Source organism: Humulus lupulus, chromosome 1, assembly GCF_963169125.1.
Source record: "Humulus lupulus chromosome 1, drHumLupu1.1, whole genome shotgun sequence".
Classification (NCBI taxonomy): domain Eukaryota; kingdom Viridiplantae; phylum Streptophyta; class Magnoliopsida; order Rosales; family Cannabaceae; genus Humulus; species Humulus lupulus.
In genome coordinates this window covers 300,269,590-300,413,768 of record NC_084793.1, presented here as the reverse complement: position 1 = coordinate 300,413,768, position 144,179 = coordinate 300,269,590, and the positions used below count along the sequence as shown (strand labels likewise).

The following is a 144,179-nucleotide window of genomic DNA, read 5'->3' as shown; positions in this document are numbered from 1 at the left end:
TGGAAGTGAGTGTGAGTGATTAAATAAGTGCCCATATATATATAAACAAACCGTAATTGTTGACTTGACTTTTCTAGATAGATGAATTCAGCTGAGGACAAATTCATCATTGGTTTTTTCTTTAGTTATACATTGGGGAATTTTTCAATAGTCGGGGTAATTTTTATTTAGGGATTTCAGTTTGAGCTTTATCAGTAGGCCTCTCAGTATTTACAATCTGTGAACAGTTTTTAACATAATTTTTTTTATAACCGTGTATATTGTAGCTATTTAGAGCATCCTGCAAATTTTCAAAAAATTCTGAATAGTTTACAGTACAAAAAACTAAGTTCAAATATATTGTTTTCCACGCGTGACTAAAGTGAAGCCCCTATTGAAGAATTGTCACATATATATACATAAAAACCGTAACTACGCCCCCACAGGAATGAAACTCTAATTCTTTCAATACTACTTTCTTCTCTCTTTAATTTCTCTGCTTTTTCTGTGCTCTGTATTGTGTTTGGTAATTAATAATGGCTAGGCTGATGATTGGGCGGGTTGATCGGATTATAGGACATTTTTACCCGTTCAATATCATAATCGGGTTAAGAAAAGTAAACCCGTGACTTGGCCAAATAAGAAAAAAATCATTTTAAGCCGTCCAATAGTTTGGGTGGGTTGGTCGGGTCAACTCACCCAAACCGAAGTGGGAAAGAAGTTTTTTTTTTTAAGATTATATTTTTGTGTTTTTTTTTTTTTTAAATACTAGTACTAATAGTGTGAAATTTATCTTTTTAAGCTTAAAACAATATTTTGAATTTATAGTAAAAAAATAAAACAAAACTTAATTAATTTATATATTTATTTGAATTTTTTTTATATATTAATTGGCAATATATTAATAATTACATTAACATTCACTACAAGAAAAAATGCTTTTAATAACACCGAAAATGTGTTATCAAAACATACCATAACACTTTTTGATGTATTAAGACCAATTATGTTATCGTAAATCAGGATACTTTACATAACACTTTATCATTGTTATACAAATGTGTTATTATACTGTCAACGATAACACAATTTCTGTGTTATTTTAATAAATAAATAAGTGTTTAATTATGTTATTTATAGTTGATTATATAACACATTTAAATATTTATAAATTTATGTTATACTACACTTTAGTATAACACATTTTTTGTGTGATACTATACTTTAGTATAACACATTTTTTGTAGTATACTACACTTTAGTATAACACATTATTTGTGTTATATAATGAAATTTGCATTACACAATTCTTTGCATAAAAAGTGTTATTGTAATAAATATTATAACACAATTTTCGTATTATACCACTAATTTATTCTATTATATTTTAATTTTTTTTATATAATTAAAATTAACTTTCTATTATATACTATCATCATCAAATGAACTTGATTTTCAAATAACAAAAAATAAAAACATTCAACATTGTATTAACAATCCACAAATTAGTTTAAAACATTCAACACAGCTGCCCAACACAAGCCTTCAAAATTAAGTGTCATTTTTTACTTCGCTTGTCACATCTGCATAAGAAAGTAGAAAGATAAGCAAAACAACAAGTGTGGTGGTCCTCCACCAAAACACAGCATGGGTTATATCAATAAGATTGTCCATAATTTTTCAATCTATATCAAATACATTTTATCATATAGATTATATACATTGGAAGTGGAACAAGCAACAAGCATCTTTCATTTTTATTTTTTTCCTTTCCAACTAGGGCTGCTAGCAATTCTTGACTCAATTCAAAACATGCCAAAAAAACTTAGAAATAATTTGATTCCATTCTAATCCCAAGTAAGCTAAGTTGTCTAAACATGTTTTTACTGTGGTGATAGGAGACCAAAATATAAGAGTATGCAAAACAAAAATGATCAATGATTGTTTAGGTGACAATGGACCCCATAAAATCGACTAAAGATATGATCTTGAAAGCAATGGTGGAACTGCAACAAAGAACCATTAATAAAAATCTCTCACACACACACAGAAAGTTATCACTTTTGATGAGATGAATTGACAAGAATGAAATGAAAGGATATAGAACCGGAGATAGTTGATTAGCAAGACCACAAAATTAACCATTGGTAAGCAATTGAAGGCAAGTTGTACAAGGTCTTATGGTAAAGGTATGCTTAGAAAAATTACATCATCCAAATGTTAAAAAACAGATTTTAACAGATAACAGCAAAAATACTATTAGTTCCCCCAATACGATCTTGTTTTTCAATGGATTTTTCTGGGCCATTTAAAAAAACTAGTTAAGAGAATATTAGCAAGATGAAAACAGACTTCTTACGCATGACATTGCCAATAGTTCCATCAGTGTAATTAAAATGTATTAAAAATACACATAAAGAAATTATACCTTGTGTCACCCACAAAATCATTGGAGACAACGTCTTCATCTGTGTACCCAAGAATGCCTTTAAGTGGTCCCTCTGATGCATACCTATATCACCAATCACAAAACAAAAATTAAAAATAAGACAATTACACACTTAGACAAACACAAGAGGAGAGGAATAAATGCAATGGAAACACCAGAGTTTCCTCCCATAAGTATGTACTAATTCAGCTACATAAGCTGTAAAGTATTCTAATTTGGTATGTAGTAATCTCTCTTTCATGAGTCCTACTCATTTCTGACTCATGAACTATTATATATTATTATTACATATGAGGAGAAGGTTTTGTCAATATAGATCAACTTGCGTGGAGACAATATTATATACATGTACATATAAATGTAATTAATGATTGGTCGTGCATCTTTTACTTTTTGTCATTTTATGTGTGTGATGGGGGTGTTAATTTATAGTGGAAGCTTTTCTGTTAATGTTCATTATTAATTGAGTTGAATTAATGGATTGAGTTCTCTCAAACACTACTTTTAAACACTATTATATATTTATAATGTCCTACTGTTGGTAGCAAAATCTTTAGACATCATGTTCGGATATTTTTACATATTTTCTTGTTGCATTCTCAATGGAAAAATTGAAGCTATGAAGTGTATTTAAGTCTTTATCTAAGTGGGAATGAAGAGAACAAATGGAGGGATTCAATCGAATTAATATAAATGAATCACTAAATTATGAACTACTAAAATGAGGATCAAGATCAGGACTTGTTATAAATTTTCTTTTTTGACTTCTCTGAATTTATGTATGTGTGTTCTTCATCTTTGCTTGCAATTTTACAATCATTTGAAAGCTACTGTACTAGATATTAATGGCACATTTTTTCAAATATCAATCATATCAAGGATGCCTTTGAATATGTGTGATAATTTGTTCAAAAGAATAGATAAAATAGATCCCATGCTCAACTCTTTGTGAAGTCACTCTTGATGGGAAGGCATGTTTTGGAAACTTGGAGTTCTTGTATGCTTTAGTATAGGATTATTATGTGTGTTCAACTAAATACAACCTGATTCTTGTGCCATATCTATAAGTCAAAATGATCAAAGTACACATCTCTTATGTATTAGGGCCCTTAAACATAGTCCTTGAAACAATTATTTATTTAAATGCTTACTCGGGAAACCAAGCTATTGTTTTGGGTAATTATATTTGACTTAGAACTCGTGGAGGCATTATCAGATTATACGTTTTTCTAATCACAACTCATATGTATAATGATTTAAACCCTAAGGTTGGGGACGTGAAAACTACCCTTATTCACACCTCATGCAAGATATCTATCAATAGAACTCATGAAGGCATTATCAGATTTTACGTTTTTCTAATCACAACTCGTATGTATAATGATTTAAACCCTAAGGTTGGGGACGTGAAAACTACCCTCATTCACACCCCATGCAAGATATCTATCAATAGAACTCATGGAGGCATTATCAGATTTTACGTTTTTCTAATCACAACTCATATGTATAATGATTTAAATACTAAGGTTGGGGACGTGAAAACTACCCTTATTCACACCTCATGCGAGATATCTATCAATATAATCAAACCAATTCAAGCAAACACAATTTATTTGTAAGAAGATGTTAGCTTATAATTCTAGATAAAATCTAACATCATTTTCCATATAAAAGCTTAACTAACCATCTATCAATACCAAGTAAAAAAATTCAAACACACAATAAGTTTTCATCATTATATCACCGCAACACACAAACAAATTTTCCAGAACCTACTTCTCTAAGACACACAAATTTTCAACCTTCCGTTATCACCACAGCACACAATTTTAATCTCAGAACCTACTTCTCTATGAATGAATATTTAAGATATTCAAACTCCTATAACATTTGTATGATATTAATAAAAAAGTTAAGAAAACATACTTTTGTACCTCTTGCTATTAATAATCAAGCTAATTAACTTTGCAATGCTCCTTGCCAATTCAATCCACAACCAAAAGAATATAATCAATACCTAAAAGATTAATACAAAATTAAAATTAAATGATACAATAAAACCATAAAATTCATGAAATTACTTGTTACAAGTCTTAAAATCATAAACTATATTCATTAATGGTTCAAACTTAACATAAAGAAACATATTCCAACTCAATTGTCCAAAAAAAATCATCATTTTCATCATCACCATCATTTCCGCTCATTCTATCTTAAATTCAGCTACTAAAATAAACATTATTTCAGCAACTTAATACTAATAACAATGTTGCTCTACTAAATTATGGTAGCCAAACAATTTAGTTGCTAATTCGAAAATAATAAGACTAATTAATTCAACTACAAAAATTATTAGTAGCTAATTTATTATTTTAGCTACCAATTTTCTTTTGGTAGCTAAATCTATTTGTGCCTAAATATATAATTGAAAACTTTATGTATTATTTGCTACCATTTTATTTTGGTAGCAAAGAAGAAACATTTACCTACTAATTTTTTGTTAGCTAAAAATAAAGTTTCAATCATTTTATTTTGCAAAATTTAGCTACTAATGATTTGTGGTAACTGCAGAGGGCCTTTGAGAAAACTGCACTCCCGCACTCTGAATACAATAATGAAATCAATCAATTGAAGTTGAAAATGAAATTGCTATACAGAAACATCACCATCACCAGAAAACTCAAAACCAAAGAGTACATGATCACCCAAAGACAATGTTTAGTAAAAGGGTTGGAAAAAGACAAGCTTCAGGTCCACAAAAGCACTACTCCTCAAACAAGCCATAACTTGCTAACACTGTCATAGACCCATTACAATTTTCTGGGCCAAATTTACTGTCCATATTAATACTAGTCATAAGAATATCAAATTAAAATAGCATAGAAAGTAAGTTTTTAGGAACTACCAACGCAAAAATTTCTACAAATTCCTTAATTGATTACAAAATAACTACAGCTCTTCTCTCCAATTGAAGAAAAGTATACCTCTCTTTCTCTATATATACACAATATATATATATATGTATATATTTATACAAGAAAGCCTCTCCGAGACAAAATAGTAGGAATTACTGTGTCATTAAACATAGAGGAAGTATATAAGTGGTATACTTTCCCCCTCTCCTTTCTTACAAAGCTCATTATATCTCATCTCATGCAAGAAATTGTTGTCTTAGCCTAGAAATATATAGCTCACCCACTAAAACTATCTTGAATACTTCATTAAACAAAAGGGCTCATACAACATATTCTATCTGTCCACGCTCATAATGTATATACAATTTCTTTGCATCATTTTATCATACACTTGTGGGGCATTGACCATTAGTTCAAGAGTAACATAGACCACAGATACCTTACACTACCTTGAACCTCAATACAAACAAACATTCCAAAATCTAACCCAGAACTTTTTCAAAGAAGCAAAAGACAAGAGATATAAGGCAAGAAAACCTACCTCTGGAACCAGTGCATGAGGAGACCGACAGCAGATTAGCGGCGGCGTGCAGCTTCAACAGTAGTTCGGGTGCCTTGGGTTCAATATCGCTGTAATGTTAAAAAATAAGAAATTCGGGTAAGAAGAAACAACACTTATATTTTATCCTCACAATTCCATCATGCCCATGTATTATATTATAAAAAGGGGCAATTGGTGTAGTGTTATAAGAAGTAGAAGCATGTATTTATACCAAAAGCCAACAAAAAGAAGACATGGACTTTGTAGTCTTTTGTTTCATAACTCCTAGACCATTAACAATAACATCATTATCACTATTATCACTAACATTATTTTTTTTTCACCAACAATTGTTTTCAAGACTTCAAGACCATTAATAAACTAGTAAAAAATCATCAAAAAAAAAAAAGCAAGAACGATAAGTAAGTCACTAAATTTGTAACTAAAATCTTACTGAATGCTAATAACAAAATAGTAGCAACATGATACTTTATTGAACTAGAATCATATGGCACAACACAATCAAACAAAATAAAAGAAAATGGAAAGAACATACATATGCTTCAACAATTATATATATGCACAAGGACCTACTACAAGATAAAAGATAACAAATATTAAATAAAGATTATAATGGAGATAAGACTCCTCAATTAAAGAAAAGGGAGACAACACTCCTCAAATAAAGCATGGATGCAATTATTACATAAATTTAAATGTAATTATTTTTCATTCTTTTAGCCCAGGCCATTCATTTTAACATGCAACAATTGAAAGGGGAAAAAAGCGCTATATAAAAGAAATTATTTATAAGTTACAATATCTTGTATGATGCAGGGCAAACCAAAATTTCAAAGAGAAATGGTGGCTTGTAACAAATCAATATTTTTATCCAACAACTTAACAAACTATCATATGTTGAATGCCCTTTCTGGAATTGAATTTATTTTCTTGTCAAAGCAAACATGCCTAGCTACCACCTTTATTCTCTTTTTCCTTTTTTCTTTACTTAAGCTTTGCCCAACTAACTTGCATGATGAATTTATATAATAATGCACCCTTTTATCTCATTACATAAAAAAGATTTATAACTCTTACACAAGGAGAGACCAAATTGGGAATTAATGCTCCATAATCATAATAAATGCAAGTTGACATGCTACCTTATTTCAAAGGAATTGAAGAAAAAATATAGTCAAGCATACATATATATTAAAAAAATATTACCATGTAATTATGAAATCTAAGCAAGCCTCGAATTTTAAGTGATAATCAATCCATTTTGGAAAAAATTTAAGTGCTCAAGGAATACATTGTTGTAGCTAAACCCTTACTATCAATAATTAGATTCATACAAAGAAGAAAACAAAAAAATACAAGCACTAATAAAATTATGAGTCATTTATAGCCAATGATTAAGTCTTGAAAAGGAAATGATCACAAAAGACTACTGTACTAGTAAATCCTTAACAATTCAAACTTAGAATTGTTTAGAAGACCAAGCTTTTCTATTACTTGTAACATGCATGAGAACTAGATTTGCTAAGTGGCCCATTAAAATGTACTAACAAAACACATAAAATATGAAAATCACTATATGATGAAAGACAACATAATGAAAAAAAACTTGATATAGTCTAACAAACAATATCAATTTAAAGTTTAATTATTGGTCTTTGATGTGCAATGCATAAAGTGAAATTATTAAGGCATAATGATTTTATATATTTATCTATAGTCTAAATTTAATAGTTAGATAATTTTATATTCTTGTTGCTTATGCTCTAATCGAGTCCCAACAAACAATAAAGTCTCAACAAGTCACTTTTCTCAAGAAAGATAAACTAAAATTAAATCATACTGCAGAACAGAGAAAAACTGGGACTAAAAAAAATCTCATGCCAGAGTTTAGCATGGCTCTACTTAACTAACACACACAATAAAAATGCTCTTAATCTACTTAGCAAACCTTAATGAAATTCACTTCCAACTTTAACTATTATATGATTCATCTTCACATAAATAAGTCATGTATTATTGGTATACTTAAGGCTAAAACAAGCTTCAAAGTTCACAAAACAGAAAGTTCAATATGAAAAGGCATAGTCATGAGTACAACTTCTAACTTTCTATTTTCTATTGATTTGTAACATTTAGGCAATACACATATGAATAATATATATATGTATATATATATATGAAAACATTAATGGCACAATTGAAAGCATACATTGAAGAGACACGATTCATGCACCATTTCAGTCAATCTTGTTATTATTATAGGAATTTTTCCGTATGAGCAACTGAAAGCATATAACTCAAATGCATTAGTGTTAAAATGCAAAATCAATACTAACTGAGAGATTATGCTTACTTGGACAAAGAAGAGTTTATATATATATATAATACAAAACCCAGAAAAACAGAGAGATTAAACTCTTGCCTAAATAAAGCTTATAAACATATCTATTAGAATATTATTAATTATAAAGCCATTTTTTTTTCATTCTATTAGGCATTTTTTCAAACATCTTGAGTGCATAAGAAATAAAAAACGGAGCAAAATATGTAAAGTGAAACCAAATGAATCTTCTCACTATTCTTATTTAGCCAAATGACACAACCAACTCAGTACATTCCAAGCACGTAGAAGAGAAGTTAGAAGAGTAAATAATTATCTATAGAAGTAGGGTTAAGAGAGAAATAATAGTACGTGCATGTATTGGGGCCTAGATTCTCAAAGCTTCTTTAGAATCCAACAAACAACCCAAACACAATATTAGTTTCCAAATTATTATTTTCAAAATATGGTCTCCAATGTCATTATTTCATCCAATATGGTGTGTTTTCAATATATACATTTTAACTTTAATTTCTAAAGGTCATTAAAGACTATATATTCATAAAGAAATATATATATATATATATTCAAATCCTCTCTGTCAAGCATATATATGTAAAATATGACCTTACTTTTGATCTTTCCCTATACGTATTACCTAACAAAAAAGTATTCATTCAAATTATTGTTATATAATTACTATTATCTTTATAATCTTAGTCTCTGCCAATCTCTTTCTTAGTCGAAAAGTAGCCGAAGTTAATGATGTATAGAATTATATCAATGGCACTATGATAAGATGACTCACTAGCTTATTTCAATAATTTTTTTTTGTATAGGCTTGTTAGTATACAGGTGTAACAAGTAGTGATTGACCCTTTAATGAATTGAAAGATCAATGAATGATTCCACTTGTCCCACTTAAAATTAATTTTTATTATGTTATTGAAACTGTCCACACACCTCCAAAAGAAGAATACTAAACTAATATAGATGTTTTGATATGAATGTGAAGGAAATCACAATAAAACCCCAAGACAGAACGAAAATAACAAGGCATGAAAGAAATAATAGGACAAAATAAAACACCCAAACCCACCTTTGTATCCCAGCTCATGCATTTTATAGGCTCTATCTCTTCCTCATCCTTCACACTTGCCTCATGCGTGTCATACCCAGCTCAAGACTGCCTCAGAGGACCTAATTGCTTACTTTGGCCTTCATGAGTTTCAGAACCTCAAATAAAAATCTAGAAATGAAAATGAATAAATATGAGATAAATAAGTAGAATAAATACATTAAGTAATTGGACAACCATGGGAGAAGAGAGATCCAGTTGGTGGTTGGAGATGATGAAGAAAGAATGTCTCTGACTCCCTCCATTGAGCATTTCCTTCACAAACTCTACGATTCCATCAACTTGAACCCGCTCGTTCATAGACTCAACAAGCTCTTTCAATGATCTTTGTATAAGTTCTCTCCTTCAATGATGATAATCCCAAAATCTATAGACCTTCTGGATCTTCAAAAAAAAAAAAGAGAAAGAACCAAACAGAGGTGAGAAGGAAATAGAGAAAAATAAAAACTCTAAAATAAAATGGGTTCACCCACAACTTCACGTCATCGATGAGAATGAAAGAGACTCTACGACGGTGGTGGCCAAGAGGCTCCCTTTAGTCGTCGAGGCTTGCAAAAGATTCACGTCCAAGAGAGGTGGTGGCTTTCAATATTCAGTCTCGTTTCAAGCCTAGGTTTGCAAAAATACAGAGGGAGAAGGAAGAAAAGGGAGAGAAAGAGGAAAAGAGAAATGATTTAAAATATAAAAAAAAAGAGTAATATAAGACAATTTCATCTGCCCTGCTTTTTTTTCATTTGCCGCGTTTAATTTTGATTTTTTTCCATTCCCTTATAGCTCTCGCATGGGGTGCACTACTCCATCTTTAAAATACATATTCAAAACACAAAACACATGCACCTCTGATTTTTTATATTATACCATATATCAATTTTTCTATATATTTCTTTATATCATTTAAAATTATATCTTTAAACATATTTTATTAAAAATAAATAAATATATACTAAATAGACAGAAAAGTTATAAAAAAAATATTAAAATATTATATAAAGGATATGTAAATGTATATATAGATTAATTGGAGTTTGTATATAGCTATTATAAATATATGTATAAAGGAGCTAATGGAAGATGTTTTTATGAGTTTTAGCTAAATATTATAAAGAAAGTGTATTATAAAATATATCACAAAAACATACATTTTTATAATTTACCTCAAAACTTTTACATTATACCATACATTTGTTTCTTTACATTATTTATATATTATATTTTTAAAAATATTTTATTCATTTTAAGAAATAAAATAATTAAACATAATAGTATCACACTCATATATATATACAAAAGTTTATAAAAGAATAATAAAATATTTATAGCTTGATGAATAGTGTTTCACTACATATAAAGAAATACTATTCATTTAGGTAAAAAAATATAATTTTACTACTTAACTATTTTTTCTCTATATTATAAAGAATAACACATTTTAGCTCATCCAATGTGAGTGCTCTTATTACTTTATTCTATTATAATACTTTTTCAATAATCTTATAATTAAGTGTAGTGGAAGGATTTTGTTGTAGTGATTAAAAGTATTAAACAAAGTAACAAACATATATCCTTAAAATGAAAAAGAAAAATTAATATAGTTATGTTATACCCAGATTTCGAGCCTTGATAAATGTGACATTGAAAGTTGGATTCGCAGCGAATGAACTCGTAAAGTCTGAAGTATGTTCCAAGACTAAACAACGAGCCTACGAAACAGAGACGACTTCGGAGATGGTAGCCTCGAAATATTCACGAGCTCGAAGGGATAAGCCCGAGGTACGTCTGTTATCTGGGATGATCTTGGATCAGGAGCTCCGAATCTGATGCGCGTACGAGCTCGAAGCCATGTGACCTCGGGAGATGTTATTAGCTCGAAAGTTGATGTGAGACCTGGGAGAGTAAGGCCTTGGTGATATAGGATAATAACTTTGAATATCTTGATGAATCATCAATAGCAAGACGCGGTCTACATTTATTACTATAAATCCCCTAAAATCGTGGGATATTATTTGATTAGTTGTTCGCCCCTGTTCTTCAGGGGACGTTTCCTTTTACATCGGATTTCAGGCATTTAATGCCATTCAATCTATTTGCAAATATAGAGTAACTACCCGAAATATGTGGATAGTATTCAGCATCCTCTTCTATAAATAGAAAAGTCATGCACGATTACAAAGGGCCGAATTTTTGTAATCTGAAAGAGAAACTCTGGAGAATTAATTCTTGAAGGATTTTCAGAGATATTCTTAAAACTCAATAAGAAAGACTCGTGGACTAGGCAGATTTAACTGCTGAACCACGTAAAAAATCGTGTTTTGCATTATAATATTTTAGTTGGCAATTACCGATTATTGTTTACGTGCTCTTCTTTCACTGTTGGCGAGAAACGGCGTCAACAAGTTAAAAGTCTAATGGCAAACCAAAGTTCAAATACAATTAAAAAAATATAAATTCAATTATGTAGAAAATATATTAATATATTTAAATGTATTAAAAAATAGTAAAGTCTTAATTGAACGAGTCGTGTTATATTAAATGGTTTAAATTTTATAGGTTTATTCGGGTTATGTTTTTTGGCGGATTTTTTGAGTTGGTTTGGGGGTTGTAAACATTTCTGGTGAGCCCACCAACAATAAAAAATAATAAAACTACGACTACCATTAAAGATTGCCTGGCCTGGATCATGAATCATATTCATCATTATCAAAGATTTTCATATCAAAATATTAAGACGAGGAGGAGCTTAATATGCAGAACAATAAATTTTATAGGACTCAAATATAAATAATATAACATTAATGCTTACCATATATGTTTAGCTTGAAATAGATGAAAGTGTTTATCGTTATGTCCAAAAGTGTTTATGTACAACTTATTAAAAAGTGAGGCTTTGACTGCTGATTGATACAGAGTAAGGTTTGAGTTATAACCTTCATGTTCAGGAGTTAGCAGAGCTTCTGAAGCAGCCACCCAGTTCTTCTGGAAAAAATCATTACTTCCAAGTGGTTTTGCATCAAATCATGTGCATGGATGTAGACTGGTTTGTTTAAACGTTGCTCCTATGATTATAAATTTCAATGATAAATGCATACTAATTTGTATCAAAATTGTTTTTGAGTACTTGCAATGAAAGTTAAATATCAAATTTTCTTTGTGCAGCATATTCCATTTACTTTTGGAATGCATTATTTTGAGAAAAAGGCACAAACTGCGACGCTCTTGGTTGGTGAGAATTGCTGGTGTGTGAAGTTATTGGCTTATAAATCAGAATATAAGTTTTCAGCTGGGTGGGCTGCATTTGCAGTAGACAACTCTCTTCAGCCAAGAGATGTATGTATTTTTGAGCTGATAAAGAAGTTTACATATTTGGACAAAGTGGTTTGGCTCAGGAGTAGCAGTAAAGTAATATTAATTGTTGTAAATACGCAAATCTTAGGAATCATTTTGGGAACAACGAATTTGGCACATGTGTATATATACTATATAGATTAGTTTAGGTAGTATTTGGTCTTTAACTGAACCTTAATATTATGACCAAAAAAATAAATACTTGCTCTTGAAGTGTATTTTACAGGTTGTTGGTGTTTGCTTGTGAATTTGTGATACTCTATGTAAGCCACCCAAGTTATCATTTCTCCACCTCACTCGAAAATAAAACTTAACACCCTTGTTTTTATATTATTAACCAGATCAATTTTTTTTCACTATGAAAATTTTACCTCTGATCGACTTTTTGTTTATTGGGAAAAAAAATGTTTCCCATACGTACCAATTCTCCAAAACCTCATGACTTAAATAAATGTTAGAGAGAATTTGCATATACATATGTACTCTTTAACTCTAGGTAGAATATCTGCTCACAAGAATATGTGACACAACTTCAGTTGATGAGTTTTAACTAAAAGTTAGTAGCAATTTCACATGATTTTTTCATAGCTGACAAATGTTGTTTTCGATCATTAAATAATGGCACATATGTATTGTTTGTAAATGCTAATACATATGATTAACAGTTGCTTAAAACACACGCTGTTCAACCACAATTAAAGAAAATACAATATAATAATAGCTAGATCAACGTGATGATGATGATGATTCAGTTGCTACTGCTTGAGCAATCAGTTCCTACTGCCTTGGAAAGATGTTCTGAGTATCTTCAAGGACTACCAACCAAGAACAGAACAAAACAGAAAACAAAAAGGGAAAAAGATCACTCATAATGAATCACCATTATCATTTATCATACAAATAAATTATATGTATGTTTGAGTACATACCTCAGTTCCACCTATATCAACATCCTTGGAAACGTAGTCCTCAAAATCTTCAAGCTTATTGGCGACTTTGTATCGTATCCTACAATAAGTACCAAGGTCAGCCCTGACGTCCCAATAAAGATCATCAAACACTACAAAGTTGATGTCAAATACGAAGCCAGGTATTGGGTTAAGTATATAATCATGATCAGGGCTGTCCAACTCTTCCTTCAGGATCGATATATTGATCTGTAGGAATATAATTCGTCTCAGCATTCATGTACTTATTACGACAAAGAGTCCAAATAGCATGAGGATCACCAGTCACCGTCGTGTGTTGTTGATTGGGACAAGTGTAGAGCTTCAGAGTCTCCAACCGCGGCAGAAAGCAGAGAAAGTTGTTTACTTTACAGTGTATTTAAAAAGCAACATCTCAGAACCACGGATGTTTACGACCTTGCGCACATTGCGAACGGCCGCAGACTTAAAAAGATCATTATTCAAGGCGATAACAGTAGCCATTCGTAAATGGAGCAAAGACAGCACCAAGTCCATCCATTCTCACGTTTGTCAATTCAAATTTTGATCCTCACTTTAGTTTCCCTGGCTTCTCGACCTGTAAAAAACTTAGTCTCTGATCTTTGTTTTTTTTTTCAATGATCAAACCAAAAATATAAACGTAATTATTCCGTAAACATCTAAACAAAATATTCAAGAGAGTCAAACCAGAGAAGTACTCGGACGACTGAGGAGGAGATTCTGGGTGCTAACCGTCAGAAGTTGAGAATATGGGAAAGAAACCCTAGAGATCGATTGACAAATAATATAATAAATAAATAAAATAAAAGAAAGAGAGAAACTCTTCTTAACAAAATGAACCCATCATATATGGAAACAACTTAAAGCGGGAAACTAACAAATTAATTTCTTTTTCCTATATATATTTCATATTAACCGAACAAAATACAATTATATTATACTTAATTACCAATTTTCCGCAAAAAAATAAGAGCATAAAAATGGAAATAAAATTAATTTAGATTTTTTTTTAGAGTTGAAATCAGCAAATTTTTATTTTACTTCAAAATAAAAAAGTCAAAACAAACTAACAATCAATCAGATATGGAAATAAGGGGAAACTAACAAATTAACTGCTTTCCTATACTTATATTTCAAACAAAAATCAATAACGAGAAAGAACTGTTCAACGATGGCTACGGCTTGTGCTAGCAAGATAGCCAAGGTTCACACAAAGTTTACTACTACTACTCCTCAATTTTTCAAGATTATTCTTGAAGAAACTGTTGGGAGCAATAAGTTAGTGAGTATACTTTTCTGTCTCCTTCAACACATTTTCTTCTGTGATTTCAAATTAATTTTCACAAGTAAAGGCTCCATGTCTTGATTGTATGAAGAGGAGCATATGTATAAATATGTATATATGGTGTGGTCTTAGGCTGCATTGATATAAATATGTCTAAAGTCTTAACTTATATATACTCTTTCATTAACATTTTATTTTGGTCTTCCTTTGTGCAGCAAATTCCCAAGGCATTTTGGGTGAAATATTGTGGCTCCTTGTCGAGTCAAGTATACCTTAAGCTTCCATGTGGATCAAGATGGGAGGTAGGGTTGACAAAAACTGATGGAAAGGTATGGATTGAAGAAGGTTGGAATAAATTTGCAGAACATTGCTCTTTAAGTCGTGGAAACCTCTTAGTTTTCCGATATGAAGGGGACTCTCAGTTCAATGTTATCATATTCGACAAAACAACTGTGGAGATAGATTATCCTTCTAATCATAACAATTTTGGGAAGCATAATGTTGAAACTGATGTTTGTATTGATGTTTTGGGAAGCTATCCTAAAGCCAGGGACAAACCTCCATTACCATGTTCTCGTCCAGACAAGAAAATGAAAACTAATCCATATGGTAAATCTAAAAGTCTTGACCTTTTTATGAAGAATATAGTTTTGGTTGTTCTAAGTCAGGAACCAAATAATGCATGACAAATAAATTTTCCATGGTAATTATTAACATATTTTGTATGATTTGTGAAATCTGTTGAATGTGTTTTCAGTCATGAAGTGGGATTTTTCTGATCAAGTATGTGGAGATTCTCCCCTACCAAGGTGGATGGAACCTGAATATTTTTTAAGGAAGCAGAAGTTGAATGCAAAAGAAATGGCTGAAGCCCTTAAGAGAGCTAAAGGTTTTAAATCTAAAGATCCCTTTTTCATGATTTGCATGCGACCATCGTTTGTTGGAACTAAGCTTAATATGGTAATTAATTATATGCTTCCTACAAGTTCAATTGAAATATACTCACATAAAAAATGTTTCTCATACTGACTTTATTCTTTTTAATCTTTTGCCAAGATTATACCACCTGTCTTTGCAAAACATTACCTCCTCAGTACTAGTAAGCATCAAGATGTGATCCTTAAGGTTCAGGATGGAAGGACCTGGTCTGTGAAATACTATTTCAGATCGCATGGCGGGTCTCCAAAAACCAGATTTGAGGGTGGTTGGAAGGCATTTGCTGAAGACAATAATTTGAAATTAGGTGATGTTTGTGCCTTTGTTTTGAGAAAGAGTACGGGGATAATGTTGTTTGAAGTCGTTATTTTTTGTGAAAATGGAGTAGCAAATTCCCCTATGATACCAGGTAATCATGAGCTCTACTTATTCTATAATAATATTAGTGTTGTCCTGATATCATTCCCTAAATAACTTTTCTTTATGAGGAGGCTGTAGAACTTAATGTCATGACAAAAGAAAGCCGATCAAGTAAAGTAGAATCTTGTAGCATCATGAAGGAGCAAGCTCTTGAAAGAGCAAGTTGTTCTCAAACTAAAAGGCCATCCTTCACAGTCACTATGCGTGCAGTATATACAACTGGCCGTTGTAATTTTGTAAGTTTTCCAGTTTATACATGTTATATTATCAGTTTCTTTTTACTCATAAACTTGGCATCTATTTCCATAGCATATATTTTCTGTCTTCCTTGATGATCAGATTTGTTTAATATTTTCTGTGTTCTTGTTTTTCATTTGGTCAGTGCTTGCCGTACAAGTTTGTGGAGAAGTACATTAGTAAGAAAGAATGTGAGGTAAGGCTTTGGGTTTCTGATGGTAGATCTTGGTTTGTCCAATTAAAGGTGAGGCAAAGAAATGTGTTACCCAGAGCTGAATTGTTAAGCCATGGCTGGAAAGCATTCGCACTGGACAATAGTCTGCGAGCGGGTGATATTTGCACGTTTGAACTTACTAACAATGGCAATGAAATTTCATTTGAAGTTTCCATTGTTAAGATAGCTGATGTTGCATGTAACAAGCAAGGTGAGAAATGCTCTTAGCTAATATAATTGAATGCAATACTTATGGTTATAGTATTAACTTACTTACAAGTGTTGTTTTCAGTTGCAAATAAGAGAAGAACAACTACACCATCCAAGCGAAAGAGAAATCCTTGTGCGAAAGTTGAATCTTCTTTTAATTATGATAGAGCCAATATGATTCCACAGAACCTGATTGCAAAGATAGAACAAGAGAAAATTAAAGTTGAACCTTCAGGTATGTCTATGAGACTATGATTCAAGAATAATGTTAAACATTCTTAAGAAAAGTCAGCTTACATTTTGTTTATAAATTAAATGCAGACAGCTCTGTGAAGCTGATATCTGAATCAAATACTGGTAATCAAGGTACTTGTGAGAGGCTTTCATCTTCTGGACTTAGCAGAGCTTCTGAAGCAGCCAGCCAATTCTTCTCGAAAAATCCTTACTTCCAAGTGATTTTGCGATCAAATCACGTGCTTGGATGTGTACTGGTTTGTCCAAACGTTGCTTCTACTGTTATATATTTCATTGATAAATGCATACTAATTTGTATCAAAATTGTTTTTGAGTACTTGAAATGAAAGTTAAATATCAATGCTTTTTTGTGCAGCATATTCCATTTACTTTTGGAGTGCATTATTTTGAGGAAAAGACACAAACTGTGATGCTTTGGGTTGGTGAGAAATATTGGTATGTGAAGTTATTGGCTTATAAATCAGATTATAAATTTTCTGCTGGGTGGGCTGCATTTGCAAAAGGGAACTCTCTTCAGCCAAGAGATGTATGCATCTTTGAGCTGATTAAGAGAAATCAATCTGAGATGAAAGTTTATATATTTAGACAAAGTGGTTTGGCTCAATAGTAGTAACTTTTGTAATTATGCAAATCTATGAATGAGTAATTTCAATTTCATGCCTTCCCCTGTTTCTCAAATATGATCCTTATTAATTTTTACTGCTTTTTAATTCGAACTATCATTTCTTTGCTTGTCTTTCCTTTTCCCATAACAAGCTCAAATACACATTTGTTTTTAATTTGATATTGATATGATTTTTCGGAACTTGCTCCAACCAGTACTAACATGCCATAACTTGTCATTATTTTTAAGCTTCATATCTGGGCTCCACTTTATCCCCTAGTGCACTGGAAAAAAAAATAGTTCTTATAAGATTTATTTCTTATTACATGATAGGGTTACAATGGAAAGAGAAAAAAATGAGCAAGTGGTTGTTGGTTAACAAAGTGCAAATGAAGTGTTATGCTAAAAACTTTGAGTATAGTACTCATTCCAGTATAGTACTCATTCTAGTGTTTAGTTTGTTAATTTAACAGTGAAATGACAATTTCCAATAGAATTATAATTCCATTATCCAATGGAAACAAGTTTCCAATCCTACACCATTGGAAACCCCTTTTTTATCCATAAGATAAGAAAAGAGCCAAAACATAAAATAAAATAGCAAAATATAAAATAATTACCAATTTCCAGTGGCTGGCAGGGGTCATAGTTGTGACGTGCTGCAACATGACACACTTCCAAGGGGCCATTTTGTATGTATGAGCATGCTTTAGTACTTGATCATTAGTCAGGTCTTGCACCAAGTAACCTCAAGAGTAGGGGATGACACTTTTGTAATTATGTATATGTCTCCCAGGAGAAAATCATATATGTTCCTGGGAAGACTTTATTTCCTTAGAATGCTCCTTAGGGGGAGGTGACCTGTGACTTTGAGAAGCACCATGCCCACCAGTAGATAGGGGCTTAAGTTGTATACTCCATTGCTCTATCAAGGCCTTATATGAATAAAACAATGTTTATCCATGTCCCTTTGTGCATGCTTCCTTTATGGTCTATGTGTTGCTTGTTTGTTACCTTTGTTGGGTCATCGCGTGCCACTTGCCTATGTTGTATGCTCTAGTTGTTGTGTGGGATGTTTCATTTGGATGGCTTGCTTTATGCTTGCTCATGCTTCGTCATTGCCCTTACATGTGCGAGACTTGTATCGTGGCTAACCGTTGGGTTTGTTTGCCGCATGTGTGAATTTTAGGCTGACTTGCTACCTGAGAGTGCTAACAAGTGTCGCATGTCATAGGCCGACTATTTGGGGATTCCAAGTAGACGGAACGTGCGACACTTGCAAACACTCCAAGCTAGCAAGTCAGCCTACAACACACACTTGCGGGCAAACAAACTCAGTAGTTAGCCAACACATCTCGGACATGCAACGGGCAATAACGAAGTATGAGCAAGCACAAAGCAAGTCATTGCTTGAAACGTCCACACAACACAAAGCATACAGCAAGGCAAGTGGCACGTGATGGCCCAACGAAGACAACAATGAAGTAGCACATAGGCAATAAGGAAGCATACACGGGCAAGTATGAATAAACATCATTTTATTAATATATAGCCTTGATAGGGCAAGGGAGTACACAACTTTGGCCCCTATCTGCTGGTGGCCATGGTGCTTCCCTAAGTCACCAGGTCACCTCCCCCTAGGAGCCTTCTAGGGATACAAAATCTTCCCAATAACATATATGATTTTTGTCTGGGAAACATATGCATAATTACAAAATTACCACTACCCTACCCCATAAGGTTGCTTGGTGCAAGACTTGACTTATGATCAAGCACCAAGGCATGTTCACTGTTTAACGCCCAAAACGTGCATCCACTAAGCAGTGGTTGTAGTATAGATCAGGTGGTCGATTCCACAAGGAGGAAAATAGATAAAGTTAATCAATAAATAAAGTTTAGAGATAAATAATATGACGAAAATAGAACAAGTGATATGTTTGTTGTTTTTGAGATTTAAAGATTAGAAATAAAGATAAACTAAAGTGTGATGTAACAATAGGTAACAAGTAGGAAGGATCAAGAGTCACCAATATGCATACTTATTTATTTAGATCTTTGATTCATAAAAATTACACAAATGAGTAGTTCACATCCCAACTATTCATTTGGAAGATTTAACATTGAAGCACAAATATGTTTCACAAAAATGTATTCAAGTGATTACTATTCTTTACCATGGAAAGATGAGATAAATCTTATGAGAAATCTAAAAATGACATTATACCATTGGCAATAATGCAATAAAAGATTGAACATAAAACCTAACACAAATATTACTTTTACTATTTATAAAATACATAGAAAAAGCATGACTAATTCTATATAGATTTAGCAAAAGTAAATATATATGAATGAGATGGAGAATATGATAAAGATATTATCTATATTATTTTTACTAACTTGATAATGTATAGAAAGTGCTTGACAAAATCTATATACTATTAGTAAACATAAATAAAAATAACAAGAAGAAGAAATAGAGATGAAAGAAAATAAATCACTCAAATATATAAATTTTAAGCACATAGTAAATAAAAAATACCAAACAATGTCATAGTGCATATAGGATCATCCTAACCTGCCTAAGAAGGTTAGTCTATTATTCTAGACATTCTCATGAAATTCTAGAGAGAAAATATGAGAAATGATACTAAAATTTGGTAGAGTTTTGCTACCTAAAAATTACATACAAAATGTGAAATGAGAGTCCCTATTTATAGAAGGAGAAAATGACTAAAAAGAAATTAAACAACAAAATGGGGTTTACAAAATAAATCTGAAATATTAATAATAAAATATGATTTTGAAAAATCAAATCTTATTATAAATATTAACCTAGTTATTTTGGTGTATGGTCAATATGCTCTTTTTCTAAAACACCAAAAAAAAGGTGAGCCTTAAAGCTCAAAATGGGAAGTTCAAAGCCCAAAGAGCACACAAAGTGGGCTGGTGGCAGCTGGACCATTGACCCATCCCCAGCCAATGGGAGCGTGCCACGTGGGCGCTGGCTGGGGGAAGAGAAGGCAGCAGTGGATTAGGCGGATGGGGCTGCTCGCGGGTCGCCAGGTGGGTGGAGCAGCTAGGCTGGGTCGCTGCTGGGTTGGGGAGAAGGTTGAGCGCAGACAGCTGGCACTTCAGGGGCGCGCCAAGTGGCACGCTGGAGTGAAAGGATACTAGGCGGGCCTGGGGCATTTGGGCCTAATTGTGTGCTTCTTCACTTCAAAAATGCCACATTTCCTTTTCTTTCTTCAATTTTATTTATTTCTTTTTTTCTTTGTTTCCAAAGTGCCAAAAATACAAATTAAATCCTACAAAGCAAAACAAACTAAATTAAAATTAAATATTTTCATTTATAAATTTAATCATATTAATTTGATGAAAATATTAATTAAAACTTAATTTATTTTAACTATTAAAATCAATAAATGTGTATTTTTGGGCACTAATCACTTACTTACAAAATGGCCCCATGTGGGTGTGCCAAAGGGGCAGCACGCCACACTCTCCCCCACTCAATTCTTCGGCGTCCTCGACGAAAATAGATCTTCAATCTTCTGTGTGAGCTTCTTCAAGTCTTCCGCCCTCTCCCAGCTTATCTCGTCATTTGCGAGCCCCTTCCATTTTACCAGATATTCCTTGTGCTTTTTACGATTAGTGGTGACCGCCCTCTCCACCAGGATTTCTTCATGTTGACGCTTGCTCCTTGGCTAAATGATGACTCCTCCTCTGGTTGACTGGTTGAGCTCTGGATTTGTTGGATCTTCATGATACGGCTTCAAGTTGCTGACGTGAAGGACTGGGTGTATGTTCATCCATGCTGGTAGGTCGACTTTGTAGGAAGTTAGGCCAACTTTTAAGATGATTGAGACTGGAACCTCGTACTTGCAAACGAGTCTGATGTCTTTGTCCCCTCGAAATCTCAACTGTTCGGGCCTCAGCTTGATTAACACTAAGTCACCTGCTTTAAACTCCAGTGGTCTGCGCTTCTGATCTACCCACTTCTTCATTCTTTTTTATGCTTTTTCTAAATAAGCTCGGGCAATCTCTGTCGTTTTCTTCCAGTCTTTTGTGAAGTGAAAGGCTCACGGGTTCTGACTGCGGTATTCGTCCACTGTGTGGGGCAACAGTGGCTGCTGTCCATTAACAACTTCAAAAGGGCTCTTATTCGATGAAGAACTCTTTTGAAAGTTGAAGCAAAATTGAGCTATATTGAGTAGTTGCGGCCAGTTCTTATGATTAGCATTGACAAAGTGGTGCAAGTACTCCTCCAACATCCTATTGAATCTTTCTATCTGCCCATCTGTCTGTGGATGGTAGCTCGAGGATATGTTAGTTGTGACCCTAAGAGGCTGAATAGTTTGGACCAAAAGGTCCCAATGAATCTCCCATCTCGGCCACTAACAATGTTATGGGGCACTCCCCAATATTTGACAATATGCTTGAAGAATTGTCGTGTTGTCTCCTCTGTCAAACAATACTTCGACACCGGGATGAATGTTGCGTACTTCGAGAATCTGTCCACAACCACCAAGATCGCACTTAAATCCTCTGTCTTCGGTAGGCTGGTTATAAAGTCAAGCGACACACTCTCCCATGGTCGACTTGGGACTTGCAACGACTCCAACAACCCAGGTGTCTTGTTCCTCTCGACCCTGTCTTGCTGATAGACGAGACAGGTCTTGGTGTACTCCACTACATCATCTCGCATTTGTGGCTAGTAGTATCCTTACTTCAAAAGGGCATGCGTCCTCTGCCGCCCTGGATGACCTGCCCACAAGGTGTCATGATACTCGCTTAGTAATGTCTTTTGCAAATCTCCAGCTTTCGAAACATACAAGCGGCCCCCTTTGGCCCACAGAAGATCATTCTCCACCCAGAACGGGAGAGTCTTGCCTTCTTTCACGAGCTTTAGGATTGTTCTGACAACCAGGTCTTTCTCTAGGTTTTATTTGATGCGCTCCTTGAGTGGAGTGTTCACCACGCTAACCGACAAACTAGCCAAGATTTTTAGAGTCGCCAATTCTGCTTTGCGACTCTAGGCATCGGCTGCCTGGTTCAAGCGTCCTGCCTTGTGCTCAAAACAGAAGTCAAATTCTGCCACGAACTCCTGCCATCGAGCCTGCTTAAGGGTTAGTTTCGGCTAAGTAAGGAAATGACTAATTACTACATTATCTGTCTTCACCACAAAATTTGACCCAAACAAGTAATGTCTCCACACTCGCAAGCAGTGGATAACCACGAGGAGTTCCTTATCTTGGGCAGTATACCGCTTCTCAGCTTCGGACAGCTTGCGACTCTCATATGCTACCGGGTGGTCTTCTTGTACCAGTACCCCTCCCAAAGCATAATCTGACACATCCGTCTATCCTTCGAAGGACTTGCCAACATCTGGCAAGGCAAGAACATGATCCTTCATCATGGCTTCCTTCAAACTTCTGAATGCTTCAGCACACTTATCAGTCCACGCCCAAGTCACACCCTTTTTCAACAGCTCAATCAAGGGTGCCGCTCTTCTTGAGTAGTCGTCCACAAATCGTCTATAGTAGTTGGATAGGCCTAGGAAAGAGCGTAGTTCTTTCACGTTTATGGGGGCTTTCCACTCTTGGATTGCCCTCATCTTCTCTAGGTCCATACAAATTCGGTCATGTTCCACAACGTGGCCTAGGAACTTGATGCTCTCTTGTGCAAATGAGCATTTCTCGTGCTTCACACATAGTTGGTTCTCTCTCAACTTCTGAAACACTTGAGCCAAGTGTTCTCGATGCTCTTCAATCGTGGTGCTATAAACCACAATATCATCCAAGTACACCACCACGAACTTATCTAGATACTCGTGGAATACTTGGTTCATCAGTGTGCAGAAAGTGGTAGGTGCATTCGTCAACCCAAATGGCATTACTCGAAACTCAAATGATCCATATCGAGTAACACAAGTTGTCTTTGGTTCATCCCCATCTGCGATCCTCACTAATAATAGCCCGATCTCAGGTTCAACTTTGTGAAATACTTGGCTCAACTTAGCTGTTCGAACAAATCAGCGATCAGAGGGATGAGTTAAGTGTTGCGAACTGTCACCTTGTTGAGAGCCCTATAATCAATGCATAGTCTTAAGCTCCCATCGTGTTTCTTCTGGAATAGCACAGGTGCGCCAAATGGCGCCTTTGACGGTCTGATGAAGCCTGCCTCCAATAACTCTTATAGTTGATTTCTCAACTCTTCTAGCTCGGGGGGTGCCATTATGTAAGGTGCTTTTGTTGGAGGTTTTTCTCCCTGCACCAGTTCTATCTGGCGATCAATCCCCCTTCTTGGCGGCAAGGCTTTGGGGAGTTTATCTGGCATCACGTCCCCATACATCTTCAAGACCCTCGTAATTTCAAGTGGAACAATTTCTTCCACTGTTTCTTCGAACATGGTGGGTACCGCTACATAAGTGGGCTCCTGTTTCTTCACACCCTTCTTAAATTGTAAAGCTGATAGAAGCTTCACACCAGGGGATGGTATCACCTTTGCAGGCACCATTGAAGGAGTCTCTCCCACTATGAGCAAACTCCCAATAGCAGGAATCGGGATGGCACCTTTCTTGGTTAGGAAGTCCATCCCCGAAACTACATCAAAGTCGTCCATATGGACCACCACTAAGTCAATCTTCCCTCCCATGTGTCGATCTTAACTTTTACACCCTTAGCCACTCCAATTGTGGCCAAGGCCTTTGAGTTGACCGCTTTCATGCGGCCTGCATCTTTCTCCAGTTTTAGTCCCAGTCACTTGGCTTCGAGTTTAGAGATGAAGTTGTGGGTGGTGCCAGTATCAATCATCACGCTCTTAGTCGGCTTGTTGTTGATGGTGGCATCCGTGAACATTAGTCCCTTCCCTAGGGTCTTCTTCCCTTTTTCTCCATGCTTCTTGAGAGCATTCAACAAGCGGACAGCGCCCATGTGCGCGTACTCTTCATCCTCCTATTCTCATTTGCACTATTCTTCTTGACCAATGAGGGCATTCAACTTGCCCCTGTAAGGGCAAACTATTGATTTATGTGGTCATTTGCAGAGCCAACAAGCTAGCGACTTCTTCCCTGCAGCAACATCTGCACCATTGGAAGAACTGGACTCTACTGTCCTCTTCTCTTCCCCACTCATGCCCTTCCATGACTTCCCAGACTTCTTACTCCCAGCGCTACTTGAGTTGGTTGGAAGGGTAGCCCTCTTCGGCAGGCTGCTCTCCAGTGTGTAGTATGTCAAGCGTTTAGCAGCAGCTTGAGCGGTGGCTAGGTCAGACACACGCTGTCTCTGAAGTTCTTGTTTGGCCCACGGCTTTAATCCCTCGAGGAAGCAGAAGAGCATGTCTACTTCGGATATATTCTTTATATCGAGCATCAGTCCCGAAAACTTCTTCACATATTCTCGAACTATCCCGACTTGTTTAAGCTCTCTCAACTAGCGTCGAGCCATGTAGGCGACATTTTTTGGCAGAAATTGTGTCTTCAAGTCTCTCCATGATGTGATGGTGCACCTACTGTAATTCCCTAAATTTCATAATAAGGTTTAGGACCTTGATTAGGAGGCCGGGAGGGCCATAATTGATTTATTGTGTTATAAAATGATTATATGCATGTTTAGGTGTATTAAATATGCATGTGGACCCATTTATGATTAATTGGGTGATTTTCATATTTTGGCCATTTCGGGCATATTTGGCACATATATGATATGTATATGGTGCTTTATTATTATTTGGTTGTGCTAGGGTTACTCAGCACAAGACGATCCTAGGAGGTAAGCTAGTGGGAAAGTCACAACGGGATTTATTCTTGACTTGGAGTGAGTCAAGGGGTATTTAGAGCATTACCAGGTTATTGGGTAATGGGAATCAATATTTGGTGATAAACTGGGAGTTAGTAAGATCAGGGGGAAATTCTGGAGGTTTTGACTATTTTGTTCCCGGGGGTGTTTTCGGGACCCCGAACGTTAGGATTTGGTTGAGGCTACTTAAGTTTGAAGTAACCTTTTAAGAAATAAAAAGAACGTTCAGGAAGTTCTCTCTCCCTCGAAGGAAACTTGAGTTCTAGGACTCGAATTCAAGCAAGGATCAAGGCATAGCGATCCTAGAAAAGATTAGAAGCTTATTAGTCGGAGGATATAGTTGGAAACAACTCAATTGGAGGTAATTCAAGTTTTAAGTTTTAAGTCTTTTAAAGTTTTTAAGCTTGAATTGGACTTTGTGTTTTGGACTTTGTGTTTTGAATTGGTTTGAGACTTGGGTTTTGTTGGTTTTGGATGATGAGGATGTTTGGGAACTTTGATTTTTGAGTTTGGAGATGTTTGGATAGGTTTTTGGAAGGTTCTAAAATGGAGAAATCGGGGAAAAATGGCTGGTTCGGGGTTGGGCCACGGCCCAAGCTCGAAGAAGCAGGTGAAGGTTGCTGAAGGGGTCTGGGCGCCGCGGCGCTTGGTGCTGATGCCTGATGTTGGCACCTCTATTTTGGCTGGGGGCCGCGGCTCAGTGAGTTGGGGCTGCGATGCTTGAGGGCTTTTATGGCCGAAATGATGTTTTAAGCTCGGGAACTCAAACCTTAGGCCTCGGGATCATTCCTACTACTCGGTTTAGTGGGGTTTGATGTCTTGGAGGCTAGGTCTTGGTTCCAAGGTAGGTTTTAGAACTTGAACTCATTGGATCACCATTTATGGTTGTGACTAGGTTATCACTAAGAGCTTGGAATAAGGATCGTGCTTGCGACTCGTTTATTGGTAACCTGTGCTTGGACCAAAGGTAAGAAAACTGCACCCTATGTATATGACATGCATGGTTATTCTTGATGCATGTTGGATGTTTAAATGTGATGCATGTGATGCACGAGAAACATGTGATTAGGGCATGCCATGAATATTGAATATGAGATTGGTCAAGTCTTGAGCCTTTGTGTTTATGCACGAACTTAATTGTGCTATCAATTGTAAAGTAAGCATGCTGAATGCCCTATATTTGAATATTTGACATATGATATATGTTTGGTAGCATTGCTTACTTGTGCATGGCCCTGACCATTCAGATTTGGCAATGGTTGCGTGTTATTGACCTAAGAGCCAGAAGTGGCATAAGCGTCATGAACGCAGATCCGATAAAAGATTAGATCTAATCGACATTTGCATCTGCATTGGATGACTCAACATGAGCATTAATGCCAGACCGACCTTAAGTTTGATGAAAATAAAAGCGCTTGTCTAGCCAAAGGCTAGTCATTTAGAACCAGGGACAGAGAACCCAGTGACTGTTTAGTCACATGGCTATGGGTGTTGAGCCCGTGTGACTTACCCATCAGTCACTCATCTGTTTAAGCTAGTGGCTTACCCATCAGTCACTCATCTGTGTAAGCTAGTGACTTACCCATCAGTCACTCATCTGATTAGAGCCATTGCAGGAAAGCCCAGGTGACGGTTCCGTCACACGGTTATGGGTGTCGGGCCCCATAGTGACTTGCTCGTCAGTCACTCATTATGGTTTAACAGAACCTCAAAGTGATATTCACTCATCTATTCAGAGCGATCATTCTGATCATCATTTGCATGGCTTTGGGTGCTGAGCCCCGTGGTGACTTGCTTGTCAGTCACTCAATATGGTTTACCAGAACCTCAAGTGTTAGATCACTCATCTTATTAGGATTTACTTGATAGTCATCCAATTAGGAGGGCAGGATTTCTTATCCTAGATTCCCCAGCATTACCTGAATTTATTTGCATGCTTGGATAGAGCTATATTTGCTAGGCATGTCAGATATGAATTGATGTCATGATATGACTGTTCATGAGCATATTGAGTTTTCTTGCTGGGCTTCGACTCACGAGTGCTATGTGATGCAGATAAAGAAAAAAAAAAATTTGACCATCCTTGAGTTGGAGAGCTTAGGTGACGATGTGTACATATGCGGCTGCTCGACCGCTACGGCCAAGGGTTGAAAGAGGAACTAGGGTTAAACCCTGTTTTGCCGCTTAGATCGGCTGGTTGTAAATATTTTATTGTAATGAACCTTTAAATTATATTTGTGGGATCCCAATGTATACAGTAAACGTTCTAGTGAAATGTTATATCTTAACCAAAAATTTTAATCCCTAAATCGCTATTCATACTTAGTTATACGATTATGGTCAAATTACTCGGTTAGCGAGTTTAGCACTATTTAAAATGGGCACCGTAATGGTCCCTGAAGTTTAGGGCGTTACACCTACCATTCTCAATGTCGTCATACTTTGTCCTCCACCACACCTTGGCATCCCCAAACAAGTACATGGTAGCCATGGTGACCTTCCCTTCTTCAGAATCGGCCCGCATGGCTCTAAAATAGTGCTCCATGTCAAAGAGAAAATTTTCCAAGTCCTTTGCATCTCTAGCCCCGTTATAGGGCCTCGGCTCAGGCACTTTAACTCAGCCATATTCCATACCTATCGGCCCCGTTGCAGGCGCATTCCCAACTGCTCGGATGGTTAGGTTCACCTTTGTAGATAGCTCAGTCATTTCTTCTCTGAGCGCGCCAACTGACTCCCTAAAGTCTTCTATGGTGTCATTTATGGAGACTTGTAGTTCCTTCAACATGCGCTCCACCAATGCAATGCGCTCCTCCCACCAAGGGGTTATAGAAGCTCTCGTTGGAGTGTTTCTTTGCTCCAGCGCAATTATTCTGGTTAGCAGAACATCGTTTTCCTTCTCAAGCGCAGCTATGCGATTGCTTGCATCTGACGAACCAGAATTACGACTAGCAGAGGAAAGATCCCTAATCCTCTCGTTAAGGCCATCTAGTTCCCCCACGTGCTTCTCAAGCGCTTTGATCCTCTGAGTGTTGCTCACCATTTGTGTGTTCTGCCAAGCTTTCTCTAACCTGGCTCTGATACCAACTGTCACGGGCTGACTATTTGGGGACTCCAAGTAGATGGAACGTGCGTCACTTACGGACACTCCAAGCTAGCAAGTCAGCCTACAACACACACCTGCGGGCAAACAAACTCAGTGGTTAGCCACAAACACATCTCGGACATGCAATGGGCAATAATGTAGTATGAGCAAGCACAAAGCAAGTCATTGCTTGAAACGTCCACACAACACAAAGCATACAGCAAGGCAAGTGGCACTCGATGGCCCAACGAAGACAACAATGAAATAGCACATAGGCAATAAGGAAGCATACACGGGCAAGTATGGATAAACATCATTTTATTAATATATAGCCTTGATAGGGCAAGGGAGTACACAACTTTGGCCCCTATCTGCTGGTGGCCATGGTGCTTCCCTAAGTCACCAGGTCACCTCCCCCTAGGAGCCTTCTAGGGATACAAGATTTTCCCAATAACATATATGATTTTTGTCTGGGAAACATATGCATAATTACAAAATTACCACTACCCTACCCCATGAGGTTGCTTGGTGCAAGACTTGACTTATGATCAAGCACCAAGGCATGCTCACTTAAAAAATGGCCTCATGTGGGTGTGCCAAAGGGGCAGCATGCCACACCGCACATTCCATCAATTTGAGGAGTCAAGTTGGCGGCCCGTGACAATTGGTATCAGAGATAGCTTAGAGAAAGCTTAGTGACCCTGCATGATGGTGAGCAACACTCAAGGAATCGAAGCGCTGGAGAAGTGCGTTGGAGAGTTAGATGGCCTGGACAAGAGGGTTAGGGATCTTAGCTTTGTCTGGCTAGAACTGGAGATGAACAATACAAAAAATTGCGTGGCTGTGTTGGAGCGAGATACGACCAATTTACTAGCCCGCATATCTGCAATCGAGCGAAAGGAGAACCTTTCAAGTACATCCAATAGTCCTGAGAGGGAGGAACGCATTGTGGCAGTGGAACGAGCGGTGAAAGAACTACAAGAAACACTAAATGACCTTGTAGAGAATTGTAGGGGGTCAGTTGAGGCATTGAAGGACGAGATGTTAGAGATGAACACTAAGTTGAACCTTACCATGAGGGAGGTCGGGAATCAACCTGCAACTGGACCCATTGGCATTGAATACAGAAAGGTAAAGGTGCCTGAGTCGAGGCCCTACGGTGGGGCTAGAGACACAAATGACTTAGAGAACTTCCTCTTTGATATGGAGCATTACTTCAAAGCCGTGAGAGCTGAATCAGAAGATGGCAAGGTCACCATGGCAACAATGTACTTGTCTGTGGATGTTAAAGTGTGGTGGGGGACGAAGTACGATGACATTCAGAATGCCAGATGCACCATAGCAACATGGGAAGATCTAAAGAGAGAATTGAAGAGGCAGTTTCTCCCTGAAAAATGTTGCCTACATAGCTCGACGCCAATTGAGAGAGCTGAAGCACACTGGAACAATCCGAGAATACGTGAAGAAATTCTCTGGGTTGATGCTTGATATCAAATACATGTTTGAAGTGGACAAGCTCTTTGCATTTTTGGAAGGTTTGAAGCCTTGGGCAAAGCAAGAGCTCGAAAGATAGCGAGTGGCTAACCTGGCCACTGCTCAAGCTACTGCCGAACGACTGACCGATTACTCATCAGGGAACATTCAATAGAAGAAAATTAATCCTTCACCTAGCGGAAGCAACGTTGGGGGTAAAAAGTTGGGAAAGTCTTGGCAGAGCAAGAGTGTGGGAGGAGAGAAGAGGAGTGTGGAGTCTAACTCTCCTAACAAAGGTAGTAACCCTCCGTTCAAGAAGTCTCTTACATGTTTGTAATGACCCACTAATCTAGACTATTTGGACCATTAACGAAACTATACATAAAACTTACATTTTTACGAAAATACCATAATTTTATTGAGTAACTTGTAAAATAAGAGTTACTTACAAATAAATAGAATACTAAGAAGGATATGGGATCCCATTGTCTTTAAAAACAAAACATGGTTTAAAATAAAAAGACATTACATAAATAGTGCAGAAAATACATGTAAAAGACATAAAATAGAAACTACATTCTCGAATCGAATAACGCTCGGCCCCTTGACTCCATTCACCATCGATACACATCCTCTAAGCGTCACGAATCTTACCACCTCTAAAGCTTATTTTCCTGCACATAAAACAGAAAGGAATGAGCCTAATGCCCAGCAAGGAAAATCTAACACATAGTCATATACATAATTTCATAAGAAACATAAAGACTTAACATAATACATATAACATACACTTATTATAATGGCCATTATTACTTGGGGTCCCATAGACTAAACAAGCATATGCCCATGGAATTAGTGGGGTCCTACTAGCTAAGTAGGTCATATGCCCATAATCCATTTGGGGTCTTGTTAGTCATATGGGTCATATGCCCAAGCCTACAAACATACATACATATCATAACACATTAATAACATAAAACATATAGATAACATAAGCACATAACATATTGATTCTAGCCTATTTTCCTTACCAAAGTTACCGAGATATAATGGACTGAGTTGGGACTTTTTGGAACACTCCTAAAACCATAAGAAAGAGTGAGTCTAAAGAAAGGAGATGAAATGAAAGAGATGGAAAGACTAAACCATTTGAGAAACACGCTTACCGAACTTATGTGCTCAAGAACTTAGATTCCCTAACCAAAATGAAGATTAAGGTTAGAGATTGAGTAGAAGACTATGAGAAAGAAAATAACATAATACAGAAAGGAACTAGAGTTTTGGTTACCTCAAAGACTTGAAAGACCAATCTACACCTCCACCGAAATACTATAGAACTCACTTCCCAAAGTGTTTGATAAGCTTATGATGTTTAAGCTTATAGTTTTCCCAAACCAGGTGTTTACACTCTCACACTCACTTAACACTAGCAGCTTCTGAACTTAGAGCAAAAGGTGAATAATGGCTGGGTACTAGGTCCTATTTATAGAGTTTGGGAATGAAAGTATCTTGATTTTACTTGAATAAAAATAATGGCTTTTTAGGTGAAAATCATTTGAATAATCGTTCAGCAGAGGCTGAAGACTCGTTCAAAAGATGCTGGACTGTTGAAGGAGTTTGAATGGCTGAAAGGAAATGAATTCAAAAACGTTTGAAAACATACTGGAGGAGGCGATATATCGCCCCCTATAGGCGATATATCGCCTGGGCCAGTATGCCCGAGGCGACCGTGCATCGTTTCGTGTTTTCCGTATTTACGTGCTGCGATATATCGCCCCCTATAGCTGCGATATATCGGCACACGCTGAATAATTAAACACGAAATTACACATTTTTAGCTAAGTTTGAATGGAGTAAACAGCCTTGACTAAGCCCTCAACGTATTCAAAGCTGCTGACTGACCCTATAACATTCAAACTTTACTCCTTATTAAATTAAATCCTCAAAAATCTTTAATCCTTAATCACCATTCATAACATGTGCTTAAAATCCTATTGGTTGATGTCTAGACCTTATAATATAATAAATATAATCCTTAATATCAGTCATATTAATCAAACCTTAGGTTATACTTAATATTCTTAAACTATAGATTAAACTTAGAAAATCTATAAGTACTACTATGAGTGTCCAAATGATTCCCGGTCTGAACCAAAAATCCATAGTAACAAAGATAACACTAAACATACTATAACACTACTAAACAATTAGCTAAGTAAAGTTCTTGGACTCTACAATGTTGGATTTGTACCAGACCGCATAAGTCGACAGAATGTCCTCACAAATCCAAGATGAGTGCCCTCCAGGCATCATTTGCCCAAGGGGAACAAGCCAACAAATAGGAGGATGAGGAAATACACATATGGGTGCCCTCCGGATGCTAAATGCTCTCAAGAAACATGGTACAAAAGTGAAGTAGACCCATGGAAAAGGACAAATGTATGTGGACGCCACTCTAAACGGTAAAATGGCCGGAAGCATGATGATCGACACAGACGCCCTCACAACCTCATTTAGGAGATCAAAGCTAAACGTCTGGGACTGAAATGGGAGAATGATTGTGGCCGAATGAAAGCGGTTAACTCAGAAGCCTTAGCCACGACTAGCATGGCTAAGAAGGTGAACATGAAGATCAGCTCGTGGGAGGGGAAAACTGACTTGGTGGTCGTGCGAATGGAGGACTTTGATGTGATATTGGGTATGGACTTTCTTACGGATAAGGGAGCCATTCCCATCCCAGCTACGAGAAGTTTACTCATAATGGGAGAGACACCTGCAGTGGTGCCTGCTAAAGTGGAGCAGCCCCCAGAAACCAAGTTGTTGTCAGCCTTACAATTCAAGAAGAGCGTGAAAAGACAAGAACTCACGTATATTTCCCTACCCACAGTATACGAGGATACGGTGGATGAATTCATTCCACCAGAAATCTGAATGGTCTTGAAGAAGTATGGAGATGTTATGCCGGATCAACTCCCCAAAGCCTTGCCACCTAGAAGAGGGATTGATCGCCAGATCGAATTGGTGCCAGGAGCCAAACCACCTGCACAAGCGGCCTATAGGATGGCGCCCCCTGAACTAGAAGAACTGAGGAAGCAATTGAAGGAATTACTAGAGGCAGACTTCATTAGACCATCGAAGGCACCATTTGGTGCGCCCGTGCTATTTCAGAAGAAGCACGACGGGAGCTTGAGACTATGTATTGATTATCGGGATCTCAACAAGGTGACAGTGTGCAATACGTACCCCATCCCCTTAATCGCAGACTTATTCGACCAGTTAAGTGGAGCAAAATTCTTTACAAAACTGGATTTATGATCGGGCTACTATCAAGTGTAGATAGCAAAAGGGGATGAGCTGAAGACAGCGTGTGTGACTCGATATGGAGCATTCGAGTTCCGAGTCATGTCGTTTGGGTTGACAAACGCACCAGCCACATTCTGTATGTTGATGAACCAAGTTTTCCATGAGTACCCAGATAAGTTTGTGGTAGTCTACTTGGATGACATTGTTGTTTATAGCTCCACAATAGAAGAACATCAACCACACTTAGCTCAAGTGTTTCAGAAATTGAGAGAGAACCAACTCTATGTGAAGCGAGAGAAGTGCTCCTTCGCACAAGAGAGAATCAAGTTCCTAGGCCACATTGTAGAACATGGTCGGATCCGCATGGATCTAGAGAAGGTGCGGGCTATTCAAGAATGGAAGGCTCCCACCAACTTGAAGGAACTATGCTCTTTCCTTGGTTTAGCCAACTATTGTTGAATATTTTTGGAGGGCTATTCAAGAAGAGTGGCACCCTTGACTGAGTTGTTGAAGAAGGGTGTAACTTGGACGTGGACCGATAGATGTGTTGAACCATTTGAGAGTTCAAAGGAAGCCATGATGCGAGATCTTGTCCTCGCCTTACCAGATGTCAGTAAACCCTTTGAAATGCAGACAGATGCATCTGATTATGCTTTAGGAGGAGTACTTGTACAAGAGAGCCACCTCGTAGCTTATGAAAGCTGCAAACTTACGGAGGTAGAGAGGCGGTACACTGCACAAGAGAAGGAGCTTCTCGTAGTAATTCATTGTCTACGAGTGTGGAGGCACTATTTGTTGGGGTTGAAGTGTAGCACCCACATTATTTTGATATATATAGCCAATAATCACATGATTGCATTGCATTACATATCATACAATATGTATAATTTGAGCATATGCATATTCTTATAAGTGTTTTCATGTATAAGTATAAAAGTTGTGTATGTGATGTCTATATGTATGCTCAATATTATTAACCTTGTGGCATTTGAGTTGTCTTTTATGGGTGTTTGATGTGCTCAAGATATAAGAAAGTATGAAAAATATGGACAAGGCATGGAATTAAGTGTTGAAAGTGAGATATAGAAGGCAAAATAGGTTAAGTAGTGGAAAATAGTACAATGTCGATTACTAGTATTTCGGTGTAAAATTGAGTATTTATGGATTTACCAAATGTAATCGAGGTAGGATTAAGGTCTCATTGATGATGTAAAAATGGTTTTAGAACCATTAGATCAATTCTTGATGGGAGGTATACATAATCAGTGGTATGGATGCAAAGTCAAAACGAGCTTAGCATAAGTGCGCTACGCTCGATCGGGTAAGCATAACTATTGGGTATGAAGTCATATGGACCTAAGGTTTGGTGTGAGTGTTTTACACATAAGGATAATAGGCCTAGCAGATGATTAAGTCGAAATTATTGAAGTGATAAGGTTTTCATAAGTCAAAAGGTGAAATGATGAGATGAAAGGTGTCAACTTTTGACAATAAGGCTAAATCATTGAAAATAAGGAATTTTCATCAAACCTTATCACTTTGCACGACCATTATTCTGAAAAACAGAGAGAAAAGAAAACCAAAAACCATTTCTTGGCTGGTTTGAAGAAATTCTAAGGAGATCCAAGTGAAAGCAAAGCCAAAGAAGTAGATTAAGCTTAGTTCTAGCCTTTTTATGGTAAGTTCTTGTACTTGGAAGTTAAACTATGTTTTTGAATTTTTCTGAGAACTTATATATGGTGTTTTATCATTTTTAAGATATTTCTTGGGGTTTCCAAGTGGTTTGAGGTTTAGAAAAGCTTGAAGAGATTGTTTTCGCCGAAAAGTTGCTCGGTAAGTGAAATTTTGTGTTTTATGAGGTTTTTGGGGTTCTTGGAGTACAAGATGATTTTTGGTTATTTGATTGAGTTTATAAGAGAGTATATATGTTTATAAATGTTTGAATATATGTGGAGACTCATTTAATTTGGGTGATGATCTAGGAGATAAGAATTTTATCAAAATCGGTATATGATAACTTTATGATGAATCATGTTGGTATTTGGGATATATGGTTATGGCAGGTTAATTGATGTTGATTATTGGTGTATTTTGATATTTGAGGATAGCTAAAATTAAGGGGAAACTCTGTCAAAATTTCCCCAAATGTCTAAGATAAATCTAATGCTCGATCTAGGTGGTTTAAGGCATTTTAGGCATGTTTTGGGTATGAAATTTGATATGAAGTCTTATGGGTATTTTTTAAATGAGAGTTCAATGTATTACTGCCATCATTATGATGAGAAATCCATGCTATTGTCAGGATAAGCACATCAATACCTAAGACATCACTTGTTACACGGTGAAATATATTGTGGACAAAAGGTAAGTAAAGTACTCAACTGCAACACAAGAATTATGTGTTATGTGAAAGTATGCATTATATGAATATTTTGTGAGTAAGTGGTATTAACATACAGTGACACTTCATCATAAATTTGTATGCATGGCATAATAGTGATATGGTAAATTATTATATGATATAAGACCATGCATGATATTATGATGATTAATTATATGATGCATTTGCAAGTTTTGTGCAACATAAAAGAAAGTTGTAATAAGAAGTTTAAGTTCAGTGCCACTGTTTTGAAAAGGCAAATGAAAGTGTTAATAAGTGTAAACGGAGGCCTATAGTAGGCTTATAGTGGCTGCCCAATAATTTGGGCTAGGTTTAGTGAACCAATTATATTGTTTGCCATATTTCCGTTTTTATTTCTCCTCCATATGAGTTATTGTTATATGTATTGACACCACAGTGTGTGGCCGCCTTAACTCTTGAGCCTGACGGGGCAACGATGGAATAAGGTTTTTAATGTGCCCTACTGTGGTGAAGGCTAGCCGGAGGAGAACCCATGGGATTTTGTATTATATGTGTAACAAGCCCTGCAGGCATTGACCAATTCAAACAGTGTGCACAATATTAAGGGGCCCAAAATTTAAAAAGAAGTTGTATATGTCCATTGATATTGGGTAATCATTAGCATTGCATGCATTACTTTGCTTACTGAGCTTTAGGCTCACAGTTGTCTTGTGTTGCAGGTAGAGAAAGAAATATGTGAATGATATGAGGAGAACTGAAGCATGGTCCTGACCCTGATTTGTACATATGAACACATCGACCTTTTTGTGGGTTATTTCAGTTATCAGTGAGATGTTTGTAATAAAGTGTGAAGTTATGTTTTGAAAATAAATTGGGTTATTTAATACTTATGTATAATATGTTTGAGACACACTTTATGTTTAATGTAAATAATGTGAAATAAGTTTTCAAGTTTAAAAAAAAAAAAAAATGTCCAGACTTCCGCAGAAATAAATTATGATATAGTTTTAAAACATAACACCTCAAATATGGTTTTTAACTAAAATAAGTGAGGGTGTTACAAGTTGGTATCAGAGCGCCATGGTTAAAATGTTCTTGTAGACCGTTCATATGTACACATTGAGGAAAGGATAATGCTCAGTTCATCTGTAAGTTTTATGTGTGCATTTATTATGTGCTGGTTGCATGCATCATGTGCTTTATTGGCTAAATGACATAAGTTATGGACATTTTGTCTTAAAAGATATATAATAACACAGATGGATCATGAACATGGTATGGGGGCTACTGAAGGCTCTTGCAGCAATAAATATGAACAAGAAATGGCTCAACTTCGAGCGGTGGTGAATAGACAGGCTGAACAAATTGAGAAGTTGTTAGCAGAACAACGACAAAGGCAAGCACCAACACCACCTACTGAAACTCCAACACCTCCACAAGCTCCACCTGCAGTGCACCCCATGGAACCATTATATGAACGGTTCCGAAAACAACGCCCACCAGTATTTGAAGGTAGCACTGACCCACTTGACGCACAAGACTGGAAGAGTTCTTTAGAAGACATCTTTGAGTTCATGCAACTAAGTGACAGGGAAAAAGTTTCTTGTGCTGCACATACACTTAAAAAGGATGCTAAGATCTGGTGGGAAGTGGTTAAGCAGACTAGAGAAGTGAATCAGATGACTTGGGCAGAATTTGAACTGGTCTTCAATGAGAAGTTTTATAATGAAGCTGTGTTGACTGCCAAAGTAAGTGAGTTCACTAGATTGCAACAGGGGAATCTATCAGTGGCTGAGTACGCCAGGACATTTGACCGGTTAGCCAAGTTTGCACCAGACTTGGTTAACACTGAAACTAGTAGAGTGAATCGCTTCCTGGAGGGTCTACAACCAGAATTGGCTAGAGATGTAGATATGGGACGTACAGGGCCTCTTTCTTATGCTCAGGCTGTGGAGAAAGCTTTGAGAGCTGAACATAGAGAAGAAAAAATAACAAAAGCTAAAGCTGCTACTAGCACGCCTCGTAGAGACACTCCATTCAACAAAGAACAAAGCCGCTTTCACAATGACAACAAAAGAGGGGCCCAGAATTTCCAATTTAGACAAGGACAGAATAAGAAATTTAAAGGAGGTCAGCAAAACAGGCAACCTGGATTCCAACAAATGCCACGATGTCAAACTTGTGGAAAGAATCATTTCGGGGAGTGCAGGCTTCTAACTAAGAGCTGCTTCAAATGTGGCAAGGGGGATCATTTTATCAAAGATTGTCCATTGATGAAGAACCAACAAATGAAGGATGAACCTCAGAGGACAAATGCTAGGGTGTTCACGATTACTCAGGCTGATGCTGATACCAACAACTCTGTTGTGTCAGGTGATATTTTTGCATCTGGTATTCTCACTCATGCATTAATAGATTCAGGTGCCACGCATTCATTTGCATCATTGACATATGTAAAAAGGTTGGGTGGATCGTGTGAAAAATTGTCAGAAGTTTTTAGTACAATGTTACCATCTGGAGAGATTCTGTATTCTACTCATTGGTTGAGGGGGGTTCCTATTTGCATTGATGGTAGGGAATTATATGCTGATCTAATAATGTTAGAGATGGCCGATTATGAGGTGATTTTGGGTATGGATTGGCTTTCAAAGTATAATGCCACTATTGATTGTAGAAGGAAAACAGTGATATTTAAGCCTTCGGAGGAAGATGAGTTTATGTTTACTGGAGCGACATCGAAAGGTTGCATTCCATTAATTTCTGCTATGAAGGCCAGGCGACTGTTGGAAAGTGGATGTGTGGGTTATCTCGCCAGTGTGGTTGACACGTATAAGGAGCAAAAGTTAAAACCGGAAGATGTACCGGTAGTTAGAGATTTCTTAGAAGTATTTCCAGAAGATTTACCGGGATTGCCTCCAGACAGAGAAATTGAATTTGTGATTGAGCTACTTCCTGGTACAGCCCCTGTGTCCAAGGCACCTTATAGAATGGCACCAGCAGAACTAAAGGAATTAAAGATACAGTTGCAAGAACTCCTGGATAAAAAGTTTATCAGGCCTAGTTTTTCACCATGGGGAGCTCCGGTGCTATTTGTGAAGAAAAAGGATGGGACGATGCGAATGTGTATTGATTATAGAGAATTGAACAAGTTGACAATCAAGAATAAGTATCCACTTCCTAGAATTGATGATCTTTTTGATCAATTACAAGGAAGATGAGTGTTTTCAAAGATTGATTTGAGATCTGGGTATCATCAATTAAAGATTAGAGAAGAGGATGTACCAAAGACCGCATTTCGAACTCGGTATGGCCATTATGAGTTCCTTGTGATGCCATTTGGATTAACTAATGCTCCAGCTGCATTCATGGACTTGATGAACAGGGTGTTTAAGGACTACCTTGATAAGTTTGTAATAGTGTTTATTGATGATATCTTGGTGTATTCTCGATCCCAAGAAGAACATGAGGAACATTTGAGGTTGACGTTGGAGAAATTAAAAGAAAAACAACTCTATGCCAAATTTAAGAAATGTGAATTTTGGCTAGAGAAGGTGGCATTTTTGGGCCATATAGTCTCAAAAGATGGTATTGCGGTGGATCCATCAAAGATTGAAGCTGTTAGTAAGTGGATAAACCAACAAATGTTTCAGAAGTAAGGAGTTTTCTGGGATTAGCAGGCTATTACCGAAGATTTGTTGAAGGATTTTCCAAGATAGCAATGCCATTGACACAACTCACGAGGAAGAATCATAAGTTTGAATGGACTGAAGCTTGTGAGAAAAGTTTTCAAGATTTGAAGCAAAGATTGGTTTCTGCTCCAGTACTTACTATTCCATCTGGATCAGGAGGACTTGTGATTTATAGTGACGCTTCAAAGCAAGGTTTAGGGTGTGTGTTGATGCAGAATGGCAAAGTCATAGCTTATGCTTCTAGACAATTGAAGGACTATGAACAGAAGTATCCAACACATGATCTGGAGTTGGCAGCAGTTGTTTTTGCACTAAAGATTTGGAGACATTATCTGTATGGTGAGAAGTGCGAAATATATACCGATCATAAAAGTCTCAAGTATTTCTTCACTCAGAAGGAATTAAATATGAGACAAAGGAGATGGTTGGAGCTAGTGAAGGATTATGACTGTCAAATACTTTATCATCCTGGAAAAGCAAATGTAGTTGCAGACGCACTGAGTAGAAAGTCTCATGGTAATGTGTCATTTTTGAGGAAACTGACAAGACCACTTCAGGAGGACATGTGCAGAGCGGAGATTGAGGTGATCACAGGAAGATTATCAGTGATGACTATTCAGTCTACCTTGTTAGAGAGAATCAAACAAGGTCAATGTGAGGATCCTTACTTGGTGGAACAAAAAGGTGAATTGGAAAGTGGGAAGGTCAATGAGTTTAGTGTGTCATGTAATGGGATGCTAAAGTTCAAGGAAAGAGTTTGTGTCCCTAATAATGAGGAGTTGAAGAGAGAAATCCTTACCGAAGCTCACAATACCTTGTATTCAGTACATCCGGGGACGACCAAGATGTTTAATGACTTGAAAAGACACTACTGGTGGCCCAACATGAGAAAGGATGTGGTCGAGTTTGTAGCCAAGTGTTTAACCTGTCAACAAGTGAAAGCTGAACATCAGAAACCTGCTGGTTTACTACAACCAATACGGATACCAGAGTGGAAATGGGAAGAGATTACTATGGATTTTGTAGTTGGATTGCCAAAGACTTCTAAACAACATGATGCTATCTGGGTTATAGTAGACCGATATACCAAATCAGCACACTTTCTTCCGGTACGCATGACTTATACTATGGATCAGTGGGCTGAATTATATGTTCAAGAGGTTGTTAGACTTCATGGAGTGCCAGTATCTATAATTTCAGACCGGGATGCTCGATTTACTTCATTGTTTTGGGAAAGTTTGCAGAGAGCATTGGGCACAAAATTGAAGTTTACTACGGCATATCACCCCCAATCTGATGGACAATCTGAAAGGACCATTCAAACTCTTGAAGATATGCTTCGAGCTTGTGTCCTAGATTTTCAAGGATCATGGGAGAAGTATTTGTGTCTGATAGAGTTTTCTTATAACAATAGCTTTCATGCAACGATTGGTGTAGCACCGTATGAAATGTTATATGGCAGAAAATGCAGATCACCAATTCATTGGGATGAAATGGGAGAAAGAAAGTATCTTGGTCCAGATCTGGTCAGAAGGACAACTGAAGCAGTGGAGAAGATAAGAAAAAGAATGTTAACTGCTCAGAGTAGGCAAAAGAGTTACGCTGATCGAAAGCGAAGAGATGTGGAGTTCAACATTGGGGACAAGGTATTTCTGAAAATTGCCCCTATGAAAGGAGCAATGAGGTTTGGAAAGAAAGGGAAGTTAAGCCCAAGATTTATTGGACCTTTTGAAGTATTGGAAAAGGTGGGAAAGGTAGCCTATAGACTGGCATTACCGCCATCACTGTCAAATGTCCACGATGTTTTTCATGTCTCATTATTGAGAAAATACGTGCCAGATCCTTCACATGTGCTAAACTACGAGCCAATAGAAGTTGAACAAGACCTAACATATGAAGAAAAACCAGTGAAAATTCTTGACAGAAAAGAGAAAGAGTTGAGAAATAAGAAGATTTCACTGGTTAAGGTCTTGTGGAGAAGTTCAAACATTGAGGAAATGACATGGGAACGGGAAGATGAGATGAGATCTAAATACCCAGAGCTATTTGGGTAAGAGAAATTTCGAGGACGAAATTTTTATAAGGTGTAGAGGATTGTAGCACCCACATTATTTTGATATATATAGCCAATAATCACATGATTGCATTGCATTACATATCATACAATATGTATAATTTGAGCATATGCATATTCTTATAAGTGTTTTCATGTATAAGTATAAAAGTTGTGTATGTGATGTCTATATGTATGCTCAATATTATTAACCTTGTGGCATTTGAGTTGTCTTTTATGGGTGTTTGATGTGCTCAAGATATAAGAAAGTATGAAAAATATGGACAAGGCATGGAATTAAGTGTTGAAAGTGAGATATAGAAGGCAAAATAGGTTAAGTAGTGGAAAATAGTACAATGTCGATTACTAGTATTTCGGTGTAAAATTGAGTATTTATGGATTTACCAAATGTAATCGAGGTAGGATTAAGGTCTCATTGATGATGTAAAAATGGTTTTAGAACCATTAGATCAATTCTTGATGGGAGGTATACATAATCAGTGGTATGGATGCAAAGTCAAAACGAGCTTAGCATAAGTGCGCTACGCTCGATCGGGTAAGCATAACTATTGGGTATGAAGTCATATGGACCTAAGGTTTGGTGTGAGTGTTTTACACATAAGGATAATAGGCCTAGCAGATGATTAAGTCGAAATTATTGAAGTGATAAGGTTTTCATAAGTCAAAAGGTGAAATGATGAGATGAAAGGTGTCAACTTTTGACAATAAGGCTAAATCATTGAAAATAAGGAATTTTCATCAAACCTTATCACTTTGCACGACCATTATTCTGAAAAACAGAGAGAAAAGAAAACCAAAAACCATTTCTTGGCTGGTTTGAAGAAATTCTAAGGAGATCCAAGTGAAAGCAAAGCCAAAGAAGTAGATTAAGCTTAGTTCTAGCCTTTTTATGGTAAGTTCTTGTACTTGGAAGTTAAACTATGTTTTTGAATTTTTCTGAGAACTTATATATGGTGTTTTATCATTTTTAAGATATTTCTTGGGGTTTCCAAGTGGTTTGAGGTTTAGAAAAGCTTGAAGAGATTGTTTTCGCCGAAAAGTTGCTCGGTAAGTGAAATTTTGTGTTTTATGAGGTTTTTGGGGTTCTTGGAGTACAAGATGATTTTTGGTTATTTGATTGAGTTTATAAGAGAGTATATATGTTTATAAATGTTTGAATATATGTGGAGACTCATTTAATTTGGGTGATGATCTAGGAGATAAGAATTTTATCAAAATCGGTATATGATAACTTTATGATGAATCATGTTGGTATTTGGGATATATGGTTATGGCAGGTTAATTGATGTTGATTATTGGTGTATTTTGATATTTGAGGATAGCTAAAATTAAGGGGAAACTCTGTCAAAATTTCCCCAAATGTCTAAGATAAATCTAATGCTCGATCTAGGTGGTTTAAGGCATTTTAGGCATGTTTTGGGTATGAAATTTGATATGAAGTCTTATGGGTATTTTTTAAATGAGAGTTCAATGTATTACTGCCATCATTATGATGAGAAATCCATGCTATTGTCAGGATAAGCACATCAATACCTAAGACATCACTTGTTACACGGTGAAATATATTGTGGACAAAAGGTAAGTAAAGTACTCAACTGCAACACAAGAATTATGTGTTATGTGAAAGTATGCATTATATGAATATTTTGTGAGTAAGTGGTATTAACATACAGTGACACTTCATCATAAATTTGTATGCATGGCATAATAGTGATATGGTAAATTATTATATGATATAAGACCATGCATGATATTATGATGATTAATTATATGATGCATTTGCAAGTTTTGTGCAACATAAAAGAAAGTTGTAATAAGAAGTTTAAGTTCAGTGCCACTGTTTTGAAAAGGCAAATGAAAGTGTTAATAAGTGTAAACGGAGGCCTATAGTAGGCTTATAGTGGCTGCCCAATAATTTGGGCTAGGTTTAGTGAACCAATTATATTGTTTGCCATATTTCCGTTTTTATTTCTCCTCCATATGAGTTATTGTTATATGTATTGACACCACAGTGTGTGGCCGCCTTAACTCTTGAGCCTGACGGGGCAACGATGGAATAAGGTTTTTAATGTGCCCTACTGTGGTGAAGGCTAGCCGGAGGAGAACCCATGGGATTTTGTATTATATGTGTAACAAGCCCTGCAGGCATTGACCAATTCAAACAGTGTGCACAATATTAAGGGGCCCAAAATTTAAAAAGAAGTTGTATATGTCCATTGATATTGGGTAATCATTAGCATTGCATGCATTACTTTGCTTACTGAGCTTTAGGCTCACAGTTGTCTTGTGTTGCAGGTAGAGAAAGAAATATGTGAATGATATGAGGAGAACTGAAGCATGGTCCTGACCCTGATTTGTACATATGAACACATCGACCTTTTTGTGGGTTATTTCAGTTATCAGTGAGATGTTTGTAATAAAGTGTGAAGTTATGTTTTGAAAATAAATTGGGTTATTTAATACTTATGTATAATATGTTTGAGACACACTTTATGTTTAATGTAAATAATGTGAAATAAGTTTTCAAGTTTAAAAAAAAAAAAAAATGTCCAGACTTCCGCAGAAATAAATTATGATATAGTTTTAAAACATAACACCTCAAATATGGTTTTTAACTAAAATAAGTGAGGGTGTTACATGAAGTTTGTGGTGAAAGCAGATAATGCCGCGGTGAGTCATTTCCTCACTCAACCAAAGCTTACCCCTAAACAAGCAAGATGGCAGGAGTTCATAGCAGAATTCAACTTTCATTTCAAATACAAGACAGGCCGTCTAAACCAAGCAACTGATGCTCTGAGTTGCAAAGCTGAGTTAGTGGCTCTAAAATTGCTAGCAAATATGTCGCCTAGCGCGGTGACTACTCCCATCCGAGAGTGCATTAAGGAGAACCAGGTGAAAGACCCGGTGGTGAAGACCATCATGAATCTCGCAAAAGAGGGAAAGACTCGCCAGTTTTGGGTGGAAGACGATCTTTTGTGGGCCAAGGGTGGCTGCTTATATGTTCCAAAGATGGGAGATTTGCGAAGGACACTAATGAGTGAGTGTCACAACACCTTGCGGGCGAGTCATCCAAGGTGGCAGAGAACACATGCCCTGTTGAAGCAAGGGTACTATTGGCCACAAATGCGCGATGATATAGTGAAGTACACCAAGACCTATCTCACCTGCCAGCAAGACAAAGTGGAGAGACACAAGGTGCCAGGGTTGTTAGAACCTTTGTTACTCCCAAGCCGACCATGAGAGAGTGTGTCGCTTGACTTCATTGCTAGTCTACCGAAGACAGGAGACTTGGGTGCAATCTTAATGATCGTAGATAGATTTTCAAAGTATGCAACATTCATACCGATGTCGAAGTATTGCTCGGCAGAAGAGATAGCAAGACTTTTCTTTAAGTATGTTGTTAAGTATTGGGGAGTACCCCCAAAATATAGTCAGTGACCGAGAAGGAAGATTCAGAGGGTCCTATTGGTCCGAGTTATTCAACCTTTTGGGGTCACAACTAAACATTTCTTCGAGCTACCATCCTCAAATAGACAGACTGACTGAAAGATTCAATGGGATGCTGGAAGAGTACTTGCGGCATTTTGTCAATGCCAACCAAAAGAATTGGCCGCAACTACTAGACGTAGCTCAAATTTTGCTTCAATTCTCAGAAGAGTTCTTCGTCAAACAATAGCATTTTTGAAGTTTTCAATGGCCAGCAACCACTGTTACCCCCACACAGTGGATGAGTATCGAGGAAGGAATCCAAGAGCCTTTAATTTCACAAAATACTAGAAGAAAACCACCAAGATTGCCCGAGCCTATCTGGAGAAGGCTTCAAAGAGAATGAAGAAGTGAGCAGATAAGAAAAGATGACCGCTGGAATTCAAAGCAGGTGACGTAGTGATGATCAAGCTGAGGCCCGAACAATTGAGATTCCGACGGAATAAGGACATCAGACTCATCCGCAAATATGAGGGTCCTGTTCCAGTCATCTTGAAAGTAGGCCTAACCTCCTACAAAGTCAGCTTACCAGAATGGATGAAGATACACCCTGTAATGCCCCAAATTTCCTAATAAGGTTTAGGACCTTGATTAGGAGGCCGGGAGGGCCATAATTGATTTATTATGGTATTTAATGAATATATGCATGTTTACGTGAATTATATTATTATATGATGGTGAATGCATGCATATGGACGTATTTATTATTATAAGGGTATTTTGGTAATTTGGCCAGTGTGGGCGTAATTGTATGTTTTGGGTGCATGACTGTGATTAATTAATATAGCCACATTATAAGGTGGATTGGTTCGAGCTAATCGACATGAGATGATCATGAGATGTAAGTGTTCAGTCTAGTCATAACGGGTTTAAGTTCGGGGCTCGGGGTGAGTCTTGGGGTGATATTAATGGTTAGAGCATTATCGGGAATTAAAGGGTAATGGGATATGATTTATTAGTATTTGGAAACATTAAGAATAACGGGAATTGGAGAGCGTTAATTATAATTAACGAGATAGGTGGGAAATGACGATTTTACCCTTGGAAGCCTTTAAAGGGGTTTATTTGGCTTAGGGGCATTATGGTCTTTTGACCCTAAGGATATATATGACATGAAGGCTGTAGAAAATACAGAGTTAAAACAGAGCCTATCCTCTCTTTCTCCCTTCCTTCTCGTACAAGTCCTCCTTCACCCTCTTCTTTAAGTTTTGAGAGCCTATCTTGAGGAAGCAAGCTAGGGAGTCAAGCTTGGGGAGGTTTAGCTTGAGTTCAGCCATTGGGAAGGATTCAAATCGTGTTTGGGGTAAGTTTCAGCCATTAAATTCTGGTTCATACTCTGTTTTCCCTTTTAGTTTTCAGTCCATGATTTTGATGTGGGAAGTGGGAATCAAAGGGAGTTTTTGTGTTGGTTTGATTGGGTTTTGATGAGGGTGAGCTATGGGTGTTATTTGGGGGTTTAATTGTATGTTTGGAGGAGGATTAAAGATGGTTTGAAGGACTGGTTTGAGAGGAAAAACACAGGGGAAAAACTGGGTTCGTATGAGGGCGTGTTGCTGGTCTGGGCTGGGCGCCGCGGCGCAGCAGGGGTGCGCCGCGGCCCTTGGCGTCTGGCAGGGAGGAGAGCCCTCTCTGTTTGAGGGCGCGCCGCGGCGCAGCAGGGGAGGGTCGCGGCCCTTAAGGCCATTTTGACCAAAGACATGTTTTTAGCTTGGGGATTCAAGCCATAGGCCTCGGGGTTGAACCTAGTACCCGGTTAAGTGGGGATTGTTGTCTCGGAGGCTAGATATTGATTTGGGAACTTATGTTGACCATTTTTATTGATGATACCTTATATTTGGTTATGACTAGGTGACCGCTAAAGGACTAAAAGTTGATCATTCTCAAGGGTCGTTCTTTAAATCGTTCTAGCTCGACTTTGAGGTAAGAAAACTGCACCCTGTGTATATGTGATATGCATGGCTATTATGATGCATGTTGGTTGATTATTGAGTATGACATGCGTGGTTATTATTGATGGATGTCGATTGATTATTATGTATGACATGCATGGCTATTCTTGATGCATGTTGGTTGACTATTAAACGTGACATGCATGGCTGTTATTGGTGCATGTTGGATTGTTGGATATATTGCATATGATGCATAAGAAACATGTGATTAGGACATGCTTTGTATACCGGGTGTGATATCGTTCAGAGCTTGAGCCTCTGTGTTAATGCATAGTCCTAATTGTACTAATATCTGTTAAGTAAGCACGCTGAATACCTTGTTTATGGATATTGGACATGTGATATATGTTTGGTGGCATGGCTTACCTGTGTATGGTACTGACTTATTAGTCAGAATCGACAATGGTGTCAGATCCGTCTGTGAAGCTGTGACTTATTAGTTAAGTTCACCACGGGCTGAGCACTGGTCGTGTTTTACCGACCCAAGGGTCAGGGGTGGCAGTGCGTTGTGAACGCCGGGCCAAATAAAGATTAGACTTAATCGAGGTCGGCATTGAATGACTCATATGGGGTATTAATGTTGGACCGACCGAAAGGTCAATGAGAACTATAAGCACTTGCCTGGTCTAAGACCAGACGATTTCAGCCAAGGTATATGACCCCGGTGACCGTTTGTCACATGGCTAAGGGACGTTGTACATAGTTTCGACTCTAGAGTCGTGAGGAAGGTTATGTTGGTGACTAATCACCTTGCACCTGTCCTAATCAAACTTAAGAAAGAATCACTTATCGGTTAAGCCCTGGTGACCTTATCGTCACATGGCTAGAGGGAGCGATGCTCATTATTGTGACTTTTAGCTATTGTCACCTATTTGCTTGGACTGATAGTCCTAAATGGTTACTATGGTTATTGTTGATATTACATCATGTTATTCTGTGTTTTCTTGCTGGGCTTTGGCTCACGGGTGCTACGTGGTGCAGGTAAAGGCAAGAGGAAGCTGGACCATCCTTGAGTTGGAGAGCTTAGGTGATGACGTGTACATATGCAGCTGCTCGTCCGCCACGGCCGAGGTTTAAAGTAGAACTAGGGTTGAACCCTGTTTTGCCGCTTAGAACGACCTGTTGTAAATTTTTTCTGTAATAAACTCTGAGATTATATTTTCGGGATCCCAATGTATATATTAAACGTTCTAGTAAAATGTTACATCTTAACCAAAGTTTTAATCCCTAAACCGCTAATCATACTTAGTTCACGATTTTGGCCAAATGACTCGGTTAGCGAGTTTAGCACTGTTTACAAGGTACACCGTAACAGTCCCTGGAGTTTGGGGCGTTACACACCCGGTCTTACACGTTAGCAACCTCAAATTGTATCATGAAGATCTAGAAGATCCAGCTTGTAACCAGTCTACCAGAGAGGGAGTCAGCATCAAGCCATGAAGTAGCAGACAACCTGAAGAAATCCTAGCAGAGAGGACCATGGTCGTGGACAGAAAGAAGAAGAAAGAGTTTCTGGTGAAGTGGAAAGGGCTTGGAGATAAAGAAATTTGCTGGGAAAGGGCGGAGGACTTACACAAGCTTACGTAGAAAATTGAAGATCAACAAGGAGCAAGTTCGTCGAGGACGCCAAAAATTTAAGTGGGGGAGAGTGTGACGTCCTGTGACATGACACACCTCCAGGGGCCATTTTGTATGTATGAGCATGCCTTGGTGCTTGATCATTAGTCAAGTCTTGCACCAAGTAACCTCGAGGGTAGGGGATGGCACTTTTGTAATTATGTATATGTCTCCTAGGAGAAAATCACATATGTTCCTGGGAATACTTTATTTCCTTAGAATGCTCTTTAGGGGGAGGTGACCTGGTAAATTAGAGAAGCACCATGGCCACCAGCAGATAGGGGCTTAAGTTGTGTACTCCCTTGCCCTATCAAGGCCTTATATGAATATAACAATGTTTATCCATGTCCCTTTGTGCATGCTTCCTTTATGGTCTATGTGTTGCTTGTTTGTTACCTTTGTTGGGCCATCGCGTGCCACTTGCTTATGTTGTATGCTCTAGTTGTTGTGTGGGATGTTGCCTTTGGATGGTGTTACATCCAGATTTCGAAACCAGAGTTATGACCTCAAAAACTGGACTCGTCAAGTGTGAGCTCGAAATATATGAAATACATTGCATGGTCCAGTTATAAGATCTCTGAAGTGAAATGACGATCTCGAAGATGTGTAACCTCAGGATTCTTTCTGAGCTCGAAATGACATGACAATGGGATACGTCTGTTATCGAGTGCCTTTGGATTGAGCAGCCCGAGCTTGGAAAGTGCAGGCTCGAGTGTGATAGCCTCGACAATATTTATCTGCTCCGAGCATGTCCTCGAGTAAGGTTGCAAGTTCGTAACGAGTCTATAAGTCTTGACAGTCACGATGCCGATTGCTGACCTCGAAGATCTGATGAGTCACCTGGGATAACCCGTTGCGTGTGTACATATTTATTGTTGTAAAATCCCAATATTTAAGGGATACCATTTAGTTTGTTATTTGTTCCCGGGTCTTCAGGGGACGTTTCCTTGTATATAGAAGATATAACATTTAATGTAATTATTTTAATTGATATACATAATATCTTCTCAAAATATGTGGGAACGAACTCTGTAACCTTCCCTATAAATAGAGAAGGAATGACCATTTGTAAGGGGACCGATTATCTGATATTTGGAGAGAAAACTCTGGGTAATTCATCCTTGAAGAATTTCCAGAAGACTCCAAGTCTTAATAACACTAACTCGTGGATTAGGCAGATTTGACTGCTGAACCACGTAAAAACCTTCTTGTTCCTCCTTACTATTTGTTCACACCATAGTTAACATTGTTTAATTGCTCTACGATTTAAGTTGACGAAAAACGGCGTCAATGGATGGATTGTTTTGTGCTTGCTCATGCTTCGTCATTGCCCTTACATGTGCGAGACTTGTATCGTGGCTAACCGTTGGGTTTGTTTGCCGTAGGTGTGAATTTTAGGCTGACTTGCTAGCTGAGAGTGCTAACAAGTGCCGCATGTCCCATCAATTCGAAGAGTCAAGTTGGCGGCCCGTGACAATAGTCACCTTCTTTAGCTTAACATGTTTTGCAGATGAACTGAACCTGAAAGTAAACAAGTTCTAATAGGTCAAAGCCTTAAAGCTCAAAGTATATGACGCATTATCAATTTAGATAAAAGTTTAAATAAATAAAAAAAAATCATTATAAACTAATACCACTACTATTGATTTCTTTAGTGACTCTCTTTTATTGGGCCTATTTCCTTAAGAGTCTCTTTCTCTTCATTCTGCCATAGTGCAAGGCTTTGTGAAGAAGCAAACAATTTCTTTCTTGCATCCATTTTTTCAAAAATTTCAACCTCAAACATGGAATCACCATAGCGTTTGAAGACAGGAAAGTCCTCATACTCAAGGGAATGATCTTTGAAAAATTCTTCCCAACCAGTCTCAAATTACAATTTTTTTTCAATGGTCAGCAAAGTAACTTCCCAGCATTGCCCACCACCATCTTTCAAAAATGCTTTTTCTTAAACTGTTGAAATGAACCTCCGAACAAAATAATAAAGTTACAAATTTTGGAATGTACATGTAAGAATATAATATAGTGATAACAATAAGGTTAATAAGTTTGAAAGAAAGAGGAGTAAGGTGAAAAAATACCATGTACATCTTAGAACAGAACTGGGGCATGAAAACTTTAAAAAAAACTCAAAGGGGAAGAGACACGTTTTGGAGGCCTCACCATTGTTGATCTGTTTTGTTTCGTATCAATCTTGGCGAAACAGAAGCAATCCAAAAAAGTTGAATTTCTTTATGATCCTGATCTGATGAGAGATTGTCGTTTTTACCATTATTGTCAAGATTTTCTTGAAAACGACATTATTTATATAAAACGACAATATTTTGTTCCAAAGCTCATTTTACACAAGAGGACTAATTCTTGAGATATCCGTTGGTTTCACCTTTTGAGATACAAGATCTTTTCAGATTTTGTAGTTAGAACTTTTTTAATTAAAAGATTTTCCACCATCTCTAAAAGTTAATTATTGCAGGTTCTAATATGAATAAAACTAGTAGGATAACTATTCAAGAACTATTATAAGTTGATTGAAGTTGTGAATTGAAGGTTTTTTCTTCCTTTGCTTTTCTCTTGTATTCTTCATTTATTATGTGCTATAATTTTAATAGATACTAGTTGTTTCATTGTAGAAATATATTGTTACTCTAAGAGGCAAAATTATAGAAATAGACAACTCATTTGGATGGTACTATATCTCATGCAAAATTTACTTAAAAAATGTTATATCTACAAATGATGCTTATATGTGTCACACTTGCAAAAAAGAATGTAATTATCCTTTTGTGATATAATAAAATTATATTAGTTTTTCTTCCAATTATTAAAAAAAAAACTATGTTATTTATTTCTTCTCTAATTTATTGTTCTAAAATGTAGGTATAAAATATAAATAAAAGTCATTGACAAAACTGCAAACACTATTTTGGTCTTATTTAATGCTGTGGCTGAAAACTTACTAGATACATCAGCACATAAATTGTTTAATGAATCGTTTTCAAATAATAATGATGTTCCTGCGAAGAATATATACTCAAACATTACACACAGTGACGTGACAGATTAACTTAGTTAATCACATTTATCAAAACTGAGACTCACTGTTTAAAAAGTAGTACTACATCGTGTATAATATTTGAGTGTATATTTTTAGTGCACATATTATTACTCTTATATATGTATAGCTTAACAGAAGCATGGATATTTGGATAGGAATAATAAAAACAAAAAAATTCATTTTACTCATTTCTACAAATAAAATATATAAGTGCTTATCTTTATGCTATCATTGTTTTTCCTCTCTATATTTATGACACCTATAAATGATCATGTTATTATATTAAATAATTAATATTTATATTTATTAAACCTGCAAACGTACAAAACCAATCTACTAAGTTACCCATTCTTATCATTTTTGTTTTTTTATATATTATATTACATTCCTTAACATGTAAGCAATCAAATATAATATATTTCCATCATATTTCTCATAAACATTACTTTCTTATATTCTCTTCTCTCCTTCTCTCAAGTTATCTATATTTGGTTTTCCTTTCTCTATTGCCTTTCATTCCATTTGTTTTTTGGGCCTTTCATTATTGAGATTAAACATTTGCTTGCTGCTGTATCTCCAAAATTTAAAGTAATTTTATATTTATTTGCTATTTAATTACACTTTTTTGCATTTATAGTATCTCAATTAGAGATCATTGTTCTTTCTACATAATATTAATTTTATGTTGAATTGCTGTTAATTTTTTGTTTAATGTGTACTGTGTAAGTTTTTGTATTATTGGAGTCATTCATATCATTTATTGTTAGGTTAAACAAAAAAAAATACTTATTAGCTTGATAGATTCTATTCTTGATTGAATCAATTAGATGTTGATGAAAAGAGAACTTAGGAAGTATTTTTTTATAATTTTTTTTAATAGAATCCTGAAGAATTAGCATTGAAAGAGGTTAATAAAACTTTTATTTGATTGTTGTAAATGAAGAACAATGGTAAAAAATACATCAGATCATAGTTTTTCAAATTTATGTAATACTACAGATATTAGGACTTCACATAATAAAAGTGATGAGCCAAGTTCGTCAAAAATACAATTTTTAAAAAAAAAAATGATAAAGAGGCATATAAAATAAAAAGGCTCAGTATGAGTGAAGCTGAAAAGGAGCTTTATAAAAAAAAACAGAGAGAATATTATGCTATGCGAAAGAAATTGCTTATGATACAAAAATAAATCATTTCAGATATCTTTAAAATACCCAATAAAATTAACCACAATGTTAATGATGAAGTTATATTATCTGAAATTAATATTCCTTATGAGAAATATAAAATTCCAACTAAACTAATTGAAAATAGAATAATCCCAAGTGCAAATATTCTTAATAAAACACAGTACAAGAAATATTATTATAAAAAAAATGACAAAATATGACCGAAATAGAAAAAGAACTTGTGCAGAAAAAGAAAAGAAGGAATATTATGATATGAAATAAAAATAAGCCCAATACAAAATGTTAGCATTGGAAAGCACTGTAAGAAAAGACAAAAGTTGATATTAAAGATTATAATGAAATTGATACTAAAATTATTAATACCTTTGTGTTAAATCAATCAAATAAAATTACATGTAATGAAAGTACACATTTCGAAGGTATATTATTATTATTATTTTTTTTGAGAAAAAACATATGTTTGGAATTTTTTCTTTTTTTGGTATTTAAGTGTATACATAAATTAATTTATTATTTAATTATAAACTAAACGTCTCAGGATGTAATGATAAAGAACAACAATTAAATTACTTTATTCCATCAATTACAAGCAACATTTCCGAAGAAGGTACGAAAATCAACATTATTTTTTATATATAAAAGATAATTTATATGTTTTATTATATATTTTTTTATTACAATTTGATACATTCTGCTTGATTTTGCTCTGACAGTTAATAACAGACATACTAAGGGGGGTCTTAAGAATGCAAATACTCAATTATTTGTGAATATTGTAATGCAAAAATATTTATCCATGAAAGCAAAAAAAAATTGTTGTTCCGACGGAGAAATATGTATAACTACTAATGATATTCTTTGAGGTTTTATACAATTTATATACTTTTTCATCAGCAAACGCAGTAGCATTTCAAAAATATATTCGAACTTATAATAATTCTTTTGTTTTTACCTCATTTAGTGTTAATTATGATAAAAATTTAAGTAAAAATACTAAAGGAATATATACGTTTCGAGTTCAAGGACACATCTATCATTATATAAATGAATTTATGTCACCAGATCAACATCCATCAAATTTATACTTATATTTTTATGATACTGAACATGAAATTTAAAATTGATTACATTATTCTTCAAAACTTAATGAAGATATTATACAAGCAATTATTAATGTAGAAATTAATCCTTATTGTTCCTTTTTACGATCCCTTAAATATATAAACAATTTACAAAATTATCGAATTTGTATTAAATTTGATCCTTCTTTAGATCAAAGAATTTATAATCTCCTTCAGTTTCTTAAGTTGCTGCAATTTGGTTAGATGATGATTCTTCAAAAGAATATCAAAATCGTGACATACTTGTATACTCGCATTCTGGATATAGTCATAGAATACAATATTATTTTGGTTGTTTTGATCCATTACAATATTTTTTATTATTTCCGTTTGGTGATATTGGTTGGCATCGCCAAATTTTTAGAAAAGGTAACATAGAAAAACCAGACTCGTTCATATGTAAAGAAACAATTAATTTACGAGAAATTAAATCTATTGATGCATTGATAGAAAATGAAACTAAAGGTATAAATACTTTTCATATCATTACAATAAATTTTGAAACTACGTTTTTATGATTACCAACTTAAATATTCAATTAAATACTTAATTGATTTACTGTTACGTAAATGTTTAAACGGACACAGAAACTGTTTGAACATAAACTAAATACGTTTAAACAGTTTATCAACAGAAGATAAAAATGAACATAAAGTAAAGAACACATGAAATTATACTTGGTATCATCAATCTTTGCAGATTTCTACTAGTCCATGGGGTCACGCCCAGAGAATGAAATTTATTAGAAGAATATTTAAATGATTACAAAACCAAATTGACTTATACAAGTAAAGACTCTCTCTGGAATTTGTCGTAACTGTTGTAATCTAAACTCCTAATCAAATTTCTGAAGTGCTAAGATCTTGAACTCCCTTCAAATCATAACACTTGACATCTTCCTCCCAAAAAGTGACTCACAAGCAAGACTCCTCCTGAAGCTTGATGAACGATGTCCAAGTGTGCTCAACCTGTACAATTATCCCAAAGAAAACAATACAGAAGTACACTGTAATAAACCACTAAAAACTTGTTGGACTCAAGTTCTTCACACAATAAAAACTCTCTCTAAAACTTGAAAAATATTTAGAAAATAATACTCCAAGAGAGATGATGAAAACCAACGACCTAAGGATGTCTATATACCCTTTAAGAATCCTTTCAGGTCGTGGAAAACAAATCAGAAACCAATCAGTCAATAAATGGAAAATCTTTCCAAAAAAGAAAGTCAGAATCTGTTCAAACAGACTGGCAATCCGTTCAAATAGATTCATTGAACCTCGACAGTTTTTAAACCTAGTTTCCTTAAATAAATAAGGAAACAATATATTCATTATCTCTGCAAGTTGTACACGGTTTATAGACAAACAAATCAGATCAAGAAAATAAAATAAATACCAATAATTTCCATACATACAAAAGTCAAGAAAAGATTTTCTTTTATAGGAAATTATATATTTATTTTATTAGCATATATAAAATAATCTGATTAGAAAACATTTCAAAGCAAAACAAGAAACAACCATTTTGAAAATACCACACAATATATTTCGAAAATACATCCATAATTAATTTTGTCAATTTTATCAAATATGTCAATAAAGGATTTTACAATCTCCCCATTTGGCAATTTGATAGACAAAATTATTTCAAAATCCTGCAACCCAAATGCTAGTGACAAGTAAAGAGAAAAACCCCCCTACAAACATGCATTAACTTATAACAAACATATAAAGAAACTAAGACTTAACTCCCCCTCAAAATAAGAAGGTCCAGAGTTAAACAAAACAACAAACAAAGCAGGTTTTTGGAGGTATCTACTCTCCTCTTTTGTGTCTTTCAAAGAAGCCAAAGAAACATAATGCAAAAATAAAGACAATAATCCTAAGACAAAAGGAAGTATCAATGTTCTTATGACAAAAGACATAAAAACAAGGAAAACTAAACCGCTGGATCCTTGGACAAGGCTTTAACAACATCCAAAATAGAACATTGCAGTCCTTTAACTGTCATCACTCGAGCAGCCAAAGAATCAAGAGAGGCTCGAATAGCAGCTAGTTCTGCAAGAACAGTTCCTGAATCTGTGGGAACAGATGAGGATTCAAGAGGAATGTCATCCGAGGCAAAATTCAGGGATTAAGGCTTGGCTTTCTTGGACGTGTTGGGGTTTTATGCCCTAATTAAAACCCAAATTATTTGTAATCTCATTTTATTATCAATAAAAAATAGAAATTATTTTTTGACTTGGTCAATAACTTTGCTCACATGTTTTATTTTCATGATTATTTGTTTAATATAAACTTCTATTAAATCCCGAGCATATAGCTAATCTTATTTACAGTGACGTAATCACAGTGGAATATAAATATGATTATATGTTCAAAATAAGTTAGTCCTAAGATTAGTCAGTGCACATGATTTACAATGACTTGCCAATCTACGATATGATCTACTTACACATTACAGTGTTATGTTCTTTCCAGAATATTAGCAAAGTAGATAAGATCAGATGTATTTGTTACATCGGACAGGACCGATATTGACAGTTGATAAGATAAGTAAACATAATGTTATTATCTATTCTAGTAATATCATATAGTTGACCATAGGTCAATTCAATCTCAATTCTGAGTGGTTAGTATTCTAACTGATTGTATTATTTGAGTACTTTGACTTGTTCGTTACCAGCTTACCCTACGGACTAGCCCATACTTACATCTTGGGAACTCGGTAGTATAATTGAGTGGGAGTGTTAATCATAGATATGAACATCTATAGCTTGATGAAGAAGTGAAACGATGGTTTCCTTTTAGTTTGGTTCAAGGTGTTAAATGATAGAGATCTCATTTCAGTAATTAAATTAGTTTACTGAAATATCATTTACAAGGAACTAAGTGTTTTAAGGATAAAATACAATGATGGGTAAAACGGTATTTTAGTCCTATCTCATTGTAGACCATCTATAGAGGATTGAGTGACAATTATGGTTGTAACAATGGATAATTAATAGCGTATCTATATTTGATATAGAGCGTTCTATGAATTCAAGAGTGCAATTCCGAGTCTATAGTAGAGTCACGATGAATTAATAAGTTAGTAAATTTATTTGTTAAATTTATGATAAGTTATTGGAGCTTGATTTCATAGGCCCATGGTCCCCATTGTACCTTGGATAAAATCATCTAGATAGTCTCAATTAATTGATTTAATCATCTATTAGAATCATCTAGATATGTTTAAACAGTTTATCAACAGAAGATAAAAACGAACATAAAGTAAAGAACACACGAAATTATACGTGGTATCAGCAATCTTTGCAGATTGCTACTAGTCCACGGGGCCACGCCCAAAAAATGAAATTTATTAGAAGAATATCTAAACGATTACAAAACCAAATTGACTTATACAAATAAAGACTCTCTCTTGAATTTGTCGCAACTGTTGTAATCTAAACTCCTAATCAAATTTCTGAAGTGCTAAGATCTTTAACTCCCTTCAAATCATAACACTTGCACTCTTCCTCCCGAAAAGTGACTCACGAGCAAGACTTCTCCTGAAGCTTGATGAACGATGTCCAAGTGTGTTCAACTTGTACAATTATCCCAAAGAAAACAATACAGAAGTACATTGTAATAAACCACTAAGAATTTGCTGGACTCAAGTTCTTCACACAATAAAATCTCTCTCTAAAACTTGAAAAATATTTTGAAAATAATACTCCAAGAGAGATGATGAAAACCAAAGACCTAAGGATGTCTATATATCCTTTAGAATCCTTTCAGGTCGTGGAAAACAAATCAAAAACCAATCAGTCAATAAATGGAAAATCTTCCCAAAAAAGAAAGTCAAAATCTGTTCAAAGAGATCTGTTCAAACAGACTGGGAATCCGTTCAAACAGATTCATTGAACCTCGACAGTTTTTAAACCCAGTTTCCTTAAATAAATAAGGAAACAATATATTCATTATCTCTTCAAGCTGTACACGGTTTCTAGACAAACAAATCAGATCAAGAAAATAAAATAAATATCAATAGTTTCCATATATACAAAAGTCAAGAAAATATATTCTTTTATAGGAAATTATATATTTATTTTATTAGCATATATAGAATAATCTAATTAGAAAACATTTCACAGAAAAATAAGAAACAACCATTTCGAAAATACCACACAATATATTTCGAAAATACATCCATAATTAATTTTGTCAATTTTATCAAATATGCCAATAAATGATTTTACAAATTTTAATTATAAAAGTGAACTAATATATTAACTTTTTTTCCTATTTTTATTTGGCAGCTTCAAAGACGAAACAAAAAAATGTAGTTTCTTGTCATGAATATTATTGCTATAAGTTACAAATAAGATCAAATGATAAATCATTATTATTACAATTTGGTCGACTCTTTCAACAACATGTTGTAGATATGTACGTTAAACTTGAAACTCAAAGATTAGATTTCATACGAAATAAACAAGATGATATTTGTGTTGATTTATATCAAGGAATTATAGATAGTATTGAATTTGGAGAAAAACGAGGTTCTAAAATTGGAAAAATAATTGTTCTGACAGCTTTTTTTCTTGGTGGTCCAAGAGATATGAGAAAAAGATATATGGATGCAATGACATTAGTACAACAATTTGGAAAACCAGATATATTCTCAACTATGACATGTAATCCTAATTGGCTTGAAATAAAAGAAGAATTACAAGTATATGAGCTTCCACAAAAAAGACCTGATTTAACTACACACATTTTTAAAGCAAAATTAGAAGAAGTCAAACATGAAATTTTTTGAAAAAATATATTTGGTGATGTAGCTGCACATCTTTATGTTATTGAGTTACAAAAAAGAGGTCTTCCACATGCTCATTTTTTTATTATATTAAAATCAAATTCAAAATTAACCAATCCAACAAGTTTTGATAAAATTGTATCTGCAGAATTACCAAATAAGAATGAAAATATACATTTACACTCGATGGTTGTTAAACATATGATGTATGGTCTATGTAGAGATTTAAATCCAACTAATGTTTGCACGAGAAAAGGTATATGCAAAAATCATTTTCCAAAACCATATGTACTAGCAACTTATGTCGGTTTAAATGAGTATCCAAAATATAGAAGAAGAAATGATAATCAAAGGGTTAAAATAAGAGGACACCAATTAAATAATCAATGGGTTGTTCCATATAATCCTTATTTAATTGCGAAATTCGACTGTCGTATAAATGTAGAAATATGTTCTTCTGTTAAAGTTGTCAAATATTTATATAAATATATATAAAGGTCATGATCAAATTGCAATATATATCAACACAAATGAGGCTATTAATAATATAAATGAAATTAAAAAATTTCAATCAGCTAGATGGGTATCTCCACTCGAGGTAGTAAGGAGGATATTTGGTTTTCCTTTAAATGAAATTTATCTTGCTGTAATTACTTTACAGTTACAACTTGAGAATAAACAATTTGTACATTTCAAAAAAATGATGACCTTACTAAAGTTATCAACTATGATTTAGCATTAAAATCTATGTTCACAGAATATTTTAATATGAATAAAATTGATGATACAGCAAAAACATTATTATATAGACAATTCTCTGAACATTATGTTTGGAATAATAAAGATAAATACTGGTTTCTAAGAAGAAAAGGTAATGTTATTGGAAGAATAGTTACAGCAAATCCAACAGAAGGAGAAAGATAGTATTTATGACTACTCTTAAACCATGTAAAGGGTGCAACTTCTTTCGAGCATTTAAAAGTTGTTAATAATATTGTATCATCATCATTTCGTGAAGCTGCTTTGACACTTGGATTATTAAAAGGAGATGATTATATAGTTTCAACCCTTGAAGAAGCTACTTTATATCAATTACCATATACTTTACGTCGTTTATTTGCAAAAATATTAATACATTGTCAACTTGATAATCCAAAACTACTATGGGAAAAGTTCGAAAATGCTATGTCGGAAGATTTTTTGAAAATAAGTAATAACTTTGTTGAAATAAAAAACAAGGTATTAGAACAATTGAGTTATATATTTGAGTCTATGGGAAAAAGTATAAATGATTATCATTTAATAGATTACACATTTAATTTATCTGAGGAACAAAGACTCCAAAAGGAAATAAATGAGGAATTAACAATTAATGTTGTTGAAGAAGACATATTAGCCGTCGCAAAATTAAATGAACAACAAAGATATGCATTCAATTTAATTTTAAGTAAAATATTTGCAAATGAACCAACTATATTCTTTATTGATGGACCTGGAAGAACAGGTAAGACATACTGTACGCCCTGGTTTTCCCACAGGCTGATTAGCAGGTCGAGCCTCGGACTAATCATGGTTTAGTCCGAGGACTCCCCCAGGCCAGAGATCCTGTTCCCAGATCGTACCTTATTAGCTCGAGGGATCAGAAGACCTGAAGCCTGGAGATCCTCAAAGGCTCGCCAAGGGCCCCCAAGACTGGAGGAAGGCACCAGAAGGCCTGAAGGCTGAAGGCCAGTTCAGGGAAGCAGCTCGTGGTACGAGGTGGCCATGGATCTCTGACCCTTTGCAAAGTCAACACACACAAGATAAACGTGCATATATCTGACATCACGCGTCCGATATCCCCCTGACTTCTCGGACACGCAGCAGGAACGTGCGCATTCAGACACCCACGGCTGGGTTGGGCCGTGCGGCCCATTATCTCCTTACATACTGATTAGACCACACTTATGGGTCAGGTTTAGGAATTAATCATAAATGTTACAGAGTTGATATGACAAATGGTAAGGTCACGGGATGACCTCCCTACCAACTTCCAGGTGCCTTCTCCTATAAATATGGGGACCCTGGAGTTTATAGGGGTTGGAAAAAATAGTCTCTGAAGAGCCATATACTTTGTAAACCAAATACCCAGAATATATCAATAATATTGACTAGTGGAGTAGAAGGATTTTAACCTTTGAACCACTTAAAAAACGTGTCTTGAGTCACCTAGTTCATTCTCTAAGATTTCATAACTGTGACGGTTCTACTTTCAGTACTAATCCCTTTCTCGATTTCATATCGTGCAGGAAGTTCACGAAGGATTCTGCGGAGACCACACTGGGGGGCAAAGCCTGGCCTTAAAGGTTCTCAGGCAAGGTTATTATTGGCCGACTCTGTCCAAAGACTCGATCTCGTATGTGAAAAGGTGCGACAAGTGTCAGCGATTCGCTGTGGTTGCCCGAGCTCCTCCGGTCGAGCTAAAAATGATCTCGGCTCCTTGGCCATTTGTCGTTTGGGGAATAGATCTAGTGGGCGCCCTGCCCACCGGAAAGGGCGGGGTCCGTTACGCCGTGGTAGCCATTGATTACTTCACCAAGTGGGCCGAAGCAGAGCCATTGGCGACAATAACATCGAAGAAAGTACTCGACTTTGTGGTGAAAAGCATCATCTGTCGATTTGGCCTTCCTAAGAAGATCGTCTCCGACAACGGCACCCAATTTGACAGCGATCTGTTCATCGAATTTTGTGAAAGGCACGGAATTGTGAAAAGCTTCTCGTCCGTGGCCTATCCCCAGGCGAACGGCCAGGTCGAGGCTGTGAACAAAACTCTAAAGGCAAGCCTCAAGAAGAGGCTAGATGAGGCAAAGGGGGTCTAGCCAGACCAGCTCCCCCAGGTCCTGTGGGCATACCAGACCTCGCATCGGACTCCCACGGGTCACACTCCTTTCTCCCTAACCTTTGGGAGTGAAGCAGTCCTCCCCGTGGAGGTTAAAGTTCTGTCGCATAGAGTCCAGTCCTACGACCAAGATCGGAACCACGAACTCCTATGCCATTCCCTAGACCTAGTTGGTGAAAGACGGGAGGATTCGCAACTCCAACTCGCCCATTATCAGCAAAAGATCACTCGCTACTTCAACACTAAGGTCAAAAAACGTGCCTTTAGCGTTGGCGATTTGGTCCTAAGGAGAGTTTTTCTGGCCGGAAAAGATCCCAAAGATGGGGTTTTGGGACCAAACTGGGAAGGACCATACCAGGTCATCGAAGTCATCAAGGAGGGAACTTATAAGTTAGCTCGACTTGATGGAGGGGCGATCCCGCGGACTTGGAATGCCATCCACTTAAAGACATACTATCAATGATCCACTTGTAAGTCCTGGAAGGCCACTTTCTATGTATAAATAAGAATCAAATGTTTCTTTTTATTTGCAAGTGTGATTTTAAAGTAACCACGAAAGACCCTTTCCCAGTTACTTGGGGGGCATATGGTACCTGGATATAACCAGGTCTCCTTAACGACTTAGATGTTGACTCTTATCTATGGATAAGGATTAACACGAACTAAGTCCTATCCTGGTCATAACCGGGTCATAAAACTTAGAAGTTGATTTAAATCTATTGATCGTGGTTCTTCTTAAAGAGCTCGGGATATGGATAAAAGTTAACACGAACTAAGTTTTCAAAATAAGTTCCTGGTTTTAACCGGGTCATAAAACTTAGAAGTTGATTTAAATCTATTGATCGTGGTTCTTCTTAAAGAGCTCGGGATATGGATAAAAGTTAACACGAACTAAGTTTTCAAAATAAGTTCCTGGTTTTAACCAGGTCATAAAACTTAGAAGTTAACTTAAATTTATTAATCATGGTTCTTCTTAAAGAGCTCGGGATATGGATAAAAGTTAGCACGAACTAAGTTTTCAAAATAAGTTCCTGGTTTTAACCGGGTCATAAAACTTAGAAGTTAACTTAAATTTATTGATCGTGGTTCTTCTTAAAGAGCTCGGGATATGGATAAAAGTTAACACGAGCTAAGTTTTCAAAATAAGTTCCTGGTTTTAACCGGGTCATAAAACTTAGAAGTTAACTTAAATTTATTGATCGTGGTTCTTCTTAAAGAGCTCGGGATATGGATAAAAGTTAACACGAGCTAATTTTTCAAAATAAGTTCCTGGTTTTAACCGGGTCATAAAACTTGGAAGTTAACTTAAGTTTATTGGTCGTGGCTCTTTCTTAAAGAGCTCGGGACATAAATAATGGTTAGCATGAACTAAGCTTATATATAAAAAAATATATATATATAAGTTAAGATTGCCAAGTAAATCGTCTCGAGGTGAAAACACCTCATGAAAAGGTTACAAAGACAAAATAAAAATAATTAAAAATGCATAAGGAGAAATGCCCTAAGCCCCATCAGCTGGTCCTTTGGAGGTCGCGGTCTCGCCCTGCTCCGCCGCGCCAGAGGCTTCCCCAGTCTCCGAGGGCGATACTTCTTTGTTTAGGCGAGCTTGGAGCTTCGGCAGCAAAAAAGCCCAGAGGTCCGGCGGCATAAAAGAGAAGTCAGCATCCGGGTTATGGGCCCAACAGTGATAGAACAGGTCCTGCATGGACTGCTCCGAGATGGCCCGCTCGGCTTCCAAGGCGGCCTGGGCCTCGGTCTTCGCTGCCTCGAGATCTGTTCGCGAAGTGGCAAGGGAGGTTTCAAGTTCTCGGTTCTTTGAGCGGCTCCTCTCTAGCTCGGCCTTCGATGCCGCTAGCGCATCTTTCGCCGCCTGAGCTTCTTGAAGGGCGGCCTGGCGCTCAGCCTCCATCTCCTCGAGCTGAGCCTTGGTCCTGGCGATACCTCGATGTACGGCAGCAATGCCCTGCAAGAAAGGAAGGATAAGTTGGCTAAGTGGAAAAACAAGGCATTGTGTAAGTGTTAAAGCTTTAAAAGAGTGGGGCAGATTACCGTTAGGGTCATGTCCATCGAAGACTCTATGACTCGGACCGGGCTCGTTGTTTCGATAGCCCGGAGATCCTTCTCTTTGAGATTGTAGAAGCGGCCGATGGCATAGCTCGCCGACTCATACACAGTCCCCCAGAATGCTTCTGGGATCTTTCCCAGATCCTGGGGATCGACCGGGATGCGTACGTCCGGGGCTGCCACAGCCGGAGTCCCGACCTCCAATACCACGTCTTGGGTGGCTGATGGAGATCGCTGGGGCGACGGGGGCATGTGTTCTACTCCGGCAGCAGGAAGGATTGCCCCCTCGACCTGGGATGGCGGGGTATTTTCCTTCTCTTTAGCCGGGGATTTGGTGGAGGCCCCGGCCGCGCTCTTGGACTCTCGGAGCCTTTTCAACCTTGGCCTTGCAGGGGGATTCCCGCCGAAGACTACACCCCGCAGATTACCCCCGGGCTGAGACATCTCTTCTGCCAAAAACAAAAACATGGTTATTACAAGTTAGCAATCATGCAGAGGTTAAAAGCAAAAAAGTATACGAATATTAAGGGAGCCCTACCCCCCGAGCTGGAAGAGCCTAGGACAATTATCTCACGAACTGGCGCGGGTTCTAGGTCCGGTTCTGACTCGGGGCTGGACTCTTCTACATACTGTCTAAACCCCGGAGCATAGACACCCCTCTGAAGTGATGGCCATGTGCGTAAGTTGGTCCCATACTCCTAAAAAAGGATCGACCTAAAAGCTAGGGTGTTATCTACTACTACGGTACCCCTAGGCTGACTCTCTTGGTGATCCAGCACGAGCCGGTCAACACAATGGAGCAGGAGTGTATTCAGGTCCGGGTCCCTCCCGTGACGATGGACGATCTGCCTAGGATTGAACCTAACCAGCCGGGGGTCTGCAGTGGCCCTATCTACATTCTTAAACAAATAAGGGTTACCTTGGCCGGAAGGACCCGCGGCTGCTCCGGTTTGGATCCTCTCCTCGTCCATCCCCTGAGCGACCTCCAAGGTCCTCTTTCTATTCCTCACGATTAGAACTTCAGCTGTTTCGTCCTCCTCTTTCGCGACCTCCTCCACGGTGATAGGTCTGTTTGCGCGAGCTGGGGGCGACCCCCGAGGCCTCTTCAGGTTTAGAGTCTGGTTTGGGAAGATCAATTTGCAGAACACCATCGTCTCGTCCGTCACGAGCACGCGGTAGTCCTTTTCACTGGGGGGCAAGCCCGCCAGTGTTTCATATTGACCCCCGAGGGTCGCAGACTTCTCGGTCCTCGCGTAGATGGCTGCAAGATTGGGTTGGAATCAGAATGGAATACGGGAGGAGCTAAAATAAAAAAAAAACACTTAAAAGGCGAGCTAAGGTCAGGGACCACTTACGAGGGCGGTTAAAATAATGGTGCTCGCAATTCCGGAACCCAGTTGACATGAAGAACTGGTCCTTGAAGTCATTTGGATGGCTTGGAAGCTCGATGACCGCCGCCGTATTAGGGAAACGGGTTAAGTAGTAGAACCCGTCACCTCGCCCCCGCTGGTCCGGGCTGTCTTTGAGGCAGAAGAAATATAGAATATCCGCAGGAGTGGGGACCTCCCACTCCTGCTTCTTGAACAAGTACCTCAACCCTGCCAGCAGACGGTAGGAGTTGGGGGGGAGCTGAAATGGGGCCAGCCCCACATAATTTAGGAAATCAGCGAAGTACTGATCCAGGGGAAGGAAGGCCCCTGCCTTGAAGTGTTCACCGCTCCAGGCCGCGAATGATTCATCGAGTGGCGTGCAGCTCCGCTCGCCCTCCGCAGCAGGTCGGACAATCACGGAGGCTTTCCCCAGTGGAATGTTGTGGGTGAGGAAGAGTTTTTTGATCTTCGCCTGGTCGGTTATCTTTGAGACGATTCTCTCCGCCTCAAAGAATGCGTCGGGGGCCACCTCGACCTGCTTCTCCACGGCCGGCCCGAAGTGGGGGATCGACGAGCTTGGCATCACCGCCTTTCCTTTCTCCTTCTGGGAGACCGAGCTTCCCACGTTCTTCTGAGGCAGATTCCTTTTTGGAGCCATCTGGTCACCTATCGAACAAAAGAAAACACTTTAGAAAAGGCGACCCAAACAGAAGGACGAAGCAATTATTATTTACACGAGCTGAGGTAAGCCCAGCCCGTGGAGAGTGGAACCACACGGTTCAATGAACACGCGCATATGCTCCCAACAGATCCCAGATTACTCAGAATTCGTGTGTCAGGGGGTTCAGAGTAAAAGTTTGCCTTGGGGGGGAAGTTTCAACAGGCAGAACGTTGCAAAACCGCTTTTGAGGCGTATCCCCTAAGCTACCCGGTTTTGCACCCAAAATTCCTAAAGATCCTAACCAGAAATTGTTCCTGAAGAAGCATCTTGAAACCCATACTCTAAGGCGGTTTCCTACAACAAGTGTGCCCTAGCCTAAAAGGGGCTGTCACCCTCCTACCCACGCAACCCAGAAAACCCTTGCATGCGGCTACAGTAAATTTTTTTACCTAAGCTACAGGGGCAGGTTTTCAAAATGAACAGGGTCAGAAAACTTACAGTATATGGCTGGATGGTAAACGAGAGTGTTGCGTTGGTAGGAGCCTCGTCGGTGCAGTAGCTTCCAAAGCTTTGGAGGAACTCGTGCGCCTAAGCTTCTTGAGCAAGGAAAATGGTGGCAGTAGAGTCGAGGGTTTCGTTCTTCTGAAAGTCAGAGAAGGAAGAAGGAAAGAGATTTTGGAAATTTTTGAATGAAGGGATGGCCCGTGCGTAGGGTGGCCACCCCCTTTTTATATAAGGGAAGGATCACGTGAAGAAGGCTCTTGGATGGCCCTAGTGAGGGATCCGAGGCCTTCCACTCGAAATATGAAACGACGGCTGGGAAATAGGCTAGGCCATTAAATGCGGTTCTCGTAAAACGTACCGTCACCACCCACGACGTTCCACGTATCAGACGCCTGCACAAAGAATGGAATGTGAAGGGTTGTGGGAAAGTCTACAAGCCCCTACTATGGTCTTCTATATATGACGTCATATACCACGAGCAGGAGCTTGGGGGGCAGGTGTACGCCCTGGTTTTCCCACGGGCTGATTAGCAGGTCGAGCCTCGGACTAATCATGGTTTAGTCCGAGGACTCCCCCAGGCCAGAGATCCTGTTCCCAGATCGTACCTTATTAGCTCGAGGGATCAGAAGACCTGAAGCCTGGAGATCCTCAAAGGCTCGCCAAGGGCCCCCAAGACTGGAGGAAGGCACCAGAAGGCCTGAAGGCTGAAGGCCGGTTCAGGGAAGCAGCTTGTGGTACGAGCTGGCCATGGATCTCTGACCCTTTGCAAAGTCAACACACGCAAGATAAACGTGCATATATCTGACATCACGTGTCTGATATCCCCCTGACTTCTCGGACACGCAGCAGGAACGTGCGCATTCAGACACCCACGGCTGGGTTGGGCCGTGCGGCCCATTATCTCCTTACATACTGATTAGACCACACTTATGGGTCAGGTTTAGGAATTAATCATAAATGTTACAGAGTTGATATGACAAATGGTAAGGTCACGGGATGACCTCCCTACCAACTTCCAGGTGCCTTCTCCTATAAATATGGGGACCCTGGGAGTTTATAGGGGTTGGAAAAAATAGTCTCTGAAGAGCCATATACTTTGTAAACCAAATACCCAGAATATATCAATAATATTGACTAGTGGAGTAGAAGGATTTTAACCTTTGAACCACTTAAAAAACGTGTCTTGAGTCACCTAGTTCATTCTCTAAGATTTCATATCTGTGACGGTTCTACTTTCAGTACTAATCCCTTTCTCTTCTTCTCTTAATTACTTGTTGCCGAAGAACCGTGTCAACACATACTTATATCGTACTATTCTTGCTAATGTTAGGTCTACAAATTTAAAAGCACTAGCAACGACTTCTTCTAGAGTTGCTGCAGCTATATTACCTGGTGGACGAACTGCTCATTCGAGATTTAAATTTCCTCTTCAAATAGAAAGCAACACTTCATGCAATATTGGTAAACAATTAGGCTTAGCTAAATTATTACAATCAACCAAACTTATAATATGGGATGAAGCTCCAATAATGAATAAATATGCAATAGAAGCTTTAGATACCACATTAAAAGATATAAATGATTGCAACTTACCTTTTGGAGGTAAAATAATAGTACTTGGTGGAGATTTTTGTCAAGTTCTTCCTGATATTCCAGGAACAACAAGAGAATAAATAATAAATGCAAGTTTAGCAAATCGTTTTTATGGCCATCATTTATAAAAATACGTGTAAGTGTGGCCGTTAATGTAGGCTGTTAGACAGCTGTTAACAATTAACTTCTGTTTGTAACCATTAGTTTAGTCAACCTAGGTTTAGTTAGAGGCTTGCTCATGTAACTGAGTTTGATACCCATATATAAGGGACCTCAGCTCATTATTTTAGAACTAACCTAGATACAATTCCTCTGTCTATTCTTTTGTATTACTTTTACTGAATAAAGAAGAGAGAGTTACAACTGTTTTGTTCTTGTGGTGCTTGCGTGCATGTTCTGTTCTTGGAATAAAGAAGAGTGTGAATAGGAATATTAATCTCAACAGACTAGTATTAGAGACAGGTTGGTTCTTGGAGCTCGGATTGTAGCTGGTTGCGTGGAACAGCGTGAAGAACAACCTGGTAAGGCAATGGGGAACACGAAGTTTGATCTGGAAAAATTCACGGGCAAAAATGATTTTGGTCTATGGAGAGTAAAGATGAGGGCTTTGTTGGTACAGCAGGGAATCCAAGATGCATTGCTTGGTGCTGAGAAGATCAAAGACAAAACCGAGAAGGAGAAGAATGAGATGTTGGACAAGGCTCATAGCACCATCATTCTAAGTCTCGGGGATAAGGTCTTGAGGGAAGTTTCCAAGGAAACTACAGCTGCTGGATTGTGGACCAAATTGGAAAGCCTATATATGACAAAATCATTGGCAAATCGACTCTTCTTGAAGCAGAAACTCTACTCGTTTAAGATGCAACAAGGAAAGACCATTGAAGATCATTTAGATGACTTTAATAAGATTGTTCTTGATCTTGAGAACATTGATATCAAGATTGAAGATGAAGACCAGGCGATCATTGTTCTGAACTCATTTCCCATGGATAGTTACGAACATTTTGTTGACACTATGATGTATGGGAGGGATTCTTTGACATTGGAAGAAGTCCAAAGCGCGTTAATGTCCAAAGAATTGAAGAAGAAGACAGAACAGAGAGATGAAAGCACTGGAGATGGGTTGCTAGTACGAGAAAGAACAGAAAAGAGAAGCAGCAAGAACTATAGTGAAGTAAAGAGATTCAAATCAAGTTCTAGATTCAAGAAGAGATGTTTTATCTGTAACAAAACAACTCATTTAAAGAGTGACTGTCCTGAACGTAATTATCAGAAGAAAGAAGAATTCAAGAAACATGGAAATGCTGATGTAGTTTCAGATTGTGGAGATAGTGATGGTTATGAAAGTGCTGGAGTATTGGTGGTCACAAATGGTTACTCAGGCTTGGATTGGGTTATTGACTCTGGATGCTCATTTCATGTTTGTCCTGATCGAAGTTAATTTACTGACTATAAAGAAATCAGTGGAGGAACTGTGAAGTTGGGAGATAATAGGTCATGTCCTATTGTTGGTATTGGGTATGTCAAGCTTCAGTTAATAGGAGGAACCATTAGTGAGTTAAGACATGTTAGACATGTACCCAAAATTAAGAGAAACTTAATTTCAGTAGTCATGTTAGACAAAGGAGGCTTTACAGTTAAGGTGGAAGGTGGAGTTCTCAAAGTTTTAAAGGGGTCAATGACTGTCATGAAGGGGTCAATGATTAATGGAGTATATGTACTGCAGGGAAATACTTCAAAGAACTTAATCTCTTTAGCCTCAAAAGAAATGAGCAACTCATCCACACTTTGGCATCGAAGATTAGGCCATGTAAGTCAGAAGGGTCTAGAAATCTTAAACAAAAGAGGTTTGCTTGGAAAGAATGTAGCACAGGACCTGGATTTTTGTGAGCAGTGTGTGCTTGGGAAGTCTACAAGAGTTAAGTTTGGAGTTGCCAAGCATAATACAAAAGAAACTCTAGATTACATTCATTTGGACCTTTGGGGAGCCTCAAAGACTATTTCTAAAGGTGGAGCTCGATATTTCTTGACTTTCATTGATGATCATTCCAGGTATGTGTGGTTGTACATACTCAAGTATAAGAATGAAGCCTTTGGGAAATTCAAAGAATGGAAAACTTTGGTTGAAACACAAACTGGAAGAAAGATTAAAAAGCTGAGGACAGACAATGGCTTGGAGTTTTGTTCAGAGGACTTCAATCAATTTTGCAAGAAAAATGGCATTGCAAAGCACCTAACAGTACCAAGAACTCCTCAATAGAATGGCCTAGTTGAAAGGATGAATTGGACCATACTTGAACGTGTTAGATGCATGCTAATTTTCTCTGGATTACCTAAAGTTTTCTAGGCAGAAGCTATTGTTACTGCATGCTATTTAATCAATAGGTGCCCTTCTTCTGCAATCAGTTTCAAGACTCCAATAGAATTATGGATAGGTCAACCTGCTAAGTATGATGTATTGAGAACTTTTGGATGTTTGTTATATGCTCATATCAGACAAGGAAAGTTAGAGCCAAGGGCTAGAAAATGTATCTTCTTGGGATACCCAGAGGGTGTGAAAGGGTATAAAGTCTGGAGCATTGAGCAAGGGAATCATCAAAAGTTTTTCATAAGCAGGGATGTAGTATTTGAAGAAGATAAAATGTATAAGGATACATTAAGTTCAGTCGATCAATCAAGTACAAATACAGAGATTGATAGATCACAACTTAAGGTGGAACTTGATGAGCAAGATAATGCTGAAACAGATGGACTAAATGAAGAAACACAAGGAAATACTGAAGAGCAATTGGATGCTGATATCCAGGACTACCAGTTGACTAGGGACCGAGAGAGAAGAACAATCAAGGCACCAGATAGATTTGGATATGCTGGAATACTTCATTTTGCTCTGAATGTGGCTGAGATGCATGAAAATGAGCCTGAATCTTACAAAGAAGCAATGGAATCAGCCAATAGTGGCAAATGGAGATGTGCCATGGAAGAAGAAATTCAGTCCCTTAACAAAAATAGAACATGGATTCTAGTGAAGAAACCAGCTGATAGAAGAGTGGTGGGCTGCAGATGGATTTTCAAATACAAAGAAGAAATTCCAGGAGTGGAGAAGGCAAGGTTCAAAGCTAAACTAGTTGCAAGGGGATTCACACAAAAAGAAGGTATAGACTACACTGAATTTTTTTCACCAGTAGTTAAACATACTTCAATTAGACTATTACTTGCAATTGTAGCTATTAATGATCTTGAACTTGAACAAATGGATGTAAAAACTGCCTTTCTTCATGGAGAGTTGAATGAGGAAATTCATATGAGGCAGCCAGAAGGTTTTGAGGTTAAGGGCATGGAAGATCAAGTTTGTTTGCTTAGGAAATCTTTGTATGGCTTGAAGCAATCACCCAGGCAATGGTACAAACGATTCAATGAATATATCACTAAAACAGGTTTCAAAAGGAGTGCTTATGACAGTTTTGTCTATGTCAAAACCAGTCATGTGAAATTTGTGGTGTATTTGCTTTTATATGTTGATGATATGCTAATAGCTTGCAAGCATATGGAAGAAATCAACAAAGTAAAGAAAATACTCAGTGCGGAGTTTGAAATGAAAGATCTTGGTTCAGCAAGAAAGATCTTAGGAATTGAAATACTACGAGATAGGAAATCAAGGAGTCTTATGCTATCTCAAGGTGGATATATCTCAAAGGTGCTTAACAAGTATGGATTCATGGATGCCAAACCAGTAAGCACTCCCATAGCACAACATTTCAAACTGTCAAACACTCAAGCACCCTCAAATGTTGAAGCTCTAAGTCACATGAAGAACATCCCTTACACTAGTTTGGTTGGAAGTCTAATGTACATTATGGTATGTATCCGACTAGACCTTGGACAAGGAGTGAGTGTTATCAGCAGGTACATGGGAAATCTAGGACTAGAACACTGGGAAGCTGTCAAATGGGTAGTTGGATACTTGAAAGGAACATCAAATGTGGGACTACTGTACAAATCAGGCTCATCAAATCCTGAAGTTGTTGGCTTTGTTGACTCAGATTATGCAGGAGATATTGATAGTAGGAGGTCTCAAACAGGGTACATTTTTAAACTTAATGACTGTGTTATCAGCTGGAAGGCAAATTTGCAATCAATAGTGGCTTTATCAACCACTGAGGCAGAGTAGATAGCTTATACCGAAGCATTAAAGGAAACACTATGGTTAAAAGGACTGAGTAGAGAAATGGGAATTGATCAAAGGAGTGTTACAGTTTTCAGTGATAGCCAAAGTGCACTCCATTTGAGCAAGAACCAAATGTACCATGAGAGAGCTAAGCACATTGATGTTCGACTTCATTTTATCAGAGATGTTATAGCTGAAGGGAAGGTCAAGCTTGAGAAGACATCAACAGAGGAGAACCCTTCAGACATGCTCACCAAACCATTACCCACAGCAAAGTTCAGACATTGTCTGAATTTGTTGAATATTACTAAAACTCAATAATGTTACAAGTTAATTGTTTTGTTTTGTTATTTCTATTTGTACTTTTATCACCTACATTGACAACCAAGGTGGAAATATGTAAGTGTGGTCGTTAATGTAGGTTGTTAGACAGCTGTTAACAATTAACTTCTGTTTGTAACCATTAGTTTAGTCAACCTAGGTTTAGTTAGAGGCTTGCTCATGTAACTGAGTTTGATACCCATATATAAGGGACCTCAACTCATTATTTTAGAACTAACCTAGATACAATTCCTCTGTCTATTCTTTTGTATTACTTTTACTGAATAAAGAAGAGAGAGTTACAATTGTTTTGTTCTTGTGGTGCTTGTGTGCATGTTCTATTCTTGGAATAAAGAAGAGTGTGAATAGGAAAATCAATCTCAACAATACGTTTAACTATGAATATGAGAGCAAGTAATGACTCTACATTTTTGAAATTTCTCCTAACGATTGGTGAAGGAAAAGAGCAATATTATGAAAATGATAACATTAAAATACCACGTAATATGATAACACCATATGAAGATAGTGTTTTATCACTTCAAAAATTAATAAATATTGTATTTCCAAATATAAATATATATCATAATAATTTAGAATTCATGGTTAAGAGAGTTATATTAACATTGAAAAATAATTACGCTGATGAAATAAATAATTTATTAATTAATCAATTCCCTGGAGATTCAGTTAAATATTACAGTTTCGATGAAACATTAGATATAACTAAACAATCTTTTCAAGAGGATTTTCTTAATACTTTAATACCAAATGGAATTTCACCTCATGAGCTCATTTTAAAACCAAATTATCCTATCATTTTAATTCGTAATCTTAATTCTTCAGAAAGATTATGCAATAGTACACGCTTAATTTGTCGACATTTACAACCAAACATAATTGATGCTGAAATTAGCAGCAATTACTATACTGAAAAAAGAGTATTTTTACCAAGAATACATTTCATACCAACAGAGAATAAAAAATACCATTTTCCTTTTAAAAGAACCCAATTCCTAATACGATTGAGTTTTGCTATGACTATAAATAAAGCTCAAGAACAAACTTTAGACACGTTAGTTTATATTTTTCTAAGCCTATATTTTCACATGACTAATTATATGTTGTACTATCAAAAGCAAAAACAGCTGACTCTATTAAAATATTAATTAAACCTGATTTAATAAATCCAACAAATATTGCTTTTACAAAAAATATCCTTTATAAAGATATTTTATCATACATAAATTCAAATATGTAACTTGTACATCATATTTTATGATCTTTTTTATATATTACGTGAATAGTATTGATAGAAAAATAAAGAAATGAAAGTCAATAAAATCATACAATTTACATATTTATCCAACAACGTTAAAAAAATAAGAAAACATTTGTCGTAATAATTATAAAAAATATACAAAATGTTAATTACAAAAAGATCCAATTAGAATCCAGCAATTAAACAACTACTATAAAATGGAAAAATTCTGTAAAAAAAAATATATAATAGAAAATAAATTATAATAACAAATTATGTGTAGAGAAGAAATTTAGAAAACTCTTTATTGTTTTAATAGAGAGTTTGACACGTTGACTCTACTGGATTCTTCCAGAATTTTTTTTAAAAAGTTACCCATATAAAGAGAACTAAATAATTAAATTAATAACATAAAACATATAAAAAATTGGTGATAACAAATTACGTGTCAAATTTTAAAATAAACTTAGGTGACTCTTCATTTTTTTCAATAACAGAGAATTTGACACGTTACTTCTCTGCTTCTTCTTCTTCTTCTCTTTCCTTTCGTTTTATTGTCTTTTCTCTTTTTTGTAAAAACTTTTTGTATCGTTTTCTTTCTTTCAGTTACTCAGTGAATTTGTACTTCATTAGGTTAGAGAAGAGTAATTTTTTGTTTCAGTCAACTTATTTTTTATATCTTCTTTCTCACCTTTTATTTTCTTATACAGGTTTCACAATATTGCAAAGGTGAATCATAAATTTCAGGTTTCACAGTAAGGTTTTCTATCTTCGACTTTTTTTCCTTTCTGTTTTCTTTTTCCTATCTATGGCTTTTTTTCCTTTCTATTTCCTTTGATATAATAATAAATAAAAATGAGACATTGGCTTTTTCCCTATTTCACTTGGTTCTAAAACTTCTACTTCCTATTTTTTTGTTCTTCCTAATAATTAAGGTTCATTTGTTAATAAAATTTAATTTTTATGAATTTGTTTCCGTGGGTTGTTCTACTTCCTATTTTTTGTTCTTCCTAATAATTAAATTAATGTTTATTTGTTAAGAAAATTTAATTTTTATGAATTTGTTTCCTCTGGGTTGTTCTAATTAAGATATATATATTTATATATATATATATAAAAGTAAGTAATATGGGATATGAATGAATAAACTTAATTATTATTATTCTAACAATTGATTAATATGAGATGTGAATGAATTGAAATTTAATTATTATTATTGAGATTGATCATATATATATATATCATCTTTTTTAATACAATTAATTATAATTTGAATTAAAAGAATAAGTTAGACAGATAAAAGAGGAGTAATTAAAGTAACGCTTACAAGTAAGATATTTACAAATATCTACAAACTATACAAGAATAGGACAGACTTTGTCAACAAATTGAGTTTGTTATATCTTTATCAATATAATGCTTAAATATTTTCAAATTTTGTTTAAATAACAGAAGGTTGCACACTCTTCTTCTTTTCTTCCATTTCATTTCTTTCATTGTTTGTCATTCTTAATGAATAATTATTACTTAATTTGTTGACGATTGAATTTAATTTTCCTTGCTAGCTTTTAATTCAAATGTTAGTTTCCTTTTAATTAAATTGTTAGTTTTCTTCTTGGGCAACATGTTGAGTTTCTCTGCCATGCTTATCATATTATTCATGTGATTTGATAGAATCATTTACATGATGATTCTTGGAAGAATCATTTGCACATAAATAAGATCTAATGCTTGCACATTTTCATATTGCATATAAGTTCAATGGCAAAGCAAGAAAAATAGATCGAAGACATCCACCCATTAATGGAAAGCAAAAGTAAGAGTTGTAGAAAAAGGATTTGCCAAATCTGCCCGTTTTGGTACAAAAAGATATCAAAGTTTAGTCTTATGCGACTCAGGTTAGTTGAATAATTTAGCTACCATGTGATTTTTTTAAAATTACTCCTATATATCATTACGATAATAATTTTATATAATGTTACTTACTTTTATAGGCCACACAAATACAAGCCACCGTCTATGATGATGACATTAAAAAATTTGAGAAAAAGCTAATCATCTATAAAAAAAAATACTACATCTCAAATGCAAATGTCAAAAAAATCTCACCTCAATATTAAGTGGTACCAAATCAATATGAATGGATAATCAACAAATATACTTTAGTTGATGAGATTGAAGACAACACAATGGAAGCATTATCATATTACATTTTCACTGATTTGTTGACTTCCTCTCATATATGGATCAATCTACCTCAATTGATAACATAAATTTAATATATTTATTATATACTCAAGATTATATTACTTGACATATATATTTATTCAATCATATTCCTATTAACCATTTATATTTTCTTGATTATCTTATCAATAGGAAAAAATCTATTTTATTAACATGTTGGGACCAATTTGCTAAACCTGCGGCTAGCGCAATTGAAGAAATCATTGAAACAAAACTTATAATTGTAGCATTGCATCTAAAAGTTAGAATTTACATGTGTAATACATTTATTCCAGATTATAAATTGTAATATTAATTTACATGTGTTTTGTAGAATTTATTCTCAAATTTACTCATTAAATATAATTTTACTTATTAAATCATAACACCACTATACTTAACTATTTAAATTATTTATATATAATTTTTATGTAATATATGTTATATTTGGTATTTCAGAAATGTAACTGTCAACAAAAATGGGTTCTTCTATCATGATTAATCCTACTAAAGTTTAAATCTTGCTGATATTTTATACTTATAAGGCCATCATTGTAACAATCATTTTAGTTAAGAAAATATAATAAATAAGTAAACTATAGACACCATTAAACCAGTTGAGGTAATAAGATTAACAAATAAGTAATTGAAATTATAAAAATATAATTATAAAGACTATATTACGTGAGAAGTTAAGAAAATATCATTTAATATTCTGATAAATAAAATTAACAAATAAGTAATTGAAATTATAAAAATAAGAGACTATAAAATACCAGTCACGCAAGGTATGGTAGGATTGATCATGATAGAAGAACCTATTTTTGTTGACAGTCAAATTCTACAAAACACATGTAAATTAATATTACAATTTATAATCTAGAATAAATATATTACTTACGATTAAAATAAGTAATATTTAGATGCAATGCCACAATTATAGGATTCGTTTCCATGATTTCTTCAATTGCGCTAGTCTTATGTTTAGCAAATTGGTCCCAACATCTTAATAAGATAGGCTTTTACCTGATGATAAGAAAGTCAATAAAATATAAATGGTTAATAGAAGTATGATTGAATAAATATATATGTCTATAGTCTTGAGTATCTTACTTAAATATAATTTCTTGTATCTCTTGCCACCTATTTTGTATTCGTGTATGAATATGTTTTTTGGGATTGATAGCTATCTCAACTGCAATGAGAGCTACAATAAAAAAAAATAAACTGGATAAAATTGTTTTTTTATTTCTATATTAGAAAATAAATATATTAAATTTATGTTACCAATTGGGGTAGATTGATCCATATATGAAGGGAAGTCAACCAAAGGAGTGAAAATGTAATATGATAATTGTGTTGTCTTCCATCTCATCAACTAAAGTATATTTGTTGATTATCCATTCATATTGATTTGGTACCACTTGATATTGAGGTGGGATTTTTTTGACATTTGCATTTGAGATGTAGTATTTTTTTTAAGATGGTTAGCTTTTTCTCAAATTTTTAAATGTCATTATTGCTAATTGCCCAAAATATTATTGTGTATCTCACGGTATGTACTCGTTTATGTACATGAATGTTGGGATGAAATATATGTTCCTACGGATGAGACCTTGGATGATTGCATTCTGCCTAGCTCCTAATTATGAACCACAATCTGGCTACGTAGCTCGTTAAGGTAACTACGTAGTTTACGATGATCTTCATTGGGAGTACACACATCTGGCCAATCGTTATGGTTGAACTTCTATTTCTTGTCTTAAATATGGTGTGTTGTTGATTTGTCAACTGCTATGTATAATGTATGTAGTACTACCGTTCATCTTTATTTCTTTCTTGACCTTTCTTTGAGTGATTGCTTGAGAATTATGATGTTGAACACTGCACGTGTTTTATAATTATATTATGTTTTGATGCTGTGAACAACGAGTTGCAAGCCTCAGCGTCGGGATCAACACTCACCGTCATGTCTTGTCAGCTCAGAGTGTCCAGCTCCAACCACGGCTGAAAGCAGAGAAGGAACATGGAGTAACATAGAAGTATGAGGAGGAGCCCAGGCGTATCTGACCTTAAAAAGATCACTATTCAAGGCTATAACAGTAGCCACTGGTAAAAATCCGCCCATTCTTTTCCTCCTTTCTGCTCACGTGTGCATGTCAATGCAAATTTTGACTGTCACTTTAGTTTTCATGGCTACCAACCTCTCTCTATTTATTTTTTCCCGATGACCAAACAAAAGAAAAGAAAAGAAAAAAAGATAGCAATCAAACCCTAGCTAGGATTCTACCATAAAGATAAAAACAACAAAATATTCCATAAGCATCAAAGAGACTCAGACTTACCTATCAATGGTGGAAAATATTGGTATGTAAAGTTACTGGCTTGTAAATCAGAATATAAGTTTTCTGCTTGATAAAGCCGGATTGAATTAGATATACACTGTTAGAATTAGTTAAACCTGTTTGTTAATTGTCTTTTCTGTTTTAGCTCTCTTTTCCTTCTTGATTGTAATACTGCTCAGTGTATTCTATTCCTCTGTAAATATAATCCAAGTCTCTAGGTTTTGTAACTTTTTGCAAAGCTATAACACTCTTTCTCTGAAATTGGTCTAAGATAGTGTTGCAATAGATAAGTTCGTTTATGGTATCAGTGGCATGGATCCTCACATCGATAATCCTCCACCACTTGTTTCCCAAACCAGCACCGTGCCGCTCAGACGTCTTCCACGGCAACAACGACTGCTACAACCACCTCTGCTACTGCGACATGGAATCCCTTCCAAAAATTCGCTAAGTTCTTCGCTCACTGTCAAGCTGCTTCGACCGAATTTCCTTACCTGGAAATCTCAAGTCCTCTCCACCGTGATTGTAGACAACACAACTCTCTTCAGCCAAGAGATGTATGCATCTTTGAGCTGATTAAGAGAAATCAATCTGAGATGAAAGTTTACATATTTAAACAAAGTGGTTTGGTTCAAGAGTAGTAACTGTTGTAATTGTGCAAATCTTAAGAATCATTTTGGAAGAAACGAATTTGCCACTTATATACAGATTGGTTCAACTAGTATTTGCAAGTTGTCATCATTCCCCTGCTAAAGGGTTTTTTTGGGGTGCTTACTGAACCTTAATATTATGAAGAAAACAACACAAAATAAAGAACGAGTAAATTTGTTTGTTCATTGCAACAAATTCAAAAGGACAAAAGCAAAAAGAAGGAAAACATATTCCTGCGAAAAGATAAATTAAAAATATCTGGTGAATTCAATGATAATTATTATTTAAAGAGAATCTTGCAAAAGAAATGAAAAATATATTAAAACATTAAATACAACAACGAATGAAAAAAAATATATTGCAAAATCATTTTTATTTATTTGTTTACTTTTCACTAGAAGTAAACCTGGTGCATTTGGAAGTAGCACAATCAAGGGAGCTTAAGTACTGAAATAGGGGATTCATATCATGCACTCTACTCCTCAAAATCATCATCTTAAATAATATGCATTCTCATAATCAAGTCTCACTCTTCGTCCCCTTTTTCTCTTTCTTTTAAACAACAAAGCTTCTCTCACTTTCACAAATCTATCAATACAATGTAGCTTTCTAATTTTTGTCTTCTCTCTTATGATTTTATTTTTATGACAAGACTAAAGAAACTGTGGGATATAATCCTAATGTTAAATACTAATACCACAAGTCGTTTTTCGAAGGAGTCTTACTTAAAATGACACTAGCTGCTGAAGAGTCATATAACATAATTAACTCTATATGTACTAGCTGGTCTCCTCTCATTGAGTCACGACTTTCTCAGTAATCAAGAATTCATTTAGTGTGTGCAAGAATCAAGAAGAGTTTGATTGAGTTGTGAGAAAGCTTTGGGAATGATTGTAAAATAGTGAGTGTAGAGTTTTGTGAGGGTTTACTTTGTGTTGTAAACCCAGTTTCTCTGCCATTGATGTATTGAGTTGAGAATGGGAGAGAAAAGGAGCTGTGAAGTGTTGTAAAGACTTGGATCAAATCAGTATAAATTTTCTCTTTTCTCATTACTTTCTCAAGCATTTCTCTAAATCTGTTGCAATAGTGTTTGTTTAGGGGTTCTAACTGAACATTTAATAATTATGCAAACAATATAATAAACTATTGGTTATATGTGCTCATGATGAATAAATAAAAAAAATAAAAAATAAAAATAAAACAACACACATTTACGTGGTTCAACAATATATGTGTGATTATTGTCTACATCCACAGTAGCAAAAATTGTCTTCTTATTATTAATAGAAGATTACAACAAGGGAGCATAGTCCATCATCTTTATCGCTTAAAGATCTTAGAGAGATTTGTGGTATAAATTGCTTTTCGTATCTTAGGATGTTTATTTTACTGGATATAGCTAGCCTGTAGTAAATTTGTAGCAAGCTAGGTTATGCAAGGTTGGAGAATGCATATATATATATATATATATATTGCTAGCTAAATTATGCAAAGTTGGAAATATAAGCAAGTTGGATTATGCAAGGTTGGAAACATGAATTTGTAGCAAGCTAGGTTATGCAAGGTTGGAAATATAAGCAAGTTGGATTATGCAAGGTTGGAAACATATATGAATTTGTAGCAAGCTAGGTTATGCAAGGTTGGAAATATATATATATATGTGTGTGTGTGTGTGTGTGTAAGGGTGAGAAGGCGTGGTGTAGGTTATGATGATCAACCTAGTCTGCTTGAGAAAAGCTGGCTTAGGCTAAGAAGAGCTAGTTTATGGAGAGGCACGCTAATGATGAGTATGGATGTTATCTTCCTTTCTGTCTGTCCCATTGCTTCTGTTGGCCGTCCTTTTATAGACCAGGGCTGCTTGCTAGAGAAGCTAAAATGTAACTTGCATGAAAATGTTAGAATGCAACACGTAGCTTGCAAGAGAATGTTAAAATGCTACACGTGTTTTTTGCCAAAGCTTGTCTATTTCCGCAAGCTTCCTTCATGGCATTCTTGTAATAAAGGTTATTTATCATGGACATTCTCATTATTGCACAATTCCTCTTATATCCCTGTCTATTATTTCACACTTCAACAGTATTTGAGCAATTGCTTGCTGGTGTTTGTGTTTGGTTTTCACGGTCTCACTTTCTTGCAGGTTGATTCAACTCAATTTCTTGGCGTGGTGGAGCTCAAACCATGACAAAAACATATATATATATATATATATACTACAACTAACCTAACTGAAAGAACTAGCCCATAGTAATTAACAACTATATAATATCACCAATGTTAGTTGCTATCTCCAACATTTCAGAATGGGATTTGGGGATGGAAACGTTGAAAAACTCAGGACCCTCTCCAGAGAAAGACAGAGACATGTTTGGGGACCTCACCATTCTTGACATTTTGCTCTCCTCTTGCTTTACTATTTTATTTTTTGTTGGAATATATATGGAACAACCTCAGAAAGTAGAAGATTTTTTGTAAAAAAGAAATTACATATTGACATTCAAGAGACAGAAACAAATAATTTTTACGAAAGAGAAGTGTAATCTAATGTGGAACTTGAAGCATGAACTAGCATAATTAAACAAAAGAAAGCTTGATCTTCTTACCAAAGTAAATAAGACAAACTTATTTTGGAGTCAAACTATATAATAAAACACCTATACCAAAGTAACAACAAATGATTTACCAAAATAGAGAAACTATTACAACTATTTATTAACCTCTAAATATAGAGACCTTCACCACACTCACACCCATTAGCTCAAAGACACAAACATCTCCCAATTCTATAGTGTTGTCCTTCACAAACTTACCCCATCCTGAGGCGAACCTTGCCCTAAGTGGCTCGTTAATGCAAAACTTCACTGGCCATGACTTCCCTAAATGTTGCAACATGATAAAACTTCCATTTCTCTGCATTTGCTTCATATGTGTTCTGTAAAAGCTGATTGGTACACCCTGCAAAACACCATATATTTCATTCTTACTGCGGCGATAATTCCTTAACCTCAACCATGTAAAATCATGAATATTTTGTTAATATATATTGGCTTTGTTATAGTTAGAACCAATTTTTAAAGATGGTGACAAATCATATGTAAATAAGCATTAGTTTTTGTACCAAAATTCCATTCATCACATAACTTTCAGCCATTACTAATTTGAAAAAAGGATGCTTTGGAATGTATTTGTTGGCTTCTTCGAGTGCTCTCACTTCCCTATCACAACGTGAACGAGATCGAAATCGAGGCCTTCCTGCAATAAAAGATAAACAAAAACAAAATTGTGCTTTCTCATTACTCCATGTTGTAATTTCTTACAACACAGACTCAATTTTTGCTACAGCAATATCACAGCAATTCAAACAGTCAATATGATTAAACCAGAAATGAAATCAATCATAAAACAGAGAAAAAATTAAAGAGACAAGACAAAGAAATTTATCCTGGTTCGGATCTCAATGTGAGTCCTAATCCAGCTCTCCCTCAAGGAGTTTCTCCACTATCAAAAGGTTGATTACAAACACCAATTCAAGCTATGCAATGTGAAATTCCGTTTTTTATGATTACTAACTTAATTATTCAAATTAAATAATTAATTGTTGAACTGTTACAGAAATGTTTAAACAGATACAAAGACTGTTTGAACAGAAACCAGATATGTTTAAACAGTTTGTGACCAGAAGATAAAAACGAACATAAAGTAAAGAACACACGAATTTTTACGTGGTATCAGCAATCTTTGCAGATTGCTACTAGTCCACGAGGCCACGCCCAGAGAATGAAATTTATTAGAAGAATATCTAAACGATTACAAAACCAAATTGACTTATACAAATAAAGACTCCCTCTTGAATTTGTCGCAACTGTTGTAATCTAAACTCCTAATCAAATTTCTGAAGTGCTAAGATCTTGAACTCCCTTCAAATCATAACACTTGCACTTTTCCTCCCGAAAAGTGACTCACGAACAAGACTTCTCCCGAAGCTTGATGACCAATGTCCAAGTGTGTTCAACCTGCACAATTAACACAAAGAAAACAATACAGAAGTACACTGTAATAAACCACTAAGAACTTGCTGGACTCAAGTTCTTCACATAATAAAAAGTCTCTCTAAAACTTGAAAAATATTTGGAAAATAATACACCAAGAGAGATAATCAAAAACCAACGACCTAAGGATGATTATATACATTTTAGAATCCCTTTAGGTCGTGGAAAACAAATCAGGAATCAAACAGCCAATAAATGGAAAATCTTCCAAAACAGGAAAGTCAGAATCTGTTCAAACAGACTGGCAATCCGTTCAAACAGATTCATTGAACCTGGACAGATTTTCAACCCAGTTTCCTTAAATAAATAAGGAAACAATATATCCTTTATTATTGCAAGCTGTACACGATTTCTGGGTAACCAATTCAGATAAATAAAAATCTGAATATTACAGAACAAGTAACTACCCATTTTCGAAATTCACCACAAAATATTACAAAAGAGGAAACTACTAATTTCGAAAATATCATTTTAATTAATTTTGTCATAATTATCAAAAATGCCAATAAAGGATTTTACACAATGTTACAACTGAACACCACTAATCTGACTTTCTTCAAGCTTGTCAATCTACCATGAATGCCATGGTTAAGCAGCACCTTTCTTCTTGAATCTTGGTCTGCTTCTCTCTCTGTCTTTCTATCAATCTTTAGTCTCAGATATTTCTCTGTCTCACATCCTAGTATATAATGTCTTAAAAGCACAGCTTATATAGCTTTACAAAACTTAGCAAACCGACTTATGACTTCAACTAACAACTAACATATAACAACCTTTTTAACTAACTATTAAAACAAAGTAACAGTAGTTCTACTTCTAATTTTCATATGGATTACACTTCACAAATTCCACCTTAATCCATGAAAATTAGAAGTATCTTCGTCCTTGAGGGAGTGAACCTGATTGCTCAAACAGGTCCAAGGTTGAGCAAGTCCAAACAGTGATTGAACTTGCTCACAGGCAGCACTTTGGTTCCTGCATCAGCAGGGTTCTCTTCAGTAGGCACCTTTTCCAAATTGATTTCACCAGCTTCTATCTTGTCTCTGATCCAAAACATCCTTATGTCAATGTGTTTGGATCTTTCATGATAAACTGGATTCTTGCTCAAGTGAATTGCTGATTGACTGTTCGAGAATACATAAACTCTACCTTTTAGCATACTGATTTCTTGTAAAATACCCTTGATCCATGTTGCTTCTTTGAAGGCTTCTGTAACAGCCATGAACTCTGCTTCAGTGGTGGATAATGCAACAACATGTTGCTGCTGGGATTTCCAGTTTATGCAACATGAATTTAACATAAAACAGTAACTGGTCATTGACTTTCTGGTGTCTCTGTTGGAGGCATAGTCAGCATCTACATATCCTTCTAAGTTTAGATCATTTCCTCCCTTTTCGAATTTCAAACCATAATTTGAAGTTGTCTTCAGATATCTCAATAGCCATTTTAAACCTGTCCAATGGTCTTCACCAGGGTTTGACATAAACCTGCTCAGAATGCTTACAGCATATGCAATGTCTGGCCTTGTGCTTATCATAGCATACATAACACTGCCAATTGCTTTGGCATAAGGGATTTCTTCCATTTTCTTCTTTGACTGATCATCCTTTGGTGATTGTTCTGTTGACAGAATAAAATGGCCAGCTAAGGGAATCTGAGTTTCCTTTCCACCTTGCATGTTGAATTTCTTTATTACCTTTTCAATGTATGATCTCTGAGTTAGCATCAGGCTTCTTTCTTTTCTGTTTCTTAAAATTTCGATGCCAAGTATTTTCCTTGCTGCCCCCATGTCTTTCATTTCAAATTCACTGTTCAGAACATGCTTGAGCTTGTTTATCTGATTTTGATCCTTCCCCATGATTAGTAGATCATCAACATAGATTAACAGAAAAGTAGCAGCTTGAGACTTCAAATTTGTGAAGTATAAACATGTGTCAAAATCAGATCTAATATATCCAAACTTGGTGATCACTGAATCGATTTTCTTGTACCATTGCCTTGGAGATTGTTTAAGTCCATATAGTGATCTCTTTAATAGGCAAACAAGTTCCCCTTCCTTTGATTCCACCTTGAATCCTTCAGGCTGATCCATGTACACTATTTCTTCAAGTTTCCCATTTAGAAATGCTGTTTTTACATCCATTTGTTGTATATCCCAGTCGAGTTGAACAGCTAGTGCAATCATCATTCTGATGGTCTTCATTTTAACAACAGGTGAGAATATTTCTTGGTAGTCTACCCCTTCAACTTGGTTGAATCCCTTTGCAACTAATCTGGCCTTGTAAATTTTTGGTTCAGCTTCTGTTATACCATCTTTAACTCTGAAAAGCCATCTGCATCCAATAATCTTTTGCCTTTCTGGTTTCAAGACTAATGACCATGTTTCATTCTTCTTTAATGAGGCAATTTCTTCATTCATAGCTGATTTCCACTTCACTGAGTGCCTGCATTTTAAAGCTTCCTGATAGTTGTTTGGCACAGCTTCTTTTGATTCCTTTGCTATAGCAAAAGCATAAGCAATAATGTCAGCTTCACCATATCTGGCAGGAGGTCTTATTTCCCTTCTTGTTCTGTCTCTTGCTAACTGGTAGCCTTCTAAGTCCTCAGATTGACCTTCTTCTTCAATTTCTTGATCTACATCAGTGTGATCATTTGAATCTAAATTTGCATGCTGCAGTGGTTCCACCTCAATCTGAACTCCACTTTGAGAATTTGTACCTGAAACATCAGACAAGATACCTTTCTCATTTCTTTTAAAAGGGAAATCATTTTCATTAAAGACTACATCTCTGCTAACTAGGACTTTATTAGTTTCAGTTGATAATAATCTATAACCCTTGACACCAATTTGATATCCTAACAAGACACATTTAACAGATCTTGGTCCAAGTTTATCTCCTACAGTATGTGCATAAGCAGCACAGCCAAAGGTTCTAAGATGCATTAATGATGGTGGTTTATTATTCCATAATTCTTCTGGTGTTTTAAGGTCTATTACTCTACTTGGGCTTCTGTTTATTAAGTAACATGAAGTATATAATGCTTCACCCCAATATTTCTTAGGCATACCAGAATTTAACAAAATACATCTGACCTTGTTGAGTAGTGTCCGATTCATTCTTTCGGCAACACCATTCTGTTGTGGATTCTTAGCTACTGTCTTGTGCCTTCTGACACCTGTTTCTATACATAGCTTATCGAATTCATCATTAACAAACTCAAGTCCATTGTCAGTCCTCAATGTTTTAACTTTCTTATCAGTTTGGTTTTCAACAAAAATTTTCCAGTTTTTAAACTTACCAAGACAATCATTTTTGTATTTTAATAAGAAAACCCATACCTTCCTGCTATAGTCATCTATGATTGATAAGAAGTATTGATTTCCACCTGGAGTTTTTACTCTGCTTGCACCCCAGAGATCAGCATGTAGATATTCCAGAATTTGTTTAGCTCTATAGTTGCTTCTCGAAAATTTTATCTTGTGTTGTTTTCCCTGCACACAGATCTCACAAAAAGGTAAATTTGCATGAGTGTAATTCAAAAGCAAACCTTGTTTTGCTAGTTCAACCAGGCCTTGTTCACTTATGTGTCCCAATCTAGCATGCCAAACTTTTGAATCTGTTTTACACTTAGTGACTGCTGCAGCTTGTGCTGGAGTTATTGTTTTTCCATCCAGAAAATATAGACCATTTCTTTTGATGCCTCTCATGACCAGAAGTGCTCCTTTTGTGATTCTCATTGTACCTTTACCAGTTCTGTATTCTAAACCTTCATCATCTAAGGTACCAAGTGAGATCAAGTTCCTTTTTAACTCAGGAATATGTCTAACATTGCTGAGTATTCTAATAGTGCCATCATAGCTTCTTAAAGCAATTGAGTCGATACCAACAACTTGACACTTGTGATCATTTCCCATCATGACATTTCCACCATCAATCTTTGTATACTCACTGAACCATTCTTTGTTTGGACTCATGTGGTAAGTACAACCACTGTCCAAAATCCACTCATCAATATCTTTACAATTTGAACTGGTGCAAGCTTTCCCCAAATCTGCATACTCCTCCAGATCATTAATAGCCACAAAAACATCTCCATCTGAACTGTAGTTGTCATCAACAGCTGCATTAGAGTCGCTTCCTTTTTCTTCCTCATCTTTATTCTGCTTTCTTTTGTCTCTAAGTTCCCAGCAGTATCGAATTAGGTGACCTGTTTTGCCACAGTGATGGCATTTTCGAGTTTCTCTTGGCCTAGACTTTGATCTGCTATTCCCTCTTGTTTTTGAATTGTATCTTGGTTTAAAGTTGTCTCTGAATCTTGAATTTCCTCTTCTTGGTTGTCTTCCTCGAATTATTAGTGCCTCCTCAGTTCTGGCTTCTTGTCTTGCTGCCTTTTTCCAATTCAATTCTGCATCCCTTGATCTCAGTGTGCTCATGATATCTTCGAGGGTGAGGGTGTCTCTGCTGTACATTATCACAGTTCTCATTTCTTTGAACTGATCTGGTAGTGCATTCAGTATGATCACAGCTTGGTCTTCTTCTTTAATTGTCTCTCCCATGTTGGTTAGAGATAACACAATTTTATTAAGGTCATCCAAATTCTGCTCCAATGAGATAGTGGCATTCATCTTAAATCCATAGAATTTTCCTTTTAGGAAAATCTTGGTGGCTGTCGACTTGGCCATGTACAACTGCTGCAGCTTGTTCCAAATTCCCAAGGCTGTTTTCTCTCCTATCACTTGCCTTAATACATTATCTGCAAGATTCATTATGATGGCTGATCTTGCTTGTTTCATGACAACTTCTGCTTCACCTTTCTTTGTTGCATCGAGATCTTTTTCAGACTTTTCAGGCTTTTCCTCTAATGCATAATCCAATTTCTGGTAGATTAGGATTGCCATCATTTTCTCTCTCCAAAGACTGAAGTCCCCCGATCCATCAAACCTCTCTAAATCAAATATTGTTGATGTTGAGGCCATTGAACAACCTTTCTTGATTCTTGATTATGTAGCAACTTGAGTCTTGAATCCCTGCAACCTGGCTCTGGTACCACTGTTGTAATTTCTTACAACACAGACTCAATTTTTGCTACAGCAATATCACAGCAATTCAAACAGTCAATATGATTAAACCAGAAATGAAATCAATCATAAAACAGAGAAAAAATTAAAGAGACAAGACAAAGAAATTTATCCTGGTTCGGATCTCAATGTGAGTCCTAATCCAGCTCTCCCTCAAGGAGTTTCTCCACTATCAAAAGGTTGATTACAAACACCAATTCAAGCTATGCAATGTTACAACTGAACACCACTAATCTGACTTTCTTCAAGCTTGTCAATCCACCATGAATGCCATGGTTAAGCAGCACCTTTCTTCTTGAATCTTGGTCTGCTTCTCTCTCTGTCTTTCTATCAATCTTTAGTCTCAGATATTTCTCTGTCTCACATCCTAGTATATAATGTCTTAAAAGCACAGCTTATATAGCTTTACAAACTTAGCAAACCGACTTATGACTTCAACTAACAACTAACATATAACAACCTTTTTAACTAACTATTAAAACAAAGTAACAGTAGTTATACTTCTAATTTTCATATGGATTACACTTCACACTCCAGAAAACATGTGAATTTATATTTATTTACTAAATAGATATACCTGCACCACCACGCTTAGTTTGAGTTTTCTCTTCAAAAAATTCATCTTCTGATGATTCACTTCTATAATGCTCAATAGGCTCAGAATCTTCAGTTTCAAGGTCAATTACTCCAATATTTACCATATTTGTTTGATTAGCATCAAGACTATTTTCAGATTGATCTTCCTCTCTGTGAAAACCTAGCGATATGCCCCTTTTTTGACAGCAATTTTTCCCATAAAAATCAACATAAAATTCTGATTTCCCAGCATTATAGTGAAAGACAAGAAGGTCACCAAACTCTAAACCATTGTCTAGCAAAAATAGATTCCAACCCTTTTGAAAAAACAATCTGTTATTGGTTTTTTCCACGTTAACATTCCAAAATTTCTTAAAAGGGTTCCAAATGAGACATTGTTGAGAAGCTTCTCCATCAAAATTCTTGGCAAAAGCCACTGGAATTTGCTGAAACCAAAAGGCATAGTACATGTGACAATATACACACAAAGTGAGGAAATAGAGGAACCTTTTTTTAATTAGTAAAGAATTAATCTACGAAACATTCACTGTGTAATACTTACCAACTTGTTTGAGAAGTCATCCAAAAGAATCTTGAAAAATGAAGGATATATTTTCCGAGACCATGGTTTTCTCCCCATTGAAACAGAATGGATGCTCTGAGAAAAACCCGCTACTAGCTTTTAGTCCTCACCACTCACCATGAGACGGATGTATATTTTTACTTTTTTTCAGGGTATTTGCCTCGTAAATATACAATGTTTCCTTCTAGTTAAACGCCTAATATTTTATTTTTGCTGCAAAATTATTAATTGTTAAATATATATTAAAGATAAATATTTAATTTTTTTTTATTTGAATAAAAATATTTAAAGTTGCTAAATATTAATTAGGTAAGTATCTCATCCGTTAGAGTTGTTAAACGTGATGACTAAGCAGATATTTATTATAATTAGTCAATTTCATAATATTTTAAAAAAAACATTTTAAATTAGAAAAATAAATTAAAAATACATTTTAAATTTAAAAAATACATATTTTAAGGACGAAAATACACCAATTATGGACTGTTACATATACGAAGAGTCAACACTTAACAGCTTCAATAAATGAGTTAATGCTAAAAATAATATTTTAGCAACTTTTGATATTTTTACCATAAAAAAAATTAGGTATTTATCATTTAACATATATTAAATATTGGGTATTTTTACCGTAAAAATAAAATATTAGATATTTAACCGTAACAAATGTAAAACATTGGTATTTATGCCGCAAATACGTTTTTTTTATAAGGGTCAATTAATAATATATCGTTTGTGCCAAATTTAGCACAAAAAATGAGTTAATGCTATATTTGGCTCAATATTTACAATTGTGCTCAAATGCACAAAATGTAAATTAACTAAAAAAAAAATTAACAATTCTTGCCAATCTGCTTGCCAGGTTGTTTCATGTCACCGTGAGGAAAATAGGATGCCCATGCATTCGTGTTGGAAACATTGATCGCCATGAGCATCTATCATTTGATGATACTCAACGTTGTATTTCTCACCTGGTTGGCAAAGTTATTTGATCTTTTAATGAATGTCCCCTTTAAAAAAAATGGAAATACTTTATTAATTAAAGAGTAGGTACCCATTTTTACATCTATAATAAAGGAAGCTTTACATTATAGTTTTTTTAGCATCACTTATTTATGTGTCTTAGAGATATATTTATGATCTTTCTTAGCTAGCATTCTCTTTACACTTGTTATTTGTCTTTCCACGTACTATTTTTTGGATTAACCATTAAACACGTCTTTTGATGGATGATAATTCACTTGGTTTAAAGAAATTCTACATTGTGTTGAGACAAATGTATCATAACAATATTTATATATGAAATTGGTCTTTTTGTAAAAAAAAAAAGGTTTTTTAAAAAATATACTTTCTTTTTGGTGTTTTTAATTTTTTATGGTCCCTTATTTTTTTTCTTCAAAAATACAACTTTAAGTTTTCAGAAAATACGTTTTTAAAGTTTTATATTTACAAAAATACGATTTCAATGAAACAACTAAAAAACAAGAATAAGACAACAACTAAACATTAACCATGTTTTAAAAAAAAAATATCTGCAAACAAGACAACAACTATAAATAAACGTAAACAACTAAAAATCAACATGAAAACAACTATACATAAAATCTAAGCAGTACAAAAACAACAATAAGACAACAACTAAATATTAACTCACTGCATACTACACATATTTAAAAACAACAAATGAAGAACAACTAAAAATCAACCCATTACATACTAACATGTTTTTTTTTTATAAAAAATATCAAAATATATCTGAAACAACTAAACAACAATTAGACATTAACACAACAACAGAACAACTAAAAATCAATGTAAAAACAACTATACATAAATCTAAATAACTAAAAAAATAACGTGAAAACAATTATACATAAATTTAAACAACTAAAAAAACAACACAAAAACAACTAACAAACAACCCAATATATATTAAATATAAACTAAAAGTAAAAGTATACGTAAAAAACTTAAATTAAATTAATAACAAATATACTAAAAACTAAAATAAAAAAAATTGATAATATGTCTTTATACTAAATTAACCAACTGTTGGGCCCAAAATGTTCGGCCCAAAAACACTTGCCTCATTTATCAAATATTCAAAACGTTTGACAAAGGGAGGTTCCGAAGACAGAAGCTGTGGGTCAGAGGCCACCCGCGCCTCTGACCCCTGAGCGAGACATTTTAAAAGTTGGTATTTTTGGAGGGAAATTTAGTTATTCTCTTTCCCCCTTTTCAGGGTTCACTTGAACCAACTAACTGCTTTGTATATTTCATCCTATAAATATGAGATTCTGAGAAGAGAAAGGGATCGAACTTTGAACTGACTTAAGCATCGGAGTGTCTTTCTTGCAGGTGATCCCGACGAGTCAAAGGCAGATTTCATCACCAGAGAAGAAGCAAGTTACCGTTCATCGTTGGGCTTTTACTTCCATATATAGAAAGACAAATTGTTCCCCCAACAATTGGCGCCGTCTGTGGGAATCGATAAACATATCGGCCTTAGCCACGTCGTCGAACCAAGAAATCAAGATCCACTACGAATCCATAAATCATGCCACCAAAAGGCAACGGAGTTTCGGGCCCAGTCGCACAAAGCGTCCCTCCGACGGACATGAGCGACCAGATCGAAAGAATGTGTCGTCTATTGGAGGCGAGCCAGCAGCAGTCCGACGAGGCGATCAAGACATTAACCGAAGCCCAAGCTAGGCTCGAAGCCGAGATTGCTGAGCTGCGCAGGTCCGCTGACACGACTCGCAACACCCAAGCCCACAAGAATCTTGATTCTAACAGATCTGACGTTCTATTCGATCGTGTTAATTCCCCACATCAAAACATGAACCCAGGTAACGGGCGATCCCAAGGCATCCCGCCATCCTCTGGGGCCGAAGAGCGACAAGCCCCAACCTCTGACACGCATGGGCGGGCAGAAGCAGAACCCACGGGACCCGTCCAGCCAGCAGCCGAAGTCTGGCCCCAACACACCACACCTCAAGTCACTCACGATTCTCCCTCTGAAGGTCGCGTTCCCTCGATCCATTTCTTGGACAGCTGGAAAGAAGACATGATGAGGGAAATGATGCAGAAGTTCTCAGATGGGTGATCCGCCTACGCCACCGAACATTTGGATATTGTATCAAGAACCACTGAAAAGTCGCCTTTCTCGGAATGGATTCTGAATGAGCCAAAGCCTCGAGACTTCGTCATCCCTTCCCTGCCTGCGTTCAATGGAAAGGGAGACCCTCTGAACCACCTATTTCAATTTCAACAAAAGATGGCATTAGAAGCTAATAACGAAGCCATACAATGCAAAGTCTTTTCCACGACTTTCTCCAAGCCGGCTCTGTTATGGTTCCGACAATTGAAGCACGGGTCACTCAACAGTTTTAGCGATCTCTGACGGTCCTTCTTACAGCAGTACAGCGCAAACCGAGAGGTGCCCAGAACAATGGCCGATCTCTATCAAATTGAACAAGGGGAGAATGAACATCCAAAAGCATACTTACAGCGTTTCATTGACCTCGTACATCAAATCCACGACGTCGACCCACTCACCGCAGCAAATCTTTTCGTCAAAAGCTTGCAGGTGGGGTCATTCTTGCATGAGAATCTCACTATGACACCACCATACGACATGACAAACGTGCAGACCCGAGCCGAGGGCGTCTTCAGGGTACTAGAATTTCGAGAGCGCGCACGGAAGAAGACTGCACTCATCTCTGCTCCCCCAACAAATAATCCTCCACCACCTGCCAAGGACGACAAGAGGAAACGGAACCAAACAGATCATACGAAGGAAGGAAAAAGGCCAAGACAGGATCGACAACCATCACGATACCCATCCTTCGAATACACCGTCCCGCAAGAAGTCATTTATGAAGAAAATAAAGACAGGCCTATCTGGCGAGAGCCCTACAAAATTACCACTCCATCTGATAGAAGGGATAAAAGCATATACTGTCTCTTCCACAAAGATCACGGTCATACGATCGCTGAATGCCACAATTTGAACAATCAGATCCAAGCCCTCATGAGGAGTGGGTGGCTTACCCAATACATCAAGGAGACAGGCAGACCAGGCGCCTCGCGGCAGAACCCAGCTTCTGCCCCTGCTTTGCAGGCGTCAGACCCCGTGCACACAGCCTCTGAAAGCACTCAGGAGCCTCTTAAGAAAGTCCCTATGATCCACGGGATCGTAGAGCCCACTGATAATTAAGAGCACGCAACTAAAATCCATAGAAGGATGGAAGAACGAGTGAAGCGATACAAATCATTAGGCCACGTGGTCAATCTCATCACTTCAGAAGACAGAAGCTACCCAGCCTCTGCTATCACCTTCACTGATGATGACCTGAAGGGCGTCCACCTGCCTCATGATGATCCGCTCGTCATTTCCCTACAAGTTGACCACTGCCAACTGGGTAGAGTTCTGATCGACGGGGGTAGTGGGGTCGACATCCTCTTCTGGGAAGCCTTTCAAAAGATGGGGCTGGAGGAGAATCAGATCCGACCCTCCACCATGCCCATCTTGGGATTCAATAGCCAAAGAGTCTATCCAAAGGGCGTCGTTCGGTTAACTGTGGTAGCTGCAGAACGCGCCCTGCTAGTAGACTTCCTCATTATAGACTCCACCACGAGCTACAACGCCATCATAGGGAGAAGTTGGATCCACCGGATGCAGGGGGTAGTCTCAACTCTACATCAGGTGATGCAGTGTCAATCACTCAACGGGCGATACACCGTCGACATCAAAGGCTGCCAGAAGCAGGCCAAAAAGTGCTTCCTTACCTTAAAAGAAATAAATAGCTCTGCCTCCCATGACAACCCTCCTGTCAAATAGCAATTACAGCGGGACCTACCAGCGTGCCTAAAAGGAATCAATCTAGAAGAAGACCAAGAAAAACCCCAAGTTACACTAGATACCTTAGAACAAGTGGGTCTAGACGACGCTGACCCTTCTAAAACGGCCCTAGTAAGTACCAAACTCTCTGCAGATGAGAGGCAGACCCTCATACGATTCCTCAAAACCAGAATGAGAACTTTTGCCTGGACTCCACATGACATGACCGGAATAGATCCTTCTGTCATGAGTCACAGTCTAAACATCTCCAATAACTTCCCACCCGTCAAACAGAAGCAGAGAAGGTTCGCTCCAGAGGTGAATCAAGTCATACAAGAGGAGGTCCAACGGCTCCTGAACACAGGGGCAATCAAAGAATGCTTATACCCTAGTTGGCTTGCCAACCCCGTCGTGGTCCCAAAGAAGAATGGGAAAAAGAGAGTATGCATAGACTACACAAATCTAAACAAAGCGTGTCCCAAGGATAGCTACCCTCTACCAAAGATCGATCAAATGATAGATGCCACGGCAGGATATGAAAGGATGAGCTTCCTTGACGCCTACTCTAGATACAATCAGATCCCCATGAAATCAGAGGATCGGATTCATACGGATTTCATAACAGAAAGTGGTTTATATTGCTACAAAGTTATGCCATTCGGTCTAAAGAATGTAGGCGCGACATACCAGAGGCTGATGCACAAGCTGTTTTCCTCATTACTTGGGAGAAATATGGAGGTTTATATTGACGATATGGTCATCAAGTCCAAACAAAGCTCTTCACATATAGACGACTTGACTGAATGTTTCGACATCCTTGATGCTTATAAAATGAAATTAAACCCCTCAAAATGTGTCTTTGGGGTGTCCTCTGGATAGTTCTTGGGATACGTCGTCAGTCAGAGGGGCATCGAGGAAAATCCAACCCAGATTGCGTCCCTCTCAGAAGTTAAAGAGCCCCTGACCATCCGTGACATACAGGCTCTGACCGGCAAAATAGTAGCGTTAAGTCGATTCATATCACGAATGTCTGATCATTGCCAACCTTTCTTACAATGCATAAAGAAATCTACCAACACCACCTGGGGACCAAAGCAGCAAAAAGAATTGGAAGAGCTGAAGACTTATTTGAGCTCTCCTCCTATATTGAGCTCTCCCATTGCTAATGAAGATTTATTCTTATATTTGTCTGTCTCACAATTCGCTGTAAGTTCTGTTCTCTTTCGAGAAGAGGCCAATCGTCAGAGGCCAGTGTTCTACTGCAGCAAGATGTTGTTAGACGCTGAAACCTGATACAGTATGATGGAAAAATTGGCACTCGCACTCCTCACGGCCAAAAAGAAGTTGCGACAATACTTTGAAAGCCACACCATCATCGTATATACGGACTATCCATTAAAGCAGGTACTAAGTAAGCCCGACCTTTCTGGAAGGTTATCTAAATGGGCCATTGAGCTAGGGACATACGATATTCAGTTTTCGCCACGAAAAACTAAAAAGGGGCAGGTACTCGCTGACTTCCTGGTTGAAATTCAGTCATTCACTCCTGACGCCCTGCCAGAATTATTAGAATCAAAAGATCAATGGCTGTGGACGATGTATACTAACGGAGCATCCAATTCCCAAGGGGCTGGTATTGGCATCGTATTAGAAGCTCCCTCAGGCCTCAAAATCGAAGAAGCCATCCGTTTAGAGCAATCCACAACAAATAATGAAGCAGAGTATGAGGCACTAATCTATGGTTTGGAACTCGCACGAGAAATGGGAATCCAACGTCTGAACGTCAGAGGCGAATCGCAGCTTATGATAGAGCAAGTGGCTGGAAATTTCGATACCAAAGCACCTTATCTGGCTAGCCTTCTACAGAAGGTAACTGACTTACGATCGCATTTTCGCCAGTTCAAACTCATGCAAGTACCTAGGGAGCAAAATCAGAAGGCCGACGCCCTTGCCAAATTAGCTTCTGCGGGAGGATGCACACGCCAGTCCTCCATATCCATAAGCCGATCAAGCAAAGATGTGGAAGTCTATTCCACCTCATCAGAACCTGAATGCTGGATAGATCCAATCATAAAGTACTTGACCACCTCCGAGCTCCCACCTAATCCGAAAGATGCAAAGCTTCTGCGCCTTTGGGCACAACGCTATTCCATAATCCATGGAACGTTGTACCGGAAATCCTTCAACAACCCATACCTACGGTGTTTGCGCCCATCAGAAGCTAAAAAATTATTAGAAGAAATACATGAAGGGACATGTGGAAATCACACAGGGGGACAGAGTTTGGCACACAAGGCACTTACAGCAGGGTATTACTGGCCATACATGATGATAGAAGCGCGGGATCATGCCAAAAAGTGCGACAAATGCCAACGATTTGCACCCACCATCCATCAACCTGCTCAAACCCTACACTCCATCGTTGCACCTTGGCCTTTCGCAAAATGGGGTATGTATGTAGTAGGTGAACTACCCAAGGCTGCTGGCAGAAAACGGTATGCTCTTGTAGCCACTGATTACTTCACGAAATGGGTTGTGGCAGAGGCGTACGTCACGGTCAGCAAAACAGACACTATGTCCTTCATCTAGAAGCATATTATATGTCAATTTGGAATACCCTGGGAGATAGCCGTGGACAATGGAACTCCGTTCCAAAATGCAAAGGTACAAGAACTATGCGACATGTACAAGATCAAGCTAAGCTTCGCCTCTGTCACTTACCCACAGGGCAATGGCCAAGCAGAGGCTTCCAACAAAGTCATCTTTGCCAACATTAAGAAGAATTTAGAAGACAAAAAAGGAGCGTGGGTAGAAGAGTTACCGAAAGTATTATGGGCTTATAGGACAACAAAAAGATCCTCCACGGGGGAATCTCCCTACGCCATGGTATATGGAACATAGGCCGTCATCCCAACAGAAGTCGGTCTACCTACACTTCGGACGGAGATCGCATCTGACACATCAACAAACAACATTCAGTTGCTGCAACCTGGACCTTCTGGAAGAAGCACGTACAATGGCACAATTGCGACTAGAGAATTATCAAAAGGTCGCAGAACGCTACTACAACAAAAGGGTCCACTCACGCACATTTCGAGAAGGTGATTGGGTTCTGCGTAAGGTCACAGGCAACAAGAAGAAGCTAGAGCCTAACTGGGAAGGGCCTTTCCAAATCATTAAAGTATTAGGCAGAGGGTCTTACACTCTAAAGAATGTACGTAATGGGAAAATCGTACCCCGTACTTGGAATTCAATGTCTTTAAAGCAATATTATTGCTCATAGCTGTACTGTGCAATTCAAAAGTAATACAACAACTTTCTATTTTTTCACATTCTTTTAAATTTCTCTTGTGTATTCAATCTCTTGGCATTATTATCAACCATATTTCACCAAGTCAGACACGTGACAATTAACTTTTTACTCAAAAGGATTCCTCAATTATATCCTCACCTAACTTTGTAACATTATTCACGTATACTCAAAAACCACCTACCACAATGGCTATAAATAAACAATCATCTTATGCTTGAAGTTGCCAACATTCCCTAGCAATACACCGTATGTCTCTAATCTCAAAACATACACCTACACTTCAATAACCAAAGAGCAATGATAAAATATAGCGAGGTTCCCACCCCCCACGTTGGAACCAGGCTGAATCTCAACAGTTCGTGGCAACAAGGCCACTACACACAGTCTGCGTATAAGATCTTACCGCTTCTGCGTGCACGTTTCACTGGATTTTATACCGCATTCTAATCTGACTTGACTAAGCTCACAGGGAGCTACGGCCAGCCATTTTGCAGTCTAATCTGCCCTAACTACGCTGATCCGGCCGTCCAACGGAGGTGCACTGCAAACCCTACCCTCTTACCCGCATAAGAGGAGCACCTCCTGCTGTCTAATCTGCCCTGACTATCACAGCAGAACCATCTGCTGTCATGCTTCGGATTCCTCACCAACATACACCAACTGGTTTGGCAATCCAAGGCTGGGAGGAACTTTTCCCGCAGTCACACCCATATCCTGCACAATGGGTGTCTCTGACAGGATGCGCGGCAGCCCAAACGACCCCCCACCACAATACACGGTATGGGTGCATTGGAAAGATACCTGCCTCACAATCTTGACCTCTTTGCATCTGCTTCGATACCCTGCTCTACGCTTTGTCCTCCGCGTTCGGTCTGGAACACATCAACCCCTCTGACCTAATGGGAAAGTTTCCATCCCCAGGGGCCGGACCAGTCCCGAACAAGACCACTACAACAACTCCATATGTGTAAGAAGGACTGCCACCCAGCACTAATGGCAACATCGCAGGAGTATGACACACTTATCACTACAACTTAAATTGGCAGATGCTAAGTATGGGCACACATATTTGCTCAATTCCTTTCTCAATAAACAAAAACGAATATTTGTACAGTAACTTAAATTGACAGATGCTAAGCATGGAATCAGAAGGCGATGTATACTCAAGAATAACAATAAATCAGAAGTTGTTATTTATAAGTTATATTACATTAACGGCAATATTCACTCCTGATTTCATAATTGATCTATTTTCTTGCCCATAATTAATCTCACTCAATACGACGCATGTACTCTGCCATCGCACTCTCTAGCTTCGGATAGCCTAACCCATAGCGTTCACACGATATATAGTACGGGATGCCACTTCTGATAAGCCCTTCCATAGCCCACGTTGAGTAAAGCCACTGTGGGTTGTCAAAGATTCTCCTCAAAAAGGGAACCTTCGTCCACTCACGGTGCTCACCTGCAACGACAATGTTGTCAGCTCCAACCCATCACCAAAACACAAAGATGGATCAATCACACAACACTTAACTGGGCATCCTCTCCCACCATCTGTATAATCTTTCGCTGTATTTCACACGCAAAGGCCTATAGGGTCTATGAAGCTCCTGATCCGAGTACACCATACAAAATACACCTGTCATCACGCCTTCAATTAAGCCCTAAACAACAACAAACCCATACAGTACACACACCAAGACAGCCAACAGAAAACAACGTTCTGCTTGTATTGATAATGTGCTCTATTACATTCAACTACAAACTGACGGCCTGAAGAGCCCAAAGAATGTATATACAGAAGTTAATTCAAAAGCAAAACATGACAAAAAGTTAACAAAACAAAAGCGTGTCGTTCATTCTACGGCACCTCTTTCACCCTCTGGCTTGCCCTCTGCTACAGATGCGGATCCTGATGCCTTCTGATCAGAAGCCACATTGGCAACAATATCTTCAACAGCTTCCCCGTTGGCATTATACATCGACCCCAGCGCATCGCCCCTCAGCTTCAACTTCTCCAGATGACATGGCAGATAAGAAATCTGCAAATCCCCAAGCTCATTCAGATACTTGTCGACGTCATACTCTCCTATTTTTACATCAACACTCTTACAATACATCTCCAGTTTTGCCCATTTCTCTTCTGGGGTCTGCTTCTTATTACGCAATGACAGGTCCAGGTACTTCGCAGTATCTACCTCAGCCACCCTCACAAGCTTGCGTTCGGTAATCTCCCAATCTCGAATACGCTGCCTCTGCTGCCCTCTGCAAAAGCAAAAACATTACAGAATCAACACACGTGTTTTATGTGCCAATTTATTTTCTAATGTACCAATAACAAAAAAAAAAAAAAAAGAGTCGCATACCTCTGCCATCTCATCCAACTGCTTCTTGGCTTCGGTTACCGCCTCTTCTGCTTCCTTCAACTTCTTCCCCAAGAGAAGTTCAGCTTCCAGCTTCTGCTTCTTGGCATCCGCCGCGCTAGCCTCAAGACTGTTTGCCCTTCACTCTAGCTCTGTCTTCTCTTTGTTCAAGATCTCCTTATCAGTTTGCAACGACACAATATCTTCTTCAAGGTCGCTCATCATATTGCTAAGCTTCTCCATGCGAGCTTCAGGCTGAACGCAGAATTGACTTTTCTCCATCCACTTATTGATCATATCAACCAAGTCAGCCTTCAGTTTGTCTCGCTCTACTTCGAGTCCGACAGTACCGACCAGCTTCTCCTTTGTGGCAGTCACCCTCTTCTTTGCTTCTGCCAGTTCTGCTTCTAACCTCTTGATGGCTTCCACGAACACGTCCCGATTTGCCTCAGCCATCATTCTCCCCGCCCGCTCCTCTTCTAATTTCGCCATCTGCTCCGCCAGTTTGGCTCCATTCTGCATAGCCGCTGCATATTCTCACCTTGCAGCCGAAGCGCATACATAGCTCTGTGACAAATCAATTATGCCCATTACAAATAACATTACACACACATATCACGAAATATAAAAAGAGCCTAATTTTTTAACCAACTTACCATCCAGATATGGTCTGATACTTGCTGCAACAAATCACCTTGACCACTCAAGGATCCAATTGCTTCCGTGGGTAGATGGGGTCTGCTTATGCGTAGCATTTCCTCCATAACTTCGTTAGATGCAGAGGGACCATATTCCGACATTATTACTCATGTTCTGTCACTTGCTTCTCCCCCTGCAGATGCAGCCACAGAAGCAATGAGGGCAATTGGCTTCTCACCTTCTGCTAACGTCGATACCATAATACTATCAGACGCCAACGCAACTGTCCCTGCGCCAGAAGAATATGTCTTCAAAGGGCGTACAAACAAGCTATCATCCTCACCCAAATCACTGGGGAGGTACACTGGCGTCTGCACGACAGAAGATGTGAGCTGCTCCAAGAAAGCGCTAGGAGATTCAAAGGTGTTAGTACCCTTCGGGAACACAGCAATGACATCTCCTGGACGAGACTCAGAAGCGGTAAGCGGTAATGAAGAAACGTCAACACCAAGACTGTCAACACCCGTCGCTTTGACAGCCCCTGATTCTTGGCACCCAGGGATAGTTTTTGTAATGCCCTGGCTACCCCAGAACAGTTACGGTGAACGGTGGACCAGAAATTTGACTCACTACCTGAGTCCTTTGGTCAAAAACGTGCTCTAAGTGTAATTAACAGGTTAAGGTATAAAACCAATGAAAAGGAAATGGAGATTTTTATTACAAACTGCTCTGCAGAGCTAAACAAAACAGTTACAAGTAGTTCTCAGTTCAAAATGGCCATTACAGTTTTAAATTTATAATCCCGCCGACCTAAGCGGCAAAAATAGGGTAAACCCCCTAGTTCCTCTGAGAACTCCTTGGCCGTGGTGGTCAAGCGGCCGCATATGTACACAACACCACATCAGCTCTCCACTCAAGGCTAGGCGAGCTTTTCTTTCCCTTTACCTGCACCACATAGCACCCATGAGCCAAAGCCCAGCAAGAAAACATAATACTTTTCATAAATATTATCAAATGATTATCATTATAATCACACTGAGCATAAAGCTTTCAAACAAGCAAATGAACATCACATGATTTTAGCGGGAGAGTGGCTGTTAGGTAAGCCACTAGCCTCCGGGCTCTGTTTTCTAGCGGGAGAGTGGCTGCTAGGTAAGCCACTAGCCTCCAGGCTCTGTTTATTCATCGACCCTCAGGGTCGGTCAGGCATTAATGCTCCTTGAGTCATTCAATGCTAGTAGTCGATTAGATCTAATCTCTGTTGGCTTGTGTGATTCACGCTAAAGCCGTTCTGACGAATAAATCAGCGCTACCTGACCTGTGTCCAGTATCACTGCCGAACTTGACAAATAAGTCACAGCTTCACAGCTGATACTAACACTTTTGTCGATTCTGTATTCAATCCATGTCCATATTTATACAATCAACATGCCTAACAGATATCCATGCATGTCTCACTTTGGGTGCAATTTTCTTACCTCGGGTTCGAGCAAGAATGAATACAAGAACAACCCTGAGAACGATCAACCTTTTGGTCCTTTAGCGGTTACCTGGTCATAACCAAATTATGGGATTCCATCAATAAAATGAATAATAAAAGGTTCCCAAACCAAAACCTAACCTCCGGGACCTCAAACACTACTCAACCGGGTAGTAGGTTCAATCCTGAGGCCTTAGGCTTGAATCCCTATGCTAAAAACTCCACTTTGGCCAAAAATGCCTTAAGGGCCGCGACCCTCCCCTGCTGCGCCACGGCGCGCCCTCAAACAGAGAGGGCTCCCTGCCTGCCAAACGCCAAGGGCCGTGGCGCACCCCTGCTGCGCCGCGGCGCCCAGCCCAGAACAGCAAGAACGCCCACGCACGAACCAATTTTCCATGTGCGATTTCCTCTCGAACCAGCCCTTCAAACCTTCATAAAACCTCCCTCAAACATGTAATTAAACCCCCACATAACTCCCTTAGCTCACTCACATCAAACCCCAATCAAACCAACACTAAAACCCCCTTTGATTCACACTTCCCACATCAAAACTCTAAGGCTGAAACTAACAATCAAAACAGAGCATGTATAAAAACCAGTGGCTAAAGCTCACCTTGGAAACGTTTTTGGACCTCCCTCACAAGCCAATTCAAGTCTCCAATCCAGCCCTTAAGTTTCCCTAGCTTGAGACTCCACCAAGAACTCAAAACCCTCAAAGGAGAAGTGAAGAAGATGATGTACGGGAGAGGATGAGGAAGTGTCTCTATTTTTACTCTGTTTATTCTACAGCCTTCTAAGCCTCTTAAGTCACATATATCCTCCCAAAAAGACCAAAATACCCTTGTGTCATCTTAAGCCTCTAAAGCCACCTCGAGGGCAAAATTGGTACTTTCCGCTAACCCGTTAATTACAATTAACGCTTCCTAATTCCCGCTAATCTCAAATTCCTCAAACACCAATAATTCATATCCTGTTACCCTAAAATTCCCGGTAGCGCTAAAACCATTAATAACACCCCGAGACTCACCTCGAGCCCCAAGCTTAAGCCTGTTATGACCAAACCGATAATTACATTCCTTGATCGTCTCATGCCAAATGGCTCGAACAAACCCACATCATAATGTGGTCTCAAGATATATCACCAACATGCGTACAAATAATTAATTTACCCTCAACGGGCCAAATTACCATCACACCCCTGTAATAAGAAATATGGACACATATGCATGCATTTCACATCATATCGTAATATAATCAATATATACATGCATTTAATCAATTAATAACATAATTAAGCAAGTATGGCCCTCCCGGTCTACTATTCACGCCATTAAACATATCGGAGAATTCGGGGAATTACAGTTTTAGACTCAACGGCCTTACTTGCTTCAACTGCCAGAGGAGTGGTATCCACAGCCTCAAAACCATCTCCGAAGGCATCCTCTAGAAGCTTGTTTTTACGAGAGGCAGAAGAAGGGCGTCTCCCCTTTGAGCCACGTTTATGGCCAACGGCAGACCCTTCAGCCAAATCAGAAGCAGAGGTCAATGCCTCTGACAGCTTCGCACAGACAGCAGGCGACTTCACCTCCGACGGTAAGCCATCCTGCACTCCATCTCCAGTCGCCACTCCTGATAATTTGGACGGAGAAGAGGAAACACCCTCTACATGTGCCACCCCTTCTGAGCCTGCTGCCAAGGAAGACCCAATTGCAGGTAAATCAGAAGATGCCCCAGGTAAATGCCCAACAGGGGAAAATCCCCGTGGCTTCTTGCACAACAAGAGGGCCTGACCTGTTGGTAATTTTCCTGGGGAAAGTTTGGGGATTGCGAAAGCAGATCCTTGAGTAGTGGGGCAGAACCTTTTGGGATCCGAAGCTTCGACGAAATGCACTTCCCGTTGTCCGAATCTTCGGAAGAGGACTCCTCACGCTCCTTTCTTTTTCCCAAGACGTCTGTAGGCAAAGGCACTTGCTGAAGAGGCTTAATTTGCAGAGCGTCAGAAGGCGTGGACGACCGCCCTTGAATGCGAGAAGACCTGCGCGATAAGCCGAACTTGTCAGGGGAAGACTCTGCAGCCAGGCCAGAACCCTCCTTCTTTTTACCCTCTGGGACCCCTTGACGTTTGGCACACGCAGCGAAGGTTTCAGAACACGCCCTTTCGAACTCAGCCTTCGTCAGTGACAGAGTTGAAGGAGTAGGAGGAGACTTCTTCAGGAAAGCTCCCAGTTGCTTCGCGCATGCTGCGGTAATCTTTCCTAGGGTCATGTCACCCTTCTGCGATCTAACCCGCACAGCTCCAGGGTCGACTCTATCCACGAAACAAAGCCGAGTCATAATCTGCATACAGTAGGAGTTCAATACACCCCTGATACTAATGGCATTCTCCTTAGATTCGTGAAGGAGCCCCTTCTCTGTCAGCTTGCTCTGTCGCTCAGAACTCAAGCTAACCCGGGGCCAAGGAAAATCTGATACAAAGAACTGAAGCAGCAGTACAGAAAGTTAAACTAGTAGACAATCATCCAGATATGATTAATTCACATTAAAATTAATGAGAAACAGAATGAAAAACATGACTCACCTTTTATAAACACCTTGGCCAGAGGAAAATTTTCCTGAGGCACGAACTCAGGGTACCACGCTCCTCCAGCAGCGAAGAAATATTTATCCCAATTTCGATGGGAGCTATCGAAGTCGGTGAAGATTGTTCGATCCTTTTTGGGAGAAAGGTAGAAAGTTTTCCAAGGCTTTCCCTCTATCACCTTGTTCGTAGACTTGGTGAAGCACGCGTAAATGTCATCCGATTGAATATTGACATTCCTAAGGCTCCCTATCATCTGAGCCCCGACTATAGACTGAATGGCATTTGGGAGAAATTGCGAAATGTGAGCCCCGGAGTTTGAAATTATCTGAACAAGCAGAGCCGGGAGAGGGAAGCGGAGCCATTCGATGTGTCTCAAGCTCATGACTATCTCGGTAGGCTTCACTACGTCCTTAAATCGCCATTCTCGAAGCTCGGCCTCCGAGAGCATCCTCACTGTGACATTGTCTGGAATGTCGAACGATTTACGCATGCGTTCGAACGCATTTTTGTATCCATCACGATCCGTAGGGTCGGGAGATGAACGAGAAGACATTATCGCACCAAATGAGACGATTGTCTAAGGTTTGGGCTGAAGGAAATCTCTAGGGTTTCTTCGGAGCTTCTCTCTGGAAGTTGGAGCAAAGTTTGAAAATTCGAATGGAAATTATTTTGAAACAAAAACTACTTAAATGAAAGGTAAAATTTTGAACCGAACGTTTTACTCGGTAACTGTGTTTGCATTAAGTGTAACTTGTCAGGTAATCAAATAATCATGTACCTATGGATTACCTCGGTTTACGGAAAATGACGGCTCTAAGCGAACCTTTTGGTCTTGAAGAGTCGGCCCAAGATTCTAACAGATTAACATTCCACGCCTGTCCGAAGCTTGGGCCAGGGGGCATCTGTTGGGCCCAAAATGTTCGGCCCAAAAACACTTGCCTCATTTATCAAATATTCAAAAAGTTTGACAAAGGGAGGTTCCGAAGACAGAAGCTGTGGGTCAGAGGCCACCCGCGCCTCTAATCCTTGAGCGAGACATTTTAAAAGTCGGTATTTTTGGAGGGAAATTTAGTTATTCTCTTTCCCCCTTTTCAGGGTTCACTTGAACCAATTAACTGCTTTGTATATTTCATCCTATAAATATGAGATTCTGAGAAGAGAAAGGGATCGAACTTTGAACTGACTTAAGCATCGGAGTGTCTTTCTTGCAGGTGATCCCGATGAGTCAAAGGCAGATTTCATCACCGGAGAAGAAGCAAGTTACCGTTCATCATTGGGCATTTACTTCCATATATAGAAAGACAAATTGTTCCCCCAACACCAACCATGAAAATATTACCAAAAGCAAGGATTTAGTCCATCACAAGCTACTGTTTCTAGACTTTTCTCACACACTCATTCAAGAAGGTGATATTTAGTCGATCACAATCATCCATAAACTAAAACAAATGAGGCATGCATGCACGGAACCAATTTAGGCTTTATGATGAAAAACTATCCTTATTGGTAAAAAACCATTATTATATAAAATATGGAAATCTTTTTTTTTTTTATTTACTTTTACATGTAAAAATTATATAATAATAATATACCTATTAAGTAGGAAGAGACAATTATTTTTGTTAGAATGCATATATTTTTGTCACATATGGAAAACTACTACGGTGACACCTAATGCATGCATATATATCACCAAAATATATATTTCTATAAGTGTAACCAAATTTTATTTCTACACATGTAACATAGGTTTGCTCCAACTATTATATTTATAAAAAAAAATCTTCACTTTCATTTCTAGAATATTAAAATAAAAATTATATGATGCGCAGACAAAACTGTAAATGAAAAGGATGTAGTTGTGGAGACTTATAGACCAAACAATATATGAGAAAAAAAAAAAAAGAAACTGTATAAATAAAAAGAGGATGTCGTATAAAAATTAAAATTATCGTGTAAAAGTAAAATTGAAATATTAAGGCCAAAATTGACATTTTGTGTAAATTTTCCAAAAAAAAAAAGTAGATAATCATTTGATACCGTATGTTTTTCTAAAGTATCATTTTGGTACTATGTATTTACAATAATACTTATTTAGTACCGTGTATTTTGAAATAATATATATTTGGTACCCTATATTTTATAATCATACGTATTTATTTAGTATCTTAAACTCAAATTTAATTAATATTTTTTTTTCAATTTAATCAAATTGCTCTCAATTATATGAGTTCTAAATTCAAATTTAAGTACTTAATTACATATAATTGATGACAGTTCAATCATATTGACAAAATTTTATTTATCAAATTTGAGTCTAGGGTAACAAATATGTATAATTTAAAATGCAGTGTAACATTATTATAAAAAGAGGATACAAAAATGATACTTTGCAAAAATATGGGGTACAAAATGAGTAAATTATCTTAATTATTAAATTGAAGAAGATAAAGAATTGGATGGTTCTCCACTTTTATTTTTTAATTTGCACCCGAAAAATTATGCAAGGAATTAGAAAACATAATTGTGCCTTGTGCACTCTTTTATAATAATTAAAATAATTAATTTTTTTTAGAGATTGTGTGGTATAGATTCATTTTCATCTTATTTGTACAACATACTTCTTATATGGACACATGAATGAGTCTTAACCGTAGTTTTTTTTCATGATAATGTTAATGAACCTCCTACATGTGTTTCGAGAAATTTTGAATAATATGGATTATTTTGGCCAATCACCAATTTGGAATTTTTTTTAAATTAACTTTTAGACCTTGTATTTTGTTAAAATGTTAAATATAAGAATAGATAGATCAATTATTCGAACATTGTATTTTGGCCGATTACCCGTTTTGACTCTTTATTTTTTAAAATTAATCTTTGGATCGTGTATTTATTCAAAAGGTTAAAAATTATTTATATAAAGTAAACTATATATTTTTATATAGGGAATTTACTCATTTGGTACTCTGCGATTTTGCAAAGTATCATTTTAGTACCATCTGCTTTTAATAATGCTCATATGGTACCTTATATTTTAAAATCATACATATTTGGTACACTATACTTGGATTTGATAGATAAAATTTTGTCAATATGACCAAGTTGTCATCAATTATATGTAATTAAGTAATTAAATATACATTTGGAACTCATATAATTGAGAGCATTTTGATTAAATTTATAAAATTTTATTAATTAAATTTGAGTTTAGGATAGCAAATATGTGCGATTTTATAATACAGGGTACCAAATATGTACGATTTCAAAATACAATGTACCAAATGAGCATTATTGTAAACACATGATGCCAAAATGATACTTTGCAAAAATACAAGGTACCAAATGGTTACTTACCCTTTTATATATTTTATATTTTTTGTAATGGTTCACACCATTTTGAACATTTTATTTTAGCCAATTATCCGTTTGGATCCTTTATTTTTTAAAATTAATTTGTGGAGTATGCCACCATAGAGAGGTGGTGGTGGTGGCGCCATCTTTGTAGACATGGTAAATAGAGAAAGCCTGAGAGAGAGAGAGTGGGGGTTGTTTATGAGAAGGACAATATAGTCAAATTTTTAGAAAAATACATAATTTTATGATGTTTAATGTTCTTGGCATATTTTTAAATTAGGGTACAGGATGATGCATAAAGCATCAAGTTTTCCTTATACAGACCTCTGTATAAGAATAATTTTGGAACCAAACTAATTGTATTATACATGAGAGGTTACAATTGAATAGAGATATTAGTACAAAAAAATTTCCAAACACCAAAAAATATAAACTTTAACAACAATAACAATAAAATCTTCGTAATAACTATTATATATTTAAAAGTAACTTGAGTAATTCAAATGTAGAATAAATCTTTAATTTTCTCATTTGTGTACAAATAAATGACATAATATATATATATGTATTTATTTGACTATATATTTAATTATTACTATATAGAGGTATACTTTCTTAATGCAAGACTTACAAAACGTATAACTAATTATATTTTAGAGGTTATTCTTATTTATAACTGGCCAAAATTGGGATCAAAATATTTTATAATAAAATAAAGGTTATTCTTATATAGAGTATTCTTATCACTACAACAAAACACGTTATTACCGGCGGAACTCCGTCGGTAATGGACATTACCGGCAGAACCCCGCCGATAATAGTTGGTCGGTAATTATGGTTATTACCGGCGGACTAACACCCCGCCGATGTAAAAAGTAGTCAACATCGTGACTCATTTAATACCAGCGGGTTCCGCCCCTATTAATCTGGCGGTAATTAATTAATAATTTTTTTATTAAAAATATTAAAATATAATAATTCATTTTATTTTATTTAATAATAAATATATAATACTTATTTAAAGATAATAAAATTTAAAATTTAAAATTAATTATTAATAATTAATATTCATCAAACAAAATTACATATAAAGTAATCATAAAATTAACATAATAAAAATATCAATTGTCTTAATTTAATTACATATAAATTAATCATAATAAAATATCAATTGTCTTAATTTAATTAAAAAATGTAAACTAATTATTATTGTTTGGATCAGGCCAACCAGGCGAGAAATATTCATTAACATTCATGTCAATATCTTCACCAATGTTAGGGTGCGATAATGGTAGTGAAACAAACTGTGGTGCTGGTGGTGAAGCAAACTGTGGTGGTGGTGGTGAAGGGTAATAAGCTTGTGGAGACTATTGCGAAAATGATCCAAACGAGTCTACAGATTGTCGAGTGTGTGGTCGTGCCTAGGGAGACTGATGCAATAAACTCTCAAATTGATCATACATTTGCTACTGCTGTGACGAACTCATAAATTGACCATACCTCTGCTGCTGGCCATTACTGCTGCTGTGATGAATCCTCAAGGTCACGATGCCTAGGATGTAACGTCTGAGATCTTGCAGGGACGTCGGGGTAATAAAGAGGAGGGAACTGGGAGGAGTGTCCATACATGTATTGAAATTGTTGTGATGTACCTCCATACATGTTAGTCGAATTCTTAAACTAATTTATTATTTATTATTAATTTTTTAAACTTTTATTAAATATAATTATCAATTTCTATATTAAACTAATTTATTACTATTTAATATTAGATAATATTATTTATAAACAAATTAATAATTTTTCTTAAACTAATTTATTATTTATTATTAATTTTTTTAAACTTTTATCAAATATAATTATCAATTTCTATATTCAACTAATTTATAAAATGTTATTTAATAAACAAATTAATAATTTTCTTAACATAATTTATTATTTAATTAATTAAATTACAAAAAAATAATTGAATTATTAAAAAATAAATTATTATTTATTTAATTATTTATTCATAAATTTTTTAATTTGTAACAATAATAATAATTTTACAAACTAATTATTATTTAACTTTTTGACTAATTTTTTTTCAATAATTACATAAATTTTATTATTCTTTCATTCATTATTTTATTAATTATATTTTAAATTTATTATTTATGTGCCGATATCCCTATAATTGATGGTTGTGGTCAATAACCATCAATCATAAGCATACTAAGATAGATAAAATAAATTAATTTCTAATTAACTACTAATTAATTTGTTTAATAATCTTCAATCAATTATAAAAATACTAATTAACTAAATTATATAATAGTCATTACAATTTTAGTTTCTCATTATGTTGGCATAACATATAACAAAAAAATTAAACCTAGTTTACTTAATTAAATTTCACAAAAAATTTGGCAACATAACGGTTCAATACGACAATTTCAAAAAAACTTAAACCCTGCACTCATAAAATTCTAGAACATTTATAATATAACATAAAATATTTATAACTAACCAATTTCTATTATTTTAATTTTTTTCTATTTTGAATTTCAAAAACTCAAACATATATAAAATTACTAACACATAATTAAATTTTTCTAACAAATACACAAAAAAAAAATACATAAAGACATATTTTGGACACAAAAATGAAAGCGGAGGGCTATGGATGGAAGAAATGGGAAGAAGAAGAAGTAGAAATGGGAAAACTGAAGGAAGGGGTGCGGTGGGCATATATATATAGGATATTATTAGCGGCAGATCCCCGCCGCTAATACATAATAGCGGCGGGTACCACACATTATTAGCGACGGACTGCCCGCCGCTAATAATAGGTAATTATGACCGTTTTTTTATTAGCGGCGGGGATCCGCCGCTAATAATGTGTGGTACCCGCCACTATTATGTATTAGCGACAGGAAGTCTGCTGCTTATAATGTGTGGGTCCGTTGCTAATACCGATTAAAATTGGAGCCCGAGAAAATTCCAGCACTTTCCCTCTCTTGCTCCACTGCTAATGCTATTTTAAATAAAAAAATTAAAAAAAACTTTATTAGCGGCGGACTCCTGGGTCCGCTGCTAATATCCCTCTTATTAGAGGCAAATTTGTTAGACTTTTATTTATGAAAATTAAAACCTATTGTTTGAGTGGAGAGTATAGAAAAAACAAAGGTTTTTCCATTGAGTGAGTATGTTCAAAGGAACGAACAAATACTCAAATAATTTTCTGTGATTCAAATTTTTTGAAAAAGTATTATAAATTATTTATTAATATTTTATGACATCGGAAATAAGATTAAGTCCATAATAATTATTTTAAAATTTCAAAAAATTAAATAAAAATTACAGAAAATTCTTAAATTAAATTCTATTAATGCTGGGAAAAAACTGTTGAAAAATGACGTCGGAAGACGCCGCATGCGCCCCACGCGCTGCCTGCCGGGAGTGGGCGTCACCGGAAACACTTGCCTTCAACCTCCAGCAGTTGTGAAATGGGTTGTGCGACCCGGATTGCGACCCGATCGGGTTCGACGGGTTTCCGGCTAGAAAAAGGGCGATTTCGAGCGTTTGTTTGAGGGGTTTTAATCCAAGGATCATGAGCAATTGATTTATGTAGTTTATATGGAGTAAAAACAAGGAATTAAGTGTAGATCTAAGAGATTATATGGAAAAAAATGCATCAAAATTTCGGGTAAAAGTGTGTGTAAATGACCGAATCTATACAAAATTAAAGCATGGCATATCTCCCACAAACAATAATGAATACATACAATAATTGAATTTGGAAAAATAACCATTAAATTGAGATATAACAATTTCGAAATTTCAAAATTTATGAAAATTAATCATATAATATATGAACAAAAAGGTAATTTCGAGATAAACAAAAGCCCTAATATTTTAGGATCTAACGATAAAAATTTCAACATAAATTAATAACAAAAATTACTTAGGGTTTATCAATGATTAATCTCAATTTAGGTTAAACAAAAAAAGTATAGGTCCTAAATCGTATACAATTGGTAATAAATAAATAAATCATATATTCTTTGTTGTGCTAACAACTTGATTATTTGATGACTAAATAATGTGTTATGGTGGAAGACATTCTTTTGATCATTCATTCATTTAATGAGCAATATATATATATATATTGGGAATTTGGTTGAAAATATTATAATTATTATCATCAAAGTGATTTAATTATATTATTTTTCAATGATTGTTTTATCGCCAAATTTCCTCAGTTTATAGAAAATATTTTTTTTGGATAATTGATATGTATAATTACTTGCCCAAAGGAGGTAATTATATATAGGGTTTATACCTTTTTGGACCCTGTGTTTTTCTCCATTACCTGTTTGGACCCTGTGTTTTGATAAATTACTTTTTGGACCTTGTGTTTTATAAAATGGTAAAAATAGAACCCTAAACTCAATTTTGATGAAGAAAAAATTGAATATAACAACACAATTTTTAAGCAGAATGATTTTATTTTTGTTCTGAATTGTTAGTTTGGTAAATTATTCGTGATTTTAGTTGAGAAAACATTGACCAAAATCAGGTTTAGGGTTCTATTTTAACCATTTTACCAAACATAGGGTCCAAAAAGTAATTTGTCAAAACACAGGGTCCAAACAGGTAATAGAAAAAAACACAGGGTCCAAAAATGTATAAACCCTTATATATATATATATATTAATTAATGTCTCATGAAGTGTGTTGATTATAATGCATGTTTAAAATTATTTGCCCAAAGGTAATAAATTTTTATGTGTATTTTGTTTGGTTTGAATTAATATAAATGCTTTGAGAATTTATTTTCCCAAAGGTAATAAATTTTTAATTTATATATATTTTTTCTATTTAACTTCATGGAAATAGATCATATGTGTATTATATTCTCACCACAAATGGGACTTTGTGATGATCATCTTGACTCTATTTATATATTTTTTTGATATGCTCAGAGTTTCATCAAGTTTTGTCATTTTCCTTTTATCTTGTAGTTTCTTTTTCTATGAATAACAACAATGTTTCCATTCAAATTATGAATGGGTCCAACTACAAGAAGTGGAAACGAGATGTAGATTTTAGTTTGGGAATCATGGACTTGGACATATGCATGTGTGAAGATCAATCTGCTACTCTTACTGATGCAAGCACTACTGCCCAGAGAACTCTCCATGCACAATGGGAAAAGTCAAATCATCTCAGTCTTATAGTTATGAAAATATCGATTTTGAATCGGGTAGCTCAGAAGATGGTTATGTCGATGATGATTCCGATGGTGGAAAGGAGGACGGGGAGGATATAGGATTACAAGTGAGTAGCTTGTGGGATGGAAATATTATTCAAGGAGAATCCTCACTTGGGGTTGAGGTCAAGGGGGAGGACGAGAATGAGGTACTGGAGGAAGTTTCTAGACAGGAAAATTCAGTAGTTTTGGGCAACTCTGCGGGAATGGAGGAAAAGAGTTTGTCTGAGTCTCTTCGACTTATTAATTCCATGCACTCTCTAGGTATTTCAGTGATACCTTGTGTCAAGGGAGAGGTAGATAAAGGTGGTTCTGTAAGTCTTTCTCAGAAAAGTCGCCGCGAATTACGAAAGTTGAGTTTCAATGTGAACTATGATACACTACTACAAAAACACCTTTTAAGGACACTCACATAAATGCGAGTCCTAAAAAAGTCTCTTGGACCTTTTAGGACTTGCGGAGCGAGTCCTAAAAACTATGTGTATCCTAAAAGTTTGAGTTTTTTTTTAAACAAACACCTCCTAGACTTTTTAGGACTCGCAAGCGAGTCCTAAAAACTTATGTGTATCATAAAATTTTGAATTTTAAAAAACTATAGTTTTTTAGGACTCGCGTTGCTAGTCCTAAAAACATTCTTCGTGAGTCCTAAAAACTTATGTGTATCATAAAATTTTGAATTTTAAAAAACTAGAGTTTTTTAGGACTCGCGTTGCGAGTCCTAAAAACTTATATGTATCATAAAATTTTGAATTTTGAAAAACTTCGAATTCCCTCTAATTTTTTTTTAACAAAATTTTTATTATTATATATTAAAAAAAATCAAAAAAATCACACAGCCCACATTTTCACTCTCTCTCCTCGGTTCCCTCTCTCTTTCTCCCAAAGTTCCTTCTCTCTCCCTCTCTCCCGAAGTGCCACCGCCGAACGCCGCCGTCCCACCTCCGGCCACCGCCACGCGCCGTCCCCCGAAACCCCCGATCCCCGGAGATGGTGACCTCACGCGCGGTCTAAGGCCCTTAACAGAGCACTTGAAGTTCAGTCGTTCATGGGTTTCTCCCAAACTTTCCGAGCATATTCCGGCCACCTCAAGCCACCACGAGCTAAACCACCAACACCACCATACTCCTTGCTTCTTGGGCTTTAAAACCCAATAGTTTGTTTTCCGAACCACCACCTTTTAATGGTGGCGCCGCCACCGTCGCCGGAGCCCCACCACCGGATTCAAAACCCACAAATTAATTTTTTAAAAATAAAAAATAAAACTTTTAAGGACTCGCATTGTTTTTAGGACTCGCAACGCGAGTCCTAAAAAACCCCAGTTTTTTAAGGCTCTCAAATAGAGGACTCGCGCCCCGCGAGTCCTAAAAACTTTTTTGTAGTAGTGATAAAAGGAAGAGGAATGTTGGGGGGTATAATTATGACTTATGAAGATTCTTTCTTGGAATGTGAGGGGATGTGGTACCAAAGGAAAACGTAAAGTGATTAAGGAATTAATCTGTAAAGTTAATCCAGATATTATTATTCTTCAAGAGGTTAAAAAGGCGTCAATAGATAGGAGGTTCATTGGAAGCATTTGGAGGTCTAGGTTTAAAGGATGAATTCTTTAGGAGGCGATTGGTCGGTCGGGAGGAACCTTGGTAGTTTGGGATACTAGGAGTGTTTCCGTTATTGACTCTTTAGTTGGGGATTTCTCTGTTTCTATCCACTTGGTGGCTGAGGGGAAGGAACCGTGGTGGTTCTTAGGTGTTTATGGGTCTGTAGTGTATGGTAAGAGAGATAGCTTTTGGGATGAATTAGCAGGTTTGAGCGCTATTTGTGGTAATAATTGGTGCGTTGGGGGAGATTTTAATGTGGTTACGAGGGTTGATGAGAAACTGAATAGCAAGTCAAATACTAGGAGTATGAAGAAGTTTGATTCTTTGATTAGAGAGTTAAAATTGGTTGACCCCAAACTTCAAAATGGGATGTTCACGTGGTCAAATTATAGGCAAAAGCCTATTTGTTGTAGACTGGATAGATTCCTTCATACACCCTCTTGGTCAGGACTGTACTCCTTCGTTCAACAGGAAATTATGGTTAGAATAGTTTCTGATCATAGTCCGGTGGTGTTAGACTCGAGTCCTCCTTCGTGGGGGCCTTCTCCTTTCAGATTTGAAAATGCTTGGCTGGAGCATAGGGAGTTCTCTAGCAATTTCCAGTAGTGGTGGGATTCGGCTAAAGTGCATGGTTGGCCGGGTTTTCAATTGATGTCTAAGCTTGCAATGGTTCAAGATAAAATTAAGACGTGGAGTCGGCAGGTCTATGGGACTAGGAAAGTGCAAAAACAGTTGCTTGAAAGAAGGTTGTTTGAGTTAGACAGATTAGAGGAGGGGGGATCATGGAATAACCATTTTCGTCTGGAACGCTCTAAGGTGAAGGAAGAATGGCAGCAGATTGTCTTTGAGAAGGAAATGAGTGTTTGGTTTAAAGTGAAGTGTCAATGGGCCAAGGAAGGGGATGCTAACTCCAAACTTTGCCATAGTATCCTTAGTAGTCGAAAAGCGAAAAACTTTATTTCTAGGATTGAGGAAGAAGATGGTACTGTTTGGGTTGAAGATGCGGATATTGAAAAGACTATTGTGGGTTTCTATTCTGTTTTGTATTCAGCGGTTCCCAGAGTCTGGATTGGAGTGGAGGGCATTTCTTGGTCTCCGATTTCAGCGGTTATGGCGTCTTTTATAGAGCGACCTTTCGCGGAAGACAAAATTAAACAAGCGGTTTTCGCGTGTGACGACTCTAAATCTCCGGGGCCGGATTGTTTCTCCATGGATGTGTATCAGAGTAATTGGGATGTTGTCAAAAAAGATCTTCTCGCAGTCTTTCAAGGTTTTTTCAATGACGACATCATTCATGGAAGAACCAATGAAACATTTATTTGTCTTATTCCTAAGAAATTAAATAGATGTCGAGTGAGGGATTATAGGCCTATTAGCCTGGTTACTAGTCTTTACAAAGTCATATCAAAGGTGTTAGCTTATAGACTTAAGAGAGTTCTTTCTAACACAATTGCCGAATCACAAGGAGCTTTTGTGGAGGGTAAGCAAATTTTGGATACAGTATTGATCGCAAACGAGGCAGTAGAGGGGTACAGGAGCAAGGGTAGAAAGGGTTGGGTTTTCAAAATTGATTTTACTAAGGCTTATGATTGTGTGGATTGGGGATTCCTGGATTTAGTTATGAAAAAGAAAGGGTTTGGCGATCTTTGGAGAAGGTGGATTCGTGGTTGTCTATCCTCCACATCTTTTTCTATATTTTTAAATGGGCGACCGAGGGGAAAGTTCAAAGGTTCGAGGGGTCTTCGCCAAGGGGATTCCTTATCCCCGTTCTTGTTTACTTTGGTAGCAGATGTTCTGGGCAGAATGATTGATAAGGCTAAAAGTAGTTCAGCTTTTAGAGGTTTCACAGTAGGTAAGGATAAGGTGGATGTCAATCATCTTCAGTTTGCCGAGGATACGATATTTTTTGTGAACGATGAGGAGTCATTGGTTGTGCTCTTGGATATCCTTAAGGTTTTCAGTGTTGTGTCTGGTTTATCTATCAATTTGCAGAAATGTCAATTGTTGGGGATCAATTTGAATGAGGAGGTAGTGGAGCGGCAAGCAAAAGAGATAGATTGTGAGGTGGGACAGTGGCCGATTCAGTATTTGGGTCTTCCTTTGTGGGATTCTCCTCGTTCCAAGGGATTTTGGGAGCATGTTATCTCGAAATGTGCTAATTGTTTGGAATCTTGGAAGAGTGCTTTTTTCTCTAGAGGTGGTAGGTTGACTCTTATTCAGTCGGTTTTGTCTTCAATCCCAGTTTTTTATTTATCGTTGTTCTGTATCCCTAAGAGTGTGGTGGGGATTATTGAAAAGCTTATGCGGGATTTCTTGTGGGAAGGTGCGGAACAGTCAGGGGCAGACCACTTGGTATCTTGGCACGATGTATGTAAATCACGTAGTCACAGAGGCTTGGGAATTAGAAATCTAGCGTTGAGAAATAAGGCTTTTCTCTTCAAGTGGTTGTGGCAGTTTCCTTTGGAGAGTACTTCTTTGTGGCATAGGGTGGTCAAAAGCATATATGGGAGTGATGGGGGAAACTGGGATACTAATATTGGAGGTAGATTTTCTGTTCGTGGCCCTTGGAGAGACATCTCGACTTTGTATGAGGAGTTTAGAAGCTTGGTCTATTTTAAAGTTGGAAGGGGATACAAGATTCATTTTTGGGAGGATCTTTGGATTAGTGAGTTCTCTTTCAAATCGAAATGCCCTGATTTATTCAGGGTAACGGAGGCCAAGAATTATTTGATTAAGGACATGGTAGAGGGGGAGGAGGTCAACAGTTCGGGCGGCCTAGACTGGGACTTTCGATTCAGAAGGAATCTATTTGATAGGGAGATTCCTAGTTTGGTTGAGCTGTTAAATTTGATTAAGTTTGTGGATTTACCCCCGATCTTGGAGGATAAGAGGATTTGGATTCCAGACAATAGTGGAGTTTACAATTGCAAGACTGCCTTTCATAGTTTGTGTTATCCCCAAAATTTGAAGACGATGACGTGGCAATAGAAATGAGAAATGGCAAGGAATGGTTGGGTGATCTGGCTTAGGAGTGACCTGGTAGACCAGTGAAGAATTTTTACTGGCCAGTCAAGTATCATGACCGACCAGGCATAACCTTGTCCGACCAGTCATGACCGTGTCCGACCAGTCAGGTGCATGTCTGCCCAGTCAGGTGCGTGTCCACCCAGTGAAGGTTTGGCCGACCAGCCTGAATGTGATATGGGTCGATTAGACGGAGTAGAGCTACGTAAAAGATCCTAGAAACAGCTTCAACAAGAATCGGTCTTGGCTTGAGCGGGAATCTCTCAGATTATCACATAAATATAGTGTATCGTTATATTTTGAATATTATTGTAAATTAAATATAGTGAGAATAACAAAATATCCCGATTATGGGGACATCATCTGTACGATCCTGAGCCTATAAATACAAGGCTCATGGCATCATAAAAGGGGTGGATTCTGATTTTCTAGGGAGAGTAATTGTATTTTGAACTCTTGTATTCTTGTAATCTGCACTGAAGAAACTCAATTGACTCATATTCATCTGATCTTGAGTGTAGATCCATAATCATAACTCTAAGTGGATTAGGCTATTACCAACACATTGGGGCTGAACCACTATAAAAATTGTCTGTGTCGTTTATTTCTCTTGAAGGTTTTTGTCGTTTTGACGTCTACACGTCGTTGGCAAAAAACACAATCAACATTTTGGTGCTTTCATTGAGAGCCTGAAGAGAAAGACAGACGATCCCTGTAGCGTGATGGCGCCTAAGAACACCAATGCGGCCTCCAAGAAGACAGGTTCCTCTAAAGAGCCTGTCAGATCAGAAGGTCCTGGCCCTCAAGACCATGAGACTAAGCCTAGAGTCATGCTCGAGGATGTGACTCTAGAGGTTGAACAACTCCAGGAGGCCATGGGGGCTTTCCAAGAGGAAATGGCACAATTCAACGCCAGACAGGAGGCGTTCGCTGAAGAAATGACAAATGGCAAGGAATGGTTGGGTGATCTGGCTTGGGAGTGACCCGGTAGACCAGTGAAGAATTTTGACTGGCCAGTCAAGTGTCATGACCGACCAGGCATGACTTTGTCCGACCAGTCACATGTTTGTCTGCCCAAGCATGACCTTGTCCGACCAGCCACATGTTTATCTGCCCAGGCATGACATTGGCCGACCAGCCATGACCATGTCCGACCAGTCATGACCATGTCCGGCCAATCAGGTGCATGTCTGCCCAGTCAGGTGCGTGTCCGCCCAGTGAAGGTTTGGCCGACCAGCCTGAATGTGATATGGGTCGATTAGACGGAGTAGAGCTACGTAAAAGATCCCAGAAACGGCTTCAACAAGAATCAGTCTTGGCTTGAGCGGGAATCTCTCAGATTATCACATAAATATAGTGTATCGTTATATTTTGAATATTATTGTAAATTAAATATAGTGAGAATAACAAAATATCCCGATTATGGGGACATCATCTGTACGATCATGAGCCTATAAATACAAGGCTCATGGCATCATAAAAGGGGCGGATTCTGATTTTCTAGGGAGAGTAATTGTATTTTGATCTCTTGTATTCTTGTAATCTGCACTGAAGAAACTCAGTTGACTCAGGGTCATCTGATCTTGAGTGTAGATCCATAATCATAACTCTAAGTGGATTAGACTATTACCAACACATTGGGGCTGAACCACTATAAATATTGTATGTGTCGTTTATTTCTCTTGAAGGTTTTTGTCGTTTTGACGTCTACACGTCGTTGGCCAAAAACACGGTCAACAGTTTATCCTACGCTAATTTAGGTCGAGAGTTACCTTGGGCTAAGAGGTTATGGAAGAGTGTGGTCCCTTCGAAAGTGAAAGTGTTTGGTTGGTTGTTATTCTCGAATAAGTTAAGGGTCCTCGACAATTTGCAGAGAAGAAGACCTTTTCATTATTTGTCACCAAATTGGTGTGTTTGCTGTAAAAACAACGGTGAATCAATTACTCATCTTTTCCTAGAGTGCTCTTTTTCCACGGCTCTTTGGGGTAAAATGTTAAACGAGTGCAGGGTATCTTGGTGTATGCCTTCCTCTTGTTCATGCCTTCCTCTTGTTCACAACTGTTTGTGTGTCAACTAGAGGGAGAGAAGAGAATGGCTCGTCTTTGGCAAAGTACCGTGTTGGCAACTTTCTGGGTTATTTGGTTGGAGAGAAATAGCAAGATCTTTGAAGAATCCTCTTGCCCTGTTGATTCTCTTTGGGATAAAATTAGATTCTGGGTGGCTACTTGGGTATATAGGTCAAAAGGATTTGAGGATGTTTTCTTTTTGGATCTTTGTAGGGAATGGATGTATTTGTGGTCGTAATCTTTCTTGTTCTGGTTTTTTCTAAGGCTTTGTATCTTTCTTATTTTTGTTTCCACGGTATTCCTCCGCCAAAAGTGAGGGTTATTATTGTTTTTGAGAGGAGGTAATTCTGACCTCTGACTCGTCTTTTCAAAAATACTAATACCACAAGTCATTTTTCTAGGGAGTCTTACTTAAAATGACACTAGCTGCTGAAGTGTCATATAACATAATTAACTCTATATGTACTAGCTGGTCTCCTCCCATTCAGTCACAACTTTCTCAGTAATCAAGAATTCATTTAGTGTGTGCAAGAATCAAGAAGAGTTTGATTGAGTTGTCAGAAAGCTTTGGAAATGACTGTGAAATAGTGAGTGTAGAGTTTTGTGAGGGCTTACTTTGTGTTGTAAACCGAGTTTCTCTGCCATTGATGTATTGAGTTGAGAATGGGAGAGAAAAGGAGCTGTGAGGTGTTGTAAAGACTTGTATATCATTTTCTACATAGTGAAGAAGCTTGGATCAAATCAGTATAAATTTTTTCTCTTTTCTCATTACTTTCTCAAGCATTTCTCTAATTCTGTTGCAATAGTGTTTGAGCAATTGCTTGCTGGTGTTTGTGTTTGGTTTTCATGGTCTCACTTTCTTGCAGGTTGATTCAACTCAATTTCTTGGCGTGGTGGAGCTCAAACCATGACAAAAACATACATATATATATATATATATAAAAACTACAACTAAGCTAAATGAAAGGACTAGCCCATAGTAATTAACAACTATATAACATCACCAATGTTATTTGCTATCTCCAACATTTCAGAATGGGATTTGGGGATGAAAACTTTGAAAAACTCAGGACCCTCTCCAGAGAAAGACAGAGACATGATTGGGGCCCTCACCATTCTTGACATTTTGCTCTCCTCTTGCTTTACTATTTTATTTTTTGTTGGAATATATATGGAACAACCTCAGAAAGTAGAAGACTTTTTTAAAAAAAAGAAATTACATATCAACATTCAACAGACAGAAACAAATATTTTTTACGTAAGAGAAGAGTAATCTAATGTGGAACTTGAAGCATAAACTAGTACAATTAAACAAAAGAAAGCTTGATCTTCTTACCAAAGTAAATAAGACAAACTTATTTTGGAGTCAAACTATATAATTAAACACCTATACCAAAGTAACAACAAATGATTTACTAAAATAGAGAAACTATTACAACTATTTATTAACCTCTAAATATAGAGACCTTCACCACACTCTCACCCATTAGCTCAAAGACACAAACATCTCCCAATTCTATAGTGTTGTCCTTCACAAACTTACCCCATCCTAAGGCGAACCTTGCCCTACGCGGCTCGTTAATGCAAAACTTCACTGGCCATGACTTCCCTAAATGTTGCAACATGATAAAGCTTCCATTTCTCTGCATTTGCTTCATATGTGTTCTGTAAAGGCTGATTGGTACACCCTGCAAAACACCATATATTTCATTCTCACTGCGACTATAAGTCCTTAACCTCAACCATGTAAAATCATGAATATTTTGTTATACATATTGGCTTTGCTATAGTTAGAACCAATTTTTAAAGATGGTGACAAATCATATGCAAGAAACTATGTAAATAAGCATTAGTTTTTGTACCAGAAGTCCCTTCATCACATAACTTTCAGCCATTACTAATTTGAAAGAAGGATGCTTTGGAATGTATTTGTTGGCTTCTTCGAGTGCTCTCACTTCCCTATCACAACGAGAACGAGATCGAAATCGAGGCCTTCCTGCAATAAAAGATAAACAAAACAAAATTGTGCTTTCTCATTACTCCAGAAAACATGTTAATTTATATTTATTTACTAAATAGATATACCTGCACCACCACGTTTAGTTTGAGTTTTCTCTTCAAAAAATTCATCTTCTGATGATTCACTTCTATATTGCTCAATAGGCTCAGAATCTTCAGTTTCAAGGTCAATTACTCCAATATTTACCATATTTGTTTTATTACCATCAAGACTATTTTCAGATTGGTCTTTCTCTCTGTGAAAACCTAGGGATATGCCCCTTTTTTGACAGCAATTTTTCCCATAAAAATCAACATAAAATTCTGATTTCCCAGCATTATAGTGAAAGACAAGAAGGTCACCAAACTCTAAACCATTGTCTAGCAAAAATAGATTCCAACCCTTTTGAAAAAACAATCTGTTATTGGTTTTTTCCACGTTAACATTCCAAAATTTCTTAAAAGGGTTCCAAATGAGACATTGTTGAGAAGCTTCTCCATCAAAATTCTTGGCAAAAGCCACTGGAATTTGCTGAAACCAAAAGGCATAGTACATGTGACAATATACACACAAAGTGAGGAAATAGAGGAACCTTTTTTTAATTAGTAAAGAATTAATCTACGAAACATTCACTGTGTAATACTTACCAACTTGTTTGGGAAGTCATCCAAAAGAATCTTGAAAAATGAAGGATATATTTTCCGAGACCATGGTTTTCTCCCCATTGAAACAGAATGGATGCTCTGAGAAAAACCCGCTACTAGCTTTTAGTCCTCACCACTTACCATGAGACGGATGTATCTTTTTACTTTTTTTCAGGGTATTTGCCTCGTAAATATACAATGTTTCCTTCTGGTTAAACGCCTAATATTTTATTTTTACTAAAAATAAATACTTAAATTAAATTTTTTTTAGTAAGAATATCTAAAATTGCTAAAACATTAATTATATAAATATCTGATCTGTTAGGCTTGTTAAACATTTTAACTAACTAGACATTGGTTGCAATTAGTCAATTTTATAATATTTTAAAAAAACATTTTAAATTAGAAAAATAAAAATACACAAATTATAGACCGTTACATATACAAAGGGTCAACACTTAACAACTTCAATAAATGAAGTACGGCTAAAAATAATATTTTAGCAATTTTTGGTATTTTTATCATAAAAAAATTAGATATTTATCTTTAACATATATTAAACATTGAGTATTTTTACCGTAAAAATAAAATATTAGGTATTTAACTGTAAAAAATGTAAAACATTAGGTATTTATGCCACAAATACCATTTTTTTTATAAGAGTTCATTAATAACATCTCTTTTGTACTAAATTTAGCACAAAAAATGAGTTAATGCTATATTTGGCTCAATATTTACAATTGTGCTCAAATGCATAAGATGTAAATTAACACAAAAAAATTTAACAAAAATTAATTTTTTTAATTATTTTTTAAATCCAAATTATGTACTCCAAGAAATTTATCATTAAAAAATAAATAAAAAATGATATATGGTTAGTCATTAATTATCAACTAGTAATTTATAATAATTAGTTGCAATATAGTAAATAAAAATGTAGTATTTATTAATGTGTCAAATTTTACTCATGCTATATTTTGTACTAAATTTGACATAATTTTTAGCATGTGACAAATTTGACATAATATTACACCACTTTTTTGGCACTCCACAGAGACGGTGGACTATCTTTTCATTAATTTATTTTTAAGATATTACGTTGCTTGCCAAGTTGTTTCATGTCACCGTGAGGAAAATAGGATGGCCCATCCATTCGTGTTGGCAACATTTAGTTTATAGGATCGCCATGAGCATATATCATTTGATGATACTCAACGTTGTATTTCTCACCTGGTTGGCAAAGTTATTTGATCTTTTGATGAATGTCCCCATTTAAAAAAATGGAAATACTTTATTAATTAAAGAATAGGTAACCATTATAGTTTTTTTAGCATCACTTATTTATGTGTCTTCGAGATATATTTATGATCTTTCTTAGCTAGCATTCTCATTACACTTGTTATTTGTCTTTCTACATATTATTTTTTGGATTAACCATTAAACAGGTCTTTTGATGGATGATAATTCACTTGGTTTAAAGAAAATGGATGATAATTTACTTGGTTTAAAGAAATTCTACCTTGTCTTCAGACAAATGTATCATAACAATATTTATATATGAAATTGGTCTTTTTTTTTTTTTAAAAAAAAAGGGTATTTTAAAAAATATACTTTTTTTGGTGTTTTTTTATTTTTTTACGATCCCTAATTTTTTTTTTAAAAAAAAATACTACCTTAAGTTTTCGGAAAATACGTTTTTAAAGTTTTATATTTACAAAAATACGGTATTAATGAAACAATTAAAAAACAACAATAAGACAACAACTAAACATTAATCCTGTTTTAAAAAAAAATTAAAATATATCTGCAAACAACACAACAACTATAAATAAACGTAAACAACTAAAAACCAACATGAAAACAACTATACATAAAATCTAAACAGAACAAAAACAACAATAAGACAACAACTAAATATTAACTCACTGCATACTACACACATTTAAAAACAACAAATGAAGAACAACTAAAAGTCAACTCATTACATACTAACATGTTTTTTTTATAAAAAATATCAAAATATATCTGAAACAACTAAACAACAATTAGACATTAACACAACAACAGAACAACTAAAAATTAATGTAAAAACAACTATACATAAATCTAAATAACTAAAAAATAACGTGAAAACAATTATACATAAATTTAAACTACTAAAAAAATAACACAAAAACAACTAACAAACAACCCAATATATATTAAATATAAACTAAAAGTAAAAGTATACTTAAAAAACTTAAATTAAATTAATAACAAATATACTAAAACTAAAATAAAAAAAAGTTGATAATATGTATTTATACTAAATTAACCAACCATGAAAATATTACCAAAAGCAAGAATTTAGTCAATCACAAGCTACTGTTTCTAGACTATTCTCATACACTCATTCAAGAAGGTGATATTTAGTCAATCACAATCATCCATAAACTAAAACAAATGAGGCATGCACGGAACCAATTTAGGCTTTATGATGAAAAACTATCATTATTGGTAAAAAACCATTATTATATCAAGGATGATTCTGGCGTCCCTCACACGACTAAGTTCTTTATGTGGGGCCCAGAAATTTGCCAAGTGTCAAAGTTACATTGGTATAAAAATGATGACTTTTGAGTATTATGACTTGGTATAACCGGTTGTGATTTTTTAGTTGGCACTGTTTTAGTAAGTGGGGGGTAGAAAGGTAATTTTAGGTCCAATAAATAGTACAGTTGAGGGTTTTATAGTAAATATAGGTAAGAGTTGAGACTTATTTACGATTGTGGACACGTAACTATTTGACTGTTATTAAGTAACTATTATAATTGACTTAGACAAATGTATAATAAAATAACGTAACAAAAACTGAAGTTGTTATAATTTTTTTATGCTGTATAAGAAATGAATATAATGAGGTGGCAAATTTTTAATATAAATAAATTTTATTTTTAAATGTATTAATTATTGAATGATACACCGCATTACCATTTAGTAGTTAATTTTTGCATGGGCTTTTTATTTTGCATGAATATTGGGCATATTGGTATATGTATTAGGCACATAAGAAGTTTAATTCTGGTAAGTAACTTTTGAGGGTTTGTTAAGTGAGAAAATTAAAGTACAACGCAAGAAGAACATATATTTTAGTGTTAGTTTGTACATTTTTTTTTCTATTAAGTTTCAATGCTTTGGTTTTTGTTTGAAGTCATTTTTCTTCTAGTATTGGATGACTTCATAATCTACGTCAAATTATGTGTGACAATATTTAAAGAAAATAATAATACATGGGTTGTGTTTTTTTTTCTAGTTAATTTAGTGGAAACAAAGAAAGAGCGATAACATTTAGGAGATAATGGTTGTAAAAATAATCACTAATACACTCCTTTTGGTTCAGATGAAATGCATAGTGAGATATGTGAGTTAAAGTAAGGTGACGAGGAAATTATTATTTTATTATTGATTGCACTGAAGATGAGGTCAACCAATTGAGAAGTGTCTATTGTATGAGTATGTCGTATTGGATGCAGTAGGACGATATGTTAGAGCGATTGTAAACATAGACACCCTTCTGGTTTAGTGGTAATACTTTTTTACTTTACAACCACAATTGCTTGATTCTGGTATCTAATTGCAAGTGTTTTGGGGATCCTGAGAGTATGTAAGTTGTCATTTTGCTACCACCCCTTACGTCTATATTCACAACCTTCTCTCCATGCTCCTCGTAAGTCTTAAATGAACTTACAAGGAGCATTGTCTAAATGAGTACATAGACAGGTTAAAGAAAACTAGATATTAAAATTGAATTAATAGAATCTCAATTTGTAGATTGAAGGACTTACTGATCTTGTGAGAAGGTTGTATACAACGCACTGTCCTTCGTCAAACACAATCATGGCAAGGTTTCCATTTGCATTTATAAATTTGGAGTTTGTGCATTGTGAAAATGGGAGAGATATTAGTTGTATATGGTATTTTGGAAGTGAAACATGGCGTAGTAGGTGTGTTGGAATCTTGTCTCTCTGAGAGTGGTAAGCACAATTTTATTTTCCAATACTGCCTACTACTCAAGCTTGTTTTATTTCAAATCATTTGTGTTGTGGCTCCCCCATTTATTGCATAAGTTTATGTGATTATAAGGATCCGTGAAAGTTTGTTATGAAAATATTATTGGTTATATTATTATTTAAGCTAATAACAAAGCTTAATTACAGTGAGCAATTTTAGAATATTATTATTACGATTACATGTTATTTTTTCCTACTTAGGAAACAATGAAGCCTGTAGTTTCATTAAAAAAAAAATATGACCCCCTTGAGGAAATGAAGTAGGCCACTTATTTGTGGGCTATCAAAAAAAGGCCCAAATTATTAAAAAAAAGAAACGGTTGAGTGAGATGATAAAATTTATTTGAATATAGATTAAGTTTTGGAGTACTAAATCACATTTCAAAGTCAAGTGAAATTCAAATGTGTTTAATGAATAACTTATAGTGGAATTGTATTAGTTGAACAACCATTTTTAGAGAAGTACCCGCACAATGAACCATTACATAATACCGTGTAAATTAGTAAGTTACCCTAGTAGAAAAAAAAACTTCTATTGCTTCACCACGGGGTCCTTGGCTTTGCCGCTGCACTAGCTCAAATTTTTACCGATTTTCACTCTAGTGGACGAGGCATTGCTTTGAAATTTGTGAGACCGAAATGGAGATGATCCACCACCACTACATAAGTTGGTATGAATGTGAATGACCTTCATCCTAACAACCAGAGGGAGAACATGGTGCATTGAGATGATTTTATATTTGATATAGTACAACACAATCGGTGAAGCCATATTAATGTACATTTATTTCTTCACTGTTTGTTATACTTCCTTGATGCGTCGTTCATTTTTATGGTTTGGTGTACTGGCACATGCATATTAATTATCTTTGAGTGAAAATGGGGTGAGTTCGGGCCTTAGGTTGCGCAAACAGTAAGACCATTTGCTTTGGGCCTATTATACAACTCATATGGTTGGTTTGCTAAAGTTATGGTTGTTTTTAAATTGTTTTTGGATCCAGTGGATGTGTAACTCTTCATCCTCCTTAGAGCAAGCCATCAGGTTATTTTCAGAAGATATATCGTAATGGATGTATCTATTTCTATTAGTGGAAGAGCCAAAACGATTTCGCTGAATGGTTCTTGCTCTAATTGTTTTCCAAATCATCTGACTATTATAGCGGTAGAAATTGTCCAGTACCCCTCCTTAGAAGAAAGATCGTCGGCCATGCATGAGAGGGGCACATGGAGACATGTATGTAGTTCTTACAATATGATGGACTATTTGTCAGGTGGAGGCTAGTCAGACAGAAGTGATTCCAACCAATATGCCTAGTGTTGTACCCTCTCTTCTTAAATGAATTTAGTATCAGTGTTTGGTGAACAAAAGATTGCACTAAATGATTTGAGGATCTTCGTTTAGAATATTCTCATGGTTACTTGTCATCCCTAATATCTTTGACTTGGATTGTATTCATCTACCCCTTCTCTGACACAGTCAACACTAGTGGTGTAATTTAAGAGGTAGGGTACTCATGGGGTCCCACATGATAGGTTATATGTCAGTGAGAAAATGAATCTCATTTCAATGTACATCAATATTGAGTAGTGATAATAATAGACAGGTTATATGTCAAGATTGGTTTAATGTAGTAGTTATAGGTATTTTTTTTAGGTTCAAGGCTAGTAATGAGAACAAACCATACAATTATCCACGTAGATGAGACAATTAGACTAAGTAATTTTTCTTAATGATTGGAGAACAAAACGAAAGTTCGACGTAACACAAACTTATTTAATGGTTGCCTGTTTTTGTAAAACATGTTTATATTAAACTAAAACGATCAGGTTATATATCAATTAAAATTTTCACTGAATGTGTTTCTAATTAAATTAGGTTTGGGATCTTTTGCTTAATAAAATGCTCCATACTTGTGAAAAACAAGCTCTGTAACGAAAGTCATTATCACCACATAATACATATTAATTCATACATGGGTTTAGAAGAGGTGAAGGAGCCATTTCCCCTAAAACAAAACATAACCCAACCACTGTGTACTTGGCAAATTAAACAAGAAGAACTACCTACCTCACTGATTGGTTTGTACCTTAAAATTGTAATATAATGAAGAGCTTAATTAAACAGTAGAGTTCTTTTAATACAAAATAGAACCTTCAGTATTCTTGGCTTACCAGTTAGGGCTGGAGTGACAGGTGGACTGTTATTTTGGTCCTCGTGGCCACAATGGCAACACCCTCCGTCCTTTATTTCGTCAACGTCAGTTCGGATATTGAATAACATGCTCAAAGCCAAATTTTGGAATCTACTCCTTGTCATGTAAATACCAGGGTCTGAGATGTTGGAGTCCGAAGAGGTGAAGGGGACCGGTTGCAAATATGATTTGCTTTCCGCCAGCGGTACCTCATTGACAATTCCATCAGTGTCAGGCAAATGATTTTTGTGTGGTCGCCCTTCGTTATGGTATAAACACAATATAAAAGTCAGTCCCTGAAAAGTTGTAACCATTCGTAACGTAATGTTAAAACCCTATTACATATAGGAATTCAAACACATTAACATAAAGAAGAGGAACTATTGATCCATAAACTTATCACCTCGCTTCTGGGGTGGCTGTCTGGTGGAATGATGTTGTTTGATTGCGGCACCTTGTGAAGATTGGGGACGTACGAACTCTTTCGCTGTCCTTTTATGGACTTCGTTGTTCCACTTCCTCGGAGAGCCGGCCCTTAGCGGGGGAGATTACTCCTCATAGGCATAAGAGTTGTTGCCCATTATTGAAGAGGGTTGGCTTGCCAAGGAAATGTATGTCCTCATCTTCCAACTAGGAAAATGTTTAACAGATGAAGGTGGTCATTGAAAAAAAGGGTTAGATTTAGAAAAGATATATTGAAATTTAATGAGCATGGTCATGGCACAAAGAAATTCAATAGTCCCTATAAGCCTTACAGCATAGGTTCATTATGAGTACTATGCCAAATGTGGTAAGATAGTAAGAGACGCAAGGCTCTGATAGAATATTCTGTATCTCAATCTTGCCTAACACGTTTTTGAAAAGTTCATTTTTGTTTTGTTTTATATTTGTTAAGAAAATTGGGATATTCCAAATCCATTGGTTTTTTGTTTTGCAATGATCATTGTACATTAACAAAAGGTAGGGAACTCGTCCAATAGTGTTTGTGTAACGGAAGCGAATATCGTGTTTAAATAGTGTTACACTCTCTAAACGAGTCTATTAGCCATAAAGAATTAATTAAACGTGATTGCACTCTCTATACGAATATATTAGCAATAAATGTATAATTAAATGTGATTAACGGTTAAAATTTGTGAGAAAAAGTGATGTTTTTTTAATTAAAATGTTTACATTCATAAATGGGATCCAAAAACACCGTTTAAAATGTGAAATAACGTTTAAAATGTGAAAAGTTACAACCAGCTCACCTGAGGGACAAAATAGATTTTACACTTTCCTATGAGATACCCCTAAGAGACAAAATAGATTTTACACTAGTTCCTATGAGATACCATATGTCCGATAATTTTGTGTGTACCCTTTCTACTTCAATAAGGGAGTAACAAAAACTGATTCCATGGTATTGCTTGTACATAAACAGTCGAAATGAAAGACTTGTAAGTTGCCACATGTATTACGGTAATTAATTAACCTTCTAATTGAAAATGTTAATGCACCTATGGACGTTTGGGTAATATTTCTCATTTTAAATTATATTTTACAAAGCGGAGTGAACATATTATGGACGTAATATTTTATACACGCGCAGATCATTTTTCTTTGTTGGTCGAGAATAAATGCACAAGGCCGACGTAACAAAAACTGATGTTTTGGTTCGAGTTTATTTATAAAAATATTACTTTGAAACTTGCATGTGCAGGTTGTATTTGAATAACAATAATTCTTGAATAAAATGCCAGTAAAATTAGGTATGCCATTGTATCACTTTTGCAGTTAATGCAGTACAATTCGTCCTCCAATTGACATGGTAATCATTTTTCTGAATTTTCTTATTTGTCTTATTCGTCCATTCTTATTAAACTGATCATTATATCAAAACCCTTACCAATATCCTGGGGCAACAGAGATGAATTTTTTGAAGGGAATCCATATAGAAACCCACGAGACAGTATTAATTTTTAAAAACTTTAAACTTAAGAAAGAACCGGAGAATATATATGATAATTCTACTTCAAAGTAAAGGAACTAAACAACGTCACAATATATCATAGTTCTACTTCACGAAACACGGGCGAAATCACCCATTGCTGAACCTGGAAACATGTTGAACCACTCTGATACTTCAAAATTAAACTTCAATAATAACTAACAACATCACTGATTGGTTTGTACTTGGAACTAATAACATAACAACTAAACCAAATGAGTGAAGGGTACATGAAAGTACAGTACTTTAAAAATTCAACATCCACTCACCTTACAACTCAGGGCTAGATCAACTTGATGGACTTGGAGACTTTTCCCTGAATAAGTCAACACTCTTCATTTTGGCCCCTTGGCAACAATGGCAAAACCTTCTCTTCTTTATCTTGTCAATGTCCGTTCAGAGATTGAACAACATGCTGAAAGCCACTTTCTGGAATGTACTCCTGCTCATGTAAATCTCAGGGTCCGAGATCTATGAGTCTGAAGAGGAGGAAGGGACCATTTTTGCATTTGACTTTTCCCGTCGAGCACGAACAAAACTCGCAGGGATGGGGTTTTTTCGAGGTCATCCTTTGTTATAGCAAACAAAAATATATAAATGTCAGTATGTGAAAAAAATAAAGTTTACCCAACGTGCATTGACTACCCTCTTTTCTTTTTTTTAAAAAAGATGTTCTTTAGCAAGAGGAAGGGTAGCTGCTACATAAAGTCTTTACCTCGCTTACGCCGTGGTTGGGTGGTGGAAGGATGCCCTTGGAGTTCGCCACCTTCCACACTCTGTGGTTGTACGCCCTCTTCCACTGGGCTTGCATCACTTTTGATGGTCATTTTCCTTGGACGACCGACCCGTTGGACGGAACTCGGCCTGTGTGAGTCCTCCATCTTTTCGGCCGTCATTGCGGGGAAGCGGGTGGCCAAGGCTTTGTATCTCATTTTCTTTGGAGTGGGAACTGAAAGTAAAGTCCAGGGGGAAAGAATTCATGAGTACATTTTCAAGTTTATTAAGTAATGTGAACATTTGTTTTTTAAACCGAGAAACTGAACAGTCCCTATAGGTCTAGTACCATAGGCACATAATGTCCTCACCAAACGTGGTGATATACTTAATCACGCAAAGCCTGACAATGATTTGCTAAATTTGTCCTCACACTTTTTTCTGAATTTAAAAAAAAATATATAGTGCAAATGCCTTGGAATATTCCCACTCAATTACTTTTTTATATCGGGTCCACTACAATGGGTTGGGGTCCCACGTTTGAAAACCATTTCGGGCTTCAAAATCAGAATAAAACAAACTATCCAATTCATGTGAATTTAGATTTGAGTCTTCCATTTCTAATACACCACAAATAAGAAGCATTTAAGGAAAATTATGCATAACAAGGAAAATTTTTGCTCACATGAAAACCAATGAAGTATATATTAAAAGGGTGGTGACATTTGATTTTTTTTTTATGGCAAATTACCCCCACATCTTTAAATGTATAACAGAAAATTGTGGTAATCGGTTAATTATCGTAAATATGAGTGTTGGTATATATTCATATAAAAATTTCCTATTTACTGCAACTAAAAAAAGGTTTAGGCATAGAAACTTTTATTTCTCCATATATGCTTAAAACAAATTAAAGATTTACATTATTTTTCATTAATTTCAAAATCAGCCACTAATTTCGTAATATGTATACTACATATCGTGAAATTGATGAATTTTGTTTTCGAAAATAATCAATGGGAGAGAGGGAAACCCATATATTTGTGATAACATATTGAATAATATACTCAGACTAAATTGAGAGAATCAAAACACCGTTATTTTCCAGTTTCTGTCATCGATCGTGTGTGTTTATGATTTTCATATGTACCATAGTTCTTTCGTTCTCTAAAAATGTAAATACATCAAACTTCAACGATGTGTCTAACGACGTAGTAAATCCAAGAGTGTTACTGTAATGCGTAATTACAATTGAATAGTGGGGAAGAAATAAGAAATTTTGTTCATTAATTTGTACCAAACAAGTAATACATTCCATTAAAAAGGTTTCATTAAGTAAAAGGATCAAAGAAGAGTTTGTAACACAAAACAAAAGCAAAAGTGTAACGACCCAAATTCGCTAATAAGGCTTAAGGGCCTTGATTAGTGTGCCAGGAGGGCATTATTGGAATAATTGCGATTTAATGAGTAAATATATGTTAAATAATGTCTATATGATAATTGATTATAATATGTGGTAATATGATATGTGATATATGTGAGAACCACATTACTATGTGGACAGGTTCGTTGAGCACGACTCAAGACGATTCTAGGGGTTAGATAGTGGGAAAAGTCACATTAGGGTTTAAGGTATGACTTTGGAGAAGTCGGGGATGTTTTTAGATAGCGGGTAGCGATTTGGACTATTGGGACATGTAAATAAATATGTGGAGATATATTTGAGGTTAGGATGTCTAGGCGGAAATAATGGGGGATTTTACCATTTTGGCCTTGGGGACGGTTCCGGCACCCCGAGCTTCGGGATTAACATAACACGTGAGATAGACTTGAGGAAGCCTTTAGAAAAAAACACAAACCGACTAAACACTTAGGCTCTCTCTCTCTCACTCACGCTCAAGGAAACACAGAGAAAAACACAAAGGAAACCAAGAGAACTAGCTGGGATTTCTGAGTTTGGTGGTGAGAATTTGGAGGCTTAGCTTAGAGAAATTAAGGAACTGAAGCAAGGTTTAAGGTAAGCATCTAACATCTTTTCTGTGGTTGAATTCTGTGCTCTATTTGGATTTTTGGTTAAGTGTTGAAACCAGTATAGCTTTGGCGTTTTAAGGTAGAATTAAAGAGGGGAATTTGGGGACTTGACTTGACTACAGCTTGACAAAGTGGTACTACAGCAGAGGTAAGTTTCCACTCGTGGTTAGAAGCTTTAAATTGAGTTTGGTGGCTGGTTTGTGTGTGTTTTAGCATTTGGGTTTCAGAACTTGGAAGGAAGAGATTAGAGTGTGTTAGGCTGTGTTTTCTTGGGAGTTATGTTGGTTAGATCATGTTTAAGAGGTTGGGAATTAATTGGTTAAGAGTTGGGGAGTTTTGGGAGGTTTAAGGTAAGGTTTTGAGCTTTAGAATAGTGAAAAATCTGGGTTCGAAGGGGAGGGCCGCGACTCTGTTCTAGAGCGCTGCGGCCCTAGCATGCAAGAAAGCCAAGGGGGCTCGGCCAAGGGGGCGCGCCGCGGCGCCCAAGGCAAGGGTCGCGGCGCGTGTGTGGTTCAGTGAGGGAATAGGCTTTGTTTTGAGGAAGGGCCGCAGCCCTTGGTTGCACACTTGGGATTTTGAGGGTTTTAGGCATGGGAGAGTGGTCTTGGGTGCTCGGGTTTAGTTTCACCACCGTGTTTGGTGGAATTAAGAGTCCCGAGAGTTAGTTTTGTAACTGGAAACCTATATTTGATTATTTATGAAACCCTATGCTTTGGTTGTGGCTAGGTGATAAAAGCTTAGGCTCGAGAACGAATCGTGCTTGAGGGTCGTTGCTCGTAATTCGATAACCATACAGACTAAAGGTAAGAAAACTGCACCTGGTTGAATATATCTGACGGGACTAAGGGCTCCCTATTGTTGAAGCTTGAAAAGATGGTATTATGCCATGCAAGCCATTTAGTGGACCGACGACCTAAGGGTGCCAAGGGTCTCACTAGCGCACAGGGCGCTGCTCGGACACTGGGATCCGAGGACAGCTTATTATGCACTGAGCCTAGTTTAAGCGGGCCAGAGTCAGTGGGTTAAACAGAGGGTGCGGCCTAAGTCGTCGGCCCTAAATATTTTGTGAAATGAATGTCATATGAGATAGAATGTGTCTTGGATTGAATTGTATATGCTGATTATCTGTTGTGAAATGTCTGATAAGTATACATGCTTATTGAGTTACTTGTCTGTTGTTATTGTTTGGGTTATCTGTGATGTTTTCTTGCTGGGCCTTGGCTCACGGGTGCTACGTGGTGCAGGTAAAGGCAAGGGAAAGTTAGATCAGCTCTGACTAGAGAGCTCATCGAGCAGAATGTACATAGCGAGGTGCTTGACTGCCACGGTTGAGATCTAAGCAAGGACATGGAACCTGAAGACTGTCTGTTTTGGCCTTAGTATGGCTAGTGGTTCCTCATGTATTTTTGGGAGTCTGTAAACTTTCTTTAACCTCGTTTTTGTATGGGATCCCATGCTATTACAGTTTATATATGCTAAATGAGTCTTTTGAGACCAAAACCTTTTTAACCTTAGCTCTTACATGTTTAGTGACACGATTTCAAATTAATGACTTAATTAGCGAGTCTTGCACCTTTATAAGTACACAGTATTGGAATAATTGAGGGGATATTTATAACGACCCAAATTCGCTAATAAGGCTTAAGGGCCTTGATTAGTGTGCCAGGAGGGCATTATTGGAATAATTGAGATTTAATGAGTAAATATATGCTAAATAATGTTTATATGATAATTGATTATAATATGGGGTAATATGATATGTGATATATGTGAGAACCACATTACTATGTGGACAGGTTTGTTGAGCACGACTCAAGACGATTCTAGGGGTTAGATAGTGGGAAAAGTCACATTAGGGTTTAAGGTATGACTTTGGAGAAGTCGGGGATGTTTTTAGATAGCGGGTAGTGATTTGGACTATCGGGACATGTAAATAAATATGTGGAGATATATTTGAGGTTAGGATGTCTAGGCGGAAATAATGGGGGATTTTACCATTTTGGCCTTGGGGACGGTTCCGGCACCCCGAGCTTCGGGATTAACATAACACGTGAGATAGACTTGAGGAAGCCTTTAGAAAAAAACACAAACCGACTAAACACTTAGGCTCTCTCTCTCTCACTCACGCTCAAGGAAACACAGAGAAAAACACAAAGGAAACCAAGAGAACTAGCTGGGATTTCTGAGTTTGGTGGTGAGAATTTGGAGGCTTAGCTTAGAGAAATTAAGGAACTGAAGCAAGGTTTAAGGTAAGCATCTAACATCTTTTCTGTGGTTGAATTCTGTGCTCTAGTTGGATTTTTGGTTAAGTGTTGAAACCAGTATAGCTTTGGCGTTTTAAGGTAGAATTAAAGAGGGGAATTTGGGGACTTGACTTGACTACAGCTTGACAAAGTGGTACTACAGCAGAGGTAAGTTTCCACTCGTGGTTAGAAGCTTTAAATTGAGTTTGGTGGCTGGTTTGTGTGTGTTTTAGCATTTGGGTTTCAGAACTTGGAAGGAAGAGATTAGAGTGTGTTAGGCTGTGTTTTCTTGGGAGTTATGTTGGTTAGATCATGTTTAAGAGGTTGGGAATTAATTGGTTAAGAGTTGGGGAGTTTTGGGAGGTTTAAGGTAAGGTTTTGAGCTTTAGAATGGTGAAAAATCTGGGTTCGAAGGGGAGGGCCGCGACTCTGTTCTAGAGCGCTGCGGCCCTAGCATGCAAGAAAGCCAAGGGGGCTCGGCCAAGGGGGCGCGCCGCGGCGCCCAAGGCAAGGGTCGCGGCGCGTGTGTGGTTCAGTGAGGGAATAGGCTTTGTTTTGAGGAAGGGTCGCGACTAGGCTTTGGGGGCCGCAACCCTTGGTTGCACACTTGGGATTTTGAGGGTTTTAGGCATGGGAGAGTGGTCTTGGGTGCTCGGGTTTAGATTCACCACCGTGTTTGGTGGAATTAAGAGTCCCGGGAGTTAGTTTTGTAACTGGAAACCTATATTTGATTATTTACGAAACCATATGCTTTGGTTGTGGCTAGGTGATAAAAGCTTAGGCTCGGGAACGAATCGTGCTTGAGGGTTGTTGCTCGTAATTCGATAACCGTACAGACTAAAGGTAAGAAAACTGCACCTGGTTGAATATATCTGATGGGACTAAGGGCTCCCTATTGTTGAAGCTTGAAAAGATGGCATTATGCCATGCAAGCCATTTAGTGGACCAACGACCTAAGGGTGCCAAGGGTCTCACTAGCGCACAGGGCGCGACTCGGACACTGGTATTCGAGGACAGCTTATTATGCACTGAGCTTGGTTTAAGCGGGCCAGAGCCAGTGGGTTAAATGGAGGGTGCAGCCTAAGTCGTCGACCCTGAATATTATGTGATATGAATGTCATATGAGATAGAATGTGTCTTGGATTGAATTGTATATGCTGATTATCTGTTGTGAAATGTCTGATAAGTATACATACTTATTGAGTTACTTGTCTGTTGTTATTGTTTGGGTTATCTGTGATGTTTTCTTGCTGGGCCTTGGCTCACGGGTGCTACGTGGTGCAGGTAAAGGCAAGGGCAAGTTAGATCAGCCCTGACTAGAGAGCTTAGCGAGCAGAATGTACATAGCCAGGTGCTTGACCGCCACGGTTGAGATCTAAGCAAGGACATGGAACCTGAAGACTGTCTGTTTTGACCTTAGTATGGCTAGTGGTTCCTCATGTATTTTTGGGAGTCTGTAAACTTTCTTTAACCTCGTTTTTGTATGGGATCCCATGCTATTACAGTTTATATATGCTAAATGAGTCTTTTGAGACCAAAACCTTTTTAACCTTAGCTCTTACATGTTTAGTGACACAATTTCAAATTAATGACTTGATTAGCGAGTCTTGCACCTTTATAAGTACACAGTGTAGCGGTCTTGGCTATCCAAGGCGTTACAAAAAGGGTAGTAAATGTAATGCCCCGAATCCTCCGGCATGGTTTAATGGCGGGATTAGTAGGCCAGGAGGGCCATACTTGTTTAATTATGCCATTAAATGTTATTATGCATGTATATGTGAATTATATTACGATATGATGTTATATGCGTGCATGTGGGTCCACATTTGAATAATTATGCTATTATGATAATTTGGCCCATTGAGGGTGAATATTTGTGTTTGGGTGCATAATGTGATTTGTGAATGAGATTCCATTATTATGGAGATACATTCTAGCTATTCGGCATGAGACGGTCATATATACTGTATTAGCTGTTTTGTCATAACGGGCTCAATTTTGGGGTAATAGAAATGTTTATTTGATGATAAATTGGGAATATTTGAGATCAGGGTGAAATTTCAGAGGTTTTGACTATAATGTCCCCAGGGGTATTTTCGGGACCCCGAGCATTAGGTTTTATTTGAGGTTACTTAAGCTTGAAGTAGCCGTCAGATAGAACGTACAATTAGAAAACCTCTCGTTCTCCTTTTCGATAGCCCGTTTTACCGTTTGAGCATTTTCGAAGATATCTCGAGTTATAGGAGTCGGAATCAATCGAGGATCGAGCCATAGCGATCCTAGGAAATATTAGAAGCTTCTTAACCGAAGGATTTGACAGAAAACAACCCAATCAAAGGTAATATAAGTTTAAAGTAATGAGTTTTCCGAGTTTCTAAGGTTTGAATTGGACTTTGTGAATTGTTGAGTTTTTGGTGGGTTTGAACCTTGGGTTTTGAGGATTTTGGAGTTTTGGGAAGCTTGGGAACTTTGTTTTGTTGATTGGGGATAGTTGGGTGTGATTTTGGAAGCTTGGAGAAGTTGAAAACTGTTACACCCAGATTTCGAGCCATGGTAAATATGACCTCGAAAGTTGGATTCGCAACAAATGGTCTCGTAAGGATTGAAGTATGCTCCAGGATTGTATATCGAGCCTGAAAAGTACGATATATGACCTCGAATATATGAGCTCGAAACGATCTCGATCTCGAAAGGTAGCTCCGAGAACACACTCATCTTCGGGGACGACTTCGGATCGGGGGTCTCGAGCTAGATGTACGTACGATCTCGAAAGACACGTGATCTCGGGAGATGCCATTAGCTCGAACAATGACGTGAGACCTGAGATGCTAAAGCCTTAGAGATACACGATAATCTCCTTGAATATTTACAAGTATTATAAATATGAGATGTAATCCTCATTTATTAATGTAAATCCCCAAGAATCGTGGGATATTATTTGGTCAGTTATGCGTTTCCTGGTCTTCAGGGACATTTCCTTTTATATCTGATTATAGGAATTTAAAGCCATTTATTTTATTCACAAAAGAGTAACTACCCAAAATATGTGGGATAGTATTCTGCGTCCTTCTCTATAAATAGAGAAGTCATGCACCATTGTAAAGGACCGAAATTCTGATCCTGGAGAGAAAACTCTGAAGAATTCATGCTAAGGAATTTTCAGAGATAATCTTAAGATTAATAACAGAGACTCGTGGACTAGGCAGATTTAACTGCTGAACCACGTAAAAATCGCGTGTTTGATTTGTTTTATTTCGTTTAGCCATTCTCATTCATTGTTTACGTGCTCTTCTTTTACTGTTTGACGAGAAACGGCGTCAACAGTTTGGTGCTTTCATTGAGAGCCTTAAGCATTCATCCTTGAGAGATTCATGGCTACAAACAATCCGAACACCCCTGATGAAAGCTACCCAAGGTGTCCTGGAAAACAACCAATGGAAAACCCGGATGCTGAGGAGAGAAGTGGGTCCTCTGATTCCCGGGGACCACCGCCTCCACCGAGGGATGAGGATATGTACTACAATCCTGAGCGTTACGTTCCTATTGTAGAACTGGAAAACCGGCAATTGAAACAGCTGTTGACAGAAGCCAACAAACGGAATGAGGAGTTGACTAGGATGGCCGCAGAGGCGTAGGTGGCTCAGCCCCCGCTTCCGCGCGAAACCAAGTCCCTCCTCCGAGGGACGTGCATGTTCCTCCCCGGAGGCCCCGTGGACGTCCGCGAAAAGATGCTGCCACAAGGAGGCCGACTCAACCTCCGGCACCAGCAGAGCCATCTGCTCCTCCTAGGCCCCAGAGGAGTACCCGAGCTCGGGTCCCGCCTAATCCACCTGTGGAAGTGCCTGTAGGAATTGAGAATAACCGAGCTCCTACCGAGACTCGGACTCAGGTTCCTAGTAGTGCACCGAACGCGACTGACCCATCTCGGGCAAATTCTGGACCCTCTAGGCCGAGGCAGGGACGGCAGCCACCGTCGCCTATACGGTTCCCTCCGTCTCCCATAAGATATCCTTCACCTCCCCGCAGAAACGCTCAACATGTTCGAGATCAGGATCAAGGGCGTACGGGGGATAGACAAGGACACAGGGAGACTTTCCAGGAGCGGAGAGGCGCACAATCTGAGAGAAGTCAGACGTCCCGGTCTCGCACTGCGGAGATGAGGCGACATGGGAAGGACCCATCTCGAAACGACCGATCAATGAGTTTCACCAGTGACGAGTCCGGAGAGACCAGGTCCGTCAGTAAACGCGACCGAGGTCGTAAAAATACTGGAAGCCGCAAGATCCATCCTGACCTGCGGAATCATCTGAATCAGAGCAGGGGGAAGGGAGATCAGACAAATCCGGACCTAAGGAATCACCTGAATGGGCGTAGAGATCCTTCACGGAGACGCGAGCCTGGAATCATGATCAATGACTGTCAATTCCAGACACCACCTAAGGACCCAGTCCAAGAAAGGATCGATCAGCTCGAAAAAGCCTTTAGGCTTTTAAAGAATGAACGAGGGAACGGTCGATATGAGGACTCTGATGAGGAGCTCGAGCCGTTTGCTCCAAATATTTCTAACACTCAATTTCCTCAAGGGTTCCGGATTCCTCACGTCCCAGCGTTTGAAGGAAAAACCGACCCATGCAGTCACCTGAGTACATTCAACACTATTATGAGAGCTAGTAACATGGGTAACGAGCTCAGGTGTATGTTGTTTCCAACATCATTGGCCGGAACTGCTAAGAGTTGGTTCGAAAAGTACAAGAGGCACTCGATAACTTCATGGGATCAGTTGTCTAGAGACTTCAAGAAGCAGTTCCGAGCTATGATGGGAGTCAGACCAGAGGCATCCACTTTGACTAACGTCCGACAACAACCGGGCGAAACACTGAAAACCTATCTGACAAGATTTAATCTAGAGGTCGCCCGAGCTCGAGATGTGGATGACAGTGGGCACCTGATGGCTATCCGGGCTGGTGTTTTACCCGGAAGTGCCCTTTGGGATGACATGCAAGGGAAACCGGTGAGGTCAATAACCGAATTTAACAGACGGGCGCAGAGATTTGTCAATGTAGAGGAGGCGAGGTCAACGCTGAAGGCGACCTCGTAGACCGAAACTACAACGATAAACATTAACTCCGCCTCAACCTCGGCTGACCAAGCAGCTCCACAGCCTGCCTCGGAGAATCCCTCCAAGAGGAAAAAGAGCGAGGGAAATAACCCCGAGGCTGAAGGAGGAAAGAAAAAGAAAGGAAAAAGGTATTTCTCCGTATATAAAGTACACACCGAACTCAACGAGTCTCGGGAAAACATATACCTGGCTAATGAAAACCAGGTCCCCTTCAGGCGTCCGGACCCAATGAGAAATCAAAAGTCCAAAAGGGATTCCAGTAAGTATTGCCGGTTCCATAGAGACACCGGACACACCACTGATGAATGTCGACAGCTGAAGGACGAGATCGAGGGGTTGATCTCGAGAGGTTATTTCCGGCAGTACGTCAAAAACCAGAGTACTGGACAGACTACTGCGAGTCAGAGAGTAGCCGCGCCTTCGACGGCACAAAATAATAACTCCCGATCTCGGGAAGAAGACAGGCCCCCGCCGATTGATGGAGAGGATGTAATAACCATCTCGGGAGGGCCTCATCTCGCGGGAGGGGGCAGAAATGCTCAAAAGTGATACGTTAACGAGTTGAAGACAGGGGACGGGTCTCCTTATGAACCCGAACCTAGGGCACCAAAAAGCCAAAGGGTTGAAACGCAACCGATAACCTTCACTGAGGAGGACGCATCTCATGTTCAGTTCCCTCATCATGACCCATTGGTTATTACTCTTCAGCTTGCCAACAAGAGAGTCCGCCGAGTTCTCATAGATAATGGGAGCTCGGTCAACATTCTTTATAAGGCGACCCTTGAGAAAATGGGACTCTCCCTTCGCGACCTGAAGGCATGTGCAACTACTTTGTACGGCTTTTCAGGAGAAGGGACTGCTTGTATGGGATCCATTGAACTCCCTGTGACCTTGGGAGACTATCCAGTCTCGGTGACCAAGATAATGGAGTTCGTGGTGGTAGATTTACCATCTGCCTACAATGTACTGCTCGGGAGACCCGCCCTGGTCGGGCTGGGGGTAGTGTCATCTGTGAGGCACCTGGCCCTTAAGTTCCCAACCCCAAGCGGGGTCGGGACATTAAAAGGAGATCAATTGGCAGGAAGGGAGTGCTATAGCATTTCTTTGAGGGGAAAGAAACAAACGAGCGCTCAGGCACTCGCTATCATACATAATAAAGATGGAACGATTTTAGAAATTGACGAGGAAATCGATCCAAGGATTGAGGAGAAAGTTGACCTCGAACCATTGGAAGAGCTCGAAGAAGTTCAGCTCGACGAAGCTGATCCCTCGAAGAAGGTGAAGGTCGGAAAACACCTCCAAGACGAAGCAAAATAGCAATTAATTTGCTTTATGAAGAAAAACCAGGATGTCTTCGCATGGTCACACTCGGACATGGTAGGGATAAGCCCAAATGTTGCGAGCCACGCATTAAACATAGACAAAAGCTTTCCCCCGAAGCAACAAAAGCGAAGGCAGCTGGACGAGGACAGAAAGAAAGCATTAAAGGAGGAGGTTGACAGATTAAAAGCAAACCATTTCATTAGGGATGCTTTTTACCCTAACTGGCTAGCCAATCCAGTGTTGGTCCCAAAGCCGAATAGGACGTGGAGAACCTGTATTGACTACTCGGATCTCAACAAGGCTTGCCCAAAAGACTGTTTTCCACTGCCAAGAATTGATCAGCTTGTGGATGCCACGGCGGGGCATGGCTTGATGTCATTCATGGATGCATATTCTGGATATAACCAGATTCCCATGCATGCCCCCGACCAAGAACATACGAGCTTCATTACAGATAAAGGGTTGTACTGTTATAATGTTATGCCGTTTGGGCTCAAGAACGCTGGAGCTACATATCAGCGGCTCGTTAACATGATGTTTTCAGAACAAATAGGGAACAACATGGAAGTTTATGTTGATGACATGCTTGTAAAGTCTCAACTTAACAAGAACCATGTTGATGACCTCGAAGAGTGCTTTGGCGTGCTCAGAAAATACAACATGAAGCTAAATCCTCAGAAGTGCACTTTTGGGGTATCTTCGGGAAAATTTCTGGGTTTCATTGTCAACTCTCGTGGAATCGAGGCTAATCCCGACAAAATAAAGGCCCTGATTGATATGCCTTCACCTCGGAAGCATAAAGATGTCCAAAGCTTGACTGCCAGGATGGCCGCCCTGGGCAGATTCATCTCGAAGTCAACGGATCGTGGCCTTCCATTCTTTAACTTATTAAAAGGAAGTAAGAAATTTGAATGGACAGAAGAGTGCGAGCTGGCCTTTCAGGAGCTCAAAAGACACCTCGCTGAACCACCCATCCTGTCAAAACCCGAAACGGGAGAAGTATTGTACCTATACCTCTCAACCTCCGAACACGCGATAAGCGCGGTGCTCATTTGAGAGGAAGAGAGGGTGCAGAAACCCGTCTATTACATCAGTAAGAGATTACTGGGGGCAGAGTCAAGATAACCATTGATGGAGAAACTTGCCCTCAGTTTAATCCACTCATCTCGCAAGCTCCGCCCCTACTTTCAGGCACATCCCATCCATGTACTGACAGATCAGCCACTTAGGCAAGTCCTATCTAAACCAGAGGCATCAGGTCGACTCCTTAAATGGGTTGTTGAGCTCGGACAGTTCGAGATCACTTACCATCCCAGAACGACCATTAAGGCACAAGCCTTGGCAGACTTCATAGTGGAGTGCACTGGTATAGCCGACGATGAGTTAATAACCACGACCCACGAGCTGTGGAAACTTTACGTCGACGGCTCGTCGAATGAAAATGGAGCGGGGGCAGGAGTTATTCTGATCACTCCTGCAGGGAGCAAATTTCACTCTGCTTTAAGGTTTGGCTTTAAAGCATCTAATAATGAAGCTGAGTACGAGGCTCTACTCGCAGGACTGCGAATAGCAAAAGAGCTCAAGGCCAAAGCTATACATTGCTACAGCGATTCCCAGCTCGTGGTTAATCAAATCTTGGGAGAGTACCAGGCTCGTGGCACAAGAATGGCAGCTTATCTGGAGAAGGCAAAATCCGCATTGGAGTATTTCGAGTTTTACGCAATCGAACAGGTTCCCCGGGAACAAAACTCAAATGCAGATGCCTTAGCTCGACTCGCCACTTCCGCCGAAAATGAAGAACTGAATGTTGTACCCGTAGAACACCTATCAGCACCCAGCATTACTGAGCCAGACGAGGAAGATGTATGTATGATTGAAACAGAACCGACCTGGATGAGTCCAATAGTTGATTATCTCGAGAACGGAATTCTTCCAAAAGATCGGAACCAGGCTCGAAAATTGATGTATCAACTTCCTCGTTACACCATTTTGGACGGAAAGCTATACAGAAGAGGATATTCCATGTCGCTGCTTAGGTGTGTAACCCCTCCCGAAGCAAAGAAGATCATTGAAGAAATTCATGAAGGGTTCTACGGAGACCACGCCGGGGGGCATAGCCTGTCCAAGAAGATCATACGTCAAGGATATTTCTGGCCAACCATTAGAACAGATTCTTTTGAGTATGTGAAGAAATGTGACAAATGCCAGAGATTCGCCACG

At 37.2% G+C, this 144,179-nt stretch overlaps 2 protein-coding genes and 2 long non-coding RNA genes across 5 annotated transcripts; 3 read left to right on the top strand and 1 right to left on the bottom strand.

Annotated features, from left to right (window-relative positions):
• Positions 1-34,926: 34,926 nt before the first annotated feature.
• Positions 34,927-39,070, top strand: LOC133812089 (uncharacterized). Its single transcript, XM_062246260.1, has 2 exons — positions 34,927-35,148; positions 37,092-39,070. The coding sequence occupies exons 1-2, from the start codon at positions 35,146-35,148 to the stop codon at positions 39,048-39,050; spliced, it is 1,962 nt and encodes a 653-aa protein (XP_062102244.1). The 5' UTR covers positions 34,927-35,145; the 3' UTR covers positions 39,051-39,070.
• Positions 39,071-74,078: 35,008 nt separating this feature from the next.
• LOC133780012 (uncharacterized) lies at positions 74,079-75,861 on the top strand. Its single transcript, XR_009869163.1, has 3 exons — positions 74,079-74,263; positions 74,341-74,385; positions 75,388-75,861. It is a non-coding gene; the product is annotated as an uncharacterized LOC133780012 (long non-coding RNA).
• Positions 75,862-77,095: 1,234 nt separating this feature from the next.
• On the top strand, positions 77,096-78,902 carry LOC133812105 (uncharacterized). Its single transcript, XR_009883606.1, has 2 exons — positions 77,096-77,537; positions 77,790-78,902. It is a non-coding gene; the product is annotated as an uncharacterized LOC133812105 (long non-coding RNA).
• A 2,521-nt stretch (positions 78,903-81,423) lies between these two features.
• On the bottom strand, positions 81,424-122,427 carry LOC133812061 (B3 domain-containing transcription factor VRN1-like). Of its 2 annotated transcripts, none has more exons than XM_062246259.1 (4): positions 122,302-122,427; positions 121,741-122,185; positions 121,518-121,651; positions 81,424-81,804 (listed from the first exon to the last, which is right to left on the bottom strand). In XM_062246259.1, the coding sequence occupies exons 1-4, from the start codon at positions 122,377-122,379 to the stop codon at positions 81,562-81,564; spliced, it is 900 nt and encodes a 299-aa protein (XP_062102243.1). In that variant the 5' UTR covers positions 122,380-122,427; the 3' UTR covers positions 81,424-81,561. The 2 variants fall into 2 exon arrangements, with proteins under 2 accessions (XP_062102243.1, XP_062102242.1); XM_062246258.1 differs by lacking the exon at positions 81,424-81,804 and adding an exon at positions 120,963-121,343.
• Positions 122,428-144,179: the final 21,752 nt, after the last annotated feature.

Bases quoted from the DNA above. Each gene is read 5' to 3' on its own strand.
- LOC133812061 (XM_062246259.1), bottom strand. From the start codon at position 122,379: ATGGGGAGAAAACCATGGTCTCGGAAAATATATCCTTCATTTTTCAAG. The intron at 122,186-122,301 runs GTAAGTATTACA...TTTTGGTTTCAG, and splicing joins ATGACTTCCCAAACAAGTTG to CAAATTCCAGTGGCTTTTGC. The intron at 121,652-121,740 runs GTATATCTATTT...CTTTTATTGCAG, and splicing joins AACTAAACGTGGTGGTGCAG to GAAGGCCTCGATTTCGATCT.